This window comes from Argentina anserina, chromosome 7, assembly GCF_933775445.1.
Source record: "Argentina anserina chromosome 7, drPotAnse1.1, whole genome shotgun sequence".
Classification (NCBI taxonomy): Eukaryota; Viridiplantae; Streptophyta; class Magnoliopsida; order Rosales; family Rosaceae; genus Argentina; species Argentina anserina.
This window is the reverse complement of record NC_065878.1, coordinates 1,662,475-1,803,666: the sequence shown is the minus strand read 5'-3', so window position 1 is coordinate 1,803,666 and position 141,192 is coordinate 1,662,475. Positions and strand designations below refer to the sequence as shown.

At 37.7% G+C, this 141,192-nt stretch overlaps 13 protein-coding genes and 2 pseudogenes across 19 annotated transcripts in view; 6 read left to right on the top strand and 9 right to left on the bottom strand.

The window, feature by feature from the left end:
* The window catches only part of LOC126804035 (protein BPS1, chloroplastic-like), a 1,198-nt gene extending 826 nt beyond the window's left edge, over window positions 1-372 (top strand). The window contains exon 1 of the mRNA XM_050531792.1: window positions 1-372. This exon is cut by the window's left edge and continues 826 nt beyond it. Coding sequence (XP_050387749.1) covers window positions 1-182 — 182 coding nt within the window. The 3' untranslated portion in view covers window positions 183-372.
* A 459-nt stretch (window positions 373-831) lies between these two features.
* On the bottom strand, window positions 832-11,757 carry LOC126804044 (agamous-like MADS-box protein AGL15). The gene is made up of 8 exons (XM_050531800.1): window positions 11,440-11,757; window positions 6,199-6,274; window positions 2,233-2,297; window positions 2,047-2,146; window positions 1,872-1,913; window positions 1,480-1,521; window positions 1,228-1,373; window positions 832-1,004 (listed from the first exon to the last, which is right to left on the bottom strand). Exons 1-8 carry the CDS (start codon window positions 11,631-11,633, stop codon window positions 929-931), a joined length of 741 nt encoding a protein of 246 aa, XP_050387757.1. The 5' UTR covers window positions 11,634-11,757; the 3' UTR covers window positions 832-928.
* Window positions 11,758-16,916: 5,159 nt separating this feature from the next.
* LOC126802681 (protein STRICTOSIDINE SYNTHASE-LIKE 10-like) lies at window positions 16,917-28,330 on the bottom strand (annotated as a pseudogene).
* Window positions 28,331-29,267: 937 nt separating this feature from the next.
* On the bottom strand, window positions 29,268-32,807 carry LOC126804039 (uncharacterized). The gene is made up of 8 exons (XM_050531794.1): window positions 32,581-32,807; window positions 32,301-32,414; window positions 32,100-32,168; window positions 31,954-31,973; window positions 31,814-31,866; window positions 31,642-31,672; window positions 31,464-31,545; window positions 29,268-29,767 (listed from the first exon to the last, which is right to left on the bottom strand). Exons 1-8 carry the CDS (start codon window positions 32,768-32,770, stop codon window positions 29,568-29,570), a joined length of 759 nt encoding a protein of 252 aa, XP_050387751.1. The 5' UTR covers window positions 32,771-32,807; the 3' UTR covers window positions 29,268-29,567.
* Window positions 32,808-33,277: 470 nt separating this feature from the next.
* On the bottom strand, window positions 33,278-36,752 carry LOC126804029 (protein RETICULATA-RELATED 4, chloroplastic-like). Its single transcript, XM_050531785.1, has 8 exons — window positions 35,885-36,752; window positions 35,638-35,706; window positions 34,778-34,909; window positions 34,645-34,698; window positions 34,521-34,565; window positions 33,958-34,097; window positions 33,649-33,774; window positions 33,278-33,560 (listed from the first exon to the last, which is right to left on the bottom strand). The coding sequence occupies exons 1-8, from the start codon at window positions 36,413-36,415 to the stop codon at window positions 33,524-33,526; spliced, it is 1,134 nt and encodes a 377-aa protein (XP_050387742.1). The 5' UTR covers window positions 36,416-36,752; the 3' UTR covers window positions 33,278-33,523.
* Window positions 36,753-51,655: 14,903 nt separating this feature from the next.
* On the top strand, window positions 51,656-56,007 carry LOC126804030 (50S ribosomal protein L1, chloroplastic). The gene is made up of 7 exons (XM_050531786.1): window positions 51,656-52,070; window positions 52,562-52,741; window positions 52,847-52,901; window positions 54,212-54,339; window positions 54,965-55,048; window positions 55,377-55,502; window positions 55,596-56,007. Exons 1-7 carry the CDS (start codon window positions 51,705-51,707, stop codon window positions 55,731-55,733), a joined length of 1,077 nt encoding a protein of 358 aa, XP_050387743.1. The 5' UTR covers window positions 51,656-51,704; the 3' UTR covers window positions 55,734-56,007.
* Window positions 56,008-57,124: 1,117 nt separating this feature from the next.
* Window positions 57,125-71,543, bottom strand: LOC126804021 (structural maintenance of chromosomes protein 5). Of its 2 annotated transcripts, none has more exons than XM_050531772.1 (30): window positions 71,374-71,543; window positions 70,944-71,121; window positions 70,709-70,865; window positions 69,830-69,903; window positions 69,281-69,430; window positions 69,091-69,195; window positions 68,852-68,997; window positions 67,889-68,000; window positions 67,611-67,766; window positions 66,615-66,736; window positions 66,380-66,524; window positions 66,227-66,292; window positions 65,027-65,152; window positions 64,848-64,946; window positions 64,515-64,680; window positions 64,282-64,427; window positions 63,787-63,850; window positions 63,578-63,702; window positions 63,396-63,473; window positions 61,697-61,769; window positions 60,853-60,956; window positions 60,180-60,296; window positions 60,010-60,087; window positions 59,726-59,825; window positions 59,593-59,647; window positions 58,273-58,321; window positions 58,103-58,190; window positions 57,936-58,008; window positions 57,553-57,656; window positions 57,125-57,476 (listed from the first exon to the last, which is right to left on the bottom strand). In XM_050531772.1, the coding sequence occupies exons 1-30, from the start codon at window positions 71,409-71,411 to the stop codon at window positions 57,415-57,417; spliced, it is 3,156 nt and encodes a 1,051-aa protein (XP_050387729.1). In that variant the 5' UTR covers window positions 71,412-71,543; the 3' UTR covers window positions 57,125-57,414. The 2 variants fall into 2 exon arrangements, with proteins under 2 accessions (XP_050387729.1, XP_050387730.1); XM_050531773.1 differs by having other exon boundaries at window positions 70,754-70,865.
* A 2,441-nt stretch (window positions 71,544-73,984) lies between these two features.
* LOC126804040 (RNA polymerase sigma factor sigD, chloroplastic) lies at window positions 73,985-76,362 on the top strand. Its single transcript, XM_050531795.1, has 5 exons — window positions 73,985-74,440; window positions 74,755-74,985; window positions 75,061-75,201; window positions 75,356-75,556; window positions 76,084-76,362. Exons 1-5 carry the CDS (start codon window positions 74,000-74,002, stop codon window positions 76,360-76,362), a joined length of 1,293 nt encoding a protein of 430 aa, XP_050387752.1. The 5' UTR covers window positions 73,985-73,999.
* Window positions 76,363-77,209: 847 nt separating this feature from the next.
* On the bottom strand, window positions 77,210-79,210 carry LOC126804037 (uncharacterized). Its single transcript, XM_050531793.1, has 5 exons — window positions 78,891-79,210; window positions 78,483-78,560; window positions 78,231-78,330; window positions 77,952-78,094; window positions 77,210-77,427 (listed from the first exon to the last, which is right to left on the bottom strand). The coding sequence occupies exons 1-5, from the start codon at window positions 79,182-79,184 to the stop codon at window positions 77,224-77,226; spliced, it is 819 nt and encodes a 272-aa protein (XP_050387750.1). The 5' UTR covers window positions 79,185-79,210; the 3' UTR covers window positions 77,210-77,223.
* A 14,464-nt stretch (window positions 79,211-93,674) lies between these two features.
* Window positions 93,675-101,883, top strand: LOC126804022 (protein HIRA-like). 2 transcript variants are annotated; one of them, XM_050531774.1, is made up of 11 exons: window positions 93,675-93,824; window positions 93,910-94,080; window positions 94,624-94,899; window positions 96,957-97,208; window positions 97,291-97,694; window positions 98,017-98,980; window positions 99,658-99,868; window positions 100,018-100,258; window positions 100,380-100,502; window positions 100,829-100,946; window positions 101,179-101,883. In XM_050531774.1, the coding sequence occupies exons 2-11, from the start codon at window positions 93,973-93,975 to the stop codon at window positions 101,500-101,502; spliced, it is 3,021 nt and encodes a 1,006-aa protein (XP_050387731.1). In that variant the 5' UTR covers window positions 93,675-93,824; window positions 93,910-93,972; the 3' UTR covers window positions 101,503-101,883. The 2 variants fall into 2 exon arrangements, with proteins under 2 accessions (XP_050387731.1, XP_050387732.1); XM_050531775.1 differs by lacking the exons at window positions 93,675-93,824; window positions 93,910-94,080 and having other exon boundaries at window positions 94,764-94,899; window positions 96,954-97,208.
* Window positions 101,884-102,141: 258 nt separating this feature from the next.
* Window positions 102,142-105,437, bottom strand: LOC126804032 (phenylacetaldehyde reductase-like). Of its 2 annotated transcripts, none has more exons than XM_050531789.1 (6): window positions 105,288-105,437; window positions 104,752-104,921; window positions 104,054-104,245; window positions 103,742-103,910; window positions 103,029-103,215; window positions 102,142-102,486 (listed from the first exon to the last, which is right to left on the bottom strand). In XM_050531789.1, the coding sequence occupies exons 1-6, from the start codon at window positions 105,409-105,411 to the stop codon at window positions 102,342-102,344; spliced, it is 987 nt and encodes a 328-aa protein (XP_050387746.1). In that variant the 5' UTR covers window positions 105,412-105,437; the 3' UTR covers window positions 102,142-102,341. The 2 variants fall into 2 exon arrangements, with proteins under 2 accessions (XP_050387746.1, XP_050387747.1); XM_050531790.1 differs by having other exon boundaries at window positions 102,144-102,486; window positions 103,748-103,910.
* Window positions 105,438-112,651: 7,214 nt separating this feature from the next.
* Window positions 112,652-114,065, bottom strand: LOC126802675 (F-box protein At5g07610-like; annotated as a pseudogene).
* Window positions 114,066-118,962: 4,897 nt separating this feature from the next.
* On the top strand, window positions 118,963-120,406 carry LOC126802674 (uncharacterized). Its single transcript, XM_050530329.1, has 3 exons — window positions 118,963-119,011; window positions 119,397-119,791; window positions 119,951-120,406. The coding sequence occupies exons 1-3, from the start codon at window positions 118,963-118,965 to the stop codon at window positions 120,404-120,406; spliced, it is 900 nt and encodes a 299-aa protein (XP_050386286.1).
* A 182-nt stretch (window positions 120,407-120,588) lies between these two features.
* Window positions 120,589-122,267, top strand: LOC126802669 (uncharacterized). Its single transcript, XM_050530322.1, has 4 exons — window positions 120,589-121,062; window positions 121,227-121,292; window positions 121,420-121,476; window positions 121,953-122,267. The coding sequence occupies exons 1-4, from the start codon at window positions 120,589-120,591 to the stop codon at window positions 122,265-122,267; spliced, it is 912 nt and encodes a 303-aa protein (XP_050386279.1).
* Window positions 122,268-123,024: 757 nt separating this feature from the next.
* LOC126804024 (uncharacterized) lies at window positions 123,025-129,169 on the bottom strand. Of its 4 annotated transcripts, XM_050531778.1 has the most exons (15): window positions 129,009-129,169; window positions 128,732-128,960; window positions 127,855-128,644; window positions 127,541-127,642; window positions 127,062-127,130; window positions 126,597-126,670; window positions 126,441-126,507; window positions 125,747-125,920; window positions 125,278-125,346; window positions 124,837-124,898; window positions 124,674-124,740; window positions 124,417-124,485; window positions 123,997-124,058; window positions 123,834-123,900; window positions 123,025-123,436 (listed from the first exon to the last, which is right to left on the bottom strand). In XM_050531778.1, the coding sequence occupies exons 2-15, from the start codon at window positions 128,903-128,905 to the stop codon at window positions 123,330-123,332; spliced, it is 1,953 nt and encodes a 650-aa protein (XP_050387735.1). In that variant the 5' UTR covers window positions 128,906-128,960; window positions 129,009-129,169; the 3' UTR covers window positions 123,025-123,329. The 4 variants fall into 4 exon arrangements, with proteins under 4 accessions (XP_050387735.1, XP_050387737.1, XP_050387736.1 ...); XM_050531780.1 differs by lacking the exons at window positions 123,997-124,058; window positions 124,417-124,485; window positions 124,674-124,740 and having other exon boundaries at window positions 127,855-128,960; XM_050531779.1 differs by lacking the exons at window positions 124,674-124,740; window positions 124,837-124,898; window positions 125,278-125,346 and having other exon boundaries at window positions 127,855-128,960.
* Window positions 129,170-141,192: the final 12,023 nt, after the last annotated feature.

Sequence of the window (141,192 nt, the reverse complement as noted above, 5' to 3'; positions counted from 1 at the left end):
GCCTTGTTTCTGCTATTCAAATTGGTAGAAAGAGTAAAGCAGAAGCTGAGGAATTACAAAGAAGATTAGAGATGTTTGAGAAGATGGTTGAGGGTTTGGGAAAAGAGGTGGCTTGCCTTTTCAATAAGGTTTTGGCTGGAAGAAATCAACTGCTCAATGGATTTCAACACCAAAAGCATTAGTTCTAAGATTTATTGTACAAAGAAATGTTGTAAGTTTAATGTTTTTACTTTTTAACATAGTGATACAGAGTCTGTACATAATAAAGGAAAAGGATTCATTATTCAAATTCTTAACCGTTGTTCATTAATTTTATCTTATTATCAACAACATTGCGGAGCTTCTGAGGAACTGGAAAATTATTTTTGGCACTATAGTATATGCGCATGTGTATGGCCATCATGTTTAACTACATTCATCTTCTTCATTATGCCAATTTGTCTGAATTAATTTCATTGGGGAAGGGAACTTAAGCAACTTGGCAGTCTTAAGCCATGAGGCTTCTAATAACCATTATGCTTGGAGTACTGACAGAAATCACAAGACCATGTTGGAAAAATAAGTTGAACCTGTCTCCTTTGGAAGTTCATGGCTGACATTTAGGCAACTACTAAAGTACTCTAGGGACACTAGAGATCTTCATCCGACTAAGAAAAGGTAGCTACAATGTGTAAGAGCAATAACCAGGATACATTTTTTTCCTCTCCCTGGACTTGGAGCCCATTACTTATAAAACTAGTAAACTTAACTAGACAAACTTAGCTCCACCAACCGCCTAAACATCCATGATTTTAAGGTCATCCAGGGATTCTACTCTTCTTGTACAAGTTACTACATTTTCCAACAAGCTCTACTAAGCTAGACTCCCAACTGGATCAAATTCCACTCCAGAACCTTTGATTCGATCGCAAAGAGAAACTCTGGAACATTACAGGCCTAGTTGACTCCTTGAGTCATTTGACTGGCTTTCTCTTTCTGGAGCCTTCCTCTTGCGATATGGCAGCCTAGAAGAAAGACGAGTAAATGTTAAACCAATTGAATAAGAGAACATAAATGTTCATTCAGAAACCTCTTTCGATTTGTACTTGACAATTTGATTGTCAGAATAAGTTCAATAAATGCTTGATGCATTCTGAGTCTTGGGTGCTTCAGAAACAATGAAACAATGAGCAACACAAGTTTGCAGTTATATGATGGTTAAGTTTGTCACTAATAAATGAGCAATACCCTAATTGTAAAGTGGTGTCAGAATCTCCATTTTCAAATGCAAAACTGCTGACCAAATCAGGGCTTTTGGCATCATGGTTCACAAGGGAATTCTGTGATGGAACTGCATGAGCAGCTTGGGGAAATAAACGGCGAAGCTCCTCAACCTACATTTGAGAATAGGGCAAATGGATATTACAATAACTATATATTTATCCAAGGCAAGTAATATGTAAAAATGTAAATCGCACTAGCAAGAAGAAAGAAGTATGCCTGTTTGCGCAAGATTTCATTCTCGACTGTAGCACCCTTTTCCTGGAGGAAACAATAGAGTAAAAAACTAAGAAATTCAGGAAAATCAATTCTATAATAACATACATACATCCACATTACCCAAACAACTGACACTAGTAGAGATGCAAGGTTAAAGGTAACCAAAATATTAAACTAACAGCAGAAATGCTTCTCAAGAAAAAGCTTTGCATTCTAAATTCGTCTATTTCTCATCTTGTTTTCATTTTTCTTTTCCATGGACTCCTTGTTCACTTTTCATCTTAACTTTATATACTATCTCTATGCATTTTATCTCATATAAGTTCGCAGAACACAATGATCATTAAATACATAAAACCATGTTTAAATAGGAGGGGTATTGGTGGTTGTACCTGTAGTCTTGATTTCTCCAGTTGCTCCATCAGTATCTTTTCCTGAAATGATATGACATCAATAAATATTAAACTCTGTGAAGTTGGAGAAAATTTTCAGCTATGTAATATGTAATCCTGTTAATGAACTAAAAAGAAAAAAAAACTGATAAAAGGGAAATATTACTTGTAGAACCTTTTTCTCCTTTACTGAAAATAATCCTTCAGTTAATTGATCTTCTAGTTTCTGCAATTCATTCAAGCCCAAACTAGCCAAGTCATCGCCTAACAGATGCCTACAATAACATGGTTTTTATGTTAGTACAAGCAAGAGATACCATATATTCCAAAAGGTTAAATACAAAAACCAACTAACACACACAATTGTTTCTTTTCTAGCTTCTCGAGTTCATCTTTTAGGACATCCACCGCCTTGGGGTCTTCCTCCTGAGGAGTTGGGTAGAGTCAGAAATTTCAACAGCATGCAGAATTTAGCAAGTATACTTATTAGATAACATGCACATAGAACACAGAGTATACAAACAGGTAAAAGCCCTCGAGGGAAACATTAAAATTATAGTATTCGGAGAGTCGGAGACTCAATTCTAGCCAACAACAATCTTACAAACGGAAGTGTTATAAAGCAAGTGATAGGTGTTCAAGTGTTTTAATAGTATTTTCTTCAATATCTTACATGACTATATTGTCGACTACTGGAACGCGGGATTTAACTTTAGCAGTTCATAATCAGCCTTCTAGGTTAGCTTTGGGTCATGTATTCATGATAGGGCACGTTTACTTCCCTGTAAAGGGAATGATTCAGCCGTGAGTCATTCCGTTTCCCTCTCTAAAATGCTGTTTACTAACTAATGAAATCAGCGTAAGTCCCATTGAAAATTCAGCAGTCATTCCTCCATTTTGATTGCGGACGGGGGACTTGGTATTGATTCCGGAAGAAAGCTGAAACGGCAAACTGTCCTTTTTTAATGGTAATCCAAAAATACCCACATTCAGACCTGACCCATCCAAATTCGCCTCATCTTTGTCTGCCTCGAGGCTCTTCTTCATTTTCAGGTAAAAGCCTCATCCTTCTCTTTTTGATTTGTTTTCTTCTTTAGTAATTCATGTTCCTCTTTCATCAAATTCATCTACTTCTCCCTGTTTGTTGATCTCTTTGTTGTAATTTTTTTTAAGTTTCATATTTGAGATTTGGGTTCTGAGTTCATTGCCCCTCAACGTATACTATGAATTGGTTTGGCCTTGGGGATCAAGGACTTCTAACGCCCAATCTATGAATGGTGGCTTACTATAGGATTTGTTTTTTGCTTAATTGATTTTGCTCTTCAATTGTGTTTTTTCTTGTGGAGTTGTGGTTCTATTGGATTAAAATTGGGACATCTGCGTTTAACTTCTGGTATGATTTCTTTCACATTGCTAAATATATATGTTTATATATATTCTTCCATCCAAAATTGAGGTGAATTTTGTTTTGCTGCTTCGTAGAATTGTCCAATTGATGAAGTTTTACAAAGAGTGAAATCATATGAAATACTAATATTATGGCACTTCTATAACATTTGAAGTTTGTGATGCATGTTATAATCTGTGTGGTGTGAGCTAAAGTTTATTGATTATATTAGTTGGATTACAGAGGCACAAAGTAGTGGATTATAATAGGTGTCAAGGGGTAATCCATAAGAAGTATGCTAAGTAGCACAGACACGAACATGAATGTTCGTATTGGCTACGATTCGATACGTAGACACGGCATATATAAATATTTTTGGACACGGACACGTGGTAAACACGTTAATTAAATATTATTTTAATATATATATTTTTTTATTAAAAAAATTAATTTATAAATTTGAAAGTTTTTAGAATTTTAGATGTATATATATATATATATATATATCAAAGTGTGCATTAAATGATGAAAACATAACTTGTTAGAATGACTAAGGATTTGATAAGTACTTTGGATAACCAAGGTTCGAATCTCACCACAAGCATTCTTATTTTTATCATGAGTTGGTGTGTATCCGTATGTCTAATTCGGATACTCGCGTGTCCGGCCCGTGTCCAAATTCAATTCGCGTGTCCTTGTCTGTGTCCGTGTCGGACACGCAATACGCTGCCCCTAGCACGTGTTCGTACTTCATAGGAAGTATGTATAACGTCTATACTTCTAGGAGTTCTAGGTAATATTGCAATACAAAATGCAGAAGAATATTTGAAAAATATATGGATTTATATGTTTATATTAATTTACACATTGGTGATCTATTTTTGATTCCGAATACATTGGTTTTGTAATGGACTAGCGCAACTTTTACTTTCTAATTTAAAGTAAATCTGTTGTCCAATGTCATCATGAAAATCAAGAATCACTATGAAACTCAATAACAAAGTGAATTAGTTTCCTAATTCAGGTCTAACTAATAGAGAAAAGAAAAGGTTGTGATTAGACTTGAAAAAAAATCATTCTTATGAACTATGAAAGAGGAAATTTCTAGCTGGATATGTTGCAAATACAAGTGCTATAACTATTGCTTGATCAATATTTTGGGCGCATGTCACTTTTTCTCTTTGGTTTTCAATGTATGGTCTTGTGTGTAGTATATGTGAATAGATTTGCGGAATTGATAAAGACTAGGCTTGAGCCAACTCATCTGTATTGCTGAATCATTCCCTTAAACTTTTTGTGAATGATTTGGTTTGGTTTTTGTGTTTTTTTTTTGGAACATTAATATTCATCTTTTGATCGCATGCAATACAAAGTTGTTTATTTTGATATATTTGGTTACATTTCAGGTGGCATGGTTAGTGATGCATAATAGAAGTTAGAGAGAAGAAGGGTTTTTTTTTTTTGCCAACATTGCCTTTTCCAAGATGGGTGTCTACACTACCATCGTGCCTTACTCAGGTTTTACGGAATGATGGACTTCTCTGTCTTTCGATTGGGGTTGTGAGGAGCTGAGCTTCTTCTTTTTGTTTATTATCTAGGTTACTCCTCCACTGATACTCTAGCATCTGGTGCATGAAGTTGTAATCTCTCAGTTTGTGTTCTGTTACTATTAGTTGCACATTATATACCTTGATGATGTTGAGTTATATGTAAGGGTGTTTTTGTAATTAGCCTTATCATGATTCATATTCCTATATGTTTATAAACACATAAATGAGAATCAATCATTACCCATTCCGGATGACAAGTAAACACCTTATATGAGAATGACTCATTCTTTCTCTCATTCCTCCTATTTCCCATTCCTCCTCTATGTCATTCATTCTCAATCCCATTACGGGTTAGTAAACGTGGAAATAGTGACTAGACTATCAGTGTTGTAAGTTGAAACTGAACCTTTTACACAAACACACCAACATTACCCAAACAAGGTCCAAGGTTCACTTCAAAGTCAACCAAGATAGGAAAGAGCTACCCATATAAATTAATCAACAATATAGTACAAGTTATTTAGTTTCAGTGTTCATGTATTAGATTTGATGCAATGAATGTAGCTACTTCTTATAAAGCCTAAATAAAGTCATCTCTAGCAGCAAAACAATTCTTAAAACCTTCCATACTATTAACCGTCACAAAAGTTAAAGCTTTTGTCAAGATAAGATTACACAACTTATGTTACTTATTTGCATTTCCAACCCTATCAAGGAACATTCAAATAATTTCTAGAATTTACATCTATTTCATTTACTTCTATTCCAAGGTTATCAAACCCGTGAGAAATAGAGCAATTGAAGTATGTGAGTCTTTCCAATGAGGACCATCTTGTTAAGGATTAGTTGATGACCAAAGAGGTTCACACATTTTTCGATCTTTTCTTAATCTTGACCATTTAGTTTGTAGATATATATGAGTAGATCATCCTTGTAAATTTTTGTTCAAATTGAAAATTGTTAAGACATTCATAAATGTGATTTACTCATTATAAACTTGAACCGTTCATATTTGATAATTTTGGTTCGTTCACTAATTTGATCTACTTTGATAGCTTAACAATAACCAAATTTGCTGAAAATTTATATAAGTAATCTACTTATATAGATAAAATTATAACCGGTTGAGATAAAAAAATATAATCGAAAAATATGTCTAATTAACAATTAAGTATTTAGTCCTCAACAAGATGGTCCTTATTGGAAAAACTCTCATTGAAGTATATGAATTTTTGGCACAAATTCTATACTGGATTCTCAAATCCTATACAATTAACACCAAGATACAACTGGGGGAAGAACAATTAACAACAAGAACAGTAAAAGATGACACTGATTATCATAAATCATAGTATGTGAGCTACGCCAAGTAACATTATATGAACAATACCTCTGCCCTTGATTCTACTAGAGCGGTCCCTGAAGACTCATGACACTCGTTGTATCTTGCAATAGTTCGCTTTATACTGTAAAAGTTGGAATAGAAAAACATCAGCAACTATAATTGGTATATAGAGCTATAATATAGTTCATCTGGCTATAGCAAATGTGATGAGGACATCATGCCAAACCTTTCAAGGTTTATGACCAAAAGAGATGGAAATTTAGAGCAGCTGATCATTGCCTTTCTTTATGGTATGATTAATTTCTCTCAGAATATTAATTGGCACCTTAGAAGAAGTATAATCCTAGGGTTTCTTTAGGCTTTGTGTTATTTCAAGAGTCTACTTGTGTCTTTTTGTTTCTGTTCAGTTTAGGAGTTTCAGTTTTTATTTATTAGGTCTCTATATTTCAATTTTTGAATTTCAAGAGTCATAAATAGTCTTTTAAGCTAATTAGTGTCAGTTATAGAACCTAATATAAATAACAGTAAAAGCCAATAGGTTGTGATATGTTATGTTGAATTAAAATATCATAGTGTTTTCTGAATTATCCTATAACATGATTAAGGTGAGAAACTTAGGAGAGATTTCCAAATTAGTGTTTTGGGTGTGAAGCCTAGATTAGGGTGTGAATCATAATATCTTGTTTAACCTACAATTCTTAGAGCTTGTGATCCAGGTTCCTAAGCAGCTACTATGCTGCAACAGCTATGGTATCAGAGCTGGACAAGCTCTAGAGTTGCTAGCTCCAACCCATAGAATCTCATTCAGCCATTGTTGTTGAAAATGTGGCTAAAATCTTGGAAGTTGTACTCGCTCAACTTGGACAGATTGAGACCATAATTCAAGATCATGCAACGGCCTCTGACCGGCGTTTGACAGAACTTGAAGCCTCTATTTTCAATGAAAAAGAGTGTAGGTGGAAGACCGAGGATGCAACCTAGAAGGACTGCTCGCAAGCAGCCCCTTCGGAATATCAATGGGCAAGATGGACATGATCCTGACCAAAAAGCTTTGAGGTCTACCAAAATTGAAGCTCCAAGCTTCGATGGGCAACTGAATGCAAATGTGTGTTTGGATTGGATATCAGATATGAACCATTATTTCGAATGGTATGAATGACGGAAGCTAGAATGGTGCGGTTTGCAAATATGAAGTTAGTTGGTAAAGCGAGTGAATGGTGGATTGGTATGGAAAGAAGACTTGCAAGGGCAGGTGAAGAACGTGTTGCAGATTGGGAAGAGATGAAAGAAAGGCTGAAAGAGAAGTATGTTTTTTTAGCTTACCAACAACGCTTATTGGACTAGTGGTAATCTCTTCGTCAGGAGAGCATGATAGTTGTGGAGTATATAGATAAGTTCGAAGAATTTATGGTGAGATGTGACGTTAACGAAGATCCATCTGTAACTATTGCTCGTTTCATAACTGTTCTTCGTCTAGAACTTCGAAGAGAATTAATTCCTCATGAAGTATACTTGTTAGAGCGTGCCTATCAAATTGTGCTGGAGTTGGAGTATTACTTGAAAACCCCACAACCATTGTGCATAGGCAGTTCGGCCAGCAAAGTCCTGACTTGTCTCCCAGCTCATCTGGAACAACACCATCTCCATTTTCTAGCTCTTATACTACCAATTCTTTGGTGAAAAGTGAAAACAGATAAAGGAAAAGGAGTACAATCCGATATTCAAGGAGAGGTATCTACAAGGTGCTATAAGTGTCCAGGTTATGGCTATTATACCGGTCAATGCCCAACCAAGAGAAAGCTCAAAGTCTATTTGTAGCCACCACAGCTAATGTTCAGAAAGAATTGGAGGACATGGTTTATGTCCCTAAATAACCAGTTGAAGATGATTTAAAGGAAGATGTTCAACCGAAAACGATTGTGGTGAGATGCACCTTGACTTAACCTAAGGGGGCTGAATATTGGCAAAGAACGTCCATTTTTCACACTTATATTAAAAGTGGAGACATAAGTTATAAAGTCATCATTGATAATGAGAGCTGTATCAATGTGGTTTCTCCTCATACCGTTTCTAAATTGGGTTTGACCCCTGCTGATCATCCTCAACCCTAATGTGTAGCATGGATTGATAAGTCTTCCATTCTTGTAAAGTAGCGATATCATGTACCTATTCAATTTTCATCCTACATGAACATTGTTTGGTGCGATGTGGTGCCAATGGATGTGTGACATATTCTTTTAGAAAGACCATGGTTGTATGGTCTTGATGTAACTACCGCAGGCCATGCCAACACATGCTCATTTTTGTATGAAGGAAAACACATCAAGCTTACCCCAATTGAGCCCAAACCGGTATTTGAACCACTGAGTAAGGGAGGGCAGCAGTTCAAATCCTTAAACATCATCAGCCCAAAAGACTTCGCTGACAACATTGTGGATTCGATGAAAAAAGGTTGTTACCCAGAACATCTAATGAAGTGGAGGGACAAACCAAACTTTAACAACACCTAGGAAAGTAAGAAGAGCCCAATATCTTCAAGAAATACCACAACTTTATCTTGCCGGAGGCAAGCTCTTTTTAGTCGGGGAGTATGATGAGGACATCATGCCAAACCTTTCAAGGTGTATGACTGAAAGAGATGGAAATTTAGAGCAGAGCAGCTGATCATTGTCATTCTTTATGGTTTGATTAATTGCTCTTAGGATATTAATTGGCAACTTGGAAGAAGTCTAATCCTATGAGTCTTTAAGTTTTTGTGTTATTTCAAGAGTCTACTTGTGTCTTTTTGTTTATGTTCAGTTTATGAGTTTAAGTTTTTATTTATTAGGTCTTTATGTTTTAGTTTTTGAATTTCAAAGAACCGTAAAGAGTTTTTAAAGCTAGTTAGTGTCAGATATAGAACCTAGTATAAATAACTATAAAAGTCAATAGGCTGAGATATGTTATGTTGAATTAAAATATCATAGTGTTTTATGAATTATCATATGATAGGATTAATGTAAGAAACATGTGCTAGATTCCCAAATTATCGTGTTTTGGGTGTGAAGCCTAGACTAGGGTGTGAAACCTATGAGTGAATCCTAAAATCAGTGTGTGTTTAACCTACAATTCTTAGAGCTTGTGATACAAGTTTCTAAGCAGTTATTGTGCTGCATCAAAACATCAAAATGCATCTACCAGCATTGTTTCTAAGTTAGTGTATATGAAGCTAGTAATATGTCAATAAAGACTCAATTCTCCTTAAGCTAAGTGCAATTATACAAAATATGTTTTAACAAAAAAAAGGCCGAGACAACTTAATGTAGTACAAAAACACTAAGGGAACCAACTCTGTAACTAGAGACATTAATTTTTTTTTTGAATTGTTGGTTATGATATATTGAGTTCAGGAAACAGTATAAGAGACAACCTACTTGAAGACCGATCCTAAGAGAAATCTCCTAAGACTTCTAAATTCAGTCTATGCAACTAAACTTACAAACCTAAGATAGACTCGCCTTCTAAATCAATGAAATGTTGAACATATAATGCTAGAAAAATTAGTAAAAGGAACAACAAAAATCACTAGCATCGCCCAAACAGATTCAATCCATTTTGTTTGATGGAGAGAAATTCTCCATAGCTTTGACTGGATATTCGAGCCCAGATTCAAGAGAACCTCCAAGCCCGAACAAAACACCAGGCCCACAAGGATCCACCCTAGGAGTCGTCGGAAACGCCGCTGACCTTCGACTTCAGCCGTCCCCGATCAATCTCCCGATCCCCAATTTCATCACCCTCCAACCCTTGACGGGGAAGGAAAATTTAGCAACCACCAAAAGATCGTCACCACCATCTAGGTCAGACCCAACTAAGAGAAGAGGAGAAGGCATTGTCACCCAATCCAGTCCAAGCTATGCCAAGAGGCATCTGATTTGTCGAGCCGCCACCATATGGGTGCGCTAGTAGGGTTTCACAAAGGAGAAGCGAAAATCTTCCACTCGATCCCAGCTCCACCCTAGGCAACTCAGCAAGCCAAGAAGGAGAGGCCGGAGATCTAGTGTGAATTGATCGGGATCCAAGCATGACGGATCTGAATTTTTTTCGACTTTGTCTTCTCTAGCCGCGCTAGAGAGAGAAAGCGATCGTTCTTTCACTAAAGACGTTAATTTTGTTTTACTAATTCTTGGAGACAAGGATGTATGATTGCCAATGAAACGTCCCAGAAAGACTGGGGACTGGAGAAAGTACCTTTATCTATAGAGTAGGCAGAAAGACTAATGGCTTAACACAGTAGGAGGATTGTAAACTATTGTGATCATCGGACTAAGGGTAAATGAATTATCATTCTCAAGTGTTAACGGAACTTCTATAAGAGATGGCTACTCAGAAATCAAAACTGTCGAACAGATATTGTAGACTTCTTCATGCAAAGTTAATAGGATAAGCAGAGAGTTTAAGACTTGGTCAGAGAGTTCAGCAGCAAAATATACTGTATGTATATGTTATACAACCAGCCAGACCAGCATTACTTCCGTAAAGCCAAGACTTTAAGGTCATGTAAGAATCTCATGTCCAACTTCACAAAGCCACGGGGAGGAACAACCAAACAAGGGAATTTTCAGTAAACGAAAATTTCTTTTAAAATCTAGTAGAGTTGCTTCTTTTTCTGCTATAGGCCTGAACGCTAAAGTGACCAGATTACAAGTAATATAAGCTGAAACAGAAGCTTCAACAGTAAACAGAACGTTTTACATATAGGCACCAACATTAGCCAAGTTGTTCACATCAGACTTCAGAGTCAACCAAGATGGCAAAGACTCAAAAGAGGTACCCATATTGATTTACCAACAACAAGGCTATATATTTGAATTCTGGCATCGTCGATCCAACTTGCCACCAAGAACTCGTTGATTTGCAGAATACATAGCTCCATATTGCTCATCAATCATCACTACCCACAGAGTAACGCGCCCAAACTCAACAATTATTAGTGCTAAACAGCTATTGAGCAACAGTAGAGAGCAGAACGATCTCCCAAACTTAGAAATCCATCCAAAAAGAAACCCGGGGAAATAGAAGCATCCACTAGTCCATATAATACAATAAAAAAATATAAACATAAAAAAACGTATAATTGTGCAGACATTGGAAAATTTACAGCGGAAAGAGGAAACATAAAAAAACCAGATAAACTTCAACCAAAGAGAAAGGAAATTATACTAAGGGAGTTAACATGATCAGAAGCACATGCATGATTGCATGAACCATTCAGCCCAACAAATTTAAAAAAGTTAGAAACTTTACCCAGTACTGGAAAACTCAAAAAGCTTGCCAGTGTTGGAGAAGACAATGACCGCAATCTCAGCATCGCAGAGAATAGCCAATTCCTTAGCTTTCTTGAGTAACCCAGCACGCCTCTTTGAGAATGTGACTTGTCTGCTGTTTGTGTTCTCAATCTTCTTGATCTCAATCTTCCCCCTACCCATGTTCTTCTTCATAACCCCTCAAAAACCCAGAAACCAGTTAATAAGTAACCTCCCACCCCCACCAAAAAGGCTGAACCTTTACACTACCCAATTCACAGAAGATGAAGAATCTTTCTGGGTTTTGGTTGTCTAAAACCAAGAAAAGGAGTGGTCTTTCCCTCTAGGCTTTTCTGGGGTGTGTTGTCTCTCTTGTTGGGAGAGAAGTGGGTTGCCAAAATTAGATTGGGGTCAGAAGATAAAGGAGCAAAGTTGTGTATGTGTGAGGGGAAAGAGAAAGAGAAAGAGAGAGAGAGAAAAGGAAGGGTTTTTACCACAAATGGCGAAGCTTGGAAACGGCAAGATTGCATGGCTCTGTTAGTCGTTGCATGACTCTTTTTTGCCACATTTGGAGTCACACTCTGGCCCCCACTTGGACATTTCCCCAAAAAAAAAACCCAATTTCTCAGATTCATGTTTTCTAGGTGAAATTGCTGTATTGGTTTGGTTGGTAGCTTAATTATGGACCTTATGGTAGCTAGGGATAGTAAAGAAGGGGTTGCTAGAATTATAGAGAGGTGGAGTTAGGAGTGTGATTTTGCTTTTTGGGGAAGGAAGAGTTCATTTATTTTCCATTTGAGTAAAATGTGGTTTTGCCACATTTAGATTCCGATTTGGGAATTGGGTGAGCCCACTTTGCTTTATTTGCCATTTTGGGTATCTTCTGGTTGCATTATCAAATTAGGTAGATTTAGTAGGGACATAGAGTCGGCACAATTGTCAAAAGTGCCTTTTTCTGTTTTTGGCAAGGAATATCAGTCTTGACCAGTCTATGCTGTAATCCATTGAAGTAAATTATTGCACAAGATTTTTTACTCGGGATTTATTGATATTTTAACAAACTATTAACAAATGTCTGACATTTTAGTTTATAAAAAGAACTCATTTTCTAATTTAAAAAATGAAATTACGACTAAAAGTTACATATATATTATAAGATATATTACATTTTGTCCTTTTTAGCTTATTACATTTAATAAAATTCAAAATTCATTATCACTATCACATGTCACATCTACATGTGTATATGCAACTACGACTAAGAAACTACATGTTGTTGTCGACTGAAAAACTAGTTGTTACTGCCGACTAGAAATATACTAATGTTGACTATGAGACTATCTGCTAATGTCGACTATGAAACTAGCTGCTACTATCAAATTTGAAGCTATCTAATACTATTGAATATGAAACTAGATGTTATTCCGACTAGAAATGTGCTACCGTTAGCTGGGAATGTACCTGCTACTGTCGATTATAAATCTAGTTGTTACTGTCTATTGAGAAACTAGTTGTTACTGTGGTTTTTGGTGACTAAAATTCAAAATTTCTAAAATAATATGTAATATGGTACTTAAATTAAAGCCCATGACGTAAAAAACACTTTTATATCTTGACTCACATTCAAATTACCGGTGGTTTGGCTGAAAATTTAAAATTGCCGGAAAACAAAAAACTTAAAAAATGAGGAGAAATAAACTTGTTAGATATGAAAATGACCGGTTGACAAATTTCACCAAAATAGTAGTAGTTTAGACATTTGATCATTAATTAATTAATCAGATTTAGGTTTCAACTCATTTTTGGGACTGATGAGTTTTTTGTTGATTCAAATATTGTCCAGTGCTACTAAATAATTTTCTATTGATATTTTTGCTACATATAGAGTGTGATGAGCTTCTCTTTTCTCTTTTCCTATTGTTCATTTATCTCTAACAACCATCTTAAATAAGCTGCTAGTTCTAGTAATTTACTTTCCTCCGAAGTTATGTGTTCATGAAGCTCATGATGCACCTGAAAATTGTCTAGGACGAGTCACATTATTTTCCCTTAAATGTACTTTTCTTTATAAGGTAGAATCATTTCCCTTTTATGTACTAGCTTCTTTATTTTTGTTAAAAACCCTTTTATGTACTAGCTAGTGTCATCTATACTATTACAGTTCTGGATAATATAATCTTCACTCTCTAGGAATAGCTATGTAGTGCGATACGCACCGTTTTATCTTTATATTTACGACTAGTTGTTTGTAAGCATCGTTGGGGTAATCTCTTCTCTCAGCTAAGAGCCAGGTGTCGTTGGACACAATGGCCTCTCTCTTGGTTCAAATAGCCTTGTATCCGTTGTTGAAGCATCTATGAAAATTATCATTTTTGTTTTCTTCTCTTTTTCTCAATTCTCTGCAATTTTCACATCAGTTGTTAGGTTTCCAACCGTAACATATACTCTTATAACTCAAACAGTCTTTGTCAACTAAAATACATGTGAAAATTCATTAATAACCATAAATTATAGGTTAATTAAAAAAATTATTAATATATAAGGCTATAAGAGTAATAAACAAAATGATATATAAAAATATAAATTGAAAAGAAAAACTGAAAAATCATCGGATTACTTCCTATAACTTCCCACATCCTATTTTTCCTCTACCAAAAACTGAAAAAAAAAATGCTCCCACATGCATCACATCTATACTACTATTATAAAACCAGCATCTAAGAAAATCACCGAAATATGTTTTACACAAACCATTTGCATTAAATATAATTACACTAAAAGGATTGTATGTTAAAAAAATCAAAACGGTTAAGCCTTGAAAAAACAAAATAAAACATTTATTTATTATTGCAAGATTTTTTATCTTTACACAATAAATCGTGCAATAAATAATACGTGCATCGCACGGGTACAAGTCTAGTATGTGTAACGACTAGTGTAACTCAACCAAAACAAGAAAGAAAACAAACCAAATGTTTTGAACCTTTTCTTTTGAAAAAGGAAGCGGGAATGTAGATTATTTGAAGAAAACTACCACCTATTTCCATCTTCAATTCCCCTATAACAACTTTGTCTTAAGAATTTCATTCATAATAAAAATTCAAGTGCAAATATATAAGAACTTCAATACTTGTTAGAAAATAACAATCCAAGTAGGATCCTTCCATATAGGCCAAAATGTCTTAGAGCTATCTCCAACAGTGTTAGCTATATACATAGCTAAAAATAGCATTTAACTACCCAATATTATCATTATATTTTAACAGTGATAGTTATTTTAAGCTAATTCAATTTTTAACACATAAATATAGTTTAACTAAAGTTATTTTCTCTTTCCTCTCTAGTTATATTTAATTAGATTTTTTAGCTAAAGTTAAATCTAATTTTTAAATAATTTATCTATAGAAATAAAAATTATCATAAACTTCGTTAAAAACCAAATTTTATCAAAATAGGTTGTAATTTAGAGATGCCTTTATATATGTCGATAGCCAGTACAACTCTCTCTCTCTCTCTCTCTCTCTCTCTCTCTCTCTCTTCATGTATTCATGGTGCTGTTTTCCCCCTCCCCCATGTTCTCTCCTCTGTCAATCATTTGATCGTGGGAAATAGTGTCTCTCTTGTCGATCAATTGATCGTGGGAAATAGTGTCTAGTCTAACTAGACAGTTTTGGTTCATGAACGTGTTTGTATATCTGCTTTGGTTTACTGTGCACATATAGTCGTGGTTTTTGGTTCTCTTCAATTCGGAGTTCTGGCGCAGATCGATCGAGACATTTATTTTGAACAAGCTAGGACTTTTCGGTCTTGCATCTGGTCATATATACATATGCTGATATGCATGTATACCCTTGTTTTAACTTGTGGCTTTTTCCAGTCTTATATATACTCCAGAGGTTTTGGTAATTTTATTTGATGATTATATTATGTACTGTAGTTGTTTACAACTTATAAATGTTTCTTACTTTTCCTTCTTTTGTTTGTTTTCATATGGCAACGAGACGCCTCTGTATTATGGATCATGGAAACACCGCGGGTATGCAATCTGAAATGGGAAGCCGGCCGGTGGTGATGGTTAGCGGTCTATACTCGGTAGTCGGTATGCCTTCTAGACCAAATTTGGTGATAAAACGGTTGGATAGGGAGACGATTGGTGGTCGCACGGTCGCACCAAATAAAACCGTTGGATCTCATCAGCATGCAGTTGCAGCCCTACATGGCTCACAGTTTTTAATAATCCATGCAAAACGTGGCAGCTAGTAGTGTTAATGGAATCATGGCCATCTAGTTAGCGGTTGATCAAAACATTCTACCATTGGTATCATCTCGTCGTTTCAACATAAGGGGCTACCAAATCCAATTGAGGGTTCCAAGTTCTATGCACGAGTGTGATGCACTTAATCAGTGGTATATCATTCTAGTTACGGTTACTTCATGCATCCGCCCTAGACGAAAGTTCTACTTTTGAAATCTTACAATTTTGTCCCATGCTTGGTGTCGTACCAAAGTTTGGTTTGTTGCTTGTGAATTTGGTTAATTGGTGGCACTCTTTCCTCTGTTTAGAGTTTTGTCCCATCGGATTTCATCTAAACAAGGTTTTAATGAGGCCTCCTTAAGTTCGGTTCGAGGAGAAGTGAAGACCTTTTTCCACTTCTTCCATTTTAGGTTATAAGTATGTATTATGTGAAAGTTACACGCAGTGTAACTAATCAGTAGTGAGCGCTTTTGTTTTATGAATCCTGACTTTCATACTAGGTTTATGGATTGTTACTTGTCAACAATCTCATACTTATATCTTGTAATTGTTTATCATGTGATTAATGTCACTCTCATTCTCAAAAAAAAAAAACTTACAAGAGGCTAGTCCAATAACTAGGTAGTTATGGATGCAGAAATCAAAGTCCCAGGTTAAGTTGAGGCGTTGAGCACAATCAGGTTGTTGAGGGTTAAGCTTCTAAATCCAATCTGGTCAATTGATATTAGAGAGACAATACCAATCAACATATATCATATTATCAGTAAACAACATTATAATAAAAAAATACTCAAAATTAAAAAAAAAATTGGATAAATTTCTCCCACTTGCTCACTACCTCCCCACTACCTCTTCATTATTTTTCTTTTTTTATTAATTTTTTTAAAGTAAATTAGTACGCAAATAAGACACGTGTAAAAAAGTTATTATATAAGAATATATATTGACAAGATATCATGCATGTATATACATGATGAGTAGTCAAGCTATAGAGGAGGAAATTAAACAAGCTAAGTAACCCTTGATTAAAAGAAGAAGAGAATTTGTGCATATATATGCATAAAAACAAAGCAAGGATCAATAAAAAAAATGGTTTCATAATAACCTTTGGTACACATATTTGTTCAATACAAATGAAAGATAATTACACTGGATACAAGAAACTTGAAGTAACATTATAGTTCAAACTTCAAAAAAAGTTAAGAATAACCCTAACGAAGTTATTAACTACATATCCTATCCAAAGAGTAACGCTGCTCAACATGACTCACAGGGTTGAGTCCATCTATCACATCCAAAAAATTCCCTTGCGCGTCAAGCTTGACTGTTTTACCTTTCCCAGCACTATTTTCCGCAACCCAAAAATCTCCATTGATGTTTTTGTTGATGTTGTCTAGGGCTCCTTGCAGGTTGAAAAATGTTAGGATCACTTCCTCATCAAGCCCAATTACCTTCAAGCCCAGTGACTAATTCACAAGAGGACATCCCAATGGTCATGAGGACCATTTCAGCTCCACCTACCTGCAGCACTCTGTGCTTGCATCCTTGCATATATTTGTCTTTTATTACAGTATGCCGTTTGTACTCCAAAGTAGTGGCAGTCCTATGCCATTCTATCTTTGTTTGTACTCAAACCAGCCTCCTATATGTGCTATTTCATCTCATTTGAGATCTATCTATGAAATCAGTTTGAATTTACCTATTTTTATTGCTCTCTTAGTTTTAAACCTTATCATCTGATATTCAGAGCCATGCGTGGAAACCAGGTCCGGCAACCATTGCAGGCAGCCACAAATGATCAGGTACCTCTGCTGCTTGACTCCCGAAACAACCCACCACCACCCACTGCCCCTCCATCTCCATTTCAACCGACCAACTCTCTACCTTTCAAGCCGCAGTCGATCACCTCCAAAATCAGAGTGATACTCTTCAGTCCCAGAATGATGATCTCCACCATGCTATCCAAGCCATTTCCCGTAGCCAAACTCTGATGTCCCACCAATTTACAGCGATGCAAACCCAATTTTTTCAACAATGTGGTCACAAGCTAGCCACCCCCTACGGAGCTTCTGGGTCCGCTCCCCTGTCTCCGATAGCCACGACCGCTAACCACGCCTCACCCTCTACCCCAACTCTCATTTTCCGTACTTTCAGCCCTTCCCCATCTCACCCACCTCAGCAAACCACCACACCACTTCATACTCCGCCTCTCCATCCGCACAGTGTGTTCACACCACCCTCTCCTCCACCACCACCACCACCGCTACCGCAGTAACCTCCCCAAAACCACTATTACTACCCACCACCCGAAAGTCACAATCATTATCGCCCCCAGGCGCGGATCCAAGCACAAGCTTTGGGGGACTCAAGCCCACACAAGAATTTGGAATATATTAAACTAAAGATAGGTAGAATGTGCATCTATTGTAATTTTGCTACATTGGTTTATCATTTTGTTACTTTTCAAGCCCACCCAAGTTCAATTCTCCACAAATACAAACATGGTCTATTTTCCATTTACTTCACATCTTTCTCTATTTCTTCTACAAATAGAAAACAATTACTTCATTAGTTGTTTTTTAGTGAATACAAGAATAAATGATTTATTTTAGCATTAAAATTTGAGTAAATTCTTTACTCAATTTCAAAAAATCTCTTTCCGCTTTTGATTTTCTAATTGTAATGTTTGATGCATTTATATTTTCAAAACAATTAGGTATATATCTAGGTTATTATAATTAAATTTCTAACTTGCACTACATTTTTATAATATTTTAGTCATTAAAAAAATTCATATCCCCCCAAACAATTAATCCTGAATCCACCACTGATCGCCCCCCAAAAGTAGACTTACCTCGATTCAACGGTGAAGATGTCGTCGATTGGATTTCCTTGGCTGAGCATTATATGAGTGTACACCATGTTCCTCCTTTCGACCAATTCCAGGTGGCAGCCTTGTTCTTCGGTCACAACACTTCAATTTGGATGCGAGCTTACGAGCTTCGGCACCCCAACTCTACTTGGGACGAGTTTGTCACGGCCTTACTGATAGGAGCACTTTGTGCTACGTTCTTAATATGTTTTTACCTCCATTTGTACTTTGCTTAACCCTTATTGTTGTAATATCGAGTCATTGAGTCACAATAGGAGTCTTGGACGGTTATGGATGTGTATTTGTGGTTAAACGAGTTTAAAACGAAGAATTGGTTTGGAGTCCTAGTTTGAGTAGGAATCCTTATAGGACTAGGAAACCTAGTTGAGTTAGGAGTCTTCACCTTTCTACGTTTTAGTCGCATTGGCGATATCTTGAGAGTCATGTTTGCATTAAGAATCCTTGTTAGACTAGGAAACGTACCATTTTGGAAAGTCCTACTTGAACTCAAACTCTTATTACGAAACTTTCCTAAATGAACTTCCTTGTTCTAGTAACTTACTTATTCTAGTAAGTTTCCTTTTTGCAAATTAGAAACTTTCCTAATCTAGTTGAGCTCATCTATTACATGTGTCTTTTTAAGACAACTAATGTCTAGATTAGGACATGATTTTCGAAATACATTATCTCTTACTATTGATTTTCGTTTCTTATTTTCAGATTGAAGAGATAATTCAAGGAAATTAAATAAGAGTTCAGCCGTGCAAGATAGGAGTCCTATGCCGAGCCATTCATTCAAAACTCAATGAGATTAATTTCAGAATTGAAGAGATAATTCAAAGAGATAAAGAAGGAGTTCAAATCCGAGTTACACAAGAGGAAGAGGAGTTCAGCCGTGCCTATCATTCAGCAAAATACAAGGAGTTTGGGCCGTGCTATACATGTGATAAACAACGGGATAAGAGCTGAATTAATCCAAGGAACAAGGAGAGCCATTCGATCCCATGATGGTAGCAACATCACAGCCGTGCATCCTCTATGGATCAGCCCAAAACCCTAGCAGCCTCCTCTCCTCCTTCCTCTATATATAGCTCGGCCTCCCTTCATAAAATTCATCACCTTTCTCTCATAAACACAGCCGAAATTCTCCCAAAATCCATCCAGGAAATTCAAGCCAAAAACCTTCATCCATCACCGCCAAGCCGTGCTCCCCCTCTTGCCTCTCCAAATCCGAATTCATCTTGCTCCATCCTTCAAGGTTTCTAATGTGTGATTCATCTATGGCTTGTAATTTTTATTTAGGTTTTCTGCAATTTTCGATTTCATTGTATGAATTCTTGGATGTGATTTTCGGTTTTATATATGAAGAACATAAATTCAGACTTCTTTGGTTTTATGTTTTGATTGTATGAACTCATGAGATTTGTATGTTTGCCGTGTATAATGACTTAGGGCAGTAGGTTTCCGAATTGGTTTTAGATTTTATTTCGATTTATTCCTTAAACTTGTGCATCTAAATCAATGCTTGAGGAAACCACGGCCATGGCTCTTCTTGGGTTGCGATTTCATTCACCAAAGTAGTATTTGATCGAGTTATGCGCTTCGTGTCTCAATTATTGCTACTTATATAGGGCTGTGATAGTTCTAGGAATTTGCATGTTTAAACATGATGAGTGACGTCATGCATGTTTATATGTCTCCAATTCGACTTAATGTGTTTATGTGCTTCTTTGTGTTTAACTAATACGCTTCGTGAAGTTAGACTCTTTTTAGCATATGTTTAGGATTGAACGCTTCGTTGATTCTAAATAATTATGAAGTCTTAACGATTAGATGAACCGCTTCGGACTCTAATTAGAATTGGAATTGAAATGGACTTAGAAAGAATCGAAATAATTCGCTGCCTATATGTTGTTCTATACATGTTATACATGTTTCTTGAGTAGAATTCGTGTTTTGGTTATGTGATGAGTGGTTGATCAATTGTATATAAGTAATTTAGGATTTAATTTAAGTTGTAGTTTTAGAATCCAAATCAAATCCCCCAATAACATGATAAGTGTTGAGGCCCTTTTGATTCCCCGGACTGAACGATCCCTGCTTATTCTATACTAACGATGATGTTTTTCAGGATATTTTATAGACGTTCTAACAAAACGATCTATCACTTACTCTCTCGATTTTGGGGCGGTAGCATCTCCAACTTCAAGAGCTCACTCTCACATCTACAACATACAAGTTCGGTGGAGGATTTCATCCTTGCCTTCACTAAACTTTCATGCAGAACCCCCAATTGGCCAGATACTGAACTGGTCCACATCTTTATCGGTGGTCCCCGCCCTGAGCTACGCAATGACATGGAGGTTATGCAACCTACCTCCTTGGAAGAGGCTTAGCGTCTAGCTCAGTTATTTAAGAGCTGAAATAGCCAGTTTCACCGTCTCCACCAACCCAAACCCCGCCCATTTTCTAGTTCTTCATTTTCTCTCACCACCATACCCCTACCTCGGCTTCAACCCTCATTCCCCGACGAGACAAACCTCCCCACCTCCCACCCAAACCCACTCCACCAAACCCAAATGCTAACACACCCACTTCTTACCGACTATCATTTCGGCATCTTTCCTGAGTGGAGCAACTGGAATGCCACCAAAAAAGGGCTTTGTCTCAATTGTGACGACAAATACTTCTAGGGTCATGTTTTTCACCAACCTTTTATGTCAATTCTGGACTCGTTTGATGATATAGTAGCCACACCCAGTGAACCTCAACCCGAACCACCATCAGCAGAACCAATGGCCGAGGAGGCTGATCTCTACCCACTCCAGACCATCACCACTACCAAGCTATGTGACATGATGCGCCTTAAATGTTCCATCAATAGGGTTCAAATCAACATTTTCATCGATTGTGGTGCAGCGATGAACTTCCTCAATCCTGCGGTGGTCCACAAATTGGTCTTCCCATCGCTCCAGCCGGTTCCAAATTGTTCACGGCCGCCTCCGGCCACACCCTAGCTCCTTCGGTTATTGCTTATAACAGCATGTGCTCAGGAGTACATTTTAATAGCACTAACCGAAACCGAGATATTGGTTTTGTATTTCTTGAAACCGAAATCGGAAAAAATATTTAAAAACTATGGTTTCGGTTAACCTACAATTTGATTCGGTTGGGTTCGGTTCAGTTTCGGTTACATAACCTACTATCCATAATAACTTTTCGCACTTGACCTAAAACAAAAACTTAAATCAAAGTATAGTAAACTACAAGCTCAGTACATCAAATTAGTAAAATAAGTAAACTAAATACTGATAAGTTGGAAATAACAAATAAAATCAACTAAGTTATGATTGAGTATTAACCAAAACGTAATACTTAATGAGTTAAAGACCGAGAGTAATTAAGTTAGACATTTCGAGGCCTTGATCATGTATACCGCATGTAACTCTCAACCAATAAAAACATGACGTACACCTATTACTATATTAAATATTAATAATTAAATACATATATGTCGATTTGGTTCGGTTCGGTTTGATGGGTTTTCTACACGGACAAAACCGCAAATCAAAACCGAACTATTCGGTTTGATATTATTTCCAAAACCGATAAAGCGGTTTTGCTCGGTTTCAGTTTCTTGATGTTGGTTTGGTGGGTTTTAGTAGGTTTTCAGTTTTTCGGTGTCTAAAAATCCACCCCTACTGTTGCTGGCTACGAACTTGTTCTCGGTGCTTAATGGCTGGAAACCTTGGGTTTCATTGGTTGGCATTTCCGTGACAAAATCATGGTCTTTGTTGTTAATGGCATGCGCCATGTGGTGCGTGGTACTTCAGCACATCCCTACGGCGAGCTTGACGCCACTGAATTTTTTGATTTGATTCTGAAGGAACAGTTTGAGTTTTTCTCCCCCTTCTTTGTAGTTTTACCCAACCCATCTACCCATATCCTAAGCCCAAAAGTGGAGAGTTTGTTGTCCAAATTTGGGCCGATCTTTGAGCAACCAGTGGGCCTTCCCCCCCCAGTAGATCAGTGGACGACCGAATTCCTCTCAAGGCAAGCTACAACTCAATCAATGTGCGGCAATACAAATACACACATCACAAAAATCCAAAATTGAGTCCCAAGTTGCTGAGATGCTTAGCCAAGGCATCATCCAATCTAGTACTAGTCTTTTTTCATCACCGGTTCTTTTGGTACGAAAAAAGGAGGGGACTTGACGATTTTGTGTGGACTATCATGAGTTGAATGTGGTCACCATTAAGGACTGTTTCCCAATTCCCGTTGCCGATGAGTTATTCCATGAGTTACACGGTGCTTCCATGTTTCTCCAAGCTTTACCTTTGCTTCGGTTATCACCAAATCAAGATGTGTGAAGAAGACATTCCCAAAACCGCCTTCTGTACTCATGAAGGTCACTACGAGTTTATGGTAATGCCTTTTGGTTTATTTAAGGGCACCTTTTTCTTTCCAAAGTTTGATAAATCAAGTCTTACGCTCATTCATACGTAAGTTTGTGCTTGTATTTTTTATGACATTTTGGTGTATAGCAAGGACTATGAGTCCCACTTGGCACATTTGGAACAGGTTTTGGGTGTGTTGCAATCACACCAACTCTTTGTCAAGCGCTCTAAGAGCATCCGCACCCATAAAATGGGTTTGCTCAAGCAAATGGTGGGTCCGGAAGCAAATTTTGCTTCAAGCAAATCGATTTCAAAATTTGCTCAAGCAAATCGATTTTTCCACACACCCATTCACAATTTGCTTCAGTAATTCAATTTTGTCTTATTGTGAAATGATTTAAAAAAATTTACCGGATATATTTACAACCAATAATAATGTGCCATGTGTCGCTATCGACTCGATATTATACAAGATTTCCGATAGATATTCGACTAATAAAGAATTGACACGTGTCACTACCACGTGTCATTGTCGACAAAATAATTGGACCTGATTTCCAGTGAGATTTTCGACCAATTGGCTATAAATTATTTAATATCACTCATTTTATACTCACATCATTGTGAAGAATCAGAGTAGATTTATGATCCTTCTATTTAAACACTTAGCAGTATTTCCTTGTTCATGCACCAATGAATCCTTTCAGCTTCCACAATTTTTTCAGGCAAAGACAACGTCAACAAGAAGAGGATGACCATATGGAGTAATCATTCGTCAATCAGGTGGTCATGGCAGAAACACAACACGACGATGAACCAGCACGGCCAAGCGGTTCACGTCGCGGTAAAAAACCGAATAAGCCACGTCAAAGGCTATCTAGGGGACACAATCTCATGGAAGATTACTTCATCGAACGTCCAATTTTCGACTCACAAGACTTTCGCCGGAACTACAAGATGAGCAGAGACCGATTCAACATTATCATGACGGACCTATGCAACCACGACCAATCTTGGCACCAAAGAGAAGACGCCACTGGTTTGCTAGGGCTACTTCCCTAACAAAAGATAACAGGGGCTCTACGAATATTGGCATATGGGTCAGCTGTAGATCAATGTACTAAAATTGCAAGGATGGGGTAATCGACTACCCTCCATTGTATGAAGGAGTTTTGCAGGCAAGTGGTTCACCTCTATGGTCCAAGATACCTCCGTAGTCCAACACCGACAGACCTCACGCGACTACTAGCTAAAGGCGAATGCCGAGGCTTTCCAAGTATGATTAGAAGCATCGACTATCAAGAGGTATACTCGGGTCGAAAGGGTCGCCCAATAGTTATCTTGGAGACCGTGGCCTCCTATGATACGTGGATATAGTACAGTTTCTTTGGGTTTCCTGGAGCTAAAAATGACATTAACGTGCTCCACCTATCAAATGTGTTCTCAGATATCCTTGTTGGAAGAGGCTCCAACTACCATTTACGAAGTCCACGGCTAAACGTACTCGACAACTTATTATCTGGCTAATGAAATATATCCAAGGTACTCTACATTTGTCAAAACAATTCCCAATCCCCATACGCCACAAGATAAGCTCTTTGCAATGAAACATGAGGCATACCAGAAAGATGTGGAGAGGGCCTTTGGCATCTTGCAATCTCAATGGGCAATTATACGTCACAGTTGTACAATGCACCACAAATCGGTAATGACTACCATCATGTTAGCTTGCATTATATTGCATAACATGATTGTTGAGGAAGAGTACGTGGAGGATGAGGAGGAAGAATATGAGGAAGAAGAAGACTTGCAAAACCCATTGAGGACTTTCCGGGTTTATGATGGGCCAGTGGATGTATGAGTGAATTGAATTCGTTTAAGCCAATCAGTAGAGATGGAGCCAATATACAACGGTTTTACGACCGTGTTGCCGATCTCGAATCTGTTTACATCCATAGAGAGCTCAAGAGAGACTTGGTGAAACACATTTGGAGGGTGGAAAATGGAAATACTCCAAATATGTTTTATTATGTGTTTTCATTTCGTTTGTATTTAATTATTAAGCTCATATGTGTTTAATTTAAGTATGTGTTTAAATTTAAGTGTGTGTTTAAATTTAATGTGTATTTCAATTTCATCTTAATAAATAAATTACATTTTTATTTCTCGAAAAATTGAAATTACATAAAATTTAAATTGCATAAAAATTAAATTACATAAAATTTAAATTTAGTACAATATTATAACTATCATGGAAATAAGACGCGGCTTGGGTGACTCGGGTGATAACAATCTGAAATGTTTCATCACTAGGTTGATTTTGACTAGCTCCTCCTTCATTAAGGATTTCTAGTTTCTTCTTGGTAATATACCTCTTCGAGATTGGGGTTATAGTCTCCAAATCCATTGTCATGATCCTTGTGTCATTCTCTTGTTTCTTCAATCGTAACTCTTCTTCCGCTCTTGCTTCCTTCCGCTTTTGAAAGTCTATATACTCCGCGTAATAATTAAGCTCACTTTCATTATGCGCTAGTCTCTTGACGTGCCATGATGCTTGATCACTTGGAATGGTATGCAAAACCTCAACTCATTGCTCAATAGGAGTCTTACCCTGTTTCTTTTGGCGCCTAGCTTCCTTTGCCGCCTTGGTTCCCATTGGTCTAGGCGAACTCGAGGAAGCTGCCGCTTTGCTTTGAGGCGTCTCATTCACTTAGTTGTCATCCAAATTGATGGTTGGAGATGATCGGTTGCGGAAGGAGTAGCATTGTAACTACTTGCATATGGAGATAGAGTAGTAGGTAGCACCTTAACAAAAGATGGATGATCTTTAACCACTTCCCAACATTTAAAGAGTGTAAACTTGTTCTTTTTGGCATTATAGTAACATGATTGAGCTCGTCGTTCCTAATAAAAAACTTATATTAAGTACATATTTAATTACATAATTTTAAAAAATTGGATAAAACAAATAATGTAAACAATGCTACATATTATAAATTACACAATTTAATTATATATATAATCGAATAAAAATTATAATATATGATAAAACAATGTAAACTTACTTCATCCATTAACGAAGTGCCGCTAGCTACACGTTGTCGTGCCGTCGCCAAACATTCGCCCCATTTTTGCAAGAGTAGCATGAACTTGTTGTTGTGAGAAGCGAGCGCGATTTGGGTCCTCGGCTCATTTGAAGGTTTCTCACCCGGTGCTAGCACCCAATTTTGCATATAATCGGCATGAATTGTCTGCCACAATTTGTCTATCTTTTGTTTGTTACTGTCGTATTCATCAACGCTATGACGAACAAAAAAGACACATTTGTAAATCTTCGGAAGGAAGTCAATGGGAGCCCATTGTTTTGGAAATAAAATGCTAAATAAAATGAGAGAGGAGATGGAGGAAGATGTGAAATTTGTTGTGCACAAATTGGTGTGAGTTGATCTAAAATTGAAGTAGTATTTATAGACAAATTTTTAGAGTTTTTATTACTTATTTAATTACTTACTTTTAGAGTTTTTTTTCACCAACAGTCCCTCAACTCTGGTGTACTTACCAATGTGATACCTCAACTCTTAATTGTACCAATGTGATACCCAGACTCTAGTATTGCTATCATTGAAGTACTTCCATCAGTTTTTTTCAACTTTTCCGTCATCTTGGTGACGTGGCAAGTACGTGAGGCCCACAAAGAGGGTTAAAAGACAAAATTAACCTCATCTGAGAGGAGCAATGTTTTCCCCACCCTTTACCTTGAGAAAGACACCCAACAATTCCAATTTTGGCGCCAATTTTCCCTCCATACTCCTTAATTTGTGTCTCTTATCTAAACTAAAGAACTACCGCCAACCAGTCGACCACAATCTGATAAAACCTAGATCAATCTCATTTTCTATTTTTACCCTAGCACTTGTTAAACTAACAGAATAAATATAGAAATTTATATGTAACATCTCATTTCCACAATCTCATAAGAATATAGAAACGCATAACTTAACGAAATTCAAATACATGTTTAAGTACCATTAGTTCTTACAAGCAAAAATCATGGCAGATCAACATAAAAGGTGGCAACTATTGGTACTTAAACATGTATTTGAATTTCGTTAAGTTATGCGTTTCTATATTCTTATGAGATTGTGGAAATGAGATGTTCCATATAAATTTCTATATTTATTATGTTAGTTTAACAAGTGCTAGGGTACAAATAGAAAATGAGATTGATCTAGGTTTTATCAGATTGTGGTCGACTGGTTGGCGGTAGTTCTTTAGTTTAGATAAGAGACACAAATTAAGGAGTAGAGAGGGAAAATTGGCGCCAAAATTGGAATTGTTGGGTGTCTTTCTCAAGGTAAAGGGCGGAAAAAACATTGCTCCTCTCAGATGGGGTTAATTTTGTCTTTTAACCCTCTTTGTGGGCCTCACGTACTTGCCACGTCAACAAGATGACGGAGAAGTTGAAAAAAACTGACGGAAGTACTTCAATGATAGCAATACTAGAGTCTGGGTATCACATTGGTACGATTAAGAGTTGTGGTATCACATTGGTAGGTACACCATAATTGAGGGACTGTTGGTGAAAAAAACTCTTACTTTTATTGCTCTCTTAGTTTTAGACCTTATCAAAAAATATATCCGTAGTGTTTGCGCTTGGCCCTCGAAGCCAATACCTCAAGATGTTCTTTGCGGTGGTTTGGGTTACAAGCACAAAATCAACATCTTTGCTTAGTGCCACCCCGTTTGCAAAAGACAAGCTATGAAGCAACAGTCACATTCTTTGTTGATGGATCATATCTCATTAACCTTCCAGTTTTTTCACCGGTCCTGACTGACAATTCCCAATTCCTTCTCTGATAAATAGCACTGGTGTCTATGAAGTAGACCATTCCAGTTTGGCGATCAACGTCCACACCATTCAAGAAACGGAAAGGAAATCCTTCAGCAGATGCGGCAAGTACTTGAGCTACTCCACCATTTGGTCCTGTCTTTAGAAGACCAAAATAGGCATCGGCGATGTACAGCTCGCATGTTATGAGGTTAAATTTCAAACCAAGTGGTCTCCTGCATATCGGTTGGTTTTCTTTGCTGGTTGAGAGGTCACATACTTCTCTCGGCCTATTGGGGGCGGTGACTGCGAATTCCGTCCACCCGAAAGGGCGTCCCAGTCACTTGAATATCCTGCCATCAGCCACACCTACGTAGGGTACACCGTTGCAGTCGAAAGCAATACTTTCTGGCTGTGGTACATGGATGAGTATTTCATATTTTCATGATGGTTTAGGTTAGCGAGTGAAAACGATGTTGCATGGGATTGGTTAACAGACAAAATGAACAAGAAGAGAATAACAAGGGCTGACTTCATCGTTGGGGGATTTGGGGGTGAAAGTTTCAAGGTGTGTTAGAACTGCTACCTGTGGTTGCAAAATGAATAGGCCGGGCTTGCCAACCTTAAATATAGTTGTGTCATAACCCAGTTTGGACCGGAAAACCAAATCAAACTAGGAGAACGGAAAGTTTTTTTATTTTAGTTTCTTTCCGGCGTATATCCTTTCCTGTAATTTGCACTGAAGAAAATCTGACTTCTTATCCTTTATGGATTAGGTGTCTAAAACGAACTGGGATTCTTATTTCTAGGGGTGGGCATAAAAATCGGAAATCTTGATCCCGTCCCGAAATTCATAGGGACGGGATGGGACGGAGGTCTAAAAACGTTCGTCCCGTCCCGATCCCGTCCCGTTTCATAATGGTGGGATGAGACGTAAGACGAATAATTTATATCCCGCTTCGTCCCGTCATGTCCCACCTTTAATGAAAACTTAAAAATTCTTATATATTTGTATCAAAATATAACTAATTTATGTTCTTAATAATTCTAAAATTATATCAACTCAAATAATAATGGTAAATTATAATATTTTAAACATAATATGCATTTTTTTGTTAAAATTTCATTATTGAATGTTACTTTGTTATGAAAAAGTAAAAATATATATTTTTATTTAACTTCATTGGAAGGTGGGATTTGTCCCGTCCCGTCCCAACCGGGATTAATCCCAAGTGGGATACATTCTTAAAAACCCTCGTCTCGTCCCGATTCAAAAGAGTGGAACGGGACGTGGGATGAGTCCCGTCCCGTCCCATCCCGTGCCCACCCCCTACTTATTTCTTTCTGTTTGCGGGGTTATCCTATTTTATTATGGAGATGTTTCGTAATAACGTATTAGACAAGCATTCTTTAATTCTTTGCCTTCTCAAACAAGACAGTGATTCAAAGAAAATTGATCTGAAATTGATGAATTGCAGTTTCACAAACAAGATTGATTCAAGTAATGTACTCAAATAAGAGCTCATCCAGCGGACTAGCTACTTGTACAGTTGTTGTACACCAATGCACCAACAGTGCTACAAAAAGACTGTTCGTATAGGTCTGAATATTCCTTTCATTTGTTTTCTGACTTCAGACTCACTAAAAAGGAACCGTAAAAAACCCAAGGATGATAATGATTTAGCGGTAGTAAGCACATAAACGGCCATGATGCTGCGTGTTGAAGCTAGCATTCCTAGCACAAGCCACCATTATCAGCAGTTCACTCGAAGTATTACAAATCATCAAGTCTCAGTCTGTATAACGCAAGTAATTCTGTGACATCTTTCTTTTTACACACGTATATGAAGTGCGAATCTGGATCTTCCAGAGCAAACTCAGCTGGAAGGGATCCGTTCTCAGTGACAGGAACAGGTTCCAAATATGACTTTCTTGAGGAACTGCAGCCTTCAGGCCTCTGGAATCCAGGTTTCGCTGTTAAAACATGGTCAAAAGTATAAGCTCCATATTCAATTATAAATCTGAAATCACAATGTATTAACCAAAATAACAATGTCTGGATAACAGGAAACCCACATAATATAAGTTGACAATTTACAACAGGTCCAGGAGAGGGTGGACAGATGACATGAAAACCTTAAGAATCCCAAACTATAATTTTATAGGTCTTCCTTGCGCTCTGGCTCAGCTCTATGGCATTATACTTTGACAGATGTTCACTGTGTGGTTAATGAATTATCGTAGATTTTCACTTATTATATAGATTATATTTGCTTCTTTTTCTTGCGCTTCCCTTTTTTTTAATATAATGCCTACTGATGCAGGATCGTGGGTTCGAGCCCCACGGTGGGCGCCAAAATGATGCTTTATAATCTGCTCTAGGGTTTCTAGGCATCACACTCGAAGGTTTTAGGCATCACACCTAAGGGAAGCTTTTGCTTCAATTTTCATAAACTCAAATGCCTGCAAAAGGCTACAAATTAAAGGCCCTCTACATATAGAGAGGATAAACCCCAAGAACTATTAGGATCAATTCTCGAACAATAAACCAAATATTCCCTAGTAAAAAAGAAAATCCGTCTAAGGAAGAAATCATAAAACTATCCAAAACTGGACTTAAAATATTCTGCCTGCATTCGTTATGTCCAAAACCCGACTTTACCCTGCTCTTTGAGTTCTTCCTTTTGAGTGCTTATTGATCCTCATCCTTGACCAAAGCTGCCCCCTTTGAATGTGATACATAAACCTACCTAATTCCCAGGAAAGGTTCACTCAGATGGAATACATCTACAGTCAGACATTCTTTATTTTAGTTGTGCCATTTTAAACTTACTTTCAGTACTATCACATGCTACGGTGAAGTCTTTTTAAGCACTTTGATTCTCTCTATGAGAGTAACAGATTTAATTGTGGTTGCCAGATTATACATACACCGATATTGGGGACTCAATAATGCAAGCTTTCCCACTTTAAGTGATTAAGTGTGGTGAAAAAATGCAGTGCATCACGCATTATGGGTTTTCCATATCTAAAATACAAACATGGCAGGAAACCATATACTAGCAACATGTTCCCCAATTACTGCGGAAGGCAACAACCAATCATGGGGATGATACTATCAAGAGATTTAAAAATCACAATAAGCAGAGATATAGATCTTAGTAGACTTTATGACCAAGGTTTAGAAGTTATCAGTGACAGCTACCTACAACATGTCTTCTAACAAAAATGTGATTGTTTTATGCTTCGGTCCGCATTTTTGCAACTTTGCATGTGTAAGTATCTGATGAAAGAGCCATTTGAGTATCATGTTAAACTAGAAAAAAAAGATCAGAACAAGAATGTTGACTTGTTACATGATCGGTCCTTTGAGTATTTTGAAAAAGGCAGAGTAGACCTGAAATACTATACATCTAACTGTGACTTAACTGAACTTCAACATTCTTTTCTTCATCCAGATAGATAACAACAAAACATAAACAGTTGCGCGAAAAGAAGAAACAATGCAAGACACAAAACATTTAGGGACCCTAAAACTAAAATCACCAAATATATTTGAACCATAATATGGAAACAAAATCACTTACAGAAACAAGAATGAATAAACTGAGCATATTTGAGCAGCTAGAAAAAGAGATATTGAAGTGACAGGACATATAATTTCACTTACGTTGGATATATAGAACGGTATTCCAGTCGTACACCGGCCGGCTCAAATGAGGCATTCTAACTTGAGGATCACCATAAGTTATCTGTCATAAGGCATGTTCAAGAACAGATCATATGCTTTCAATTAGCTTCCAATGAAAGTCAGAATGAAAAATATAAACACCGGGAGATTTAGTTACCAAAATATAGGCCCCTCCGGGTTTAAGAAGCCTGCAAAAAAATAATACCATGGTTAAGCAAAATATAACTAAATAACAAATGATTCATTTTGAAGAAGAGAAGGGAAACGAGGCCCTAGTATAAAGTTATAAACAACTGGAACTGAATGTTTGGGAATGTAGAGTGTACAACCTACTCACTTCCCCTAGCATTTGGGTAGCACTAATCGGAGCATCATTGCCGCACTGACATATAACAAGAAACAAGATATATAAGTGTTCTCAGTAATGGCCAGGAGGAATCATAAAAAAACATGTCAACATGCATCATACCATCAATGAATCAAGAGTTCCTATATCAAGGTTTTCGACAGATCGCAGGTGCAAAAAAGTGGTGACAACAACAATATAGAAGACAACATTAGTATAGGATACCACAAAGAAAAATCAACCATAACAACTACACAAGCTCGTCTTACCTTTATCAATGATACCGTCAAAGGATTCATCCGGGAAGAAGCTCATATCCCTCACGTCCATCTGCTTGTCTACAATCACAATTCATAAACGAAAAAAAAAATTAAATACCAATTAAGTCACTATAGAAAGTACTACACAGAACTATATATACAACTGTTGTAGATTTTTAAGAAAGAGTTAGAGCAGGTCGCAGGTTATACATTTCAACTGAGGGATGTGCTTGTTTCTGGTCTTCATCAGATCAATAACCACAGATGAGATGTCAATGTTCATAATGTCTTCATATCCATCTTTGGCCATGTCCTCGGACATAACTACAACACAAGACACATCCTTTCTCCTATCAGAATCCGATTCCTTAGTATATATTAACCTCAATCTCATCAAACCGTTAGATATACACAATGCATGCCTAGACTCTAGAGAGAGAAAATAAAAGCAGCAGGTAGAAGAAGAAAAAAGGTAGGAAGGGAATACTACCGGCATTGCCGCAGCCGACGACGAGAACAGAGGAGGAGGTGGAGGGGATGAAGTGGCGGATATAAGGACGGAGAGCAGAGTAGCGCTGGTACCAGTCGAATAAGGAGTCGCCTTCCTGGACGTAGCGTGCGTCCCAGTAATCCGCGTCCCCGTAATCGTACGTGTTGCAGCTCGACACGTCCCTCATCATCTTTCTGATGGATTCACCGGCGGCGGCGGTGGTCGGTGAAGACTGTTGAGTTAGGGAGAGAGACAAAAAGTTTGGAGGGTTTCTGAGGTTGGGCTTTTTTTTTGACGGTGGTGGGTCTTTTTAAGGATGAGGTATCCACTTCACGCCTTCCATATCGGGAAAGTTTTCAGGCGTTGGAAAGATACCTAACTACCCAACTGTTTTACTACTTTTGTACTACCTGACTGTTGGACAGTTATACATGGTTTGCAACGCACATTTGGTAACTTCAATTTCGTTACGCTAGGAAAACGTGGTGGTAGATGATGATTCTTTTTCTTGGTCTTCTTCAAATTGTCTCGAGTTCTTGGAAATAAGGGATTGTCCATCGCTGTTGCAAATGCCTTCAAATTTTAAACAGCTATGGCTACATTCGTGCGCACAGTTGGAGCTAACTGAATGGGTTCCTCGATGATAAGTCCTTACCGGAATACCATCAAGCTAGTACGTCGATCAGAATACTCTACGTAAAAACAATTTGCAATCTTATAAGAAATTTTGACATCCGTAGTCTGTCTGTGCCAGAATTGCAACACCAATGAAGCAGGGGGCACTTGCAAGCCGTCCACAAATGCTAGACTTGAAAGCTTGAAGTATCAAACCAACGAGTAGACGTTCATTTTTGAAGCAGGAGTTCAACGCTGTTAAAACTGTATAGCTTACAAACAATGATGTAGCTTACGCCTTATGGACCCCTACAATCTAATCACATATTTATTGAATTCCAATCCAGCGTGCATAATCAACCCACCTGTTCAAGAATATGAATAATTATTATGAGACATGGACAGCAAAACATAAAATAGTATTCTAAAATAGAGGTATAACTCAGATCTTACATCAAGGACCCCAAAAATGTGTTTCCAGTTCGAACAGCAAAGCAAATTGCACTCAGTGCAAGCTTGTGTTGGTGTAGCAGGGGTTCTAGAATACGCTGTTCAATTATTCCAGCAAGAACTTGGTACCTGTCAACAAAAGGTATATACTTGTTTAACTTGAGAAATTTATGCAGAAAATAAATCATGACAAATCTATGACCTGCGACTAGCCTTTCTCATTTATAAGAAAAGACCAAGTAGTAGTGTGGTTTCCAATCAACATAACCATGTGAAAGATGTACTTAAATTTGCAAACCGAAGTAGTTGTACCTTAGATTGCTAGAAACTGCCATGTAGACCCCATAGGCTGCACTAGTTGATAATATGGGAACATCTTCCGCTTCACCAGCAAAGGATTTATCCAGAGCTTTTCTCGCAGCAATCAATGCATTTGTTACACCAGTACCAACCTGAAAATAAATTCAAATAAATTAAAAACTGCAATTTGTGCTTTATGATACAATGTAAGCATATGACAAAATCAGAAGCATATCACACCAGTACAAACTTGAGTAGTAACTTTCTATATCTCCAGTTCTTAAGCTACAAGTTTTAATTATTTAGTTAGTTGCTAAGAGGCAAACTAGCCAAGAAACATGTTAGCATATGCAAATTGTTTAGATGGAATGAAAAAAAAAAGAGTTTGCTTCAACACTAGGCTCATATTTCTGTTACTGGATGCATATATATAGATAATGTCAACAGCAACTGAAAATGAAATTCTCTTATAACAGGTAACTTCTCATCTGTTGCACTTGTATTATAATTAAATTTGAAAAGCAAATCAGAGGACATGAAGTTCAACAATCAATATAAGTAAGGTGTTTAATTACCAGAGATGCACCAGTCCCAACCACAAATAGTTTAGCTCCATTTCTCTGTGTAAAAGAACACAATGTACTTTGAATATCAATCACAATCAACACGACTGCTAAATTTCATGAGCAGAAAACATACCAAAATCGCGCCTATTCTCTGCAAGATTGAGTAAGATGTTCCGGCCAAAGCTACCTGCAGACAGGATTGATGATTTCCCTGGATGCTATACTTGACAAAGCAGTAACTAAGAAAGTCAAAGTCGTGCACAAACCTGAAATGCATTGTCAGGACAGCCATAGAAGAACTTGGTAACACGCCCAGCACTAACAACAAGAGGTTTCCGAAGTGAGACAGTAGGAGCAGGAAGCCAGACAAGCATAAAATCAGCTATAATGGCCATCACCTAAGATCGAAAACTGAGTTAGCAGATGACAATTATACAGTTCTTCAAGTAAGAAAACTTTATGAAGTTAAAACACCCAATAAACATAAAACAGAAACACTTGGCCGCTTAATAAAGATTGCTAGAATTGCTAAGTTTTGTGATCCACGGAACAACTCTGAGCTATCAGTAGCACAGCTTAACATTGAGTTCAGTATGAACATGATAGTATAATGCATTTTTCTGAATCATGACACCACATTTAGTAGTAGATTATCCTAGTACAACATAGATTATACAATACACTATATTTCATATTCCACTGCACTTTAGAGAAACTCAGCTGCTGGACCCAATTGTACAAATCCATCCCTTATATCAAATGATAAATTAACTCATTTTGCGAGAATAGTATAGCAAAATATGTGCGCATTGAAATCTTATCACTAGAACAACTTAACATAGGTAGAGCTCAGGATGAGCAAAGATAGCTTTCTACATTAATCAAATTTCAAATGCATATCGCTGAATTGAGATACCATTGCCGAATTTAAAAGCAGATTATCCTAGTTCAACATTAACTATATGACGCCCCCCATGATCCAGCACTATTTAAAGCAACTATGTTGCCAGACCCAAATGTAGTTATTATACAAACATCCATCACTCAGTTTATACAATAACTCACTCACTTTCGAGTATTGGAAAAAAAATAGTATTGCACTATCTAAGGGCGATGAATTCCATACCACATCCGCAAGCACAAAATCCAGCTCTTGGGTAAACTTTTCTCTGCGCCGCTCCAACTCCGCAGCCGTCTGAAAATCAAACCAGCATGGAGAGAAATCATGTTCATGCTTATCGAGCCTGCCTACTATATCTTGTCACCATCAATGTCACAAAATGAAGAGAGGACTATGCCACTATGACTCTGGTATTGTTTCATGTAAATGACAACGCGGTAAAAGTAAAAACATGCGGGTAAAAAGAGAGAACCTTGGTGAAAACTCCGACACCGCACTCGATGCCAACTTTGGTCAAGAACAAGTCGTCGGCGAGCAACCGCTCCTTGAATCCATCAAACTGAAGCAGCCACCGGAAGATCGCCGAATTCTCCAGCTCAAAGAATCTCTTCACTATCAACCCTGGCACCCGTCCCGCCTCCACCGCCGCCGCAAGGTCCTTCGGCAGACTCTCCGCCGTCCTTCCCGCCTCCGCTATCGCCATCGCCGCCTCCGCCTTGTTCTTCTCCCTGTCCTCCTCTCCATCATCTCCTTCACCGCCATGATCCCCTCCGCCTCCGCCTCCGCCTCCGCCAGAGGGTGGACCGCCGGAGGAGAAGCACGTGGCGAAGGCGGAGCGGGGGAAGGGCGACGTGGCGAGAGCGAGGGAGGTGGTGGTTCTGGTTTGGGTGATGATAGAGAAAGAGACGCTTGTGGTGTGTGGGAAAGAGAAAGACGAAGAAGAGAGAGAGAGTGACGAGCGAGTGGTGAAAGTGGACAAGTTGGAGAAGGTGGCGACCGCCATTGTCGCAAGTTCTCCGATCTCGAAGTGTTAAGGGCCGGGTCTTTTTCTTCACAGAAATGCGAGAGTGGATGACACGCGCTTCTCTTCACAGTCGGCTGTCGGTCGGTCTTCTCTGCCTTGTTGTTGGTTGATTAAGAAAGATGAATTATTGCAAGGATATAAAAAAAGCTCCGAGCAAATTCAAAAAAAGGGTGGGGATTTTTGGAGGCCATACATCATGCATGGTTTTTAATAAAGTCCAAGTCTTTATGGGTTACGAAGGACGCTGTGTCTCCATCGCCCGGAAGTGCATGATTGAGAAGAAAGTTCAAAGGGAACTGTGAGGAAGAGAGAGAGAGAGAGAGAGAGAGGTGAGTGAGTGGTGTTTTGTGTTGCCAGGACCCGGTAGAGATATCGGTGACTGAACTGGTGACTGTCGGAGAGTCAAATCCTCAAAGGAAAGTTACCGTATTATTCTCATGCCAATCATGTCATGCTCTTACTTCAACCAGTGTAAATAATGGCCACTATTGTGTAACATCCACAAGTGATTCTTCTCGTGTGGGAATCCCTCCCCCATGCCTATGTTGGAATCCTAGTGACGCTTATTTTCGTGGTCAGGAAATCTCACACGCCGATCAGTCTCTGAATCTAGAAAGTTTTTAAGGATACATACCGTAGTTGTCTCTAAAAAAATAATAATAATAATTTGGCATGATGTTTTTTTTTATAGAATGGTTTGACTACTTGTAGAGAAATGATACATAAATTAGAGGGAGGATAAAGAGAGATATGTCTTCTTTTCCTAACAAGAACACTTCATCTATATGGAGAACTTTATATATATAAACACTATGTTCCACAAAAGCTCTATGAGTGGCGAGAAAAAGTCGGTCACAAGGTGTCAAAGATTATGTATCAAGTCCTAACTCGAGTATAGGTTTAACCTCGTGTACGTTAAGACTAGGGATGTCAATAATACCCATCGGGTAGGGTATTCGACCATAATGGGGTTGTGTAATGGGTAAAAATGAGAAACAGGTATGGGGATTTTCTATATTCTAAATATGAAATCGGGTAACGGGCGGGGATGTATTTTGATCATCATCTCTATCCTCACCCAATAAGAATAAAATATATTATATATGTTTCAATATTAATTAATTAATATTTATGTAAATAAAAACTTTTTTATAGTTATTATTTTATTTTGAACTAGACTTGTATTGGTTTAAGTTGAATTAATGTAAAAAAAACAAACTAATTTCATCATGATATTTAGTTTTCATTTTAGATTTTTATGTTTTTCTATTCATCATATGAATTTTTATATAATATAACACCACCTGAAACTTATCTATTTGATAATCATATAGATTTTTAGCCACAACATCAGTAAATTATATACAAATTGATTCATATAATCACAAAATGTGATTAGTATTATTCAAATCATCACCTGAAATTTATCGATGCGAAACTCGTAGAGAGAAGCGAGTGCGGCGTCGTCAATCATTTCCTCGCCGAACTTTTTGACGTCCTCGCAGAGCTTCTCCACTCTCTGCCACCGGAACTCTTCGTCTGCGCGAATCGCCGACTCCGGCTCCGTTTCAACTTCGTCGTCGCTTTGTTCGAGGTCGTCGGACATATCGCCGGAAATGTCATCGTACTCGTCGGCCGCGACGTCTTCGTCGTCCTCATCCTCGTCCTCCCCCTCTTCGAACTCCTCGTCTTCCTCCTCCTCATCGTCGTCGGCGTCGGAGAGCTGAGACTTCGAGGCAAAGGCGGAGCTCGGGGACTGGAAGGTGACTCGGAATCGGAGGAGATTCGGGGGAGGTGGCTTGGGGCAGCAGAAGCCTAGGGTTTGGGTGAGGTGGTGGAGTAAGGGAGGAGGTGAGGGAAACGGATTCCCAACGGGTATGGGGACGGGGAATACCCATTACCTTCTAACGGAGGTTGGGGCGGGTATGGAGACGTAATTGAAATTGGGTATGGGTATGGTGTTTCGATCCTTTGACCCTACCCCATTGTCATCCCTAGTTAAGACGTGAATCATACTCTTATTACAAACAATCGATTATCGAATATCCATAAGTAAAATAAGGCATATTTCATAACATGACGAAGAAACATAACTCTTGTACCTTTAATTTTAGAAAAGTCGTTTGAAGACATGCTTAAACTATTTACAAAACACACTTGAATAGTGTTTCTTTTCAAAAATGTATTTGTTATTAATTTATATAATAAACTAAAACTAAAACTTGAATGTTTTTAATGTATAGACGTATAGTACAGTAAAACCTCTATAAATTAATAGCATCGGGATCAGCAAAATTTATTAATTTAGTGCGTTATTAATATATCAATAAATTAATAAGTTATTAATTTATCAAAGTATAATAAATATTTTTTTTTAGAAAATAATTGTTGTATTTTATTCAATGTACTACATTGATCATTTATTATATAAACATTATTAAATGTATTACTTTGTTCGATGTATTACATTGTTCATATTATATATACATTATCAAATTTACTATTTTGTTCGATATACTACAGTATTCAACAACTTATCATTGTAGCGAGGACATTGAATATATAATTTTTTTTGTTACGAGAAGAGAAAAACACACAAGAAACGAACATCATGTTAAGAAAAAAAACATAATAAGATTCAAAGTGGCATCATTTTCAAGAAAAAATAAATAACAAATGAGTCGTACTTTACAAAGTACTTGTAAATGTAAAATTATTTATATCTAATAAAAAATTATTGCTACATAAGAACGTAATACGTATAAAAATAGAAAGAAGTGTCATCTTTATTTATTAATAAGGAGGTCTTATATATAAGCATTACATTGAGTATCCCATAGATTCAGGGATTATATATTCTTTCTTATCTAGACTAACCTATACTAATTAGGATAAGATACACTGGAAAATTACGAAGAGTAATTCTCCTACAACACTTCCCCTTGTATCGCGATCCTAATGTGTCATGGTGCAATACTGTTGCCTCAGTAAAAACTTTGTCAAGCAAAACAAAACCCTCTTGGGTAAAATAAAAGGCTTGGTCGAAGGGAAAAACAGCATAACACACCAACTACAGTTAAAGATAACATGTGGTATAGACTCTCCCTAAGGTCTGCAAAACAACTCCCCCTAATCCGTAACTCAATCTCAGAGTTTAGATAGATAGCATATACGAATGCTATTCACATTCTTCAAAAGTAGCAATTGGTCTATTATTTGAATATCAAATCTCTTAAAACATTCTTAAATCAAACATGTACACTAATCCGTACATTGATAAAAAGAAAGAGAATTGCATGACAACTCAAAATAAGAGTTTGCAATGAAAATCAGATTCACGCGTAGTATGACCTTCACGTACTTAAACATTCATAACTTCTTTGATACAATAGCTATGGATAAACCGTAAAAAGTTCTGGAAAGTAGACATCTTGTGGCTTTCAAATGATAAATGATTCACAACCTAGTTCGTTTGGATCAGATCACAAATCTCTATCAAAGTTGACTCAACTGCAGGTTTCAGACATATCCGTCCTATTTTACTAAAACATCTATAACTCACTTAATATAATAGATATGGTCAAATAGTTGGTGGCCCTAGAAAATAGACACAGATCTTTCCAATATACCCAATTCACTATTTTCCAACAAGTGAGCTGCCCTATAGGTTCCGTGGAAGTTGACATACGAATCTGGGCAGATTCTAATATTGCTTCATTAAAGTATCTTTTGTGTTGGGATATAGGATTTAATGTCATAATGAGTTGTGATCAATCATTGACATATGTGTGGGCGCACTCAGCCATCATCTTGGCCTTATGTGTTTAAACCGAATGAGATGTCGAATCAAGTATATTACAACAAGTACTTGCATACACATATCATAGTTAAATATTAAGAGTTTCATCTCTTAAGACTTATCATTTCTCAAACGGGGGAAACACGTCTTCTCCTGACTTCAACTGATTCATGGAATACTTGTAGACATTGGTTTATTGTCCTTACTGCCTTTAGCCAACCGATGAATAACATCATCAATAACGGTCATCACTTTCGAGACCTAGTATTCTCAAGATCCTTTCATTCTTAAATGTAGTTGCATGCAATATTGCATATTCCTAGACAATTATGGGTAAATTATTTATGTGTAATGAGGGCCCTAGCTATAAGCTATAACTGCTTGATTGTCGCTCCTGCTCATCCATTCTACAGAATGAACATAGGCTTACGAAATGTTCAACATTTATCTCGGCTATGCAATAAAAATTCTTTGAAGTGAATTCTCTTGCATTATCTAGTCAACAAAATTTGATTTGATTTGATGGTCAAAGTGGTGAGCCCTGAGTTTTAAGCAAAGAGCTTCGGAATTGCAGCATTTGGCTCTTAGTTCATCAAAAGTCTATCACACTTTATTTTAATATCCCTACCTTAATCAAGTTATTGCGCTCCGTGGTCTGGAGGCACTTGAATTAGGTTAAAACCAATCCATTCAGGATCTTTATCTACATTTCTTAACTTAGTCCTAACAGAGATGATATGTGACCACAAGCTGCAAATTCAATTGTTTTGGAATACCTAACTGACAAGGTATTATGAGGACAAACCGTCTCATATTTGATTCCATGACGTTTTGTCAGAGAGATTGTGCCATAAGGTGAGTCTAAACTATTATATTTCTCACTATGCCTAACAAATGTATAACCGATAGGATTTACATGTGCAGTGTTGGCATTACTTGACTAATGACTTGTCTTTTTGTTAAAACTGGAGCCTACGGCTTTCCAGGAAGTTGTGGCGGCGACATGGGTCGATCATCACCATCAATTCCTGCCGGATAACACTTTCCATGTAGGCTAATCTACAATGTTAGAATTTTTCTTCAACAGAGTATGTATGGTTTGACATCAAACTCATTCTTCGAGATCTCTCATTTGGATTAGTATTGACATTGAGACGTCCCCCAATGATAATCATTATCCAAGAAAACAGACGAGTGTGTATCATTGATCATAGATCAAGTTGTGTCATAACTCGCATTCAACAAGTATTATCAAACCAAGTGGTCTCTCCACACTTACGTAAGAGCCATGGCCTAGTGACACCATCTACCACATTTGTGGAGTTACCACGTCACCAACAAAGAGTGCCTACAGACATCAATCCTTACTGGCATAATTGCAGCATGTATCTCCAATCTCGTCACTTCCATTTATAGGACTATTAGGAACTTGATGAGACACAGTGGGACAACCACGATAAAAACCAAGTCATTGAACTTGAACAAACTTGTTCTTCTCTCCCCCTAACGACGGGGAGATTGGTTCATCAAAAGTGACTAAATGAAATCGCATGTTAAGATCTTTATAAGCGGACATAGGTGGAAGTTCATGTTTTATTCAAAGACGAAATTTAACATCAAATAACTTATCATTATACGCTTATGGAGGCGCAATTTGGCACATAAAATATATGGACGATAAACTGTTAACATAATCCATTAAGAAACACGCATATTGTTAGACTTGAAACACTAACATGTGAATCGTTACAGTCGTAATGTTAATGATGGTGGTAAAGATGGATACTGTAAAACAAGACACGCTACAAGTCGTAGCTTATGGTTCAAATTGTCGGTTAGTTGGAAGCCTAGGCACATCAACAACCAATACCGAACCTCTCTTTTTCACTTCGTTGAATGGTTCATTGACTTTTCGAACCCCGAATGCATGCTACGAAATTTAAGGAGCAAGTACACATGGGTGTTACGAATCCAATGCCACCAGTCACACTGCCGAAACCAGTCGGAAAGACACTGAACCAGTTGAACTACTCGCCGAAGGTCAGTAACCACTTGTGTCGAGCGTTTTACCATGTTCTAAGTCTCCAAATGGGCTTACATTTTGTGAGTATGTATCCTTGGATGTTAGGAATCAGTGGCCATAAGTATCACCTCAATAGCTCACCTAAAAGTAGGTGAACCGGTCCTCGTAATGATATGTCCGCAATCTGTAAATCCTGAAATTTTAGGTTTTTTCAATTTTTGTCATTGTTTTGGGTGCTCCATAACATCTAAGTGTTGGTTTGAGTTTAACCATGATATATGTATCACCACAACATATTTTATCCTCAAAGTGAATGATATGCCAATTTCGGCTCCCATCATATCTCATTCTCTTTTAGCGTAGGAGAGTGTATGTCACTCCTAAACTTTGTTAAAGAATACGCTTGGAGATTAACCATAGTCAATGAAGGATCATAGAGGGAGCTTATGAACTTGTTAACGCATAGATTACATCTCCATTACTTTGGAGGAATTTTATTGATCTGTTTAACTTATTTTCTTAAAAGAATAGCCTAAACGAGTCATCGATTCATTATTCCAAATCATAGTATCGTGAAAGAATACAATTCACACTATTTTGACTCATGAGATGTGTTACATCATTTGAAGCAATACATAAGAACTCTTTCACAATGAGTTTGTAGATGATAATAAAATTGGCACAAGGATTGTCTTGAAGTAGCTTATCATCTCACCAATTTTTATGTATGGTATCGTTGTGAATTCATCAACTAGACAACTACTATGACAAAAACTATTTCATAGGTTCAATTTCTCTCTTGATGCATAAAAACATGTGACCTTGAATCATAACGCCATAAGACATTGTTCTCTTCGTAGTCACAATGAATTAAAAACTAAATCTATTAATAGGTTTAAGTTCTTCTAGCTATGCACTCAAAGTCTCTTGAACATATTCATAAACAAGAATATAGAGACAAGTAGTCTTAGGTCAAGACATAAATATCACAATATAAAGCTCGAAAAATGTACTGATATAGTCCTAAATGGCCGCATGACGTTACTTAAGGGCTTTAGACCCTCAAACGTCATTCACGAGTGATTTTGACATGTAAATATCATGCATATACACCATAAATCCAAATACAAGGATTGGTGTTGCCTAGGCATACTCAAAAAGGGTTGCCGGCGTCAACAATAATAGAGCCAAAAAGACTAAGAGGCCGTGCGGGGGCCATGCACGGGTTGCGGTGAGCCATAGGGAGGCTGAGGGGGGGGGCTCGCATGGGGGCTGTGGATGCCTAGGGGCCAAGATAAGACCTCGGCTAATTTTTTATGCCATTAGGGCAAAACCGGGCGGCGGAAGAAACATCTTGGTGATATTGCCAAGGTCGTAACTCGCGAACCTGTTATAGTTTGCCACTCTCCTAACTTTGTACGAGCGTTAGTTCAATTTGAACTTTGTGAAAATATCATCAAATTTTTAGAGTGCATTACATGGCATGTAACACTATAAATCATCACCAAAAGAAGGTGGAAACATGTCATAACAAGACATCAATCAAGGCTTCATCATGTCAATGAGGCATAAATATGCTACAACAAGCATTGTCGGTTCGAAATAAAGTTGAGAGCAAATGCTTATGGCTTGGAGTTCTTCAGCGTTTTGCAATGTTAGTTTGCAAAGTGTTGATCAAAATCAATAGATGATAACATAATCCGCCAAAGATTATGGAGAACTAAAACATATTTATGATAACAACATCAAATATCATATAAGTGTGCATTACGCCACACAAAGATCGTGTAAGCCTGACTTATACCACAATTAAAACCGTAGGCTTATGTAGGTAGTGTCATGTAGTATGTAATGCGTTACATTTTATTAACATATTGCTTTGGGTAATGAAACCATAAATGCATCAAGACATTCTCATATGTTCGTTTACTTGAACTACATGAAAATTTTATGGCCAACAATTGGATTGAGATCTTGACCATGAACAAATTTTAAAAAAATGCATCGACTAAGTAATATTAGTCACATAAAGTTAGGAATAAACGGATATGTAGTCATTCAGACTATTAACCGAAGCATTTTATACTTCATTATTTTCTTTTAATAACCACAATGTATAATTTCTTTGAAATCCGTAATAGTGAGAAGATATTCTCATGTTCTTCATATAATAAGTGTCTTGTTTCAAGAACTTCTCATATCTTACTATTGTATATTTTGACCATAGTGTTTATGTCTTTCAATGAAACGATGTTGCACCAAAAGAAATTAATCCGAACTAGGTGCATAAACATATCCAACATGAAATGCCAAATTTCAGACACATGTTGCGGTCAACAAGAGGGAATTAGAGGTCAAGTCCTAAAGTATGGTAACTCAATTCAATAAACCGTGACAAATTCCGTCACAATGGTATAAGTGACAATTTTCAGTCACAACCAGTGGTATAAGCGACAATTTTCGTCGCAAACCGATGTTTGTCCCTTTTTTTTCAACATATAGCTACACACAACGGCTACGGATGGTAACAGCGGTACTTTCAGCCGCTCCTAAAACTCGGTACCAGGGGAATCATATCCATGTATACCATCCGAGAAGCGAAAGAATCAGGTTGAAAAGGAAAGGCATGTTGAAAGTCCCCGATGAAAAACAAAATTCAGAAGAATTTAAATTGCATGAAAGCAGCAACATTAATTAAAACATACTTGTTTGTTTGCCAAAATAAAACAACATAATAGTTTCTCTTACTTTATTCCACTATCATGCTTGAATCCACGAATATACATCGCAAAGTAACTCTTGCCATTCGATTTCGTTCGACATGCCATTAATAACACGGAAAATAAATGTATATGGTTAGTTTACATAAACCATATAGAAAAATAAAAATAAAATTACTGAAATAAATACATTTTTACTCATAAGATAAAAATACTTTTTACTTGGGGTAAAATTACCATGTCCCTATTACCGTTTTACCTGAGGGGTAAGAAGTGCCTCAAAACCAATCATGTTTGATCGAAAAAAACCAACACGAGTCGGATCCTTGAAAATCATGTCGACGGGTCGAGCAAGCACTGGGCTTGTAGCGTGGAGCCGCACCGGTGGGTCTTCATCTGGCGTCAACAAGACTACCTCGTGCGGTCAGAGATCTGGGTTCTCGAGGCTAAGCACCGCAGATTTGGGGTCGTCAACGACCGATTTGGGCACGAGTCGCCATCGCTGGGACACGAGGGTCGACGACGGGGTCCTAGGAAAAAGGATACGCCGGTATGCAGTGGAGGGACGCCGAAACTGGGCAACAACGATGCTTGCCGGAAGGTCGACCTCAACAGATCGGAGAAGATAGTCGGGTGCCCAAAGTGAATATTTGGGTGCCCTTGGCCAAAACCGATTTCAGTTTTTTTTTTCAATCCGACAAAATTTCTTTTTCTTTTTCGTCTTCTGTCGAATGTTTTTTCATGGCATAATGAATTTTCAGGAATTAGGGTTCTAAATCTAGGAACTCAGGGTTAGAACTACGTACTGATTACGTGTTATAAAATAATGTAATACGCGTCAAAATAAAGAAAAGTATCATCTTTATTCATTGATAAGGAGACCTTATTTATAGGCATTACATTGAATATCTCGTAGATTCAGGGATTATATATCATTTCTTATCTAGACTAACTTATACTAATTATGACAAGATATACTAGAAGATTACGAAAAGTAATTCTCCTACAACAATTATTAATTTGTATATTTGATGGGATCCATGTGAAGTCTCGAATTCTATTATCGTATAAATGTAGCGAAATATTTGTAATCATTTGTTTTCTGGGTAGGGATGTGAGTGGGGAACGTTGTCCACCACCGAGTCATCCCATGGTTGTATTTTGAATTATTTTACGTTAGTCCCAAGTCATGACCAATGTTTTTATTATTTTAGTGAAATTATTAATTTATCGGACATTAATTTAACAAAGTTTTACTGTATAAGGTTTTCCTAAGACTTGTTCTATATGTTTGATTCATTCGTGTACATCGTGGGTTAACATGCTTCTCAAAAGTCTCTTAACGCCAAATTAAACCGGCCACACAAAAGATTTTTAAAAATAAAATCTCATATATCCCCCAACACATATTCTCCTTTTCACTTCTCATCTCACACCTTTCCCAAAATAAAATATGCATAAACATGTTATATAAATATTCACATGTAATAACACATGCTTTCCAATGTAAACTTATAATAACGATTCTACACAAAAAACACTTGTTTTTCCAACCTATATCTATATATGCATAATCATGCTAAACTATTTAATTCTACAAAAACTAAGCACACATGAAAATACATATATTTAACAACACAAACGTAATTCAAAAGAGCCAAAAGAATTCAGCTACATGTTGCTAAAATTTGACATAATAATGGTAAGGTTTAGGTTTCCTCATTTATCAAAATCCAGGACTCGTCCTAGCTTAAGGGGTGGTCCTTAAGTCCCTATAATTGTTCTTTATTCTTAGGCCATGTTTGGTTCAAGGATTTGCACCTTGGGAAAGGAAAGTAATTCCTTTTTAGATCTTGGAAGTAGATGAAAAGTTTGCTAGAATGGAAAACGATTCCCAATGGACAGGAAAACTGGGGGGAAAGTGTTTCCACCCATCCACCCTTCGGAACCAGTTTCCCTAAATTTCCTGTAATAATTATTGTTCTTTTGACTAAATTATCCTTGCTCATCTTGATACTCTCATATGTATCAATGGTCACCTAGAATCTTCTGTCATGTTTGGATTATCTTCCTCACAAAGCAAACGGCCAAGTACCAAATATTACTCTCTCATTTTCTCTCCATCTCACTATGTTTATATATTGGGTAGATTGTTGTTAATTTGTCTTGTGTACTACGCATTTTTTTTGGTCGTTTACAAGAAGTAGAATTGAAAGGTTGAAGACAATAGTTTGTTTATCAATAGTTAGGCAAAATGAGAAACAACATTGGTGCGTTAAGTAAGAAATGTTATCTATGATGAGTTAGAATTTTGAGTTTGACTGGTGTTATCAAGTCACTAGTAATCTCCAAATCAGTTGCCAGAATCAAGTCTCCAAAGTTACTTCTTTAATAAGTTGTGATTGAGGGTATCATTGGTAGGCCTGAGACTTTAGGCCCGAGAACCGTTTAGAAGCGTCGGAACCACACCGAAATAATCGATTTGATTTGATTAAAAAACTAACTCTAGAGAAACTGCACTGAAACAACTGGTTCGATTCGATTCCAGTTCCTATTTTTGAAAATATTTTTGGAACCATTAGAATCGAGTCATCACCACTATATAAGAAAAAAAACCCTAAAAGAAACATTTTTTGTCGTCGCCTCCCTCATCACTTTATTTTTTTTACCTCTTAGACTTTCACTATTCACTTTATAAACTAATTAAAACCTCTATTCACTTTGTCTTACGCCCTCACTTCCTCAGTTTCTTTGTGCATCTACTTCACTTCCTCTATTATTCTGTTACTCCCTAAAATCAAATTTGTCCTAACTCTGCATTTTCTCTCTCTCTCTCTCTCTCTCTCTCTCTCTATATATATATATATATATATTTTTTTTTTTTTGAAATAATTGAATATGTTAATTATTGATCATTGGGTAATTAGAGAGGTTGTTGATGTTATGTATTTGCATTTCGAAGTTGGTTTATTATATGGTTATTGTTTATGACTTGGAGGTAAACAAATATCATAGTGAATTTTTGGAACCGTAAAAACCTGAAAACCGACATGATATTTGCCAGTTCCGAAAGCAAAATGTGTTAAATCCGGACCATTATTTCTTTTTTTATTCAAGTTCCGGTTCTAGGAAAAAATTATTATTTTAGAACTGATCCCAGGCCTAATCATTGGAAAACTGGTTGGATTTTGTTTCCATTCCAATGATTACCAAACAATGTAATGGAAAATTAAAGGATATAATTTGATTCTATTTTTTATCTTTCCAAACACAAGAAGGGAAAAATGTTGGGAACTACAGTTTCTCATATCCATGGAAATTCGAAGGAATTGATTTCATTTCCTTCCCATTCTATGACCCAAACATGTCCTTAGGGCATAGCCGCACAAGAACTTAGAAAAAGATCAAGTAGACAATGGTTGCACACACCAAAAAGGTTACCATCAAAGGAAAAATCTATCTTCTGAGCGACTATGGACTTGCCGTAATCCTCAAAAGGATGACCATCACTGAGACACAGAAACTCGTTCTCCGAGTTCTGCAACCACTGGTTAAGAGTAGAGGCTCTAAGTCGATCATCACTTCGCCTTCACTCAACCCATATTCCTCTTGGTGCACCGGGTTGGTTCCCTAATTTAGTCGATTTGAATTATGGACTGAATGCATTGGCGATAACCGCAGATTCTTAGCCCTGACTTTCATGGATGTGTTCTCGTGAAGCCGAGCGCATGATGCACATCACACTGAGCCATAGTTTAAGGCAAAGACGTTGATGTGGGTGTGGTATGTTGGGGCCAACAAAGCTATTGGCTTTGGGGAATGGATGTGTCAAATCATCTAAGGTGCCGATAAAGGTTGGAGAGATGTCAATAAAGGATGCAGAGTTGTTGCACTTTTACAGCCAACACATAACTTGACGTATTTGCACTTATGTAAAAACAACATTATCTGGGACCAAGCCCTCAAAGCATCTTCATCTTCCCTCAAACTTTTGAATCTAGAGAGGTATCACAACATTATCGATTTTGGATTGGATTTTATGGCAAATGGTTCTACTTCAAAAAAAAAACATGAAGAAACTAGTGCTTAAAAGGTGTAAATTAGGAATCACTTATACTAGAGTGGAGCTTTCTCCACAAAATGTGTAGTTTGGAGCTTATTTTATATTTTTTTTATTCAAGAAAACATAGCAATTAGCAAGGACTAACTCATCTTCCCCCACAAAAATTTAATGATAAAAGAAAAAGTATAATACATAAAAGGGCAATGATATAGGGATCTGGATCCTCTCCTAATGAACTATCAACTAATATTGCGTAATAAACAAATCGTAGCCATCAATTAATAATCAACAATCAAGATGAGCCCAATTGTTAAAAAAATTTCATACCCTTATCCCACCCAATTTCCTCTCTATCATCCCTAACTCTTCGACCCTTTGTTTCCAAAGTAAAAATTACATGTAGTCGGTCTTCCATCCCCAAAGCCCTCTGCCACCTATAACCCAGTAGCCTCCACCACCACCGCCCCTAAGCTTAGTCGTTTCCTTTCCTCTCTCATCTCATCTCATCTCCCAAATCTTGCATCTCTCATAGATACATTGTGGAAATGAGCTTCTTTGATCTATCGGCCAGAACAAAATTTTGAGCTTTACCCAAATAATAACAAAAATAAAGCTCAAAATCAACACAAAAAGCAAATAGCATGAGTTTCTTTGATTCACCAGAACAAAACCCAAGCTCTAAATCAAAACAAGATGTAGATTTCATGTCTCAATTTCGATTTCTATACCTAAAAAGCTTTGATGACAATGAAGATTAGCCTGTTTCTCATTAGATTTGATTTTAGCTTACAATCAAAATATAGCAAAATACAGCAAAGGCAACCACTTGGAATCAAAACACAAGCAAATTGGGTTTGTCGAATTATCATCAAAATTTTCAAAAGTTTCAACGAGCAATCGAAGATGAGAGGAGCGAGTATTACCTTGAGGAAAAAACTTGGTCATATACAAGTTAAATTGGCTGAGAAAAGAAAAGTAAGTGATCTTGACCATTGATTAGCAATGAACGGTCTAAATTGACTTATTAGGCAGTATTATGAGAGAAATGTTAGGAGAGGATCCCAGTCCATGATAGGGCCTAAAAAAATTAAGCCTTAAAGACCTCACTATTATGTGTCAAGCCTTGTCATATAAACACATTATTTATTTAATAAAATTATGTCATGTCAACGTTGAGTAAAATAACAATCATATCCATCAAAATTTATTAGTCATAATTTCTTACCTCTTTAATCACGTTAGGCTAATTTTCATAAGGAATGATTAAGATTTCAATATATTTTCTTTCCTTTTTTAGATCTAATTTTAACTTTTGAATTTTCTAATTAACATATTGCATGATCAATTTATAAAAATTCATTGATATAAATATTTTGATATTATATCAATTTATAGGATTTTTTTATTCCAACCCACAAATTGTAAAATCAATATATACATAATATTTTCTCCATTGAATTTTTTTTGTACAAATTATATAAATGATATATGTGTGTGTACACTCATAAATATGTAATTAATATAAATTTTGAACAATTTTCATGAGAGAATATATGTAATTTCCCGTTATATTTTATATTTAATATAAGCATGAGTGTTTAAAAAAATATTGATAAAAAAGAATTTAAAATAAATTATTTATGGAAAAAAATATCTAAAACCGTTAGATTTATGAAGGATAAGATGTTCATTGTATTAAGAATGATTTTGAATTATTTTTTTAAAAATATGACGTGGTTAGGTGACATATCATGACACTTAAAATTAAGGCATTTGATATCAAAAATTTTGAGGTCAACAATCATTTTCCTACATAACAATTGGAGGACCAAACCAATGCCAACCTTATGAATCTCGTACAACCAATTACAATGAATCACCAAAACAATCTAGGACACACTTTTAACTTTTAAGAAATCAAAACGGGGAAGGAACATGATAGTCAAATCCATACTAAAATGTCTCAAAAATAATGAAGAAACCAATAGGCAAAACCAACAAAGGGAAGAGCAGAGCAACAGTGTTAACATCTATTGTATGATACCTTGGAAAACTAATCATTGCTAAACTTCAGAAGGATAAAATTAGGGACATCATGGAAGTTTTATTAAGTTGATCTCGAGTGACTTGACATGACTTATCTCATTGCTACCATTGCGGGCAGGTCATGTTTGTAAGACTTGCCATCCATTCACTCAAAATGAATAAGAAAACAATGACTAGAGGCTCTTTTGAAGTATTTGTACGAATATTTTGAAAATAATTATCGAATAGTAGTATTCAGTACAACATGGTGATACAAAATTGTAAGATAGATATTTGACACTAAGACATAGATTATATCCTTTACAAAGAAGTTTAAAAGTTAAAGATGAAGAGGAATCCAACTATCCAAGTCCCCAATGAAAATCATTGTCAAAAAAGAAGAAGTCCCCAATGAAAATGAAAATATATTTACATAAAGAAAAAATTGAAAAAGAAAAATGAGAAAAAAGTCTTGTGGGTAGGAATAGAATCCAAGTGTTGGCAATGACAATAAAGCCCTCTCTTATCCCAACACGTCTATGGATATTGGATAGATAGCTTCATCTCAACTCTCAAGAGACAAAAGACACACAAACTCAGAGGGCTCTCACTTCTCTCTTCACAATCAACAAACAACAATGGCTACAACAGCAGCAAGTACCATCACCAGACCCTCTTCTCTGATGCTGACGTACGCCTCCTCCTCCTCCGTGTTCCCACAAGACCTGACCACTCCCTCACTCGTCTCCTTCAAACCCACCAAGCCTTTCTCTCTCTGCCCAATTGTTCTGAGGCCAAACAGAGTGAGAAGGGTCAGTTTGAGTTTCTTGAATGAGCCCAAGTCTGAGCCTTTCCATGTCGTCTCGGCTGCTCTGGCTGCGGAGGCAGAGGTGGACGAGGCGGTGGAAGATGAAGGGCTCAAAGGAGCTGATGGGTCTGCTGCTCCTGTCACTGTTTCGAAACCCAAGAAGGGGAAAGCTGCATTGCTTTTAAAGAGAGACAGAGTGAGTACTTTTATGGTGCAAAGTTTTCATCTTTTTGTTATTTTCGTTTCTGGGTTTGCTTGGTTTAGGATTTTCTTGGTTTGTGAAACTAATGCCTGTTAGATTCTAGTATTTCTTTGGTTGACTATTGGTGTGTGAAAAACCCTATGTTTTAATCCTTGTAATGAGTAAGATTTGTTCTTACTTATCTCAGTTATTTGTTTGTGATGGTGATTCAAATTCCTAAAGTTGAGGACTTTTTGATATTTTAAGGTCATTTTCGTTGTCAATGAGAAGAGAATGGTTCCACAAATGGATTATTTGTATCAGTTTAGGTTTGTTCTGGTCTGGACTGTAATTATAGTCCATTTTTCGAAGCTTGGAGAAATCCATAAAGCTGTCGTCTTGTTAATTTCATTGTAAAATATGACCTCCAATATCCTTTGGCTTACGTTCGTCTAAGATTTCGCCATGTGATTCAAAGGCTCATTGTCTTGTATTGAAACTGCCAGACACGGTCCAAAAGATTCTTGGAAATTCAGAAATTGAGGGAAACCAAAAAAGAGTACGAGCTGAAGCCAGCTATTGCTTTATTGAAAGAAATGGCGAGTGCAAAATTTGTAGAAACCGCTGAAGCCCATTTCCGCCTCAACATTGATCCAAAATATAATGACCAACAGCTGAGAGCAACTGTGAGTTTCTGATATCTGGTTGGTAATGCAAAAAATATATTTAATGTCTTGTCAACTGGTTGGTGCTGCATTACAATCTTGATATTTTTGGTATTCTTTTACTAGGTTAATCTGCCTAAGGGAACTGGACAAACTGTTAATGTGGCTGTTCTTACTCAAGGTATTTCACCTTTCTGCGATTCTTCTTTGATTTATATAACTTATGTATCTTCTAGTTTGTGCTTGGGATTTGAACTAAATTATGTAAACAACTCATTTGTACTCAGCAATAGCTTTTTTTTTTTTAAATCAAAGTGCATGATAAAGTAGAGGAGCATCACAGTACATGCTTTATCTAAAGTAGTTTATGTTAATAGCTCGGTATTTTATTCCGCAAACTACTTATGAAATTCTTCATAGGCAAGTAGTTAATCTTTCAATTGATCTTAATAAGCATGAGAAATCCTGTACCGAATGGTATATAGTTAATTTATGCTTTAGCTTGGTTAAAAGGATTGAGAAATGCTTGCTTGCATTTCAGTCAAATTTGGGCCAGCTCTTTTTGGTTCTACTTTCTGTCAATGAATCTGGTAATCTGCTTTGATGGATGGTATGAATATTGTGCAAAATTCCATTCAGTTTCATGATTCTGTGACCTTTCTGTCCTTAGTCGTGTAAGGTATATTCAACTTCTTCCACATTTCCTGTATTTCTCTCCTGAGAAAAAAGGCAATCTTTATTAAAAAAAAAAGGCAATACCTTAGTGATTTGGTCCGAAATAGGTTAATATAATTTCAAGTTTATTTACTTTTGTTTTTATTTTTTGTATGTCTGTTTACAAGTATGAAATGGAAGAAGCTAGCACTGGAGCTTCAACTGTTCAACATAATAATTATTCAATCATGGTATTTAGTTACGTAGGATGTACTACCATAGTTGCCCACTTATGTTTTTCTTGAATTATACATCATATATAAACCTCAAGTTTGTTAGTGTATTATGTGTGTGTGTATGTTATATGAATATACCTCTTTTATGTTCTCCTTTTTGAAATGAACCTCTGCTGTTACAGTGTATGAAATCATTGAAATGTAATATATATACAGGATTATACCTTAATCATTCCATTCATGGATACTTCGCTAGTGAGTAGCAAGTAGGAAGAGAGTGATGAATCTAACTAAATATATGCCCTACTTTCATTACTCAGTGGGAACCAACTATACTTACATTTTCTGCTTTCATAATGTGCCGAAGGTTCAAAGAGTTGTGGGTCTAATGGTCAGTCACTTGGTTTGCTCCCAAGTGGTCTGGGGTTCGACCCTCTCTGATGGTACCCATCTAGCAAATAAAAAAATTTGCTAGAGTTTCTAATTCCCAAATGTTGTGGGGTCAAAGATCCGGACACCCTAGTTTCAAAAAAAAAAAATATATATATATATATATATATGTGTGTGTGCTGAAGGTGATCTCTTCCTTTGGTTTCTATAGGTGAACGGTTTGAGGAGGCCAAAAATGCTGGAGCAGATATAGTTGGTGGCGATGATTTGATACAACAGATAAAAGATGGATTCATGGAATTTGACAAGTTGATTGCTTCACCAGATATGATGCCCAAGGTATTGCCTTGATTAACTGTTCTACTCAAGATGTGGCTTTATGAAACTGAGTAGTCTATATGGCGATGAACTATGTTAAAAATACATTATGAAAAAAGTCGAGAGAAAAATTAGGTAAGGAGGCAAAATATGGTTTTATGATCAAAATAAAAGTAGTTTTCCAGAAAAAAAAACTATTCATACTTGGTTTATGTGATGCTGATGTACATTGTACAGTTTCTGTAAATGGCTTTTTATTATTCAATCTTTTCTATAATTCCAGATTCCTTTATTCCCCTCCTTCCACTCTCCTTCTGCTCCATCTCTTCTTTTTCTTGAATCAGATCTTATGATATAGAATTCAGTTAATTTAAATGGCTAATAAAAAATTGATTCCTATATACGATAATAAATTTTGGTTTATAAAAAGGAATTACTGTGTATCTGACTTGCTGCTTATGCATATAAGGATACTATATAATGCTTTCAGATTGATCTCAATGTCTTTAGAACAGACCAAATAAACTGCATTGATGTACTTCACAGTTTTTGTATGTGCTCTGTTGGCGCAGATTTCTACGTTGGTTGGACAGTATGATCTCAAGTACTGTAATGTTCATTTTGTTGTCTTTGCTGTCATCCTTAGGTTGCTAGCCTCGGAAAGATTCTTGGACCAAGAGGGCTCATGCCAAATCCTAAAGCTGGTACCGTGACGCCTAACATACCCCAGGTAATGTTTTGGATTTTTTTTTCTGCGGGTGTTTTTATGTCTTACCCTGAATTTTTGCCTTTTCTATAGTTACTTTTTTAGTTGTTTCTTTGTTTCATCATATGTATATCATGCAGTAAGACTGTAAGTCTGTAGAGTAATGAACCCGGGAAAAATGAAATAAAGAAAAGTCTAGAAGAAAGAGAAAAAGTAAAAGTCTTATGTGTTCCTTTGACGCAATACAAAGGCACAAACAAAAAAATGTAGTTGAAACAACCAGATTACAGGAAGGAGTATATGTTGTTGCCTAATGAGTGAAATGGACGTACTGATTTCCACTTTCTTTCAGGCCATAGCAGAATTCAAACAGGGGAAAGTTGAATTCAGAGCAGACAAAACTGGGATAGTTCACTTGCGCTTTGGAAGAGCTGACTTTTCTGAAGAAGATCTTCTTGTAAACCTGCTTGCCGCAATTGTATGTTCCTCTCCTTCATTCCTAATTATCAGTGCTGCCTAAATGCTACCCACTCACCATGAAATCTAACTTTATGTTTTCTTTTCCCGGCAGAAATCAGTTGAAACAAATAAGCCACCAGGTGCAAAAGGTGTTTACTGGAAGAGTGCACATATATGCTCATCAATGGGCCCTTCTATTAAGTTAAACACAAGGGAAATGCTTGATTTCAAACTTCCAGCAAGTGCTTGAACAACTCTGAACTCATGTACATGTTGTCGTTAAATTGTTTATTCAACCTCTTAGATGCCACTGTTATATCTTTGCCAATGTAGTTGGTAAGATGCTAGGAGAGTAAGGCAGATGAAGAGAGAGGGTGGCCTGGTTGTTGCATCAGGGTTGACTCTGTCTCATAACGAGCTTACAGTTTCTTCTACACTGGGTGAGGAAAGCCATGTACTTTTGTGAACTGTTACTCATCACTTATGATTTTTGTTTATCAATGAGGAAGAATTTACAATGTTAACGTAGTATATGCAACATATGCGTATCTTTTCATTCCTTTGGCGGATTAGAACAGCAATGGTGTTTTTTTTTTCTCGCATCAATAGCAATCTTATGTCTCCTGTTAGGGTCTAGCACTATTGAACCTGTAGTACAGCTGTTAGCTTTTTTTTTTTTCTTGGCCAACTTGAGCTGTAAGTTCTCTATTCTTATCATGAGGCGTCATTTTGGCTTTCCCAAGCAAAGCATTGGTTTCAGGTGGGAATTTTCCCTGGCCTTTTACCCCTTGTTGTAATAGAAAGCATAATCGAGTCTGGAATTGCATTTCCGTTTCCATTTCCAGATCAAATGATTCAAACAACCAATGCGTTGCTTGTTGTTAGGCAGTGGAATTATTGGTTCATTCTTTTTTCGGTTGAGGAGACGAATGATTTCTGGCTTTCTATTACTCCGTTAAGCAAGGTTTTGTTTCGACCAAAAAGTGCTTGTCAAGTAGCTTTCGAAAATTTGCATCCTCAGCGTCTGGAGGCGTTTGCATCTGCGATGACGAAACTGTAGGGGAGGTCCTGCAGAAAAATAGCCCAACACAAGGTGATAAAAAGCTTAACACGCCTAATCCAAGTACTTGGCGTCATATTTGAGAGGCAAAGGTTCTTGTAATCTCCCACAGCTTGGCAAATACGCATCGTCGGGTTCCTATCGTAGGGATTGTTTTCTCAGAGGGATGTGATTAGAGTGGTGCAGGGCTGCGTCCTATGCTTTGTATGCCAGTGTTCTCTGCTAGAGAGGCTTCTCTTGGTGTGATTTTTATTCTTCCACTGATGTTTTGGGGAGTCTGGGAAGACTGTAATCCAGGATCAGGAAGAAATGGAAAGTTTTGGGTCGGTGCAAGCTTTTCATGCAGCTCAACCTCAGACCTGCAGTTACCTAGGTAGGTTAGTAGTTGGCTTCCGCTTCCGTTAAAGATACTAGGGCTCCTCTGGTTGCAGAGGCATGTAGGTTCACTTGTTCATTGGTAGAGTTCAGTCTGACTCCGGTTCTCCCAAGAAATACTTGAGCAAAATACTTGAAAAAGATAAAAGGCTTTGTTAAGACTATGGCAAATGAAATTGTTTACTTCATGCTGAAGAGCGATAATAACTAATAACATTACCTAGGCCGCTCCAAATATATATAAGCGTATTTTTGTTTGCTATATACCCCAAATCAATTCCTTACTGCACATAATTATCATGCATTCCTTGCCCGAAAATAATAGGCAGTCCTAGAACCACTCCCAGAAACTAAGATGATACATCTGAAGGTTTTGTTCACAAAAAGGGTAACCATCAAATGATTTAGACGGGTGAGATTGGATAATAAGTATACAGAGCCATCAGATTCTAGACAAAACATGATTTTTTTCTGACGGATAAAGGCAACTGTTACTTCAGCACTGGCTTTCTCCTACCAAGCCCATGACAGTTCCCCAACTATCACCACCACTCCACACTAAATTCAGAAAAGAAAAAATCAATATGACTCTTGTTAAAATATTCATAATTCCAACATATCGATAGGTCTTTACCAGCTGCAGGCTGCTCGATCCAAGGGCCAGTCATTATATTTAAAAGGGTGCATGCTTCACTGTATTCTAGATCTGGTAGCAACTTTGGCGTAAGCAAGAAACACCTGATTAAAATTGACAGGTATCATGTATTAGGTTCCAACTTAACCAGGGAGTACAGATACAATCAAGGCAGCTTCTAACACATATTAAAAAGAGATAATCATCACGATTTCTGCATATTTCCTCTTATTGTAGCACAGATCGTTGAGATGCTCCAGTTTATAATATAGATAAAGACACAAGATAGAGTAAAAGCATAGACCAGAATAAAATAGAAACAGATATCAGACCCAAAAAAAAGTAACAGATAATCAACAGAATTTATGCATATTTTCTCTTACTGGGGTGTGTTTGGTTGAGATGCCGCTCTTACTAATTGCTGGAACATCTTTCTTTCATTTATAGGATCCATCCCTGAGAAAATATCAAATAGCATAATAATTTATCCTCTGTTACATGGAACTTGATCGATCTAACACTAGAAAGATACTATTGTTGTGTAACCAACCTTGATTTATCTCATCAACCACCCTAAATGGGCAATTTGTAAGATCTTGAAGAGAAACAAGATAGAGTATGGTTGAAACCGAACGCTCCTAGCAATCAGAATAGCAAGGTATAATAAGAAAACACTGTTTGTGGTCAAATCAAGTTTCAAGAATATAGTTGGAGTAATACCCCTCCAGATTGATGGTGGGCACTAAGAACTTGAAGCTGTCCTGCTTGTCTGTTGGTCATAATGTGAAAACTAATTAACATTCATTCAGAAGCATTCTATTAATAAAACTAATACTTTGAATTCATAGCATCTTAGTGGGATATCAGAACACTGAATTGCATTGAGACGTTACTTTAAACATATCATCATGGAAATAGCACATTACTATCAACCCAGTGTACCAAACTAAAAGGTTGAAAGGCAAGCATTGAAATTAATTTGTACATGCATAACAAAGTTGTATAACGTTGTTTGTGCAGTATAAACTTTCAGATATGTTGTTGAGCCTTGACTTGAGCATTGTACAAGTGCTTAAGGCTCCTTTGGACCATGGCCGAACATAATAATTTCTGGTTGACCATGTTCCCAGAAAAGAGATAATTTCAAGAAACCAGCCTTTTTTCTATGTGTTGGTGTTCTATATGACCGACAATTGCCTCATCGATGGTCAAGCTTTTTACTTGCGGAAAGCAAGCAGCAACTAAGGCTTCTATTTGGATGTTCTGGAATCGGATAGATTTTCAGAAAGTATGAAGCACAAAGAACATTCCACAACTTTGAAGACATGAAAAATTACCTAGGACTCTTGGAAATTCTAAAGACCCTAGTCTGAATCAACTGCAAGATATAAAGTATCGAGATTTTGTCTGACCTTTAAAGAATATATTAAAAGAAAGCTTGAATGATGAAGATACCGTGAATTTTTCTATCTCAAACAATTAAAGACTGTCTGCAGTTGAGATCTATGGCATCCTAGATGAAGAAAAACATATCGTTCTTTAATTAAGTATCCTTGAATCTTCAGAACAAACAACAAAAGTACTCGAGAGAATGATCTATTGTAATAGCCCCAAACTTCTAAACAATATTAGATTCATCACAAATCGACATCAACCACGGCCGCATCATGCAAAATTTTGAAATGGCTGAATTGATAATTATGGAACCACACTTTATCAGCTGAAATTGTTGATTGTCTGCATAACTCATCCTAGTTAAATGGTTTCAAGTGCAATATTTAGCGAAAACACAAAGTTCACTTTAAAATTAAAGATATCTGTAATTCCTAGAAAGAAATCTATCCAATTTGCAAACACCAACGAAAAGTTCTAATCTTTTGCTTCTTTTTTCTTTTCCTGGAAAATAAGCTCTACTAATCTGATTCTAAAGGTGTAACCTTCTAAGTTCACAAACTATTCAAAGGAAACGTTTTTTTTATTCCAAATGCAAGTCAAGAGCACCATGCAACTGTAATTAAGCAGGAGTGAAAATGCAATCACCTGAACTTTACTTTTATAAGTATTCCAAACTGATCAAAGTCCATGTCGTGCTCATCTGAGAAGAAATATCATATTAAAAAAGGGAAATGCAAGAAGTTTCCTTAAAGAAAGACATTTCTAGGAAATGCAATACCCAATGAAACTTCCCCTGCAACAGCCATCTCTTGGAAGTTCCAACTGAAAGTCTCATTAATCTGAGAAACAAGGTTTCTTAATGTTGGGAGCCAAGTTTCCTGCAAATATTTTATATTAAGGCACTAGTTTAGAAACAATTTAAGGCTACAGCCTAACGTGTAGTGTGTTCTGGTTACTTGACTACTTACAGTGAAGCGCCAAAATTAATCACTATGTGTTTAAAGTGGACAGCAATAGCATCTTCACAGAATAGTCATTAAGATACAAGTAAGGTTCACTCACCTTCAGATTATCCACTTCAGCTATAAACCTCACGAGCTCTGCTTTATCTTCTTCCAATTTTGTGGCAATAGCTTCAATCTATGACATTTATGTTGCAAGTACACAGGTGATATATCAATGAACAGAGGACAGAGGGGGAAAAAAGCAAGCAAATATGGCAAAGGAATTACCTTACGCTGACGGTCTTCATATTCTTTCAGTATATTATGATTGAGTAATAGAATAGAACTAGCTTGAGAAGCAGTTTCCTCTATAGCAGCCTCTAGGTCTTCAATTGTAGTAGGCATCTGGACACAAAGTACACCATTAATTCTTAAGAGACCCAAAAAAAAGACAGAAGAAAATATTTCACACATGGTGTTAGGAAGCTCGGATGAATATTCCATAGGACCAAACTAGTCCCACTTTACATACCCTTGCGCAGACTTTTTCACTAATACAGTCTTTTATAATAAAAATTCGGAAGAGTAAATAAATACCATAGATCTTTAACAATGACTCAAATCACTAAAAAACTGATACGAATGCTTTAAAGTTTATCATAACAACTGCGTCATGCACACAATGTTCTGATAGTGTAAAAATTCAAGAGTACAGCTCCTGTGATCTAGATAATAGATATACTCAACCTTTTTGTTTAAATCAGGCTATCATATTCTTCTTGTAACTAGTTGGTATATTTGTTCTTAAATGTTTCACTACCTAGACAGATGACCTATTTAACTTTCAACGCATCAGATGCAGCAAAAAATAAGTGACACCAGACTGCCCGAGGCAAAAGTTTGAGAAACTGACACATACATTAAAATGTATTAAAAGAGAAATATCTATTCAGTAACACACCTGAAGGAATGCCCTCTGAAGTTCTGGAGTGATCACAGCAATGGACTCCGCATGATTCTTAGCAGCAGAAAGTTGATGTCGGCAAACCACTACTTCTTTCTTACCTGGACAAACAAAAGAGCAAAACTAGTATTACATACAATATCTCTTCAACAAGTCATTTATACAGAGAGAGAGAGAGAGAGAGAGAGAGAGAGAGAGAGGATATCCTTTCTTATATTCGCTAAATTTATGACCTAATTCAATCATTTCACTAGTAGATCCTTTAGATTCCAATGCAAGAATTATGTCTACAAAATATCAATCAAATCCATAATTATTTGGCTACTGAAAATTGTGTAAACGAGTGTTGTTCATTAGATAAAGCTGAAGTGAAAGTTGGGCTAATCTAGTGGTTAAGCGTGTTCCGATCCGGCTTTACTTTTGTAGAATGATTCATTTGTAGGTAACTAGAGAATGTGGTTTTGATTATTATAATACATGCTAAAAATAAAAACATGCTTAAGGAGGTCCTCCCTGCTGATCAAGGCATGTGTGTGTGCATGCCAACTCGTTCAAAAAAAGAGTGTGTCACGATCGCATCCTCGAAAAATAACAATGCCAGTTTGAAAAAAAAAACAAATGTTATTGAAGTGTGTTATTTTCGCAAGTTGGCGTAAATCCAATTTTAGTTGACCGTTTCAGTTCTACCTTTTTATATGACATATATGATTCTTTATAACAAATAAAATTATATGGTAGATACTGTCAATTATTTCTAAGAATAGAAAAACTATGCATTGATCTACGGGTATGAACAAATATCTAACACGAAGAATTTTAAACTGAATGAAAAACTACTCACTCTCTTCAAGCTGAAGGGTTGCTTGAAGCGCAGATTTTTCATGCTGCTTGATATTGACCTCCATTTCTCTAATCTAAGAAATGAAAAACACAAGTTATATCACTTAATATCAAGCTTCTGTCTGACATATCTCTACTACCATAAAGCGAGCAGCCCATAAACATGGAAAAGTCATTCTTGTGAAGAAACAGTACATTACTGTGGAAATATGACACTGCTTGCAAACTAAGTACACTAAATTTTGAGCCATTCGTGAGCTTGACTGGAAACACGTCTCCATTCCTTAATGGAAAGCATTCATTACTTTATTTTAGACCAAACAAAAGACGGACTTGCAATGTCATGCCTACTCGTGGTTAAAAGAGGGATGCTTTGAAAGAGCAACACAAATATCTTGATTTTATGAAAATACCGGACAAAAGGCCCAAACAACACAAGAATCCTGATCCCGTCCCACAGCGAACTGACTCGTCAATCCTCCATACAAATGCACTATACTCCTACCATACCAGCCCCAAGAAGTTGTCATTCTTCATAGACAGAGAATGACAGTCTATTGCAGCTTAACTGGCCACACCAAAAACCATAATTAAACTGCTCCAGATTGGACTTATGAATGAGCAGTGCCACATGCTATATTTAGACAACTTGTCCGCATGGTACCCACTAAAAAGGGAATATTGAGTTGCAGGGCTTACTCTTTTGAAGCATTTCATTAGTATTAAATCTACCACAAGCATTTCATTAGTAACTGAACTATAGTAGGAACCCAACTTTCTAAATCAACTTAAAAGGAGGGATGTGGGGGGTTATTCTCTAGAGTTTAATAAAAGGAGATGCAAAAGGATCTTCATAAACCTTTACACAGCCGAAACACTCTTATCACAACAATCTGCCCACACAGGAATATCACGAAAGCAGGGCATGAAATTAGCAAAAACTACACCTCTCATCAATTGAAGTTCAATAAAAGTCAGATTTCAGGAAAACACTTGTAAAGGGAAGGAGACTCAAGAAGCTATCACCACACTACGTTTTAGGAAGGGTTTAAATTTGGTTTAACAGGATTTAAAATACAAAACAGAATCACCAAAACAAAAGAACAAGTGTAATAGCTAGAAGAGGATCCACAGTAATCTAAAATACAAAATAGATAAGAAAAGTTTAAACAAATGATGTCTTACTTTTCTCTTAAAAAAGAAAATAAAGATAAATAAAGGAAAAAAATCTGTTTTCATATGAAAGCATGATACCTCAAATAGTTACAATCAATGTTTCTAATTCTATCCAAAAGTCGGAATAACACTAGTGCAATCACTCCACATCAACATGTAGTATATTTCTAGGTGCCATAGATATCACAAACTGGCATAAAATCAAGAGTATACAGTTGATTATCAAATATAACAATTAAATTTAACGGTTAGGCGACTGAGATGTGACTTCATAAGAGTAGTGAAGGCAACAGATAATAAATTAACTTGTCAAGAACTAGAACAGGATATCAATGCCACAAGTACAAAATAAACGGGAAAAAAAATAGGAAAGAAGAACATGAGTCAGGGACACAAAAGGGAATTTTTTACAACAAATCCATAGAGAATTTGCCAGTCTCTGCACACATAGCAAGCAATTTCAATGCAGAAAGAACGGGTTCAAGAACGCTCAAATAGCATATTCAAGACTATCATGGATATACCTGTGCATCAAACTCAATGCCAACCAGGTGTTGTTCAATAAAACTTTGTCTGAAAGAAACTGCCTCAACAAGTAGACCCTGATAAGGAATAACAGACAAATCATAAGAATGAAGACTCCAAATCTCGAAATACATTTACATGCCAAACATTAGTTACCACTTCCGATAGCAAGAAATCGAACCTTAAGTTCCAATACTGAATGAAAACGCTCATTATTAAGTTTTTCAACATCATTTTTGAGCTTTGCCATAGTGGTATCCACGTCATTCGCCCTCTCCATCTTTTTTAACTTCACTTTCAGTCGTTCTATGTTCACCAAAGTATAGTGTGTTAATAATCAATCAAGCATAAAACTTCTAAAAATTCAAATCACAAACTAATAATTCTTACCAATACAATCTTCCAATTCACGTCGTTTTTTCTTCTCAATTGTGATATTTTTGTTGATCTCCTCCTACAACATATTTTTATAACAAATATTCATTAGAATAAATAACAATTACAGAATAACAAAAGTTGACATTTATAGAAGGAAATTTTAATACACTTTACCCTATTTTAGATTGTACAAAGATGATTAGGATTATACCACCCAATCTTGGGTCCTTCATTCAAAAATTGAAAATCCAAAATATTTCAAAATCATAAGATTTTCAAAATAGGTACTTCTTTAAAGAATCCTTGAAGTATGAGTAACCAAATAGGAGTGTAATTGATTTTTTTTTTCTCCTCCGACTACATATATCATGTTATGCTGCATAGCGATACTATGTCTAACCAACCCCAGTTGGTAGGGTATAAGACTACAAGATTGTAGTAAAGTCCGGCCAAGGAACACGTGTATGAAAATCATGGATGACATCTGCTGTACTCATTTTAACTTACCCTCCGTTTATGAAGTTTAGATTCATCATCCTCAATCTGCCTTTGCTCACTTTGAAGCAATCTAACAGTTTCCTGTAAAGTAGCAACAGATTCTTCAAGCTCAATTTTGTCAGATTTCAGTCTTTCGATCTCAGCAGTATCCACACCTGTAAGTATAGGAGAGCCTTCAGAGTGTTTACAGATGAGTTTTTTAGACTGTGTGCCAGTAGAGGAAAGGATTTGTTGAAGCATACCACACAGAAAAAGTCTAGAACGCTCCACTGCCTCTACACTTGAAGAAACATGACCACCATATCTAGATTTTGAACACCGATAGTGATTCTCTGGAGTCCAAAAATCTAAAATCCCCAACTTGGAGACCTGATCACCTTTTTGATCAGTTTGCTGGGATCCAATGTACTGAGACAAACAAAAATAAATTTAAATGAACAGGAAATCAAATTATTGTCAGAACTGGATATCAAATACTCAAAATCAATTTCATATACCTTAAACACACCATATGTTTAACAAATTGATTATGGATGTCAAAATATAAGGGAAAACAGAAAGATTGAGAAGCATACTGATCTATCTAAGCCAAACTGGCCAATTAAAACCTCTTTCACAGCAATAGGAGCATCAAAAACGTGGTCCAGCCGTGAATAGATTCCCAGTGCACTCATCTGCACAAGAAAATAGAGATCTAGATACACATAGCAGTTCATATAAATTAGAAAGGGGAATTAGAGTATAAGAGCCATACCTCCTCAGAAATGTGAAGGGGTTCTCGTTGACTTTCATTTCCCACATAATTCAAAACTGGAACCTCAAATGACTTGAGATTTTTGACCAAAAGGTCTCGATCACGAGAATCTTGAGTTATGAAAGACTACAAAATAGAATTTATAGGGTTACTGACAAGAAATGTCGTCTCAAGCCAAGAAATAAAGATTTTGATAGTAGAAAGTTTCTATATAACACAGGTTTTCACTGAAACTGCTAAAGACATCAAAGTTAGTGGCACAGGCTTGACGAAAAACAGCTACAAACTGCATAAGAACCCCCCCCCCCCCACATCACAAAAAACAAACCCCAAAAAAAACGAAAGAAAAAGAAACAGGAAAACCACAACATTAATAGAAAGACAGGAAACTAGTGGGAAGCAAGATTAAATGCTTAAATTGTCTATGGTTCCTCTGAAATTTCGATAATGAATTAATTCATTCATGTGTAACACTGACCAATAGACTATATGGTGCAGATCTTAGATCTAAAGGTTTAGAGGGAGAAGCATTGAAAATTGGCTCAGTTAACATGCATCAGACGCTCATCTTAAGGTGTGACCAAGTGACTATACAAAGACTCAAAGGCTTTCATGTACTACATGCAACAAACTGCATATTGTGCAATAAAACAGATCCCAGAATTATAATTAGTCAGGTTAATTAAGCACCTTCAGATTATTTACACAAGTATTTTATTTTTGAACCCTCACATTTTCGATCATTCTTTACTTAAACTTGTAATGTACCAGAAAAAGTTGCACAGGTTATCCTATGCTCCTTCTAAATCCCATCAATAGCAGCCACTTCATACAAAGTAATGAGATCATTGATGCAATGCAAGTAATATTATGAACCAGATAGCACTATGAAGCAGAACACCTTGATCTACTCTGTTATTTTAAAGTCCAACATAAAGCTTAAGACGATAAATCAAAGTGACAATCTTGTGCAACCATCTCAAATACATTCTGGCTTCTCAACCTTAAAGTATATAAACTTTAATCAAGCAAAAACATTGGATATGACACCTTTTATCCAGCAAAACCATTAATAAGACACCTAGTATAATCCCTATACAAGACCAACAAGAAATGCTTCGTCATGATTCACAAGAGTGATGGGTCATGTGGGCAAAATGTCAGATGATGAGAGCAGTAAAAGAATTAAAATGATGTTACCTTCCAGACATAATGAGCAACATGACCTTCTAAATAAGCGGCATGACGGCGGTCGGACACATTAACCTGCGTTTAAACTCTAGAGGATTATGAATCATCCATGGAATCATACTTCAGTAAGAACAAAAATTTGTGGGCATTCCAAAAGCAGACCTCGAGCAAAACAGGGCCATACACCTCCTTATTGAACATATGTTGATTTTCTTTCAGCCAGTTATAAGCTTCAAGAATCCTAGGTGTTCCATTATTTCTCAAGGCTAATAAGAGTTTACTATTTGCACTTTCCATCTCCTTCAGCCTGAAGAATATATCAAAAAAGCATCACAAAATCTGCCTGATTTACAGCAAAGTTAATTTGAGACAACATTTAACCATGATGAAAAATTACTTGTCCAAGCACGTCTTTAAGGATTTATTCTTTTCAGATAATTGCTTCTCCTTCTCTGATTTCTGGGCCCTCTTCAGATTTACAAAACCTCCCAGGTCAGCAATTTGGTCACGTAATCTTTTCTGATCAGAAATATTTTAGTCAGTGACAAGACAGAAGAATTAAGCAAGTCTACAAAGCAAATGAAAGCAGTGAAACATGATAGTTTAATGTAGGACGTTAAATTTCTTCTGATGAACGAAGTTTGCTTCATTTTTTATAGCAAAGCTCTTCTCCAAATAATGACTAAAGATTTAATCCAAATATACTTTTATCAAAACCGCTAATTGGCAGCAACTATTTTTAACCTCTACATTCTTTATTCCTCTATTTTTAACCTCTAACTCCTAAGGCTCCTAGTGGTGAAGAGCAAGGTTATACATCAGCGTCTGCATGGCCCAGAACCCTTCACTCATAGTTCAATTTTACCAAAAGCAACAGATATGAAATGTGGCAAGGAGAGAAAATTCTTGACCTGCTATGGCTTTGTGTAATTTATTAAATGAATGAAGAGGCGATGTGGAGAAGTAGGATATGTTTGTCAGAAAAAAAAAACCTGAAAAGGATGAAGGTAGGAAGGCGAGAGACTCTCTTATTTGATTTTTGGGTATAACCAGCATGGGCGAAGACAGAGCTAGTCAAACAAAAACTTGATGCCCCAGCAAATTTTCAATAAATATGGCACAAGTTGTATTTGATACTAAAAGTCATACCCATTGTTGGATTAGATGCTACTTCATAGCAAGTGACAGAGGAATTTCTTATGGCAAGGTAAGCAAGTGAAGGTTCACAGTTCAGAGGCAATCAACACTAAAAACTTGACATGATGTGCACCAAAAAAATGTTATAAAATACCGAGAAAAAGAAAAGATGACCTCTCACAGGTGGTTGACTTTAGCAGCTGAAATATTAAGATTTAAGAATCACAAGATTTTGAATATTGAATCCACAACTTACAAGTTCATCCACGGGCTGCACAGAAGGAGGCAAATTCTCAAGTTCTCTTTCCGCAGCAGCTAAATTCTCCTTGACTCTGAAGATTTCGTGTTGGCGAGATTCTTCTTCCCTCCTTAAGTCTTCCATTTCGTCGTATTTTCCTTTCACTTTAACCACCTATAAATTTATAGATGACCAATTAAAGCACAAGAAAGATTCACTTACGACTATGCTACATAATACTATAGCAAACTGAGAGCACAATATTAAGAGAAATGAAAGTGGCATTCCAACAATACCAAACGGTCTTCCTTTCCCAAAAGTTGCCTGCGCTTGTCCGCATTTTCATTAATGTGTTTGCCTGCTTGTTTACTTCTTGAATCCCATATGGCTCTCTCATTCCTTTTTTTCCTGCAGTCCAGTAAAACACTCAATATACAACACCTGAAGAATGAACAAAGACCCTGCAATAAAAGGGCAGTACAGAGAATTCGCCTAAAAAAAATCTGTTGTTTGCAATGTAGGATATGAACTTTCTGTTGTTACATGAGGAAAAAATAAAATAACAACAGTGCAATAGGAATTAAAAGACCAAAAATGATGGGAAAACGCAAAAATTAGAAGCCAGGGCCAACTTTTTGTGTATGGGAGATAAGAAAGTTAATATTGATTGGTGATTTCACCAGATTCTCTTATGTGAGTTGACTTATTATGTCTATTGGTTGATCTGGTCTTCCAAAGTTTTTTACTAGTACTTGCGTAATATTCCGTCCATTTATTTAGTCAAGGACAGCAGACTTTCATTTCTTTATTGTAGTAAATACAAAAATGCTTGATTGATAACCAATTTGTTACATTTACATAACTACTTGCTCTATAAGCCTCACACTCTGGAGGGACTGTCAAAATAGAGATAATGCAGACCGGTTTTCAAAATATGTCGAAGCATATGCAATGATATTCAGCATCTCCCCAGTATATAATTTACACACCAGGCCAAAAATAATAGGAGATATAAGCAGTTGATACTAGGGCTCGGTTGGTGACACATAAACCAAATACACTACTACATCACAAGAAAAGCATTGTAGTGAATAGACTTTTTAGCAGGATATTCATTCCTAGGTATGTTAATATCACAATTTATGTAGCACATACTTCCTTAAATGAGTGCCCTTAAGAAAGCATGTTACATCACCACATAACTTGACAAAAACAGCTACTTATAATAAACTACTAACAATTAATCTAAGCAAGCGTACTCAATAGGTTCTTGAAGTTCATTTAGAATTCTGGCAGCATCATCCAACTTCTTCTTTGAAGCCTTTTCCTTCTCCTTAACTTCAAGATATTCATTCTTCTTCAAATCATACTGTAGCCAAGGCAATTTCTTTTTCATGGTCTCCACCTGCAGATATAATTTTGTTTTGGATTGATCATGTATGATATCTTAACTGTAACCAGCTTGTTTGCTGATGATCAACAAAAGCAAAAGGCAAACCTTTGCGAGAAGTTCTTCTCTTTGACGGACACGCTCAACATCTTTCTCTTGTTCAGCATTAAGTGCTTTCATCTGATTTAAAGTTTCTCCATTTTTTTCAACAGCCTATATCAGAAAGGAACAGTGTTAAAATAACAGTGCCAAGTTTTATAAAAATGCATTACTAAGAAAGGGACAAGTTAGAACTCACTTGCTCAATTCTTTTCACTATCTTACTACTCTCAATAAGTTTACGATGTTGGATTGGTAGTTGAGGATCTCCTACAGCCTTTTCAGTCTCTTCTAGTAGTTGCACTGGAGTTAACTTGGCAAACTCACAGACACGGTCTTGTGGTAAAAACTACAATCCCAAACAAAGATTAACGTAGTCCTTTTCAACATATTGTATAACCATCATCATGGTCTGCTGAAGTATAAACATCAACAACATCATGTACAGTCATTTTCACAGACACGGTCTGGTGAAGTATAACCATCAACATGATGCCTTCTAATAAACAATTTCACAAGGAGCAATTTCAAATGTAGAAACTTCAGCAGACGGTTGAAATATATATTACAAACTTTCATTATGGCAATTCAAGGCAGTGAACTTAAATGAAATAGCATAATAAAAATGTAAAAGAATTTAACATACAGAAACAGTACGATTCATATGAAAACGGGAATTTGCATCTAAACATGAAAATTACAAAATTCAAAATGGGATGTTTTAATATTGATTACAATATATACTCACTTGAGTCAGATTGTTGACTTGTATGTTAAACCTTTGTATGGTTTCAGTTACTTCTTTCTTAGGCACCACTTTTCCTGAAATCCAAAAAAGATTAATAAACTGGTTAATACACTTCTGCCTTACCATTGCCAATAATTACAAAAGATAAACAACATCACATGATGTGGTAGAAAGTTTTAATCAATCATTAATTAGACAAAGTGATATATATATATGTGTGTGTGTGTGTGTGTGTGTGTGTGTGTATATATATAGTGTGTGTGTGTGTGTAACTAAACCTTTTTTCTCTACTTTCTCAATAGAAAATCAAGAGATGTCGTCAAAATTCCTAATTCCTTGCATAATAGTAGCAAGAAAAATTGAAAACACAAGCATGCCTACAAATGTAACACCAAGTAAAATGAATGCTGAGGGAAGACAGCCAGAAATAACAAAACAAAACAAATAATAATAATAATAATTCATGCATGCATGCGCCCCATGAATTCTTGGAAGCAGGACTATTGAAAATGGAAGGTAAGATAACTAGCATTAGAAAAATTAGAGTAACATAAGACCGAGGTAAAAGCAATAACCATAAAATCATAATTCTCTGAAAAACCAATAGAAACTTAATACAATCATACAGAAAGACTCTGATTTTGGCTCACTACTCCTACTTTCATAAGACAGACCGGAAGATAGGTTAAAGGGGCCAGTTTGAGGGGCTAAGGACAAGAACGTGTTACTTCATGACAACAAACCACTGAATGTTTCTGCCTTAAAATGTCAGTATCTGTTTGCCACTAAATGTCTAAATGCATTCACAAAAATAGTCAAAATAGTAGTTGAGAAGACTGGAAACACATGTGAGTTGATTACAAGTATTAAACTACTCACCATTGTGTAACCATTCCGACTTGTTAGTGTGTGCGTCAATCTTACGCATGATAACAATATTATCTTCCCTAGTGTCTCCTCTCAAGGTAATCTTAATGTGAGCCGATGTCTCCCCCCGCTTGACATATGCTCCCACGCTGGACGCCCTCCCAAGCAGCTGCACTCACAAAATTCCCAGCATTCATATAATCTTCAAAACTAATCAAATTGACATAAAACAGCAAACGTCTCTAACCTGCGGCTCACCGCCTAGACCCAGCGCTATTGCGCACACCAGGGAGCTCTTTCCAGATCCATTAGGTCCAATCACAAGGTTCAGACGAGATCCCGGTACGCATTTCAACTTGTCAAAAGTCATGAAATTGTACAGCTCAATCTCGGTTATGCTTCCCGGCATGTAATCATCTTCACCTCTGCAATAAAGTTCCAATTTTTAATACAAAAATCAAAATCAAAACTCATAAAAATCAAATCTTTAGAACAACAGTCAGTCCAACATAGCTAAACAGACGATTCTACACGACCCAAATAACAAAAGATCAAATCTTTAGCCTTCTAATAGATTAACTGAGCCAACACAATAAAAAGAAAACCCTAATTGGAAACCAGAATGGGAAAATTGAAAGGCGGGCAAAATCGAGAGGAATTGTAAAGAGTATCGGAACCTTGAAATCTTGGGGCGCTTGGCCCGAGGCTCGGCCATTTTGTGAGAATCGGCGGTGGCACTTTCCGGTGGTATGAGAAAGATTGAGGCTTTGGGTGGGGTTGAGTGGGTGGTTATGGATTTGGGGGAGAGGGAGAGAAGGCTAGGTCAAGAACTTGGCGCCAAAAGAAACTGGGGGAGAATACATTTTCGTTATGAGCGAGGAGTGAGGACCCTAATGAAGACGAGTGATGATGTCTTTATGGGCCCCTTCTATGACGTCAGGACTGTGGACCATTTTCCTTTTTTTGGGTCATAACCGGGAAAGACAAATAAAAAAACAAATTAACTAAAAGTTGGCACAAACATCATTACTTCTAACTCTAATAACACACTAGCTAAGTCATTAAGATATGCCTGAGTAGCATGAACAATTAAACTAAGTCATAAGAAATGTTGTTTTTAGCCAATGCATCTACAAACTATGTTGCATTCCCTCAAGATATGAGTAAGCTTGATGTTCTGTCCATATCCATTCTCAATTTCTTCACTCTTGACCGGAATAGATGGGTTCATGCTAAGCTATACTGCCACACTAAGGTAAAAAAACAATATTCAATGGTGTAATCTTTTTGTCTTTGTTTGCTGGTGCATTTGGAAATGGAAGAATAAGTCCATTTTTTACCCAATTTTTACCATGCATGATGCCCCTGATTCTATCATTTGGAGCTATGCTGAGGAGTGGATTGTCGCTTAAAATAGAGCTATGATTGATGATATGTTTAGTTACAACATGCTTTCTTGGTCTAAGCCCCCTACAGCTTACTTGAAGTTGAACATTGATGGCACTTGTAGCTGATGCTCATGGAAAATTGGTGTTGGATGTGTCTTGAGAGATCAGTTTGGAAATTGGGTTCAGGGCTTTCAAATGAATCTTGACATTGGTGAAATCTTGGAGGCAGAGGCTTGGGGTATGTTCTATGGTCTCAGCTTATATCCAAACATTACAATGGTAATGTGGAAATTGAATCAAATTATGTTGTCTTGATTCAACTCATGCAAAAAGACAATTCTTGTATGCATCATCTTGGTTCTCTTCTTGCTAGTTGTGCCTTTGTGATCTCCAAAATGTAGAACATCAAGCTTACTCATATCTTTAGGGAAATACAACATGGCTCTAGATGTATTGGCTAAAAACAACAATTCTCATGACTTGGGTTTAATTGTCTTTGAAGACCCTCCTATTCTTGCTACTCGTGCCTATCTTGATGGCTTAACTGGTGTTACTAGAGTTAGTAAGAATGGTGTTTGCGCCAACCTTTACTTTGCTTGTTCTTTTTGTTTGGGCATTTTAGGTTCCAGTTGTAAAAAAAAAAAAGATCCACATTCCTGACGTCATAATTTAGTCGAATACAGGAAGTTTGGTCCTCTAAAAAAATTAATTATTGTTATCTAGCTATAGGTTACATCATAAATAAGAATATCGAAGGGTGAGATGACTCGATCATCTCACCAACTAAGAAGCTTGGCCGTCACAAGGGGAGTACAAACAAACCAAAGGACCCGCTGACTACTGAAGGACCTCGGAAAAGGTTGTATAAGAAACCAGTTGATGGGGAAAAAACCAGGGAAAGGTAAGAAGGTTGAGTCTAGCAAGGAGTTGTGATGGCTTCTCATAGGGGGAGCTGGTAGAGACGGGGACTACGTCAATGAAGGAGGTGCCTAATAACCCTCCTGTCAACTTGGCTTAATTTGAGTCCGGTCATGGTGTTTGGGGGATATGGTTGGACCCTTTATTTTTCTTTTATATCTTACTAAGTACTGAATCTTTGAGCTACAAACTATTTTTAAAAAGGCTGGTGCAATTTTAGCATTTTAAGTCTAGTTTGCTAGGTTTGGAGTGTCATATAGATATCTTTTATTATCGGCCATTTTAAGATGTGTTATATTTTTGTTATTTGCTGAATAAAATTTTATATGACTTCGTACTCAAAAATAAATAAGAATATAAGAGAGCCATGATTGTCTCCTCGTCTAAAGCTTAAAATGTAGGAAACAAAAGTAATTTTTTAACCAACACATCATGTGCTACTTGATTATATTTTTCTAAGGCTATATGTAAGTAATTGAAGTGAAAAAGTGAAAAGTGAAAAGTAAAAAATATTTCAACTTCATTGGCCAAAGTAATTTCAACAGATAAATCAAACGCTACTTGTGGTGTTCACACCCAAAACAATCCGTCTATGTAATTATGTACGTTGACTGAAACCAAACTTGCGGTGTAGTTTGAGTTGTCACCTAATGTATATACTACATTGTTACTTAAATAGTTAAAAGTAGATTTGGCTAAAACATATGAGAGAAAGATAGCAATAGATTTGTAACAAAACTCTATTAAACTCGGACAAACAAACAAACTCAAAGATAAAATGAGAAAATAATTGTTGAAGTGAGAATTATATTGAACCAATGAGTGAATAACAACCACAGATACTAAAAATCTAAAATGACCTCAAAACACATCTATGATCTATCCCTCCCTCCAGAAAAGCCTTTGTCCCGCTCACATATATACGGATTGCACCAAACACAAAATATCTCCAAGCAAGAACTGGCTTGAAACTCAGTTCACTCTTCTACTTTGCTGCATGGCCATCACCACCGGCATTTGTTCATCACCAAACCAACCCCCACCTCTCCCCCCACTCTCCCTTCCAACCAATCCACCACTCAAAACCGGCCACTTGCCTTTTCCCTCCTCCAAGTTTGGCGCCAACGAGACATTCCTCAATGGAGCTGCCGTGGAGGCAGTGACGCTGGCACGCGCTGTGGCGGAGGTGACCAGCGATGTTACGGCGGTGAAGCATGGGATTGGTGAGGCTTGGAGTTGCAATGATTGTGAGGACTATGCGAGTGATGGTGGATTGATGGTAAGAAGGAAGAAGAGGAGGAGGAGGAAAAAAGGGTTGGAGTGTTTGGATTTTGACGAGAGGAAGAGGGAGTTTGAAGATTGCGGGGTCTCATCTGGCGTTGTGAGATATGGTTATCTGACCCCAAGAGAGGAGGCCGAGTGTTGTCAAAGTCTCAAGGTTAATTTTCTCTTTCATGAAAATAGTCACAATCTATGATGAAATTTGTATATATACCCAGTTGGTCAAATTTGGTTCTGTAAAAAAAGATGAGTACTAAGTTTACTTCTCTACATGTTTCTGTTTATCAGTATATGACTATTTGCAAAGGTTTTAACTGCATAATTGCACATAGGTATATACGCATCAATTTGCCAAATTCATTCCTCTTTGGCTTTTTCTCTACTGTGGAACATATTCTTGTTAGTGCATTCATCTTCATGTAAGAAAAACTTTTTTCTTCATTAAATGAAGTTGACATTTTAGTGACACAGGAGGGAGCAAAACTAGAATGTGAAAGAACAAGAGTTGCAAAAGCTCAAGAGCATGAGCCAACCTCGAAACAGCTGGAAAATGCGTTGAGGATGAAGATGAGTAGTATAGATAAAGTTATTTGTAACAGAAGAGAGTCACAAGAAAAGATTATCAAGAGCTATAGGGGACTTGTTGTGTCTGTTGCCAGCATTTATCAAGGGAAAGGATTAAGCATGCAGGACCTCATCCAGGTTTCTAAACTTGCTTCCCCTACTACTTTGTTTCCCCAGGTGTTCTATGAAATTGATCACTATCTATGTTAGCAGGAAGGGAGCATTGGTCTTCTTCGAGGGGCAGAGAAGTTTGATCCTGAGAGAGGATTGAAATTATCAACATATGTGTATTGGTGGATTAGACAAGCTATCATCAGAGCTATAGAAAACAAGTCTAGGATAATCAGATTACCAGTGAGTAGCTGACCTGCTTACCATTTCCTTTATAATTACTTGTTAACGAGTGGCTGGCTTTGCATTCAGTCGTCTTTAACTCTTTCATACATTATTGCGAGGTAAGCTGGTAAAAATGCCTTGATAGAGAAGTATGGTTAGTTTGTTTGTGCAGGGACACATGTGTGGAGTGATGGCAAAAATCACAAAAGCTAAAATTTCTTTCAACCAAAGATTTCAGCGGCCGCCTAGTCACGATGAAATTGCTGAAACGATAAATGTACAAGCTTCAACTGTAAAACTGGTCTGTGAGAGGAGCAGACTCCCTCTTTCATTGGATCGAGCGGTGACCGATCAAGGTTGCATGGCACTCCAGGTGACTTAATAAAATGCATGTAATTTATTGAAATGACTGATTCATATAAAATCTCATAAAAACTTTAGTGTTCTTGAATCTCATATGCTTTACTGTGAACTAAGGGTGTCCAGTTAGACATTCTGCTATAAAGAGGTTATAATTAAAGCATGGGTTTCTGGGTTAAAACACGCACGAGTCTGTTATATCACAGGTCACAAGATTTCGACTTCCTTCTGAAAATTAGGTGTAGATTAGCTGCTTACCTGCTGATTCAACATTTGCGTAACTGAATGACATATACCTTGACAACTGACTAGACTAAATGCAGTTGGCTTTAAATCATGGTTTGAAATAAAGTCATTCAGAAATAGGATATACCAGCTTGAACAGTTAAAAGACTCAAACACATATACTGATAAGTTGATTCAGTAAGGTTATTCATCAAGCTATATAATTCTAGATATTCTAGAACTTCATAAAAAAAGTATCAGTTATGGTCTATTAATTAATCAATCCTAAACTTCATAGTTCTTATTATATTGCAGGATATCATAAGAGGGCCGGATGACATGATGCCAGAAACAATGCTTAGGAAACAGCTAATGAAACAAGAAGTGGGGAAGCTTTTAAAGACTTTAAGTGACAGAGAAGCAAATGTATTGAGATTACACTTCGGATTAAATGGACAAACACCTCAGTCATTTGAGGAGATAGGAAGATTGTTAAAACTTTCGAGGGAGAGAGTTCGACAGATTAACATCATTGCATTATCAAAACTAAAGCAGAAGAATACTTTGGAGGATCTGCAATTGTATATTGTATAGTTTCTGTATTTATTGCATGGACATAATAAGAAGATTAATAAACGTAAATAGTAAAAGAAGCAAGAAAAGAGAGGCCAGTGATGTCCAAGACTTTGCTAGAAACAAAGAAGCCAGTGAATCCATAATTTAATCGTCCAAATGGTTCTTTCATCAAATGAGGGACGTATTAGCTTTTTCATGTGGAATTCTATTGAATTTAGGATCCCCTCATAAAATTTCTGTCAGATGTCACCTATTGAATTTATGCATTGAAGATATATTTGGCTCAACAACAGGAGTACTATTACTTCTTAAACTGTAAATCATATGCAACTGTCATATGTCAATAGGGTTTTAATGGATAACTCAATAGGAATATATACTTAAAATGGATCTTTTTCTGTGACATTTTGAAGCAAATCCCTAGTCACAATATGGTTAAGTTGGAGAAGATATTGGTGCAACGTACACTGCAATATGTAGGGTTAGCTAGTTGCCAGTAGAAGGTTTGGCTGAGACACATGACAAGTAACTTGAAATAGGTGTATCTCTGTGGAGGTCAGTTGAAACATCCACCGTGGGGGATGGACAGCCTTTTCTCATTTCAGTTTCGGTAAAGTCAACATTTAGTGTTTCATTTCACCCTCCACCCTCCACCCTCCACCCTCCACCCTCCATCAAATCCAAGATATCATTTCTAGCCAAACAAAAGTAGCTACTCTGCCGACTCGGCTATTGGTTGATTTTCATTCTAGCGAGCTATTCTTATGAAGATGCTTCACGAAGGCTCCCAAATTAATATGTAATTTGGCAGATGTATATATTTACGTAAAGGTACGACAAATTTACAGTATCTACTATAGATGTATGAGATCGCTATCCTTATTTGTGTAGATAATGAAGGATGTACAGAGAAGCAGAAGATAGAAAAATACAAACAGAATAGCTCAGTAGATCCAAACCAGTGGTAATTTGCACCATCTTGCTCCTCTCAAACATCTTTACCAGAAGAATCATGACAATAACATGTCCCACTTTTGTCTTCAATTCATCAAGTGAGCTAATTTTCATCCATTTAGGCCTCTCCTACAGACCCAAACAATCAACCCGTTATTTTGGGAGTGTTGTAAGAATTAGGTGAAATTCATTACAGACCCAGAAGAGATAATAAACACCAAATGTAGAAATTCATAGAGGAAAAAAAAGGCACAAAGTTCATTTTATCAGCGAAAGGAAAGCAGAAAGTAACGCCAGTAATTAAGGATGCAAAAATAGGTGTAAATACCATGACAGTGCCATGTTAACATACCAAGTGATTTTGAGTCCATATCCTATATGGTTATTAATCATCACAATTGTCAACTTAGTGCCTTCTACAATGACACTGATCAAGACTTGGTGTACTTATAATTATTATTTTGATACTATGTGGTACTAGACAATCTCTATGAATTCTCATTATAAGTGTTTTATTGCAGAGATTCTCCATTTATAGGTAGCTGGATAACAATGTCAGTGGGGAACAACACATTATGCTAGCACTGTTAATATCTGTGAATGTCTGAGAGAGAAATTCCAATTAAAATTGCAGATAAGAGAATTATGATTACCTTCAAAGCAAACATTCCAAACAAAGAAGATCCCTTCAAAGCACGATCAGCACTGGAAGGTACATCATTCGGCACATTACTGATAAATAATCCATACAATCCCATACCAAAAATTAACATGACAGTCCCAGCTAGATAAACATCTGCATCAAAGAGGTAATGGTTGAAGAAAATGAGTTTTATCATGTCACAAAAAATTAGTATTACTATTACAAAACAATTCTATATCATATACTTAAAGATGAAACAGGATATATAAGCGAAGTTTTAAAACTCTACCAATTGCTTCAACTAGTCGCAGAACCATTTGTCCAGTGTGATGGCCTTTGACACAACTACCCCAATAAATTTTATAGGCTTCTACAATATAAACACAACCCTGCAAAGTTGAATGTAGTATGATTATGAACAAGTGCAGAAACTGTAGTCACTAATCATATCATCCATTGATAAGCTCAGAGTTGAAGACCAAAAGGAATTTATTTTATCTCCTGAAGTCATAATAGAGAACATATAGCAAAGAGAAATTACATTGAGAAAGCACAATAGCGAACCAGCTAACGAACCTCCAACTGCCAATAGCGCCAAAAATCGGAAGTCAAATATCGTCTGCTCAACCATAGACATGTAAAGAAATGCTTAGAAACAAATTAGCTATTGTTCAAGACGACAATGAAGTAGTTTAACTGTTTAAGTAGTTTAACATCAAACAAATATCACATAATGCTACTTGACTGATTGAAACAGCACATTTTCAGACAGCATTATAACAACAACAGCCCTTTAGTATCCAACTATGAAGTAGTTTAACTGTTTAAGTAAGCAAAAAAGTAGATTCGGTTAGATCATGTACATGAGTTTCAGATCTTTAGACTTCAAAGTTTCATTGTCACTGTTTCTAATTTAACTTCAAAGTGAAGTGATAATATTTCATAGTACCCTTTCAATGGAAGACTCGGCAGACTTGGTAAGCCGAGTAAACAGGCTGCCGGTGGCAGAAGCGTAGCTGAAGCTCGGCTCGGGGGGTCTGGAGGAAGCAGGATAAGCGTTTGTGGAAGTTTCAGTGGAGGAAACTACTGTTTGACTTGAAGCGGAGGATGGTTTTGAATCGGGGGAGCTCAGGGAAGAAGAAATGAGGGGATGAGTGAAGCGCTTGAAGGTGTTTAGAGGGCAGCGGCCGATCGGAAACGCGGCGGAGAAGGGGGAGTAAGAGATGGAAGTGAAGAGAGCCATTGTTGAAAGATGGGGGATTTTTTGGTTGGAGGGAGACTTTTCTACGACTACGGGTCAGTGGATGGCGGTAAATAGGGAACGTCAGTGGAGTTCACGCGCGGAAGAGGGAGAGTGATCCACTTAACCTCCTTTTGATTGGCACGTGCAAAGTTATATACCATGGAAGTTTTATTTCGGGAATGAGAAACAGTATCCAACCTTTTGAAAAAATTTTGCACCTTGATATCTAACCTTTATAAAATTTCAGATTGTCCGGAGCTAACGGCTTCGTTAAAATTAATAATTTTTTTTACTTAGGTAATCATATCAGTTACTAGCCTTTAATATGTCAAAAAAAATTTCACCTAACAACTCATGTCTACAGTTACTTAGACTTGACAGAATCACTGCTGACTTAACCAGGAAAGTGTTTAGATATACTGTTAGAAATACCGAGATTAAAGGAAAATTAACATACGTTTTTAAACTTAAAAAAAAAAAACAATAACACTCATGCTCCACTCTTAGGCGGTAGACCGCCACCTGGGGGTTGAGTAATTTTACAAATTATCTTAAGATCCACTCTTAGGCGTTAGTCCGCCACATGGGGACTTAAGGGTATAAATATATAGACGGCATTATGAGCTCACAATATGGTTTATTTATTTCAACATTAGTACAAACTAAAACTCAGAGGCTCAACTATAGTTTACTTACACATGACTTGAAATAAAAACAAACTTACTTGTAGAGAAATCACACCACACCAGATGATTACAGCCGAAGGATACTTCACACAATAGTAAGTATACTCACACTCAAATTATACTATACATTCAATATACCAGAACTCTTAGTAGACTAACTCTTTTCTTTCCGAAAGGTAGTGAGAACTTCAATGCCAACTTCGTCTGATTTCTCATTTCTCGTACATTCCTTGAGAATGTTGAGCTCCTTATACAAACACCAGACTTCAACTAAGATTTCAAACTGAAATAAAATGGTAGACAAAAGTAAATGACAGACAAGAGGATTCCCCTTTAGCTTGAATAATTTTAACTTTACTTTTTTGGATTTCCCTTTAGTTTGAATAATTTTACTTTACTTTAGAAAAAGTAAAGTTGGATGTTTTGTAGCGTCGGCATCCACTCAGCCCTCCATCTGGTTGATAATGTTAAGTTGTGCTTCATCATTGAAATCGTATGAGTCATCTGAAGCATATGAATTTTCTATCTCAGATTCAAGATCTGAATCATAGATAAGAATCTTATGTTTTTCTTCTTTTTCTATTTTTTCTAGCCATTTGGTGGTGGCCAAAGTGCAATCAACCTCTTTTCTTCTTAGGGATGTAAAGAAGTCGTTATTCTTTAGTGGATGATGGTTGTAACATGTGACCATTATCTTCTCCCCGCTTGCTAGAAGGCTTGAGCTTCTGTCTCTTGGAACTATCTTCCTCATGCTGGCAATGGTCATGATTTTCATCAATGGAATACTTTGATTTGACTTGCCATTGTTCTTTGTGACATAAGACCTCTTTGTTGAACTCTGAATCAATCTGACATAATGATAAGAAGAAATGTAATTTATCTCTTTGTTGATTATCGTCCATTCTGGTGGTGTGGACACAAATTTTAATCTTAGAATGCAACCGTTGGGTCTGATATGCTTAACTGACCCATAAATTATTTCAGGGAATCCCTTCAGATCTTCATTTGATTTTGTCTAGAGATTGTGAACAAAACCATTTTCCAAAAGCCATAGATTGTGATTTTGGGGATGTTTCGCTTGAACATCAACTAAATACCTCTCATATATGGGCCAAGAACTACTGATATAGTTTCGTGAAGAGAAGATCTCTTCCTGGAATCTTCTAAAATGTTATGAAAGTTATATCACTCATCCTCTCTTAATGCCAAGATAGAAGCTTGACACTCTCAGGATTTTCAAGGAATATTACCTTTGGAACTTGACATTCTTCAGTAGCAATCTGCTTGTCTTTAGTATGAGATCCATACAATTATTTTGTTAAAACTTCAAGGGCTTGAAGCATATGACATTCATTATCATCACGGAAGGCATACATAATATTATCAATAATAATTTTCTGTTTAAAGTATAATACCCTTTTAGTTCTGAAAACTGGTATGTCGAAAACCTTCAAATGCTAGTGGAAAATCCTCTTTGTTCTGGTGACTTCAAGAAGCTTGCTTGTCCTAAAAAGGACTATCATACCTTTTGGCAAGGCATCAGCCATAAACGGACTTGATCTGCTTTTACCGTCTGCCGTTTGAGACAGGCTAGTCAATCCTTTACCCTTGGATTGATCTGTTGTGGCTGCATTAGAATGTAGCAAGAACTCATTTAAGAGTTTCTTCTCATCTTCAGAGATTGCCGACTGAGCCTCTTCCTTTGATGTGGATTTATCATCCGATTGCTTGTCCCAGTCCTTCATTGGTTTTGGCTTCTGTTTTCCAGCTAGCCTGCTTGATTCAACAGTGCCATATTAGACTATATACTGGTGACCATGTCCATCATGTAGCGGTCCGACAGTTTTGTCTCCACTCTTGTATCTTTCCCATAGAGTCTTCTTTTTGGTTCAGACTCTTCTTCTGGATCCGATCTCTTGCTTCTGGGGTTACGTCATCTCTCTTGTAAGGGCGGCTGACAAGTCATTTTTGTCTCTTGCAATTATTTCAACATCATAATCATACTGAGATAAAAACATTGGCCACCTAAAGACTCTTCTTCTATCAGCTGCATCAGTTAATTTATAATTATTGAAGTTTTTTACTCTCTTATTATATGTTCGGACCATAAATTTATTTCATAAGAATGCTTCTGCACCATTAATGGATTTGATTAGGGCAAGGACTTCCTTGTCTCCAGTGAAATAGTTTAATTCAGCTGGATTGAACTTTCCTGACATGAATTTACGAATATTTTCATGACTTGTATCTGGGGCAACATCTAAGACTACTCCTGCCCAATAGTAATCATTTGCGTCAGTTTGCAAAATGATCATATCACCTTCTTCTGGTAATTGTAGGGGTGGAAGATTCTTCGTTAGCTCTTTAATTTTCTTGACAGTGTTGCTATCATCTGACATGAAAGACCACTTCTTTTTAGAACTTGTTTTGGGAGAGAGAAGAGCAGTGAGACCACTGATTTGAGGAATAAAATCCCTAGCAAAATTAACAACTCCTAAAAATCTTTGTAAAGACTTTGCGTTTGGGATGTTGTCTGGAAACTGGCCAATCTTTTTGACGATATGGTCTTGGAGACGAATCTCTCCATCCTGAACATGTATGCCGAGGAAATCTATTTCACCTTTGATAAGATGAATTTTCTTTTGTCCTAGGATGATTCCTTTTTGGACAATAAGCCTGCAAATTTGCTCAAGTTGTTTTAGATGTTCATTCATAGTCATGGAGAAAACCATAATGTCATCTATATAGACTATGTAGAAATCTACATAATGCTTGAATATATTATTCATATTTCTTTGAAAAATGGAAGGAGCTTGCTTTAACCCAAATGACATGACTAGCCATTCATAGTATCCTTGAGGAGTTCCAAAAGCGTTTAAAGATATGGAATCAAGATGCATTTTGAGTTGCTAGAAACCTGATTTTGCATCAAACTTGGAGAAGATTCTTGCTCATTTAAGTCTGTTGATGAGGACTCTCACTTTAGCTATCTGATATCAATCTTTGATGGTCTTCTTGTTCACATCTCTATAATCTATCACCATTAGAGCTTTTCTTCTTACTTGTTATGCATGATTTCTTACGAGGAAAGCTCAATCATGATGAAGACTATTAGACGACCTGATTGACTTCTTTTCTAGAAGTTCTTGATTCTGCCTTTCCATTTCTTTAATATCTTGCTCTCTATAATGTGGAATAGCTTTCACATGGAAAATAGCATTTGCATCATGCATCTTTAGCTCACAATATACTTGATATTCTTCTCTGTATAATTGAGGGTCTTCATAATGACGAGTTTCAGTAAATTCTCAATCTCTGTAAGGGTAGGAATCTTCTTCTGTTCAACCTTGTTGGCATATGCCTTAAGGTTGTGTTTCAAGATGAAATATTCTTCTCCATCAGAGCTTGAACTCTCATTATCAAAACTTTGAGGATTTTTCCTCTGATTCTGAATCTTCCGAGTCTTCTGAACTCGTTTCAACTGATATTATTTCCTGATGCTCATTTAGCTGATCTTTTAATAACAAAATCGATTGAAATTATGGTTCATAACCTGGCTTGCGATCACCACTCTTCGCTTGCGATCTCTGATATTGCTCTGTGAAACTATCTCATGTGATTCTGACTGCAACTATAAGTCTGGATTCCCAATATAACTTGTTATATTTCTCAAACCCGAGCATGGCTGGAGTTTGAGTTACAATTTGTTGAAGGAGAAATCATTTCCGATCAACAAATCAGCTTCCTGAGCTTCACACTGCTAAAATCGCTTAACGATAAAAGTTCCTCCTCCCAAGGAAATGTTAACATTCTTAGTGAAGATGTTCATATTTATCTCATTGTTTCCCATTCCGATTCATGTGCTGGTTTGTCAGCTTGCTCCTAATATTCTTTAGTAATACATATCTCCTTGCTAGACTATATCCTGATCCACTATCTACAAATGCATGTATATGATATTTCTTGTTATTGAGAAACTTTAGTCCTATGGTTATGTAGTTGCTATAACCACTTGATTGGACTTGTTTTAATAGTTTTGGTGAATCACCAGATATTTCGATAAAAAGATTGATTATCCTTTCTTCTTCTTGTGTGGAAGACTCTTCCACTTCTGTTGATATATAATTACTTAATGAAGTTACTATCTTCATTTTTTCATTATCATTTTTAAGACTTTGCTTGAGGATTTGCTCTTTTTTCTGCTCATAGAACATCTCATATTCTTGATCAACAAAGATATGAGCATCATTTTCTTCTGTCGTTCTTCTTAGCTTGGCGATGAAGCATTCCTTATGATATGTCTCTCCTGTTCTCTCACAATTCATAGGTACTATGATGTCATCTTTACATTTACAATAGTCACATGTAAATGTTGCTGGCTTTGGACGAAAAATACTGATAATATCAGTTTGCTCTTGTTTCTAATTTTGGGCTTGTAACAAAAATATAGGTCGGTATCCCATATCTTCATATTCTTCAGAAGAATCTTCTCAATAGCTATATGTCTCGCTATCTTATGGGTATTCGAGAGAGTATATGGAGTCATTTTCTTCATCAGAATAGGCTACTTCAAACCCTTTTAGGTTCGCATATTCTATGGCTTCATCATATTCAGCCATTAAAGCCTTTCAAATCCTTTTATCTTTCTTAGGCCATTCATTAGCATAGTGGCATTCAGCTTTTCATAGCCAGCACGTGCATGTCTTTGCATCTATGGAAGAATTATTCTGCTTTGGTTTTTTCTTTCTAAAAAATCTCTTTTTAGGAGATGATTTCTCTTTCTTTTTTTGAGGAGATTTTAGTTTGGAAGATTTCTTCCTGAATCAATACTTTTTAGAAGTGAACTTTCGTCCACGTCCTTTGCTCGAGAAACTGCTTGAAAACCTGTTTTTATGCTTCTTGTTACCTGGAGATATGGCAACCCCACTGAGTCGGAATATCCATAATTGTATGACACATATTCTCAATTCCTCTGAGTTGTTTCTTTGCTGTTTTTGACTGTAGGTTCCAACAACCGTAAACTGAGGAATGAGATTTTCTTCAACAGATTGAGCTACTGCATCATTCCATGGTTCTGGAAGCTTCATGTAATATGCCTTAATTGTGCAGTAGTAATTATGTAATTTATTTGTGTATTATTCAAAAGATCTCATATTACAAATACTCAGTTTCTTAATATTTGGTCTAGCACTTTCTTTCTTTCGCTTGCTCACTATGCCCTGTTATGTCTCCACAAAACTGACCATAAATTGGCATAACAAAGTCAGAGGGACTATTGATTTGAGCAAGTCTGGTTGTCCAGTTCGGCCACATCAAACTTTGTTTATAGGAATTATACCATTTATGGATAATTCCTGTCAAGGTTGACTCATAGTATGCATGAGCATCCTCATATGAATACTGTGAAAACACGAGAGCTTGAATCAGTTTTAAGCTGGCGACGCAATTGTCAATAACTTTTCTCTTATCTCCGACTATGTCAAGATCTAAGTACACGCCTCTTTCAGAGACTAATTATCCCCATTTTGGCTCTGTAGGGATGAACTTTTCGAGCTTTGTTCCCCAATCCTTCGTCTAGGAGCATGTCCTTTTAGAAGTTTAGGCTTATTTTCTCGAAATAATCTTTGTTGGATGATTCGTAATATTTTGGATTACTAAAACTGGTCTAGTTTCTCCTTGCTCTGGATTCATGGAATCTCATTTTTTGGTGCTTCTTGATAAGGAAAAATATTCTTCTTTTTCTTCCTCTGTTAGATTTGGGAGATTCTTCACATGATTTCTTCTAATCCTTCTATGGATTCACAAGATTCTGCTTGTGCATAAATCTCTTTTAATTCCTCTATTTTAAGCATTTTTAGAGGTCTTTTATAATCTTCTTCTTCGAATGCTTCTTCCTGAAAGGTTGTGGCTCTTGACTCAGATGTACTAGCCTCATCATATCCAGCAAATGAGTGTCTATGATGGAATTGAAGACTAATTTTTCCTCCCATATCTTCGTAAACTGAAACATTTGAGTTTTGAACCTGTCTTTCCAGGGGTGAGAGTCTCCATTCTCTTAGAAAAGTTACTTCATGCCATTTTGTGACCTGTTTCTACTGCGAATTATTTTTGAGATTGGTGAGTATGGATGTAGTAACACCATGACTATTTAAAAATCTGGTATTGGGTGTTACGTTCGTACTCATTAACTTGTAATAAATTCGGTAATATATAGCAAGCTACATCATCCCGTTCTTCATCGAGATTTCATATGTCTTCAATATCAGTCTCAAGCAATGAGCTACATCTCTCAGATGAGTAGTAGAATTCGGGAAGACATTAAAATATGCAACTTGGTTGAACAAAGAAGCTTCCACTGTTCCTAACAAAGTTTTTTTGAAATATGTTATTTTATCATCCTGTAAAACACACAGGACGGAACAGTCTATTCCATTTCTTACTAAGAGTTTGATGCCTACTTGAGCTGCTCCTATATGCATGTAGGAGTATCTTTTCTGCATAGCTTCACTTCCTTAGAATTAATCAGCCTGATATATGTTTTCTCCACCAGTGGCTGGAACTGTTAGTTCAAGAATCTTGAACCTATGAGAATCTAAGATGAAAGATCCTCTCTTATATATCTCATTCAATCTAAATCTAGGAGCATATGATTCTCTTACAGTAGATTCAATCTCATTGTACTCAAATTCTTGAGCATTAATGAGCTGTACTGAAACAATATTCTTCTTATTGAGGATTCTACTCAGCATCTTCATGTCTCTTTTATATTTAGATTTTTTCCACTCGAGTAGTTTAGGTTCACCAAACTTAAGCTCATTTTCCCCTTTTAGTGAGGGTATCTTGATCTTACTAACAACGATTCGTGCTAGTTCTTTTTCATCGATTTTTTTAATTGCTCATACTTTCATTTTTTCTACAAATTTCTGTAGATTTAGGACTCTGCTGCTTAGTTCTCGAAATTGTTCTTCGAGGCTACTTCTTCTCTCTTGGAGGTAGGCTATGTTGTAATTTTGTTGGTGAATTATGGCTTCAACGTTTTCGCTAATTTTTTCTATAGGAATGTGAAAACTTATGGTTTTACAATCTTCCTTTCTTACTTCTATATCTACTCTTTAATTCATCCTATTCGGGAAACTAGAGTTTTTGATGCTTACTGATGAATGTTATTAGCGAGATTCTCAGTCTGAGCTAACTTTTTCTCAATATCTGAAAGATATTGCTTTTCTTTTAGGTAATTTAGCTTGACTTCAAGCTTAGCTATTCAGGAATTAATCTCATCGAGTTGATCTATTCGAAGGCTAAATGATGGGATGTTCTAAGACGTCTTACAATTAACCCTGTAAAATGTCATCGTTAGTATAGAATAAGCAGAGATCGTTCAATCCGGGGAATTGAATGGAATCCTAAACTTTTAGTGTTAACAAATAATGAGGGGTTTGAGATTGATTATTAACTACTAAAATAAAACATAAATTACTATTTACATGATCGACTTCTCTTTACCAAACTAGACCAAATTCACCAATGCACCACATGATTACAAATTTGGTTCTATCATACATTCTAATTCATATGATTACATACTTTTAGACACCAATACAATGAGAGCCTTAGGGGAACATCTAATCATGCAAGATTTCTATTGATGTTTAGGTTGACTTAGGGCCTCACCTAAATTGCATGCAATCAAGTTTAATAACACTTAGGGCAGAAATCAAACAAGATTACATTTAAGCACCAAATCTTTGTTGGAAACATGCTTTACGGTGGTGTCACTCACCATGTGGTACATATAAATTTCTAGAATTTCCCACGTTAATTAACACAAAATGAACCTACTTAGGGCATGATTGGATTTGTATCAATATGTATGATGAAGATAGCACTCAAATACAATCTTAGGGACTACATTCAATCAGTAAATTCGTATGCACATATCTGAAAATTATCTTTGAGCAAGTAAAAGAAGAGTATAACACAACATTAGAAATACAAACTTCAATAATTATAAGAACATAGATTCGACATAGTCTCAAAAACATATCAAATACAATCTGAAAATTTTGAAACAAATACAAAACCAACACTTCCACATAAACAACAAACTACAATCTTCATAGACAAAAAATTGTAGATTAACACAAATAAACAAAACCATAGAGATGAGTTACGAGAATCACACTTTGTAGGAACCTTAGAGGTACGACTGCAATAGGTGAAACTCGGTGGAGATGATGATGGTTTTGGGGTGTACGGCTTGGCTGAATTTTTAGGGAAGTTTATGGTGGTGTTTTGGTAGAGTTTCAACTCTTGAATGCTAAGGAGAAGTGATGATTTTTCTTTGTGAATGATGTTATATTTATAGAAGAGTTTTGGCTCATTGAATATTATAGCTTAAACTTTTTCTCCTCAATTTCTTTCACTTATTTTTGCCATTGGTGGGTGCAATCTCCTTTGATAAATTTATTATTTTTATCATTTTTAGGTGTCTCATTCTTTCTCTTTTGCATTATCTCTTTTTATTCTCTTCATTTTTCTTTCTCTCTTTTTCTTTCACTTATTTTTGTCATTGGTTGGTGCAATATTCTTTGATAAAATTCTTTTTTTTCTCCTTTTTAGGTGTCTCTTTCTTTCTTTATTTTCCTCCTTTGCTTCTTTTACTCTACTTTTTTCTTCATTCTAGCTACACAATCTCATCTTTAAAATCTGAAAATAATAAAAGATAAGTAAGTTACGAAGTAGAAAAGTACGATTAGGAAAATTATGGAATAAGAGTTTTAGTTCAAGTAGAATTTTCCCAAATGGTACATTTCCTAGTCTAAAAAGGATTCCTAATGCAAGTAGGATTCTCAATATATCACAAATGTTTTAGAAATGCCGATTAATGAAGACTCTTAATTTAACTAAGTTTCCTAGTTACCTAAGTAGCACGGACACATACACAATTTGATACGTAGATACAACATATCAAATGTTTTTTGGACACGGACACGTGGTGGACACGGTAATTAAATATTATTTTTAATATATATAGATATTAAAAATTGAAATCTAAGTTATATAGTTTGTTAGTTTAAAAAATTTAAACAAAGATTCAAATCAATTACTAAAATATTGACTTTTGAGGAAAATCCGACATTCTAAAAATAGATTTTGATAAATTTTCAAGAAATTTTTTTGATTAATATAAATTTTAAACTATTTAGATAGCTATATCTATTAAAATTTGCATCAATATACACAAAAACAATTCAAGAGGAATGGCTAAGGAGTTCACATTTCCTTGGAGTAACCAAGGTTCGAATCACACTATGCAATTTTGTGATTTATTGCATGTGCGTGTCCATATCGTATCCAAGTAAGGATACGCGTGTCCGAAACGTATCCAAACAAGCATACGCGTGTCCGGCGTATTTGAGCGTATCCGAAGAGTATCTTGTCCGTGTTGGACACACAATACGTGTGGTGTTGCATGTGTCTGTGCTACATAACTAGTTACACAGGGAATCCTATTTTAAATAGGACTCTCAATAATTTCTGTGTTTTCAACCTGTTTTAACATCAAAATGCAACCAACGCCACTATAAACTCTTAACTCGACTAAATGACTCAATACTACAACCATAAGAGCTAAGAAAGTACAACTGGAGGTAAAAACATGTTAAAGATGTCGCACAAAGTGCTCATATTACTAAACCTCTCGAGTTGATCTGAAACTTTGGCTTTGTCTATGCTTTTTTCTCTAGATAGGTGATCTAGGATTTCAATCAGTCTTGGTCTTGATGGATCAAGTTCTGCTACTCCAATCTCTTTTTGGAAATGAATATGTTCGTCGTATAGAGTATTTAATATCATGCAGATGTATTCGATGAAGTATTGACTTTCTTGGATATGTCTTGAATGAAAGCACACTTGCCACTTATAACTTCCTTATTCTGTACAAAAGGACTGATAAATCTAGGGCTGCGCAAAAAGCCCGAAGAAGAAAAAAAACCCGGACCAGACTGACGGGCCCGTCCGGGCGGGCCGGGCTTTTTTTCCGGGCTCATATGTTGTCATGTGATAAACGGGCCGGGCTTTGTTATGTCCGGGCCGGTCCCGGGCCTTCAAATTTTTAAACAAAAAAACCCGAAAACCCGGGAAATTAGGTGTTATTATGTAATTGGCTTTCGTAAGTGATCATAAACTTATAGAATAGATACAAGGACACTAGAACATAACCAAATAACCCTAAACTTAACTAATTCCAATCCCATGATTCTCATTGTCGTCGCCTCGCACTGACGATTCGCCGCCAACCAGCCAAAAACAGAGTTAGGCCCGGAAAACCGGGTGGGCTCGGCCCGGATGATACCAGTTCGGGTTTTACCTGGGCCCTGCAATTAACTGACCCGGGCCGGGTTTTACCCGGGCCCTGAAAAAAAAAACCCGGGCTGAGCCCGCGCCCAGCCCTAGATAAATCTTTGGTTTGGATTTTTCTTATTGGCTGAAAGGAACCAACTTTGTGGCATAAACATGTTCTTTACGTGTTTTTGAGCAAAACAGGCTCTCATACCAGCTAGGACGGATCTAACCAATGCTCAGAAAATCAATGTGCTTTTGATCTTATTCGAAGACTTCTTGAATAACTTTAATTTTTTTTTCCAGTTTCCTAGATTCTACGTTGGACTATGTATATAATATTCCATTAAATTTTTGTATTTCCGGGAAGGTTATTTATGTATTTTATTAATTTTTTATATATTTTTTTCTTCCTGAAATTCTTTAAGAGAAATTTTGGCAAACGCTAATAATTTAAGTCTAGAGGCTATTGCAATTCCTATAATGATAAAAAAAATGTTTATTTTCGAGTGCAGATGATAGATTTTAGCTGCAAAATGTCAAAATAAACTCAAATATGGGCCCACTACGCTCCGACAAAAAATAAAATAACGGTGTTAACGGAGTTTTAACGGAATTTACTATTACAAATACCAAAGCCGTAACAAAGTCTAAACATGATACACCATTTTGATATTTGGAAATCTTGAATGCCAAAATGCATATAATGGAAAAGGTGAGATACCATTTATATAATTCTTTCTTCGGGAAAATTTCAGTGGGAATCTAAGTGTCTTAAGTTTCAAAACTATCAAAGTAGGACATGAACTAGTAATTTCAACACAATTTTGATACAGTTTGTCAATTACTCCGTTACTGATGATATACTTCTGAGGCTAAATTTGTCAATACCCTCTTCTCTCTACTGTATTTTCTGAAGATCAGAGAACGATGGCCATCAAGTCATCAACTCAAATGAAAAAGAATGAAAATTTCCAAAAGAAAATTTACCTGCAATATTGTATATCTTACTCTTGTTTCACAGTCAAGAAGAATCCATCATATGAATTCTTATGATGGGCAGGGTGTGCTATTACTCATGTCTTCAAGGGTAGAGAGTGTGGAATGTGCAACTTGTAAGATCTTTATTCCCTCCTGCTGTGGCAGGAAAAATTCTTTGCATTCCTCTTAGTAGAAGACAGTCGGCAGATGAGTTAATTTGGAGACCGGAGAAAAAAAGTTTCTACTCAGTCAAGTCTGCTTACTGGATTGCTAGACAGCAGGTCTTAGCTAATGCAATAACTTCTTCCTCTGAGGGTGATCCATAACAACTTATTTGGAAGAAATTGTGGGATGCAAGAGTGCCAAGGAAGGTGAAAATCTGTAATGGGAGGGCTGCATCTAACCTCCTTGCTACAAGAGAGCGTCTCACGTATAAGGGCTATACTGGAGAATTGTTTTGCCTGATTTGTAATCATCACACAGAAACAAACACTCATTTGTTTTGTGAGTGTAGCATGATGAAGCAAATCAGCATTAGCAGGTTTTCATCTCCCTTATTGTCCGGAGACACAGTTTAAGGACTGGTTGTTACAATCAGTGCAGCAGTTTCCAAACGAGGCTCTAGACAAATTGCTGGTGCTTATTTGGAGTGTGTGAAAGTATAGGAATGATGTTTTGTGGAGTGGTAAGCATCAACAACCGCATGACATTCTTATGGGAGCCATGGCCTGGCTGGAGGAATATCACAGCAAGGCAAATAAGCCTGTGCAAATGAAAAAGAATTGTGCTACAAAACGGTGGAAACTTCCTTCCCTGCCGTATGAGTATAAACTCAATGTTGATGCAGCCTTCTTGCCTAACAGCACTAGGGGAGGTATTGGGGGGTGTAATGAGGAATGCGCAAGGAGATTTTGTTGCTGACTTTGCTAAACCAGTAGACTATACTGCTTCTCCTAAGCAATGTGAACTTCTGGCCATACGAGAGGGTTTAGATCTGATTCATTCTCTAAATATTAGCAAAGTCATGATCGAAAGTGACTCCATGGAAGCCATATCTGAGGCCACAATTGATGAACACGACTTCCTTGCTAATGGAGGCATTATTGATGATATCAAGCAGACTTGGAGCTCTCTCCATCAAGTTGTTCTTCAACACTGTAATAGAACTTGCAATAATGTTGCCCATAGGCTAGCAGCTATAGGTTTTGACAATGTCTATGGCACTGTTTGGCTTGATCAAGCACCTAGATGCATTCTAGACGTGCTCACTCATGATTGTAACCTTTTATCTTAATCAATGAAAGCTTTCTCCTTCAAAAAAAAAAAAGAAAGAAGAAGAATCCATCAAATCATAATTATAATAGCAATCAAATCATTCAATCCTAAACACCTAATAACGAGAAAACCTGGGACTTCTGTGCTTGAAATCTCATAGCTTAAATTGCTAAAATGGTGGCTAACACTGAAGGCAATACAATATGCTTCGACCTCGACATGAATTACAACTGCGTAGGTGAGTGACAAAACAACCGCATAGGGATCGGATCATCATTCATCGGCACATCGCCAACAAATGAGAAGAATATAAACTTGTACTATCTTTTGCGTGTAGACGTCTATTGATTCCTTTGGATACCTCTAGTCTTTAAGGCAGAAGATTAGCCACAATTCAAGATGATCTTATTCTGGGAATAGACAAAATCCCAAATTTCATATAAATAAACCAACTCTTTTCAAAACTATGAGCTTAACCAAATCCTGGAGGCATAACTCTCTTACAAGAGAGAGATCATGGGTTGTACTGTTGATGAAATTCGTGGAATAAGAGATAGGAAAGGAAATCATATTCCAATGGTAACAAAGGAAGAGAGCTAATTTCTCTCTAAAAGCGAGATGGAGAACAAATTTTACATCTTGTAATCCATTGTACGAGCGGCGACCTCGAGTACACGTCTCAAATGTGGACTTTTGGGTTGGGCTACTGGGCTTGTGTACCTGAGTGTTGGGCCTTCCATGGAGTGTCCTCTAGTTTGGGCCTTGGAGAATCATGTATTCCTTCTTAGGTGGGCTTAGCTAGATTGAGCTTTATGGTCCAAAAAGACTAATTAGAATCGGGAATGACATGTCTTCAGCTATTTAGTTGGATTATTTTAACGAGTTTCTAAGTGGGTGAGACATGCTTATGTTAAAGAACTATAAATTGTCTGAGAAGATGAATGTATTTTTAATTGTTGAGTATCTAGGTGCAGCTAGTTGTTTATGTTAAAGAATTATAAATTGTCTGTGTGAATGTATTTTTGATTGTTGAGTATCTAGGTGCAGCTAGTTATTTAGTAGTTGAAGGAGTAATTTTTTCTGTTAAACTTTATGAGTGTTTTATTAGTTGTACTGTTTCCTTAGCACTGAAATATAGTTTGACTTCTTGATTCTAAAAAAAAAAAAGAAAAGAAAAGAAAAAGAAACGGAAACAGAAACAGAAACACATGGCTGCTTTCAAACTTAGCTCGCGTTCTCGTCTCAGAATATCATATTCCCTTTCAACTTCATCACTCCTTTTCAACAAAACCCTAACTCCCCAACTTCACACCAAACACTCAAACTAGGGCTCCCCACATCCACAAGTACACTCGAGGTACATTTAATTTACACACCCATTTGGTTGAATTGAAGTAAAGTAGGCTTCTTTTTCGTTAATTCAACTCAATTGTGTTGTCCAGGGTTTTCTGTTGAGATGTTTTCTTGTTGAAGTATGATTTTGGAGCTCACAAAGTAACAGAGAGATGATTGCAGAGAAGCCCAGTTGGATTAGGCATGAGGGTTTGCAGATTTTCTCCATTGATGTTCAGCCTGGTGCAGTTAGGGTTGTCACTGGTGGGGGTGACCACAAGGTCTGTTTCTTTCTTGTCTTTAGGACTAGGAATGTGAAACAAAATTGAATCTTTTGTGTCTTTTCCTTTTCGGTATTGATCAGGGTTTTGAATTCTCAGTATTCTGTTGAGCATTATATGATTCTGGGGAGTAGGGAGTGTATTGGATTTCGGTGTATCCCGGTCAAAGATTAAGCAGATGGTTTGTTGAATTGTTCTGTTTTTTCGTGGGGGTTTTCTTGTTATGCTACCGGGATGCCGCTAGTTGTCTGCATTCTGTCACTTCTGTTTTGGTAGATTAGTAAGACCCTTATACAATGTACTTGAACAATCACGGAATTAAAGTAAATTGTTCTGTTTTATTTGTAAGGTCTTCTCATCTATTGAGTCATGTCATTCGTTTTTATTCTCTCTTTACAATTCATCACGTACTCAATAAGCAATAATCGATTTGTCGCTTACAAACAATTTCTCACAGTTTCATGTATGGGCCACATTCATCACATCAATGTGCGAGGCATGGTTTGCTAATACTAAAATATGGAAGTGCTTGACCAACTACAGGTGCGAGTATGGAACATGAAATCCCTGGGAAGGAATTTAACAAATGAAGAATCAGCCCAGAGGCTACTTGCAACCCTCCGTGATCACTTTGGTTCTGTGAATTGTGTTAGGTGGGCTAAGCATGGTCGGTATCTTGCATCAGGATCTGATGATCAAGTAATTCTAATACATGAGAAGAAGCCAGGTTCAGGAACCACTGAGTTTGGCAGTGGAGAGCCCCCTGATGTTGAGAATTGGAAAGTTGCTATGACCTTGAGAGGGCATACCGCAGATGTGGTAATGATATTTCTTGCATTATTTGGAAATTTGCCACCCACCTGAAATATTTTCGTTTTTGAGTTTATTCCATTTCCCAAATTAGACTGAGCTTTTGTTTTCAAACAACATTTTTTCTCCTCTTTGGGAGTTACATCAAGCATCTAAGTTTTTCTCCTAAGTTACCGGAAGGTTCTTATCTATATAGCATGGATACGGGGAAAACTGGGTATGTCCGTATCGTACCCGTGTCGGATACGGGTACGGGCCAGATACGCCATATATACGTATCCATGAATGAAAAAACGTATCCTAACTATGTAGTGCAAAGTCAACCCAGCGGATACGGTCCGGATACAATTTGGATACGTTTTAGGATACAATTGTTATTTTTTAAGTTGATAGAACTTAAATGGCTAAATGTATAAGCCGCAGATTCTCTTTCGTTGCTTCGAAGGAGACTGAGGGAGGTGAACCCAGACGAAATCATCTGCAATCATCTATACCTTCCCTCACTGATCTTGGATTCCGAGCAAAACCCCATATTTCTCTCTCTCTCTCTCTCTCTCTCTCTTCCCATCACCGGAAAAATGTATGACTCATATCTTCAGTAGTTTGATTGAGTTTCCTTTGATTAGTGTGCTCTGCTTTGCTTTGTATTCAATCTCTCACTTATTTCTGTGTTGTTTTTTATTTAGTTTGACATTGATGAATTGATTAAGAACTAGCAAGAATCGCCCAATTAGGGACCTACTGATCGTATTGGGTTGTCTCCCTTTTCATTGTTTTGGACTGTTGATCTGAATTTAGTTATGTGGATTTGTTTTTGGTGATATTTTTGATCCAGTAATGACTGTTGTCATTACTTGAACTTGAACTCAAGCTGAGCCAGGTTTGGTCTTTTTCGATTTTTTCTGTTCCAAGTTTTGGTGATTCTCATTGTTTTCATTTGCTCGTACAAAACTGTAGCAATAATTCTCTACATGATATCGGAAGAGTTTGGCTATATGTTTTTCTGATATACTTCTGTTTTCTCCTTCTATGGTTTTCTTGCCTAGTAGGTTGTTGTGCTGCTTGGTTTTAGATTGGGTTATCGAGATTGAGTTGTATGATCCCCATTTTACCAATTACAGCAGGGAAAGTAAAAATTGGTCAATAAGAGGCAAATTCTTTTCAGCTTGGATGTTTGAATGTTATGTGATATTGGTCCTCGTATCTTCATGCGGTGTTTGAAAACCAGTTGATGGTGGTGTATAAACTATCTTCCTTCTTCTTTTTTTGCAGAAAAAGAAATAAAATCTTATTAATTGAAGAATGAATTTTGAATTTTAGTCAGAGCAAACCTACTCTTTGATATGCTTCCCAATTAAAAGTAGGGGAGTAACATTTCTCCAGAAACTTGCTGATGTCTTGTCTCACACGCGCACACACACAACTTGATTAATGGGATATAGGTCTCTGAAACTGAAAATCTCATAGACTCAAAACCCAGAAACAAAAAAAAACAAAAAAACTTGATTAATGAGATATTGATGGAATTTAGGTGCTCTAAATTTCTAATTGCATGTTTTTGATCAAATTCTAGAATTTATTTTATATATATATTAAATATTATTTTACAAAACGTATCCAAAACGCTACATATTAAAAAAAAACGTATCCCGTATCATGCCGTACCCGTATCCGTGTCCCGTACCCGTATCCGTGTCCCGTACCCGTATCCGTGTCCCGTACCCGTATCCGTGTCCCGTACCCGTGTCCCGTACCCGTATCCGTGTCCCGTACCCGTATCCGTGTCCCGTACCCGTATCCGTGTCCCGTACCCGTATCCGTGTCCCGTACCCGTACCCGTACCCGTATCCGTGTCCCGTATCCGTGTCCCGTGCCCCGTACCTGTACCCGTGCCCCGTACTTCTTATAATCTTTGGATGATTCTAGATCTGTCTCAACCAAGGGAGAAAAACGGGGAAACCTGAATATGTTGTTATTGGACTCTTAAATAATTGCAATGTACAGTATCTGTATAGTTCGTGTGGGTATTGACCGACTGCAGTGCTGCTTTTCTGTGCTTAAAGTAGGTGGATCTCAATTGGTCTCCAGATGACTCGATGCTGGCCAGTGGAAGTTTAGATAACACTATACACATCTGGAATACAAGCAATGGCATTTGCAATGCAGTTCTTAGGGGTCATTCTAGCTTGGTTAAAGGAGTTACTTGGGACCCCATTGGCTCCTTCATAGCAAGTCAATCAGATGACAAGACTGTGATTATATGGCGAACAAGTGACTGGAGTCTTGCACACAAAACAGACGGGCACTGGACGAAATCAGTATGTCAGTAGTAATTTGAAGTTCTGTTTTTTGCTCTATACAGTTGCTGATATAAATTTCTGACAACATTTGTTTCTACAGCTTGGATCTACCTTTTTCCGCCGGCTTGGATGGTCTCCTTGTGGTCATTTCATTACTACAACTCATGGCTTTCAGAAACCAAGATATTCTGCACCTGTTCTAGAGAGAGGGGAATGGTCCGCTACATTTGACTTCTTAGGACATAATGCGCCTGTGATTGTGGTGAAGTTTAACCATTCAATGTTTATGAGGAATATTTCCAATGCTCAAGAAGGGAAAGCTGCACGTGTTGGGTGGACCAGTGGCAATTCTAAAATAGGAGGGATAGAAAAAGAACTACAACCTTATAATGTAATAGCAATTGGGAGTCAAGATCGTACGATAACTGTATGGACGACGGCTAGTCCCCGCCCTCTCTTTTTAGCAAAGCATTTCTTCACTCAAAGCGTAGTGGATTTATCTTGGTAAGATTCTCATTTCCAGAGTTCCTACAGTTGGGCCAGTATGTTCCTTGTATTTTAATAATTTATTTGTGATAATTTTTTCTTATCTTTCTGTTCATTTATCTATACCATTAATAACCCAAACAGGCTTTGTCAACCAAAACGCCTGTGAAATTACAGCCTCGCACTATAGATTGATTTCAAATTTCTTTTAATAATTCAGGGGTATAAAGGGAAATCAAAAATCAAAATAGAATAAAATTTTAGATATTATCCACTTTCTCTGCAAATAACTACCCACTATCTTTCTCTAATGGCTTTTATCCTATCCTGCTGGAAACAGGACTCCCGATGGTTATTCACTTTTTGCATGTTCTTTGGATGGTTCAGTGGCTACTTTCCATTTTGAGGTGAAAGAGCTTGGGCACCGGTTAAGTGATGCTGAGCTAGATGAATTGAAGAGAAGTCGTTATGGGGATGTCAGAGGTAGGCAGGTGAACTTAGCAGAAAGCCCAGCACAATTATTGCTTGAGGCAGCTTCTGCTAAGCAAGCTCCAAAGAAAAAGGTGGTTCGGGATATTCAGCCAAGCCAGTCATTTAAACCTTCTGCTACTGTTGGGGTTGCAACAAAAGCATCTGAGTGTCAGGTTGATGATAGGAAGAATGGAGGAGCTTCTGCTGATGGTCTAAACAACGATCCAATACCTGCCCAAATTTCTAGTCCTGTACAGCAAAGAGAATATAGACGACCAGATGGTCGAAAGAGGATTATTCCTGAAGCAGTTGGTGTGCCTCTCCAGAAAGTCGGGGCTCAGTCCCAGGCACTTGATAGTGGTTTAGCTGGTGGTGATAGGGCGATTAAAGAAAATTATGTTAGGGAATCACGTGTGAGAGGCACTGAAATGAAGGACGGACAGCTGGTCACTGCTAGAGCTATGATTACGAACAGCCTTGTTATTGAGAAGATCCCCACCTCCACAGCTAGAGATGAAAGCATAAATATAGAACAGTCGGGAATTGTGAAGGCTTCTAATTCCATATGTGGTTCTGGTCCTGTTCTTTCCATTACGGTGTTTGATGATAAGGAAGCGGAAGATGCTGTGCCATATTGTTTGGAAGCAAGGCCTAAGGAACATGCTCCAAATGACATAATTAACATGGGAAATACATTGATCATGCAAGAAACAGAAGTCACCTGCACAAGAGGCTTGCAAACACTTTGGTCTGATAGAGTATCTGGGAAAGTTACTGTTTTAGCTGGAAATGCAAACTTCTGGGCTGTTGGTTGTGAAGATGAATGCATCCAGGTAAGCATATACATTTCTTTCACTTGTCCTTATTTCTTTTGTTTCTCTTCTACTTTACATTTGAGTTCAAAGGTAGTGCGTTGTATTTAAATTTTGTCCTTGGAGGTGGGATCTCGCATTGTCTTATTTTGCGATTACCTCATTGGAGGAATGCTACAGATGAAAACTGAAATGAAGCATAATGGCTACTGATTCTACTTTACCCAACAGCGTCTTATGTAATTCTAGACTTATTCTTGGTACTAGTCTTCTGAAGTCAACTGGTATTCACTAAGGAACTTTTTTTCGTGTACTTTCATAGTTCCATTGAAGTATCATGTCATTCATGTGCAGTTCTAGCCTTCCATTTCTTTTGCAGAATAATTTGATAGTGTGTAGATTTAGCCATTTAGGTGAAGAAAGATACTAGCAGTTATGTTCATAACTTGAATTTTATTATTTTTATATAATATTTTACTGTTACATAAACAAAAATTAAAAAAAAGAAAATGTCTCCATTTTTTGATATGGTTGACGGTTATTTACTTTGGTACAGACATCTTTATCAGAGAAATATTGTGACAAATACTGTCATTTATGATTCATTATATCTTGTAATAACTTGTATACCAGTAACTAGTAAGACTTGCATAAAGTTGTTGGATGTGCTTGATCATTTTCTTGTTCCCCCTCATCAGGTTTACACAAAGTGTGGGCGACGTGCTATGCCAACTATGATGGTAGGATCTGCAGCAGTTTTTATAGATTGTGATGAGGGCTGGAAGTTGTTTTTAGTCACCAGAAAAGGATCCATGTATTTATGGGATCTATTACATCGGAACTGTCTCCTTCATGAGTCACTGTCATCTCTGGTTGCTTTAAGCCCAAATCCTTCTTCAAACAATGCAGGTACCACTTTGCACTTGTGTTGATACATGCGTACCCATTTTTTTTTTCAGTAGGTGTTGGCTGATGGGCATAGCACGTGTCTTGTCAGCATGATGGTTAGAACTTATAGATTTATTTAACATTTCTGTTATATTGTTTACACTTTCCAGGCATGATCAAAGTTATATCAGCAAAGCTATCAAGATCGGGATCTCCCCTTGTTGTTCTCGCCACTCGCCATGCCTTCCTTTTTGACATGGGACTGAAGTGCTGGCTTAGGGTTGCAGATGATTGCTTTTCTGGGTCAAATTTTGCAAGCTCCTGGCATTTAGGTTTGACTCAGAGTGGTGAGTTGGCTGGTTTGCAGGTTGATGTTAAGAAATATTTAGCTAGGAAGCCAGGTTGGACCAGGTTAGTACTTACAAATATGGAAGTTTAGAGAAAATATTACTAGTGCTCTACTGACCTATAATATTTCAGTTCACTATTTCAGTCTAAGACTTTAGAATTGATACCATGGCATTTCTTGTAGGGTGACTGACGATGGAGTACAGACTCGTGCTCATTTGGAAGCTCAGCTGGCTTCTTTGCTGGCTTTAAAGTCCCCTAATGAATATCGCCAATGCCTACTATCATATATACGATTCCTTGCCAGGTGTTTAATTTCTTTCCTTTGTGTATCTTTATAATATAGCCAGGATTTCACTTGCACATGCTTTGTTAGTAATATTGTTAAGTTCTTCATGATTGTATAAACTGTTTCATGTGGTGTTTCTCTCTAACGTTCACTGGTATGCTGGGCTTCTGTTTTGTTTTTGGTGACATCATTTTTACATTATTTGTTTTCATTACTCTGTGCAGCAGAAATCATTAAAATTGTATAACAAACATGACAGCTAAAGTATTTTAAAATTGAACACACCTCCAAAATGTTCTTCAGAATCTGTCGTACTCCTATATAACTAGATTCCCTGATTTCAGAGAAGCAGATGAGTCTCGTCTACGAGAAGTCTGCGAGAGTTTCCTTGGACCTCCTACTGGAATGGTGGAAGCTACTTCTTTAGATTTAAAGAACATGGCATGGGATCCTTTTGTGCTTGTAAGTCTTTCGATACAGTTCATTAGGTGTCTTTTGTAGTTAATGATCGACCTAGAACATTGTCAATTGTCTCTTTTATATGGCTTTATTGGATTTCTTGTGTTGAATAGTAAGGATTCTTGAGAGCTTGGTGAGGGTGAAGCAGTATATTACATTATACCTTGACTTTTAGCCTTGAGAGTGGTACACGTATTTATCTTTTCCTGTTTGCACTGCATTTCTGTCTCCGCAGGGAATGAGGAAACATAAGCTTTTACGAGAAGATATTCTTCCGGCAATGGCTTCGAACAGAAAAGTGCAGAGATTGCTCAATGAATTCATGGATTTAATTTCTGAATATGGAAGTGCTGAAATCGATAAAGAGTCAATAACTCAAACTTCACCAAATGGTCAGTCAGCAGCTGTTCCAATGGAGTCTGCTCCATCAAGTAAAACTAAAATGGATTCTGTCCCTGTGGCAACTGATCAAGCAAAGCCTGTTACTTATCCAACTAATCTGAAGGACTCCACTCGATTAGCAACAGAGAGAAAATTCGGAGTCAACAGCTCACGATAAAGGTAATACAGACCCACACGTTAGTCATGCCCTAGAAGAGGCAGATTCTTGAGTTTGCATCTTCTCAATCTCACCATTGGAGGGAACGGAAGAGATGGGTCATACTAACAAGTAGTTATATCTTCAGAGTTTACTTCACCCTTGACTTATCTAGGTCTAGATCGGTGTCCATTTCGCTACTCACCCATTCTGCTCAAGAAAAGCCGATGACAAGTTTGCTGCGGCGTCCTTTATCCCTTATAAGTGAACTTCTGGTGGTGTCCTTGCCGGAAGAATCTTGATCTCTTTGCATAGTTGTATCACTTCCATGTAATCAGCTTGATGGATTTTGTATAATGATGAGAAGAACGAAGGATTGGGGAGGGGGAGAGGTGGGTTGATTGGGTGTGAGGCTTTATGATATTTTTGAAAATCAGAACCACTTGCTTAATCTAATGATGGAGAACAAAAGCTCTGACCAAGTCGTTTTTATAAGTTATAACACGTTACAAGATCCATGCTCACTGATTCATTGTTTCTGCAAATTTGTTCCAAATTTCCAACACTTGACATTATGAAAAAAAAAAATCAGGAGAAATTAGTTTCTTGAAAGCCATCAAGGTGAGAAGCTGTATCTACTAATCGTACCACAGTTGGCGGATTAATTTATAATTGATCACTTCTCTGTAATGCTATATTATTAGAGAAACCTCCTTTCACACATAATTCACATATTCTTTCTTATTTGTAAGTTTTTGCAAATACCAAGCACCATTACTGTGCAAATAAGCTCTTATAAGTTACAGAAGGCAATAATCTCAAAAACATTAGTAGACTACTTCCAGACTTCCGAATAAGTTCTATAGTTGGAAGAAATTTTTCTCCTTCAAGCTTTCAACAGTATCCTTTAGTGTCACTTCCAGCGGAGTGTAGCTTACACCCAAAGTTTGAGCTCTTTCCTTGGATACCTGGTAAGTTAGTGTGAAAGGTTTATCATCTGCAGACCTGCCAATAGTAGAGACTCGTGAGTTTCTGAAGTCCCAATACCCTGTCTTTGACAGTCAAGCAAATTAGTACTTATGGATACAGTTGCTTTGTATCACCGCACTCGATATAACGTTTAGTATTAGAAGTGATACCAAATCATAAAAAAGAGGTCATCAGAAAGTTTGATTACGAGATAAAGTCAACCCATTCAATAGTCAAGATTCAGCACTGAAAAGAGACAATTGGCAGGCAATTAGCTAACACCTGATTCTAGATGATAAATTTTAACCATAAAGACACCTTCCCTCTCTATCTCATTGATAATGCATGCTTAAAACAGATAGTGTCCAAATACACATTAAATTGAATCTCACTTTTGCCAGAGTAACCCGGATTATGCATCCTGATAAGAACTATGGCAAACACCATGAAAGAGGAAATATTGAAATCTAACAGAAGGTACACACTACACAACTGAGTACACCAGTGGTACCCTTACAAGTGCCTTTGATACACACATAGGAGAAACATGTGATAGATTGATTATTTTAGCAACTTACGTTTCTGGAAGACTGAGAGCAGGGAAGATATCTCGCAAAATTTTCACAACCTCTGAACAGTGTACTACGCTTCCAACTAAACAATAGCGTCCGCTAGCTGAAGGATTCTCAAAGGCTAGAATATGCGCGTTGGCAACATCTCTAACATCGACAAATCTATAAGTTGTGTTTGGAAATTTTTCGATCCCTGCATCAAGTATACATGATTATCAGGAGTAATAATTTGATCGGCGGCTTGTTTAAGACTGATACCAAGCTGTAATGCAAATTTAACTTTGACAGCAAGGTTTTAACACAGCCACCAGGCTACACAGTGATTGGCCATTCCAACAATACCTTCCCTATTGAGCTCCGCCATCCACCCATTTCTTCAAGCAAACTCTCTCAATATAAATCATTAAACTTTGTCTTAATGAATTGATTTACTTTAATATTGTGAATGTTGGCTTAATACCAGCATATTGATGATTAAAGTGTTCATGAATAATAAGATTGCTCAACAAATGGCAAGCGATGCCCATGATGTTTATATATCATTATAATTTTCAGCCATGGAGGCAATGATTAACTGCAATAGTGCAATATCAACGCTTTTATACACAGCAGAAATTTCTAGCAGATAAACAGTGACTCCAATTCAGCAAAGATAAGAATGATAACAGGCTCAAAATGTAGTAAGATTGAAGTGGCGAATAGTTTCCGAAATTCCTTACGAGTACCATTTATGAGTTTCAGGATTGGCCCCACACTAGTGTTGAGAGTTGGCTGTAAGAGAGGACCGATCACCAATCCTGGATTTATTGTAACAATATCAATGCCTTTCTCTTTTGCAAACTTCCAAGCTGCTTCCTCAGCTAATGTCTTTGAAAGCATATACCAAGCCTGAAGAAAATAAATGTCTTAGCAAGGAAAAGGAACACACGTTTTATGGCATGAAAGCAAATAGATTGAACTCATATTCAATGAATTTTGTATTAGTTATGACAATAATAAAACAAAACAAAAATAACATTTTACATTCGAACCTTTGACTTTTCACAGAAAGCTGGATCTGAAAACCAAGATTCATCAATCATTACATCAGGACCTATAGGTTTTCCATTGAATGCAACTGCTACCATAGAGGAAGTTATAACCACCCTCTTGATAGATGGAACCTTAACACATGATCTGAGGACATTAAGTGTTCCCTTCAAGGCTGGGTCAATAAGTTCAACCTGACAAAACAACATAGTACCTTACATTATAGAACTTGATTTGACAGCAAGAGTATCTAACAGGGGATCGTTGCAGTTCTCCGTGTTCAATCTATCCAAAGTCATACCATTTAAACACTTGCAGATTGAAATGGAGTTAATCAACTCTAAACATGAATCTTGTAATTTGCATAAATTAGTAAGGATCCAGATGACTGTGGGAGTGTCAGTTATTAAACTAGCTCTAAGTATCATAATTTCATCCAAGTAGTTCTATGAGTGATGCAATCCACAAGAAAAGCAAGGCAAAGAAATTGCACAGGTTATACCACACACCCAACTTCTTTGATATACAGCAGAAAAACACAATCCAGATTACACATTAGCCGAAGTCTTATTTCGTAGTGGTAACTCAAGAAGGAATTCCCGAATTCAACAGAAGAGTCTCTTTTCGAAGTAACATATACATACGTGGATATGCTATTAGTTGATTTCAACTAAGGCATTTAAAGTGAGACGGAATGTACCTGTGGATCATTGGGATTGTGATAAAATGGGGAAGCTGTGTGAAAAACAGCTACACTACCATCAACTAGGGAATCAAAAGATCCTTCCTCCAGTAGGTCTGCTTTGAACAATTGCAGCCTTTCCTTGGCTCCATCTAGTGCAAGCAAGTGTTCTGTTTTCTTCTTGTCATCTGTCGTATACAAAAACATCGAAGCCGCCATTGAATCAATAAAACCATCAGAAACTATACCTTGACTTACTGTCAAGCAAACTAACATATTTCTTTCCTTAACATCGATTGAGGATCATTTTGGTGCTATGAGCCAGTAAATTGAAGCAAACCCATTACTCGATCAGGTTACCAAGATGAAACCCACTAAAACCCATACTTGATCAAGATACAAATCACTACTTAATATTGAAACCCACACTAGTTTTTTAAATCCCAGATTCATTTTGCTAAAAAGTTTCAAACTTTGCTAAGCCTCTTAAATTAAGTTGAACATCTAAAAGAACAAAAACATGGGTAATGAAAGAAGTGAAGTAAAAGACTGACTTGGGTCACGAACTGAAGCCTTGACAGAGTAACCGCGCTGGAGCAACAGTTTAACCAGCCATGAAGCTATGTAACCGGAAGCTCCGGTGACGCTCACAACCACCACCTCTGCTGCTCCGCTCATTCTCTCCAGACTTTCAAGACTTTGGCTTTTCATATGATGTATGAGCAATCATCATCACTGCGTACGTAAACATCTTATTTTCCGTGTCCGTGTCCGTGTGTTCGAACTAGACATGAGGTAAAAACTGAAACTTGTGAAATCTACTGACTACTGCCTCGTGGCATTTCAAGCTATCAAAGTGTATCAATGGATTCAATGCCCCTTCGTTGTGATATAAGAAGGGTGAACAAGACAATTCCCCACTTCTTTGGGTGCACATTTAGCAAAAAAATCTTAATAAAGTTGTGGACGTGTGATTGCCCCACAAGTTTCAAATATAAAAGCATCTCGAATGGTTGGTGCTGAAGTAGGCATCGCCGAATATTGGATGAGATAGAACAAATTCACAAAGAGGGCTTATTGTCACATCCCGCCAAACTTAAGCAAAATTTTACCTTGAGCATTCTAGGCGGGTCCGGAATATGGTGGAACCCTTTGGAAGAACCTAGAAGATGTTAGAAGTCTCAAGAAGCCTTGGGACATTTCCGGAAATCTCTAGAACCTTGGAGAGGCTAGTGGAACTAGACTATTCAAGAATTCTCTAGAACACTCAAGGATAATCTCAAAGTCTTATAGATTTGGATAGACTTAAGGAGAGTTATCTAGAACTCTCTAGCCTTGTAGATTTGGATAGACTCAAGGAGAGTTATCTAGAATATACATAGTCCTAGAAGTATCTAGAACTTGTAAAGTAGGATGAGGAGGCCTATAAATAGCAAGGCACCCCTCTCATTTACACCATCAAGTAATCAAGCAAGCTATCAAGCATACTTGTAAGTTCTCTCTTGTTCAATATAAGTTCTCTTTCGAGATATTCTTCTTTGCCTTTCAATTGTTCTAGCAGGGCATTTGCGAGAGTAAGGCTGACTTAGCATAAGGGAGCTGCTAAGGCCGCACGAGTTGCATAGCAAAAGAGTAAGCTCGTGACAGTTGGTATCAGAGCCGAAGTTCGATCAAGAGGCTAGCTCGACACAATGGCAAAGAACGGCAATCCTGTTGGTAGTGTTTCCGACGACACGCAAGAGAAGGGTCATGAAGAACTTGTCGACCCGACGGTTCCAAAGAAGGAACGAATGAAGGACATACTAGCTGCAATCGACTCACGACTAACCCAAGTGGAAGAGAGCGTGAGTGGCATGGGAGCCCAGGTGGAAGACTTGGAGGCAGAGGACGCCGCAATCCACACTGCGATCAAGGGCATGATGCTCAAGCTAGAGGAGTCCTTGCAAGGCGAGATAGACAAGGTTCGCGAGGAGTTCATGGGGGAACTCGCCCGGATGCATGAAGTTCAAGAAAGGGAGCACAATAGCATGCTTGCACGCATGGAGGAGATGCAGGCAGATTCTGCACGCATAGAAGCTATGCAGGCAGACCTTGCCCTATGCAAGCGCGCACTAGCCGCGGGGGCTAGCACCAGCAGCAGCATAGAGGCCAAGCGGATCGAGACGCCAAAGCCAAAGAGCTTCGGAGGCATGCGCAACGCTCGAGAAGTAGACAACTTCTTATGGGGGCTAGATCAATACTTTGGGGCCGTAGGCATCATGGAGGAAGATGCCAAGATAAAGACCGCGTCTCTTTATCTCACCGACACCGCCATGTTATGGTGGAGGAGAAGGCGAGGAGATGTCGAAAGAGGTACGTGCACCATCTCTACCTTTGATGACTTTGTGAAAGAGCTTAAGAAGCAGTTTTATCCCGAGAATGCCGAGGATGAGGCAAGAGCTCGCTTGCGAAGGCTCAAGCACACCGGGCCAATTTGTGATTATGTTAGAGAATTCACTAACTTGGTGCTTGAGATTCCCGACCTATCCGACAAGGATGCTCTCTTCAACTTCATGGATGGTCTCCAATCATGGACCAAGACGGAGCTAAGGCGACGAGGAGTGCAAGACCTTGCTACCGCCATAGCCGTGGCCGAAAGCTTAGTTGATTTCTCAAGTCCAAGAGAGTCCACCAAGCCCAAGGAGAAGAGGAGCAGCTATGCCAAAGGTGGGGGAGACAAAATCCAACGCAAGGAGGAGCCCCGCCGTGAGAGCCACTCGGCAAGGTTCAAGGATAAAGGCAAGTCAAGAGACATGCGGAGCTCGGACAAGCCAAATGACAACAAGTGCTTCTTATGCGATGGTCCGTATTGGGCTAGACATTGCCCACAAAGGAGAGCACTAAGCGCGCTCTTGGGAAGTCATCAAGGCGAGAGTGAAGCCGAGGGTGGCAATGGAGGTGCACATTTGGGGTCTTTGCAGGTGCTTAATGCTATCCGCTCAACACCCAAGGTCCAAGCCAAAGGTTTGCTCTATACGGACATCACCATATGTGGGAAGCCAACAACGGCGATGCTCGACACGGGGGCAACTCACAACTTTATTTCCGTTGAAGAAGCACGCAAGCTTGGACTTAAGGCAACAAATGGAGGAGGTTCCATTAAGGCGGTTAACTCACCTGCCCGCCCAATACAAGGAGTTGTTCGAGGAGTCAAGACAAGCGTGGGAGCTTGGTGTGGGAACCTAGACTTCTCGATTGTACCGATGGATGACTACAAGGTAGTCTTGGGGTTGGAATTCCATGATCAAGTCAAGGCATTCCCGGTGCCATTCGCCAATAGCTTATGCATTATGGATGGCGAGAGGTCGTGTGTGGTGCCAACAACCCGAGGAGCAAAGCAAGACATCAAGGTCTTGTCGGCACTACAATTCAAGAAAGGCATCAAGAGAGAAGAGGAGAGCTACTTGGCCATCCTTAGTGAGTTTGATGATGAAGAGCCAAGGCCTCAAGATGACATGCCCAAGGAGGTAGCAGCAGTTCTTGAGGAGTTCAAGGATGTATCACCCGCGGAGCTGCCCAAGAGACTACCCCCAAGGAGAGAGATCGACCATGAGATAGAGTTGGAACCAGGGACAAAACCACCCGCCTTGGGTGCATACCGCATGGCGCCACCGGAGTTAGCAGAACTAAGGAGGCAATTGAAGGAACTTTTGGACGCGGGGTTCATTAGACCTTCGAAAGCCCCATTCGGTGCCCCGGTGTTGTTCCAAAAGAAGAAGGACGGATCTCTACGCATGTGCATTGACTATAGGGCGCTCAACAAGATCACGGTAAAGAACAAGTACCCTATCCCTCTCATTGCCGATCTCTTTGATCAATTGGGTCATGCACGCTACTTCTCAAAGTTAGACCTTCGTTCGGGGTACTACCAAGTGCGCATTGCGGAAGGAGATGAGCCAAAGACCGCATGCATCACAAGGTACGGTTCTTATGAATTCATGGTCATGCCATTTGGTCTAACTAATGCACCGGCGACATTTTGCACCTTGATGAACAAGTTATTCCACCCCTACTTGGATCGGTTTGTGGTCGTCTACTTGGACGACATAGTGGTATATAGCAAGACCATGCGGGAGCATGTGGAGCATTTGCGGGAAGTGCTCAAGGTTTTGCAGGAAAACCAGCTATACGTCAAGATGGAGAAATGCTCATTCGCGAAGCCGGAAGTGTCGTTCTTAGGACACAAGATCAAGGACGGCAAGCTTATGATGGAGGATTGCAAAGTGCATTCCATCCAAGAATGGGAACCACCCACCAAGGTACATGACTTAAGATCTTTTCTTGGGCTAGTTAACTATTATCGCCGCTTTATCAAAGGATACTCGGCGAGGGCTGCACCATTAACTGACCTTCTCAAGAAGAACAAGGCATGGGAATGGACAACAAAGTGTCAAGAAGCCTTTGAAGACTTGAAGAAGGCAATATGCGAGGAGCCCGTACTTAGCCTACCGGATCACTCCAAGCCATACGAAGTGCACACCGATGCTTCCGACTTTGCCATCGGTGGAGTCCTCATGCAAGAAGGACATCCAATTGCTTATGAGAGTCGGAAGCTCAATGACACGGAGCGGCGCTACACCGTGCAAGAGAAAGAGATGACTGCCATCATCCATTGCCTTCGAGTGTGGCGACATTACTTGCTTGGGACCAAGTTTGTGATCATGACCGACAATGTAGCAACAAGCTTCTTCCAAACTCAAAAGAAGCTAAGTCCAAAGCAAGCAAGGTGGCAAGACTTCTTGGCGGAATTTGACTACACCATGGAGTACAAACCCGGGAAGGCGAACGTGGTAGCGGATGCACTAAGCCGCAAGACGGAGTTTGCAAGCATCTCGCAAGTCACTAGCCCATTGCTAAGCAAGATCAAGGAGGGACTAAGGGTAGACCCTCAAGCACAAAGCCTCATCACCTTAGTAAAAGAAGGCAAAACTCGGAGGTTTTGGCTAGACGACGACCTTCTCTATACAACAGGCCGCCGCATCTACGTACCAAAGTGGGGAAGCTTGCGAAGGGAGCTAATCAAGGAGTGTCATGATTCCAAATGGGCCGGCCACCCAGGTATGAAACGCACACTTGCCTTGCTAAAGTCCATGTATTATTGGCCAAGGATGCGGGACGGGGTCGAAGAGTATGTGCGGACTTGTCTAGTTTGCCAACAAGATAAGATAGTTCAGCAGCAGCCGGGGGGCTTGCTAGACCCTTTACCCATTCCCGAGAGACCATGGGAGAGTGTCTCTATGGACTTCATCACTTGCCTACCGAAGTCCGAGCAGTTTGGGAGCATCATAGTGGTAGTGGACAGATTCAGCAAGTATGCAACCTTCATGGCCGCATCAGCCGACTGCACCGCGGAGGAGACAGCAAGGCTATTCCTACGCAATGTAGTCAAGCTTTGGGGAGTTCCAAAGAACATTGTCAGCGACAGAGACCCGCGCTTCACGGGGAGATTTTGGACGGAGCTATTCAAAATGTTGGGGTCAGATTTGAACTTTTCAACAAGCTTCCATCCACAAAGCGACGGTCAAACGGAACGCATCAATGCTCTCTTGGAGCTATACTTACGGCACTATGTGAGTGCCAATCAAAAGGATTGGGCCAAGCTTCTAGATGTGGCGCAGTTTTCCTACAACCTGCAGCAAAGTGAGGCCACCAACAAAAGTCCTTTTGAGATCGTTTTGGGACAGCAGCCTACTACCCCTCTATCCCTTGCCACTCACTATGAAGGGAAGAGCCCAGCCGCATTTAAGTTTGCCAAGTCATGGCACGAGCAAGCAGAGTTAGCTCGAGCGGCGTTGCACAAGGCTGCCAAGAGGATGAAGAAGTGGGCAGACAAGAAGAGGAGGCATGTCGAGTTCAAGGAAGGCGACCTTGTACTTGTGAAACTCTTGCCGCAACAGTTCAAGGCCTTTAGGAAGGTGCACAAGGGCTTGATCCGCAGGTATGAAGGACCGTTTGAGGTGATCAAGCGCATAGGCAAAGTTTCATACAAGCTCAACCTCCCGCCCAAGTTAAAGATACATCCGGTCTTCCACGTGAGTATGTTGAAGCCATACAATGAGGACGAGGAAGACCCATCAAGGGGTATATCGCATCGGGCACCAACGGCGGTAATCACCAACTTCGACAAGGAAGTCGATGAAGTGCTCGCAGATCGGGTCATTCGACGTCGAGGCGTACCAAGTTACAAAGAGTACCTCATCAAGTGGCGAGGTCTGCCCGATACGGAAGCAAGCTGGGAGTCCGAGGATACGCTTTGGCAGTTCAAGGACATGATCCAGCAATACAATGAAGCGCGATGAGGGCATCGCGGGATTCGGTGGGGGAGAATGTCACATCCCGCCAAACTTAAGCAAAATTTTACCTTGAGCATTCTAGGCGGGTCCGGAATATGGTGGAACCCTTTGGAAGAACCTAGAAGATGTTAGAAGTCTCAAGAAGCCTTGGGACATTTCCGGAAATCTCTAGAACCTTGGAGAGGCTAGTGGAACTAGACTATTCAAGAATCCTCTAGAACACTCAAGGATAATCTCAAAGTCTTATAGATTTGGATAGACTTAAGGAGAGTTATCTAGAACTCTCTAGCCTTGTAGATTTGGATAGACTCAAGGAGAGTTATCTAGAATATACATAGTCCTAGAAGTATCTAGAACTTGTAAAGTAGGATGAGGAGGCCTATAAATAGCAAGGCACCCCTCTCATTTACACCATCAAGTAATCAAGCAAGCTATCAAGCATACTTGTAAGTTCTCTCTTGTTCAATATAAGTTCTCTTTCGAGATATTCTTCTTTGCCTTTCAATTGTTCTAGCAGGGCATTTGCGAGAGTAAGGCTGACTTAGCATAAGGGAGCTGCTAAGGCCGCACGAGTTGCATAGCAAAAGAGTAAGCTCGTGACATTATGTAACCAAATCTAAAGACACTTTAGCACTATGCTCAAGAGTGAGCCTAAGAGCTAGCGATTAGATAAGTTTTAGTCTTAAGATGCTATTGTAAGAACTACTAAAAGAAGACTGAAACAAAAGCATCAGAAAATGGTGGATGAAATTCTAAGCTAATACTACTCTATTGGCATTTTATTTTGCATATCTTCAATAATATTCTTCCGGCACAAATAATAATAACGCTAGACTTATAATACATTACCACTATAATACGGTACTAATTTACACAAAAACTGGCTTTTGAACTAAAAACCTCAAAAACTTGACCAACAAGATTCACATGTGAACTTGAAGGGCAAGAAGCCAAAGATTATCTATTAATATATTACAACATATTAGTAACGATGTATCCTGGTCGACCTCAACTACTTTTTTTTTCGTAAGATCTCAAATCTCAACTAAATATTAACTACATATAATATGAGAAATTCATTTGGATTATTAAATATGTTAAGTTGAATAAAACATGAGAAAAATGAGAAATTACACCCGAAATACCTTGCCATATTTTTTAGCTGATGAGCATTTTCACTCAACGATTTTCAATTTGGATGAAAATCTATAAGGATGATATACTCATATATATCTACACTAGATGGTTGATATGTAAATATGTGATCGAAAAATGGGTGAAATGGAGAACAAAGATGTCTTTTTTTATTTTTTATTTTTATGGAACCCATTAGGATTTTATATTAAAACGAATGTTTGAATAACCATTACATACTCCTCCGTTGTTGTTGAGCAACAGACAAGAGGTTTTCAGCCGAAACTCAAACTTAGTACATATCATAGGTCTATTATTTAAGAATTATCCTTGAATTACAACATAAATAAATAAAAAAGAAGTCTATTCTACGACTCATAAAAGCATAACAATATACATACCAACAAAGAGGTCAACCCCTCCCATCAATAGGATAACAAGTAAGCGAACCATCACACAGAAGCCAAAGTCTCCTTAAACCTAATATTACGAAGATCAACAAGCAAGCGCCGGTCAGTAGTTAACTGAAAAGCTTTGAAGGTCTTATTCTCCAGATAACACGAGATGACTTTCCCACGAGTATGTAGCAACAGAGACAGACTGCCGTCTTCTTTTTATCTCGATCAAGGAAGAGAACAACAAATTCTCCGCAACGTAAGTACGGCAAAGCATGACACACAAGTTCAAGATCAACATTGTACCTCACAAACCAGCCTGAGTAGTCTCACCCCATCTCCAACACATCAAAGTTAGTAAAACAGGTTCCATAAATATTAATGAGATGCAAATGACCATTACTGGACTCCCTAAAATGTCTGGACTTTCTAACATGCAAGTTCTTCCGGTAACCTTGATAAGTCACGTTACAGGGACGAGTGCTCTTAACAAACCCAAGACGCTCTTCATCGATGTGAAAGTATGACATATCAGAATACATGCCTATCCAGTGAATTGCGCCGTTGGAGTAGACCCCCCCGCCGTTCGTAGCTGATATTATAATTCCAATTGATTAAAGATTTGAGATGCCTCCAACTTCGAGTCTCAGACGAATATATTTGTATTCGGTAATGCCAAGGAATTTCCCTTCCATCAATGGTTTTCAAGGCAGAAAACCTTGTAATGAGGTGATCTGGAAGGGTCAAAGGCCAAAAAGCAACCAGTTATATAAGTCTCAAACTCCTGACATATTCAAGGAATTGCCAAAGTGGAGAACTGGTTAGTTGTGGGATTGAGAACAAAATAGGGAACCTCAGCGTATTTGGTGCCCCAAGGGGACGACACAGCAAGAGGCCATTGCAGGAGTGCATTCAGCCATATCGGTTTGCAATGACTTCAAGAGGATTCCAGCGGGCTGAAATGTGTTTATGATGACTGATGAGGAAAAGAGATGAGAGAAAAATTGATGGACTTTACTGGAAAGACAGCAGAGATGGGGGAGTTTGGGTTTTGTTGGGTGTGGCGGAGATGAAATTTGGGGTCGGAGATAATAGTGCCAGTGCTTGGAGACACATTTGAAGCGGAGCACTGATGTAGCTGGCACGCGCAAGAGGATTTCGGTAAGGAGCCCTTCTATGCTGGCTACGGTTTCTGCTAAGCTACTGCAGCAGCGTTTGGAGTAGAGTCTGTGCACCATCTTCAATCTCTCTAAACTCAGAAACCGTAGCCAAGTAGCCAGCAGGTTTGAGCTATATATAGAACCTGAATCTCCTAGTAAAATAAGGAAATAATAACAATCTCAATCCGGAATGAAGAAGGAAATCATAAATAATCCTACATTCCCACTCATCAAAGAGAAAGTAGAAGCAGATCAAGAGGTCAGGAAGGTGCTTTGGCTCCGCCGCCGCTCACGCTCTCCTTCTCCTTCATCTTAGACAGAGCTCTCTTCCGTCGGACCAAGACACACCAGTCAGTGACACAAGTTGAAAGCTTCGCTTTCCCAGTTGAGTCTTAGGGACAAGAAGACGCTTCTCTGCTCTAGATCTCCACCGGTACTCTAGATTTTTCGGGACCGAGCCAAAAGAAGCTGCTTCAAAACTTGCCACTGATACTCTTGATCTGCACAAGTACTCCAAATTTTTCGGAAGTGGAGCAGCAGCTTCGGTGATCTGAGTTGAGCTGAAACTTGGAAGGTTTTCTGTTCTTCTCTGTGTTGTTGCCCTGGTCTGGTGGCGTCCTCGATCTTTACTTTCTCCGCCCTTCCTTCGGGAGGTGGCGGAGCTCCAGATGTTATGTTTTCTCAACGAAAATGCTCTAAGCATGGTGGTGACTGCAAGTCTGACTATGATGATCTCAGAATGAAGGAGCTGGACTCAGCCCTTCCAAATCCCATCCCTCCCCCACCGCTCTTCTTATGCGAGCACTCTCAAAAATCCTATCGATCGTTTCCACCAAACCATGACTGAGGAATTTGATTTTTTTTTATGCTGATTGTAGCTACTATGTCGGAAAACATGGGCAAAATGTCTCATTATCTGAGAAAGTTCATAACAAGATTGATTATGAGTGGCGTTGTGCTGTGATTGTCAAGCTCATAGGAAAACCAAATTCCACCAACTCATATGACTTCATACTTCGTGGGCTTCGCAGGAAATGGCAGGTAAAAGGAGGTTGGCAACTTATTGATCTCCCTAATGACTTCTATATTGTTAAGTTCAATTTAGAAGATGATATGAATTATGCTTTGTGTGAGGGTCCTTGGATCTTAGCTGGTCAAACTCTTGTTGTGCGTAATGGAAGCCTGATTTCAGTCCTCTATGTGATTCTATTGGTAAATGGCGTTGTGGGTTCACTTTTTTGGTTTGCCTGTTCTGTTTTTTAAGGACTTTACTCTTGAGAAAATTGGTAAAACACTGGGTGATAGGAGTGGACACGGGTCCATCCGGTTCGGTTTTGGACAAAACCCATAACCCAACCCAAATTTTAAATTCAGTTCGGTTCGGTTCGATTTTTCTATTTTAGAGACTGTGACCCACAACCCAACCCAACCCGTACGGTTTGGTTCGGTTCGGTTTTTTTTTTTTCAGTTTTACCCATATGTAAAATACGTAATATTATATATTAGTTTTAAAAGTACAAAATTTAACATAAAGATGAAAAACTAATAGTCTAATGATTATTCCATACCTAATTGACTTATGCCTCATCATTTAGCATGTGGATTCGAAAAGCTCGCTGAGGCCTGCAAGCCCGTTGCGCTTTTACCCGAAAACAACACTAATATGTCATAAGGGAAGACCCGTTACCAAAATGCGAACACTAAAAGCCGTTTTCATATATGAAATCACCTAATTTTTATCACCGATTGTGTGCGGTCGCACAAAAAAAACTGGTTTAACAAAGCCCCGGTCAATGAGGATGTTAATATGTCAAAACACTTTTTTTTTACCATAGGTACAGACGGTCAATAAATATCCAAAACGGACGAAATTTTTACGGGTTCCCTAAATATATATACTGATCACATCTGCTGGTGTTGATCGACCATATTTCGAACTGGAGTTATCGATCGCCGAAGTGTCCACTAATGTATCATACCTTTATATTAGATTTATAATAAAACTATCGCATTATGAAGCAACTATATGATGGAAACTTCTCGGGATCAATCGATACCATCCGATATCATCGGTATATATATTTAGTGACTATGTAAAAAATTCATCCAATTCGGACCTTGTTTGACCGTCGGAATTTTCGGTAAACTGAAAACACCACTAATTTGTCCTAAGGGAGGATCCATTACAAAGATGCGAACGCCGAAAGCCGTTTGCATATCTGAAGTCACCTAATTTTTGTTACCTATCGTGCGCGGTCGCACTGAAGAAATCTATTTGGAAAAACCCCGGTCAATGAGGTTTTATTATGTGAAAACGTCTCTTTTTTGGTTGACCGTAGGTACGAACGGTCAAACCATGTCCAAAACGGACGAAATTTTTACGGGATCCCTAAATATATATACCGATCACATATGCTGGTGTCAATCAACCATATTTCGAATTAGAGTTGACGATCACGTAAGTGTCAACTAATGTATCATAACCTTTATATTAGGTTTAAAATAAAACTATCATATTATGAAGCGACTATATGAAGAAAACTTCTAGGGATCGATCGACACCAGCCGATGTGATCGGTATATATATTTAGTGACCCTATAAAAATTTCATCCAATTCAGACCTCATTTGACCGTCGAAATTTTCGGTAAATCGAAAACACCACTATAATGCCCTAAGGGAGGACCTATTACAAATATGCGACGCCGAAAGCCGTTTGCATACTTCAAATCACCTAATTTTTGTTACCTATCGTGCGCGGTTGTACTGAAGAAATCTATTTGACAAAGCCCCGGTCAATGGGGTTTCAATATGTCAAAACGCCTCTTTTTTAGTTAACCATAGGTACGAACGGTCAAACCATGTCCAAAACGGATGAAATTTTTATGTGGTCCCTAAATATATATACTGATCACATCTGCTGGTGTCGATCGACCATATTTCGAATTAGAGTTGGCGATTGCCTAAGTGTCAACTAATGTATCATAACCTTTATATTAGGTTTAAAATAAAACTATCGCATTATGAAGCGACTATATGAAGAAAGTTAGACGGCTAAATAATGCGTCTCTTATACATTAGGTCAATTAGGTTAGAAATTAGATGCGGCTGTGAGGCCGACTACACTATTTTTTTATTTAAAAAATAATAATAATGTAAAATTATAAATATGACAAAATGATGTCGTTTTGTAACGCTGACCATTGACTTCGGGTTTTTCGGGTCGGTTCGATTTCTAAGGGACTGAACCCAAAACCCAACCCAAACAGAATCGGTTCGGTTCATTTTTTTTATTTTCGGTTTGGTTTTATTCGAGTTTCGGTTTTTTCATATTCGGTTTGGGTTCAGGTCCGGTTTTTTTCGGTTTTCGGGTCAGTTGTCCACCCCTACTGGGTGATGTTGTTAAGGTGGATAAATTTGCAAGAGTTTGTATTGAGGTTGATTTAAGTAAACCATTAAGACCTTTTGTTGAGGTTGAATCCATTGCTTATAATGTGGTATATGAGGGTATATCTCTTCTTTGTTTTGAGTGTGGTTGCTTTGGCCATGCTAAAGAAAAATGCCCCACTCTGAAAAAGGATTTTGTTCCTAATGCTTTGACAACTTCTCCTAATGTTGGTTCTGTGATGAATAGTATGGATCATTCTGAGCCTAATTTGAGCTTTAAGCATGAGGTTATTACTCCAATATCTGGGAGTGTTCTAAAAGATGATATGGGGCCTTGGATGCTTATGTCTTATAAGAACAAGAAGTCTAATGTGAACTCCAGTAGTAAGAAGATTGGATATGGTGGTTCTCGATTTGTTGTGTTGCAGAAGGACAATGATAATGATGCTGATGCTAATGCTAATGACTCCAAAATGTCTGATTTTGATTATGTTCCTGCTGTAGCACCAACTATTGTGAAATTATGGAATAATTTCCAAGAGAAGAAAAATACATTACTATCAAGTCTTACTAAGAATAATCAACCTTCTAAGAGTTTGAAGCCCACCCATTTGGCTAATCGCCTTGCTTCCAAGTCTTCTCCATCAAAAGTCAAGTTGCAGCCTAAAGTTCCTATACAAGATGGTTCACATGTGGGTGAACCTAGTGGCACAAAATCTGGAAAATTGCTCCAAAAAGTGAAGAAAGGTTCATCATAAAAAAACAAACTCATATCCTTAAGGAACTTCCCTTTCAGGGTGTGAGTCTTGGTGGTTTGGGTAGTGGATATGATGCTAATTTTGGGCACTCACCTCCTGAGGAGTATCTTGTTGAAACTGGTAAGGATTCTTCTCTTGTTGGAGACTCTGACTCCTTAATCGAAGATGTTTTTGCTGAAAATGGCAAACTCAATTGTGATGATAATATGTCTTCTTCTTCTGGGGAAGATATGATTGATACTTAATTGGGTTTTCTCCCTCCTTCTTGTTGTTTTTCCAATGATTAAGTCTTTATTTTGGAATGCAAGAGGTGCATGAAGTGAGAATTTTAGATTAGCTATTGCTGATCTTGTGAAAATTCATTTTATTGATATTTTGGCTATTTGTGAGCCTAGAGTTCCTTTTAGTAAAGCTTGGTTTGTTTTAGAAAAACTGGTTTCACTGATTATAGAGTTGTTGAAGCTAGAGGATTTTCTTGTGGGCTTTGGATAGTGTGGAATAAAAACAAGGTGCATATTGATTTTGTTGACGATAATTTTCAGTCTATTACAGTGTTTGTTCAACTCTCTGGTAAACCTAAATGGATGCTTACAGTGATTTATGCTAGTCCTAATCATACCTCTCGAGCTTCTCTTTGGATTTATTTGGATAAACTTATTGCCACTCATGATGTTCCTTGGATTCTGAAAGGGGATTTCAATGAGCTTATTTCCTATGCTGATAAAAGTAGTGGCTCTCTAATTAGTAGGTTTGGTGGCTTGAGAGATTGGATCAATAGAAATGCTATGGTGAATATGGAGTTTATTGGTTCTCGTTTCACTTGGATTAACAATAGAATTAAAGAAAAACTTGACAGAGCTTTTTGTAATGTGTCTTGGAGAGCTGTTTTTAGTGAAGCCTTTGTTCAACATCTTCCTAAAACTAGATCTGATCACTGTCCCATTTAGTTGCAGTTGAGATCTAATAATTTTGTCAACCGTGTTGCTATGTGGTTTTCACATGGAAAATATGCTGAGTTTATTTTTTCAACTTGGAATAGCTTGTCTGGTGATTTCCATTTCAAGATGTGTTCTCTTTCAGCTGCCCTGAGGAAATGGAATAGAGATGTCTCTGGTAATTTATTTCAAAGAAAAAAGAAATTGCTTGCTAGAATTGGTAGAATCCAAAAGGCTTGTGATAGATTCATTAACCATTTTTTTGTTAATCTTGAAGCTGAGCTTATCCGTGAGTATGAGTTGGGGCCCTTTTACTAAGTCTACCGTCAAATTTTGGATCAGGAGAATCTGTTCTGGAGGCAGAAGTCCAGGGACTGCTGGTTGTAGGGTGGGGACAGAAACACAACATTTTTTCATATTACTACTCTCGTCAGACGAAGAAGGAACAAAATTGAGGGTTTATTTGATACAATGGAATCTGGACCACTGGCTTCTTCCATGAAAATTATTGCTGTTGATTTTTTCACTGATCTTTTCTCTATGAATTCTCTTGATGATAACAGGTTCAGTATTTGGAACCTTTTTTCTGATCTTGAGCATGAGGATAAGAATAAACTTTCTAATACTATTTTCTCTATTGGATGTGAAGGACGCTCTCTTCTCTATTGGTCCTCTTAAGGCCTCTGGCTATGATGGGTTTCCTACAAGCTTTTATCAGCATCATTGGCAGTTGTATTCTCGTGATATTTACTCCATTGCTTGCAATGCTTTCACTTCTGGTTGCATCCCTTCTGGTCTTAATCATACCATTATCTCTCTAATTCCCAAAGTTGATGGTCCCCAACACATGGTTAATTTCAAGCCAATTAGTCTTTGTTCCACCATCTATAAGGTCATCTCTAAACACATTGTGGCAAAGTTGAGACCTCTTATGATGAAGCTTATAAGTTCTAACCAGGTTAGTTATGTCCCTGGAAGACACATTTTAGATAATGTCATGATAGCTCATGAGATGTTGTTCAAGTTTAAGAAGTCTAAGGGAATTATAGGTTTCTTAGCTTGGAAGGTGGACTTATCTAAAGCTTATGATAGACTTAGTTGAAGTTTTATTGAGCAGGTGCTTTGTGAAATTAAGCTTCCCTATATGCTAATCAAATTGATCATGAGATGTGTTTTCTCTACTAGTTTTCAAATATGCTTTAATGATGACCTCATTGACGGTTATAAGGCTCAAAGAAGAATTAGGCAGGGGGATCCTCTCTCTCCTTACCTTTTTGTGTTGTGCATAGAGAAGTTATCTCACCTAATTAAGTCTGCTGTTGATTATGGGAGTTGGAAAGCTGTTAAAGCTTCTCAATCTGGGCCGAGAATTTCTCACCTCTTTTTTGCAGATGATTTGATGTTGTTTGCTGAGGCTTCCTCTAGACAAGCTTCTGGTTTAAAGGGCATTCTTGATACCTTATGTTCTTTGTCTGGCCAGGCTGTTAGTTATGAGAAATCTCTTATATTTTGCTCTCCCAACATTGATAGAAGGCTTGCTAATATATTAGTAGGACTTGTGGCTCCCCCTTGACTGCTGATTTGGGAAAGTATCTTGGTTTGCCTTTAGTTCATTCTCGAATCAACAAACATACTTATGATGGTTTGTTTGATGACGCTCAAGGTAGATTAGCTAGTTGGAAAAGTAAGACTCTTAGCTTTGCTGGTAAACTTACTTTGATCCAATATGTTACTTCTGTCATCTCAATTTATGCCATGGAGACAACTAAATTTCCCATCCGTTTTTATGAGAAGATGGATAAGTTGAATCGAGATTTCCTATGGGGAGACACTGAGGCTAAGAAGAATGTTCACTTAGTCAATTGGGATACTGTTTGTCAGCCTAAGTCCATTACAGGCCTTGGTATTAAGAAAACTTCTGAGATGAATCAAGCTATGTTGGCTAAGCTCAGTTGGAGATTTATGCAAAAGGATGCTGTTTTGTGGGCTAATATGTTTCAGGAGAAATATTTAAAGGATATGGACATCACTGATCATGATTTTTGTGCTCATTCTGATTGCTCTTCAGTTTGGAGAAGTATTTTTCATAGTGCTCATTTATTTAGGAAAAATCTGAAGTGGAGAGTGGGGAATGGTAAAAAGATTAATTTCTGGCATGATGTGTGGGTTAGTTCTCTATCTCTTATTGATTGTGCTCTTTCTTATGCTTCTATTGATCATAATGCTCTGGTGTGTGACTTCTGGTGTGATTATGGGTGGAATATTCAGCTTTTAAACTCTGTGATGCCTTCTTATGTTGTTAACAAATTGTTAATGTTCCAACTGGTTTTTGTGATGATGCTGCTGACCAACTTATTTGGGGGACTACTTCTAATGGTTGTTTCTCTGTCAAGTTTGCTTACAACTCTCTTTTTGAGATAAATGACGCTAAAACCCCTTTTTGGAGATTTGTTTGGAAGGTGAGTTGTCCTCCCAAGCTGAAAACTTTTCTTTGATCTGTGATTCACAAGAAAATTCTAACTAATGTCCAAGGAGCTAGAAGAAGGTTTACTACAAGTGCTACATGTCCTATTTGTAACTATGCAGATGAAAGTCATCTTCACATTTTTAGAGACTGTTGCAGATCTAAGGCTATTTGGAATGGTATGAGTCCTCATGTTCCAATCGCTAATTCTTTTTCTCTTGATTGGAATGGTTGGTTTGCGGCTCAGCTTCACTGCCATTTTAAAGTCAAGAATAACATTTGGTGGTGTAATATTTTTATCTTTGTTTGCTTGTTTATATGGAAGTGGAGAAACAAGTGTGTTTTTGATACCTTCTTTATCATGCATGTCCACTATGCTAAAATCATCTGGAATTATGCCGAAGAGTGGAGCTGCTCTCTAAGCAAGGCTAAAGTGAGTACTTTTTATAGTTATACTATGTTTTCCTGGTCTAGGCCTCCTTCTGGTTGGTATAAGTTGAATATTGATGGCATCAAAACTTCTAACTCTGGGATAATTGGTGTTGGAGGGGTGATTAGAGATCAGCATAGCCATTAGATTCATGGTTTTCAAATGAACTTGGGGATTTGGGAGATTTTAGATGTTGAGGCTTGGGGCTTATTTTTTTGCCTGAAGCTCATTGCCAAACATTACATTGGAAATGTTGAAATTGGGTCTGACTCTGCCATTCTTATCCAACTTATGCAAATGGATAACACTTCTATGCATCTTCTTGGGTCCCTGCTTGCTAGTTGTGCTTTTATGATTTCTAAACTACAGAGTGTGAAACTCTCTCATATTTTTAGAAAATGTAATATAGTTGCTGATACATTGGCCAAAAAAAATATTTCTCATGAGTTGGGGCTGATTGAGTTTGTTGATCCCCCTGCATATCCTGCGCAGGCTTTCTTGGACGATCTGGCCAGTGTTGCTAGATGTAGGTGCACATGAACCTGTTTTAATATTTAGTCTCTGTGTTTTTTTTTTCTGGGCTTGTTAGGTCCCCTTTGTAACCAAAAAAGAAGAAGAGAGAGAGTAGAAAATTAGCCTCTTTTATGACTTTGAATTGACCTATAAATTTATAACCAACTTCATAAAATAGTTGAAAACTAACTATTTAGTAAGTAATGGCAAAAGACATAGTTACCTAAACCTTTTAATACTTTTTTCTATTCCTTTCCCTTGTTTTTGTTCACCGGTCTTGTTTAGCGAACCCATAACGCGTATGTGTTGTTGTTTTTGACTCGAGCTCTCTAACAATCCAGATTTCAGCAATTGTTGGCAAGAGGCATATGACATGGATTATACTTTAAAGGTGCATGAAAGAAGGATTTGAATTAATCCAACACCATCAACACGGAGTCAAGGACTGGGTTCATCCCAAGCCAAAGAGAAGGCAATGATACGGGTTTCTACATTGTGATCATAACCAATAGGAGCAGCCGGGCATGGGGAATTGCGAGTGCAAGAACTGGTTAGTTGTGGGATTGAGAACAAAATAGGGTGACATACTGGACTTGCAGCAAAGCGGTGACAAAAGAGGCCATTGCAGGAGTGGAAAACATAAATGTGACCATATTGGTTTACAAAGACCAAATCCTGAATGAAGAGGATTATTTCTGTTTGTTTGCTATACTGTAAGAAGTTTGTCAATACTATGGAGAAAGGTCCTACAAAACATACCCAAATATAATAAAACTCATCAAAATTCAGGAAACGAAGTGGGAATAGAACCAGGAATAGACCCCTTCAGCTAAACTTGAATATCAGTAATAGACCCCTTCAAAACAGCAAAAACAATTTTTGGGAGGAATTGCAGCTCAACCGGGGAGCAAAAGAATCAAAGTAGCTTCGCTTATATAGATCAAATGAAGGTCACAATCATTTCCCATGTGAGGAGTTTATTGCTCAAGAGATTCATCAAACTAAGTAATCAAAACAGGTATACACATACTCAGTCTCAATCAAACGATAGAAGAGGAAACAGAGTGGTGAAAATCCAACCCTAGCCTTCTAAACACCAGATGGTTTGTGAAATTCAACCATGGCCTCTAAACCCCATGGTTTGTCGCGCTCTATTGTGCGATTCTCCTTTCCACCTTTAGTGAGCTTTTTGGCACCTGGCAGGAAAAAATATCAGGGTTAAGAGATTCACTAACATATTTACCTAGTTCAAATTTCAGAGGCTGAAGCAATGCCACGTTCAAACGAGATCCTTAACAGCAATAAGAGCAAGAGGACAATCCAAACATATCTCGTTGGAAGTATACCCTGCCCAAGACAATCTCAAAGAATTCGCTAGCGTGCCATATATAGGTAAAGTATTCTAGCCAACCCATTAGAATAGAAGATCGGGTATAATGCAGATAAAGTGTACCCTGCCCACAGCAGTTTCAAAGGATTTACACTAGTGTCTCGTTCAGGTACGTCACTCTAGCCAACTCTGGGTATCTGATTTCCAAGAAGTATCTATCGACAAAAAATGTAACACCAAGACATGAAAGGATTAAAACTCACAAGTACGTTCGAGATGATTTCCTTCATAATCTGCTTGAGCTTTTAAGCTGAAGGGTAGTCGTGACACCTGAAGAAGATTTTAGAATGTACCACCATTCAAAGCCCACAAAATAACATAATTTAAAGCTGAAGTACAAAGATTGTCAAGACATTTAGAGCTTACTTGACTAGGCACATTAAAACTATCATGACTGTCACTCTTGGAATTGCTCGAGTCATCTGATTCTGCAAAGCACACAGATTGTCGACCACTAATCAGTATTCTAACTTTATGTTCAGAATACTCTTGCAATCACTCTCCTTATGTTCGTAAGAACATGTTATTTGAGGTACAATATACAATAAAAAGTTACTCCAAGAAGCCCTGCTCCAGCTAAAGAAATGGAGATGATTACAAAACTAAGAAAGCGAAAGAACAGCTCAAATAACACAAACAAACCACAATTTCAATTACATCCAGTTAACCACAACAAAATCCATCACATAACTTGTGACAGATGAAAGCCAAAATGGTTTACAGACTAAAAATCAAAAACAAAAGAGACTAGGGAAAAAAGGCCACAGGACATTGAATTTCAATTACCCATCATGCTGCTTGGCCTTGTGTTTTTACTGCTTTTGTCTTTTCCATATCTGCTGAGTTTTTTGGCGCCTGGCAAGAAATGTGATCAAGTTTAAGTGATTTTAGTAACATTTTAATTAATTTCCTCGGTATCCCTATCAAAAACACATGTACATATTATAACTTTTGCTGCAGAGAAAACACTCAACCAAGAATACATGTACATATAACGAAAGCAACTAAATGCAAGAATAGAAGATCCATTAATGAAAACTCACGAGTTCGTTCAAGATAATTTCCTTCATAATCTGCTTGAGCTTTTGAGCTGAAGGGTAGTCGCGACACCTGAAGAAGATTTTAGAATGTACCACCATTCAAAGCCCATAAAATAACATCATTTAAAGCTGAAGTATAAAGATTGTCAAGACATTTAGAGCTTACTTGACTAGGCACATTAAAACTATCATGACTGTTACTCTTGGAATTGCTTGAGTCATCTGATTCTGCAAAGCGCACAGATTGTCGACCAGTAATCAGTACTCTAACTTTACGTTCAGATTACTCATACAATCACTCTCCTTATGTTCATAACAACAGGTTATATGAGGTACAATAAATACAAATAAAAAATTAATCCAAGAAGCTCTGCCCCAGCTAAAGAAATGGAGATGAATACAAAACTAAGAAAGCGAAAGAAAAGAAGAAGAAGATGGTCACAAACAGCTTGTATAAGAGAATAAGAAAGAAATACCACAAACAAACAACACTTTCAATTCCATCCAGTTAACTTGTCACCGATGAAAGCCAAAATGGTTTACGGACTAAAAATCAAAAACAAAAGAGACTAGGAAAGAAAGGCCACAGGACGTGAAATTCAATTACCCATCGTGCTGCTTGGCCTTATGTTTTTACTGCTTTTGTCTTTTCCATATCTGCTCAGTTTTTTGGCACCTGGCAGGAAATTTGATCAAGTTGAAGAGATTTTAGTAACATTTAATTAATTTCCTTCATATCCCTATCAAAACAGGAATTCAAACAAGTACCCTCATCTGTAACTGTTGAAGTAATGTCATTTTCAAATTTGAAGGTACACCTACCCGTGAAAACTTTTGCTGCAGAGCAAATATTCAACCGATAATACATGTACATATAATGGAAGCAACAATTAAATGCATGACATACCATTACGCACACTACACACTAATGAAAATTCTAAAGACCTAATTATATATGAAGGGAGTATCCATTATGCAAGTCGAAGCTCTATTCATACTCAAAGTATGTACTAAAGAAAGAAACTACCAGGCCGTGAGGGTATGAATCTCAGGTAACAGACCCAATGAACACTTACCATCAGTCACATCTTCAACACCGATATATGCCTTTTTGAGAGAAAGGTCATCAGAGTTGTGCACAGATGCCCCAGGCACCTGTCCCTTCTGGGAAACACCCTGCCTCAAAGGGCTCCCAACCCTGCAATCTTTTGTACGTTCCACTTCTCCATACAAGCAGAGTTTTTCGGTGCCTGCTAGAGAAACAAACAGCACAAGGTAGATGGTTATTGGTAAAGAAGTATTAAAACGTTCAAATTCAGAACAGATAGCAGGGGCAAAGGACATCCAAACGCAACTCAGATGCAACTAAATATTCCTACCCCATCTGCCTTCCCTATACAAAAAGAACAGACTACAGCACATCAAAGACTGATTTTGCTAAAAAACAATGGTGAGGTTTATGGCCTCTATACATGACTCTTTGGAAGGCCACGTATATATAAACACAAGCGTACCCTGCCCAAGACAATCTCAAAAGATTTGCCAGTGTACCATACATAGGTAAAGTATTCTAGCCAACCCATTAGAATAGAAGATCAGATAAAATGCAGATAAAGTGTACCCTGCCCACAGCAGTTTCAAAGGATTTACACTAATGTGCTTCTTTCAGGTACGTTACTCTAGCCAACTCTGTGTATTGATTTACAAGAAGTATCTATCGACAAAAAAAAATGTAACACCAGGAGATGAGATGAAAGGATTAAAACCCACGATTGCGTTCAAGAGGATTTCCTTCATAATCTGCTTGAGCTTTTGATCTGAAGGGTTGTCGTGACACCTGAAGTAAGTTTTGAGAATGTACCACCATTCAAAGCCCATAAAATATAATGGTGAAGTATAAAGATTGTCAACACTTATAGAGCTTACTTGATTAGGCACATTAAAATTATCATGACTGTCACTCTTGGCATTGTTCGAATCACCTGATTCTGCAAAGCACACTGATTGTCAACCACTAGTCAGTATTCTAACTCTATGTTCGGATTACTCTTGCAATCAATCTCCCTATGTTCATAACAACAGGTTATTTGAGGTACAATGAATACAAATAAAAAGTTAATCCAAGAAGCCCTGCTCCAGCTAAAGAAATGGAGATGAATACAAAACTAAGAAAGTGAAAGAAAAAAGAAGAAGATACTCAAGAACAGCTCGTATAAGAGAATAAGAAAGAAATACCACGAACAAACAACACTTTCAATTCCATCCAGTTAACCACAATAAAATGCATCAAATATGACTTGTGACTGATGAAAGCCAAAATGGTTTAAGGACTAAAAATCAAAAACAAAAGAGACAAGGAAAGAAAGACCACAGGATGTGAAATTCAATTACCCATGGTGCTGCTTGGCCTTATGTTTTTACTGCTTTTGTCTTTTCCATATCTGCTAGGTTTTTTGGAGCCTGGAAAGAAATGAGATCACGTTTAAGAGATTTTAGTGACATTTGATTAATTTCCAGGGCATCCCTATCAAAGACAGGAATTTAAACAAGTACCCTCATCTGTCACTGATGAAGTAATGTCATTTTCAATTTTCAAGGTATATTGATCGATGATAACTTTTGCTGCAGAGGAAATATTAAACCAAGAATACATGTAGATATAATGGAAGCAACAACTAAAAATGCAAGACATACCACCGCGCCCACTAAACACTAATGAAAGTTCTTAAGACCAAAATAATATATGAAGGGAGCATCCATTAAGCAAGTCAAAGCTCGATTTATCCCCAAAGAATGTACTAAAGAAAGAAACTACCACACCATGAGGTAATTAAAAACAAAACAGACCACAGCACGTCAGATTGAATTACCTCTGGACCTGCTTGGCCCTGTATTTTCACTGCTCTGGTCCTTTGTTGCTTCCTTCGACTCTTCAAGAGATAATGATCCACTTGCTGGGGAGCTGTGTGACTCTGATACAAACAATGAAACAGAGCATCAAGTCAGATGCAACTAGATACTCCTACCCCATCTGCCTTAACCATATAAAAAACAAAACAGACTACAAAAACATCTAATGATCTAAATGACAAGATCATGATCAAGTATTAGACTAACTCTGCTGGGTGGAATGCACACATGATCAGATACAGATATTGTTCTAATATGTTATCTATACATATACCTGGAGAAATTGTAATAGGTCCTAGGCATATCGCTGTGAACTTTGGGGTTGGTCCATCCAAAATGAATTTTGTTAGCGGCCCCCAGCTTATTCCGTTGTAGTGGAAGTCTATGCAGATGATCTTGTCCTCGAGGACAAGGAAGAACAGGCTTTGCAGGTGATCATCTCTCCCCAAGCCAATCAAAGGGGTCAGGAGAGTGATATCGGATCCGAATGAAGGTTCCGGCGGCATAGTGATATCTTGAGGCGGGGTGAGTTGAAAATCGAAGTGTAGGTCGATTACCTGACCACCTTCCACTGGCCTCCTTGTAAACCGAGCGCCAATTATCTCACCTCCAGAGCCGAGGCCAAATGTAATGCTACTTAATAGATCATCACCATCAGCCTCATCAGGAATATCGACAAAACTGCAGCGACCTGCAATATCATACAAGCTATCGTCCTCCAAGTCATATGCGAGAATCTGGACTGCCTCAGCAGCATTTACCTTCCAGAACGAGAGTCCGTACAGTGGGGATCGGACTGCGGGCTCTCTGAAAGGATCACAAACAGCCAGGTCGGACATACCCTCAGTCCATGAGTCAGTGGATCTGTGGTATATATGAAGAATGGTGGGGTGGTGATCCGGCATGGGCTCAGGCTGGTGTGGATCCTCCTTGCGAATGATTTTAAAGCCGCGGCAGCTATGGCCGAAGCCGTAGGTGGGCTGGCCCCAAAACCCTTCCCGATCGGGCACTTCCCTCACGATTCTATCATTGCCGGCATCCAAAACGTAGAAAACATGGGCGAACTGGTTCGAGACACACACCAGCCCCTCAGAACATAATGGATTTGCAATATCTCGAATACATATCAAGGATCTAAGCGTAACTCTTACCCCGTCGGCAACAATCTCAGGAAGATAAAGGACCCCCGCCGGGATGTTCAGCTTCGTCATCTGCCGGTGAAGATACAGTCGCTGCTCGGTCGATACCGCACTGCCGTCGTCCTCCAGGAGAAAAACAACGTCGCGGCCGTCCACCCGCACGAGATTGAACACATCAGATAACATCACCGTCGCCGCTAGTTGAGGACGACGGTGACATAGCGTACGGTTAGGGTTTCGGGAGAGATTCCGATCAGGGTTTCGGGGGAGATTCCGATTAGGGTTTCGGCGAAATAAGGGGATTTGGGTAAAGGAAGAAGGAGCGGGTTGAGGACGAAGAGAGGGTTTCAACACGAAATGGATCGAGGAACGAGATAGACTCGGGTTCGGGTTTCAGGTGCAGGGAAATGAGCGAGGTGCGATGAGAAGACGAGAGAGAGAGAGAGAGAGAGGGTCTTCGATTTTATCGGAATTCACAGAAGGGAGTGAGAAATGAACTAATGAAGGGTGCGATGGTCGACAGAGTTTTTTTTTTTTTCATTTTTTGTTTTTTTATTGAAAACAAACTTTATTAATAAATGAAAATACATCCAAAAATAAAAAAACTCAACCGAACTCCTAAAATAAACTAATCTCTATCAAGTATGTTTTGAAGCCAACTCGGCCCAGCATCCATTCAATACCACTCTTGAGACAAGTACATCGTCTTTCGGGCTAGCATGTGAGCTATATGATTGAAGCGCTTTTTGACATACTTCCATGAGATCAGATCAAATTCAGTCATCAACATTCGCACTACATCAAGGACACCTCCACTATCACTGAGATCCCAACTAGTTACTCTCGGACCATTCAACCCATTTAGAGTATCACCCTTGATTGTCACGCATCTAATACCAATCTCTTTGCAGTACCTAAGCCCATGCCATAAAGCTAGTGCTTCAGTAGCTGCACGGGAAGAGGGAGAAGCAAAGAGATTGATAACGCACCCATTAGACTTCTATCTAGTCTCAAAATAACAGCACCTAACCCCACAACTCCTTTATTATTATCTACAGTTCCATCAAAGAACATAGTAAGAGTATCTCTACAGACCTGGATGTTCACCACTTGCCCGACACCATCAGAGGCATGAGATGGGGCCGCAAGAGTAGTGACATTGTGGAAATTTAAACTAAAAAGGTCACATTGCTAACTCAAACAACGATCAATTAACACTACGGTATCAACTCAGGTTTACCATGAACAACATCATTTCTGCATTTCCAAATCCACCAGCTCACTAACCCAAAGAAGACAAGCTCCTTCTCAATCCTTCTTCTGCAACTTTGCTCAATAAATCAGCAAAAGATGAAGGCTTCCAGACCTTAACCACTCCATTCAACCAAGTGCACTTCCATAATTTTTTTTTCTTTTGGACACTCCACAAGCTATGAATAACTGTTTCAGGGTTTCTACCACATCTATCACACAAGTCAGAGGGGCACACTTTGCGCTTGAACAAGCGCTTAACACATGCAAGAATGCATGACGGGCTTGCCATAAAAATAGCTTAACTTTAGGAGGAACCGAAAGGCCCCAAATGATACTCCATACTGATTTGGAGTTTGAACCTGCACTCATGCCACTACCACCAGTGTTAACTCTGACATGCTTCAATTCAATTCCCAACCAATACCCTGACTTCACAGTAAATAGCCATTTTTAGAATAATGCCAAATCACCGTGTCATTCCCGCTTTGTTCACAGAGAGGGATGGAGAGGATTTTATCCACATCATGACCAACAAAGTTGGTTCAGATGTAATCGACATTTCACATACCTGGCTTTTCAAAAGGCTAATTCACCGTTGTGCCAACATCTAGAAATCTAAGAGCGACCACTTCAAAGGACCAAGGAGCTGGTAGCCACTTGTCACCCCAAATCCTAGTGGACATGCCATTGCCAATTCGCATTCTAATACTAGAACATAGAAGTTATTTACCCCATACTAAACTCTTCCAAATGAGGGATGGCTTCTGACCTATTTGCGCTCTTGTCCAGTCACCACTTGGCACATATTTGGCATGTACGAGCTGAAAAACTAGAGAATCTAGCTGTTGTGAGATAATCCTCCATGCAGTCTTTGCCATGAGAGCTTTGTTAAAAACCTCAATGTCTCTGAAACCCAGTCCCCCTGCTTGCTTATTCTTACATAACAAATTATATTTTCACTAGTGGATGCCTCTTTTATTTCCACCCGAACCCCACCAATACTTAGCGACCCTTGATTGATACGCCCGACATACTCCTTTAGAGATTCGAAAAACAGACATAGTATATGATGGGATAGCTTGCGCCACAACTTTAATAAGCACCGTCTTACCTGCTTTGGACAAAAGTTTTGATTGCCAACCCTCAAGATGAAAATGGAGTCTCTCATTAATCTTTTTGAACATCTACCTCTTATTTCTTCCTTCAACAGTTGGTAAACCCAAGTACAACTCATGGAAAGGAACCACCAGAACACCTAAAAGCTCAGCAATGCAATTTCTTTGATCATGTGGTAAACCTAGACCAAAAGAGATTGCTGACTTTTGAAAATTGACCTTCTACCCCGCCGCACATTCATATAATAATAAGCATTGCTTTAGATATGTGATCTCTTGAACTTCTGTCTTTCCAAATAAAAATAGAAGGTCTGAGACTGCTGGAGCAATGTTGTTAACCTTGGCCCCATGAATCAGACCCTCATGATCCGCCTTTTGGAATAAGCTTGTGAGACCTTCTGGACAGAGGAGAAAGAGGTAGGGATAGGGGGTTCCCTTGCCTCAAACCCTTTGAAGGCCAAAATTTCCCCAACGCATTCCCATTCCAAAGGATACTGAAAGAAACAAACTCCACACACTGTATAACTAATGAAACCCACGTCTCACAGAAACCCAGCTTCAACATAATACTTTCAAGGAACCCCCATTCAACTCTGTCATATGCTTTGCTAATGTCAAGCTTAAGAACACAAAAAGGATCCTCCCTTTTTGCCTATTGCGAATGGAATGAATAACTTCAAAAGTTGTGATCACATTGTCATGAATACATCGTCCAGGGACAAAAGCACTTTGGAAGCTAGAAGTTACCTCAGGTAGTAGCCCTCTCATACGATTCACCATTGCTTTTGAAACTAGTTTATAGAGAACATTGCATAAACTAATTGGACGATAATCGGTAACATTATGCAGATTATCAATCTTCGGGATAAGAGCTAATAAAGTGTGATTAAATCCCCCAGACTACCCCCATTATTCAGGATTTGTAAACAAAACTCACTAACTTCATCTCCCACTATCTCCCAGTAGGTTTGATAGAATCTAGCAGAGAAGCCTTGTGAGTCTCGGGAATTTTACCGTACTAACTTTGGAGGTTACGATAAAATTAGTAACCATTAGTAAAATTCTAAAGTAACACGTCATTTCTTCTTACAACAATTTCTTAACTTCGTCAACTCTTCAATTTGAAGCTACGAAAAATAAGTTTATGTCATTACGAGTTCACCGGTACTTACGGATTATTTTTTTGAGCTTCGAGCTACTCTCTATGATTTTTCAAAGTTTTGCAATCTTGGAAAATCATTTCTTTTTATTCAGAAAATTGGTGAAGAGATCTTGGCCATTTGTCTCTTCTACCTTTTCCCAAATTTGATCCTAGCTCTCCATTCTAACTACCATTCCTTTCAATTAAAATTCTGACCAAAGCCCTTTATTCTAGCCTTTGGATCAAGTTCACATCTTCTAATCTCCACCCTCCATTCTTTTATTTAAAAAGAGGGAAAAGTCAACATTTGGTCAAAAGACCAAAACCCAACAGAGACCATCATATATTTCTCTCTGCAGTCTCTCTCGGCATACCCGGTAACCCGAGAAGAAGAAGTCGACCCGACCCGGTTTTTCCAGCCAACTCCGACGACTACCGCACTGCACCAGCAGCTCCAGATCGGCCTATCTCGAAGGTGCCATCCTTCCTATGAAGGAGTTGATTTCGTGTTTTCAGGGCTTATGATTTACTGAGTCCTTGTTTACTTGGTCATTATTCAATAATCACTAGACTTTAGGAGTCTGTTTAGTAGAGTAGATTCATTCAAGTTGGTTAGTTGTGCTGCTATTCAAAAGCAGATAAGTAGGAGTTCGATTTCAGTTGTAAGGCTATATAAAGCCAAGATTGTTGAATAAGATTAATTAAGTCATTCAAATCAAGATTGTTTCATTTGAGTTCATAGCATTGTTCTCTTTCTAACATTCTGGTATCAGAGCCCCCACTGGGCCTGAGAGAAAAAAAAAAGCAGCAGCGTTCTTGAGTGATACACAGAAAGATGAGTGAAGAGAAGATGAAAGTTCCGCTCTTCGATGGTCACTACTATGATCATTGGAGTGAATCTGTTGAGATCGAAAGGGCTATGGAGCTTGGTGGAGAATAGCTTTGAAGAGCCAACTGCTAGAGCACTGCTCACTGAGGTACAGAGGGAGCAGCTTGAAGATGCAAGAGCCAAAGATCATAAAGTAAAGAGGTATTTTTTTCGAGCAATTGATCGAGTGACATTTGAACAGATACTTGACAGACGCACATCTAAGATTGTGTCGGAGTCCATGAAGAGCAAGTTTGGAGGGAATGATCGTTGGAGCTGCAGGATTGAGAGTTTATACTGACAGTGATTATGCTGGCGATGTTGATAGAAGAAAGAGCACTTCTGGTTATTTGTTTCTGCTAAGCAATGGAGCAGTAGCTTGGTCATCTAAGAAACAAGTCATTGTTACTTTATCAACAACAGAGGCTGAATACATTGCAGCTGCATCATGTGCATGTCAGGCTATTTGGATGAGAAGAGTTCTAGAGGAGCTGGGATACAACCTGGATGGAGGCACAACACTTTTGTGTGACAATGCTTCAGCAATCAAGTTGTCAAGAAATCCTGTGTTTCATGGAAGATGCAAGCACATTGAAGTGTGTTTCCATTTTTTGAGAGACTTGGTTAAAGATGGAGTGATCGCGCTGAAACATTGTGGAACGGAAGAACAAGTTGCTGATATTTTTACAAAGCCTTTAAAGCTGGTTCGTTTTCAAAAGCTTCGAGCTGAACTCGGTATTTGTGCAGAATCAAGTAAACTAACTGTTAACTCAGGTTAGTTGAAGGGAGGGAATGAAGGAGTTGGTTTCGTGTTTTCAGGGCTTATGATTTACTGAGTCCTTGTTTACTTGGTCATTAGTCAATAATCACTAGACTTTAAGAGTCTGTTTAGTAGAGTAGATTCATTCAAGTTGGTTAGTTGTGCTGCTATTCAAAAGCAGATAAGTAGGAGTTCGGTTTCAGTTGTAAGGCTATATAAAGCCAAGATTGTTGAATAAGATTAATTAAGTCATTCAAATCAAGATTGTTTCATTTGAGTTCATAGCATTGTTCTCTTTCTAACATCCAATGCCGACATGCAGATGATTGGAACATAGAGCAAAGAGTTGGAAATTCGAGTTCTCCACCTCCACTGTTTATTATCTTCCAATTCGATTGGATTATGATTCTCTACAGCTTCTAGGTAAGAAATCACTTACCTTTTATCGAAATCTTTATTTCCTTTCATATTCGATTACTTTTGATTCTCTAGCTTTCCATTCAATCGATTAGAACTCAACCCAGACTTGTTATTCTTCTGCATGTGTTTATTGGTGCAATCATCATCGAAATCCCCTTGTTTAGTTACTGAAATGAGTTAGAAGATTAGCTGAGAAGAAGGGATATTGAAGAGAATTGATTGAAGGACTAAAGCCATGAAGCCATTTTGATTTCATCAAATCATGAATTCGAAAGGTGAGCTTCACTGCTACTGTTTTGGAAATTCATTATTTCTGGGTTTAGGACCTTGTGTTGATCATTTACGTCTTGATTTAAGAGTTAAGGAGGTAGCAGTAGGTCACTAGATTCTTAGAATTGAAGACAAGAAGTTGGAATTTGGTGATTACACAGTATGGGTGTCCTGATCAGCAGGGGCGGATCCAGCCCTAGCTTGACTGGGCTGGAGCCCAGGTGAAAATGAAGCTCAGAAAAAAAAAAACCAACCTTCTATTAAAAAAAATTAAAACATTAGCACGGGTCTCTCTCTGTCTCTCACACTTTCGCGTCTTTTTCTTTCAATCTCTGAAGACTTTCTCGTCTACTTCTGCTGATCTGCTAGCTTCTTCTTTTAATCATCTTCTCGAGTTCTCGTTCAAGCCTGCATGTCACCACTCACCACTCGCCATTGCCCGTCGCCTTGTTGAGTATTTTATTTGTCTATTTGGAAATTAAAATCAAAGTAGTGAAGTTTATTAATTAACATCAGACGAGATAGATACATAATGAAAGATAAAACAGAGGTGTGTAGAGATTAATTTAAAACAACTTCATTCTGATGACAAATATCGACATACCTAAGGAGAAATTTTTTTTTGCGCTTCGCGCAAATAAAAGTCATTTTACGTTTCGCATTAAGTTATCCCTAGTGCCATTTCAATCCTAGATCCGTCACTACTGACTAGTTCATGAGTTCATATAATAACCAAATTTGATGACCTTCTTGGTCCTCTACTCTACGCCAACTCATACTATAACTAGACCTAGTTGCATTTTATTGGAAAAAAACCTCGTGACTTTAGCAACTTCGGGACCTTGAAGCCCGCTCTTGATTTAGTAGTCTTCTCATTGTATCCAAATTCTAACCTACTACATTGATTCCGGATTAGGAAATAATTGAAGGAGAATAGCAGAGCATCATTGGGCAGTGAGATTAAAAGCATAGGGGATTGGAAGCTAACAACGTCGACTCATATTTTCTAGAAATCCTAGAGGTAAATTCCATAAGTCTTTGGGACTTTACCTCATTTGATTTCTAGTTGGAACTGAAGATATAAATCAAATATCCAAGTTGTTATCTTAGAAGTTTGTACGTGAATTTTTACAGCTTTTGGTTATGAGCAAAGAAAGAAAGAGGAGATTTCTGGCAACAATGTCAACCTCTCGACAAGAAAACGTCTTTCTAGCTAAGACTCATTGAGGTAGATTTCCCATTCCTTTTCATTTGAGTATTCGTTAAGTTCTAAATTGGGAAATCTATGTTGGGTGTCCTTAGTAAAATTTATAGTATCGATTTATAGCTAATACGACTAAAAAACCTAAGTCGTAAGTTATACTACCTTATATTGTCGACATATTAATTTGTTAAGTGTTCGTATGAGTGTGACTAAGGTAATAGATACGAGTACTCGATAGTACTCAAAGAAATATGTCGATAAATGGGTAGCATACTTAGTTATAATCGATGTTTGACCATCACTTTGGTCAAACCGGGAATAAGGAGTCAAACCTCCTATTTCGTTTGTGTAGCGACACTTAATTATTTTATATTTATAGTCGCTCGTTGGTTGATTATTCGAGAATTGGAACTTGGAGAACACACGAACAAAGTTGAAGCAAGAACGTGGATTGGACGTTGGCTGCACATTTTTTCCAAGTAGGGTGAGCTAACCCACTTTGTGTATTTTGTGCCCATTAAATTCATTGTCTATTCCTCGGTGATGTTTATAGTTGAAAATTGCATATATGATTTAGAATTCTAAACCTCGAGGATAGGCGGATACTTCGTGAGTGAGTAGACTTGAGAGTGAATGAGACCCGGTATTCCGGTAACCCCTCAGTGTCAATAACCGTAAACTTCCGGAGGGGCAATGCCCTGTTTATTATTGGATCCATTTATTACTATTGAGGACATTCCAGTAAATTAACACTCTCACTCATTTGTTGTTTCAACAAAGGCATTCGGCCTCGACTTAAGAGGTGACTCATTCGCCTCCTAGTCGTTAGGATCGGTCACCAGTGACTTGATATTATTGATGGTCATCATGCATGTTTTGCATTGTTTTCCCGTAATTAATAAACTTAGCTTGTTTCTCATTAAATGATTTAAAGAGCATGCTCATATCTAAATGTTACCTTACTTTTAAACCACATTGGTGGGCTGGCCCCTACTGGGTGAGCGAGGACGAAGCTCACCCCTACTTTAGATTCCTTGCAGGTTTCTGGATTTATTTTCAGGGCTTAGGATACGAGAAGTGTTAGGAGTACATTTCTTATATTTCAAGATGTTTAGACTAGTCCTTTGTCTATTATTTGTTATTGATGTTTGTACTTGAACCTCTTATTCCGAGGTTGTATTTTTTATTTCTGTCACCATTTTTGTTTATCTTGGGTTGCATGTATTACTTTTAGTTATGGGCTTGTGACACCCACTTCTACTTCCGTTGTTTGAGACCTTGTTGTACAACTCGCATATATCTTTGTAATTATTCTTTTGTGTAGAAAATATAAAGGTTTTTTTTCATTGTAAACTTGTCAGCTTGTTTCCTTTCGTGGAAAATTCAAGCAGGTTTTCAGTTATCGAGTGTTCAAGTCGAACTTTTTTCGCTTGTTAATTTTCTATTTTACCATTTCAATACGGTCATTTTCCCTTCCGGATATTTGTTAGGCCTCATTTGCTTCAAAGCTTCTTCAATATCCACCCTCGTAAAAGGTTTCACCAAGTTTGCATTCATCGCATCAGTTACTTTCCAGAGAATTGCATCTAGCACTAACTCCTCATTGAAACACCCTTCAGATGTGAATAAATGAGAAAAATGATCTTTAAAGGCTGTTTGGACTTCCACTTTTGATTCATGCCATACTCCATCCTTATCATTCACCCCCCCCCCCCGGCACCTTGTTTCGTCTCCCTCGACCATGAAAAAACTTAGTATTTCGATCCTCATCTTGTAACCATGAAATTATCGAATGTTGCTTTCAAATTAATTCTTCTCTTTCTAGATTCTTGTTGAAATCTGACACAATTTCAGCCCTCTTGTTCTGCACCACCTCATCTGTACTATCAAAAGGCCATTCATTCAATTCCATGAGTCAAACCGAGAATGTTCATAAGTCGTTGAACAATGCATCACTAAATTTAGGGTCTGATTTTAAGCGAATTAAAGTTTTAAAAATTAGTTTAAGTGGAGAGAATATCAAAAAAGCGAAATACAGAGAGAGAAATCAATCGAAGTAGAAGAATAGGAGAGAAATAAGATAATTTTTTTTATACCTAGTGGTAATTGAGTAAATAAGTGAAAAATAGAACATGAACCTAACCAAACCGAGCCGAGTTGAGCCAAGCCGTTGTAACCGGAACTATTCATAAGCCTTATGAACCGTGAATCAACAAATAATATATAGTAAACTAGGCATATTGCCCGCGCTCCGCTGCAGGGTACATATTGCTAAAACGGAGCAAAACATGAAGACAGAACCCGAAAAAGATATATATGTTGTTGCAGATGATGTCTCAAGGCGTTCATGATACAAATTACTGTACCACTAGTAAACTTGCTATATTACTGCACCATTGATCTCATTAATATAAACCACAATTTCATTAAGCAACCATAAATTTAGCAAAATCTATAAAACCACAATGGGTTGTGCTTGTATATAATTCAGTCAGACACCCCATATAAAGATCTAGAAATAAGACAATATGTAGTACGTAGATCCTAGATGTTCAAGAAAGGTATTGTCCATACTGATACTGTCATCCTCCGTAAATTGTTTCAGCCAACAGCATCCTGATCCAAAAATATGTACAATTGGTGAATTACTATCTGATGAGTATATTGAGTTAACTGCCCCCCATCAACTTCCAAATCCACCAATTCTTCGACAAAGCTAAAATAGTTGAGATCAATAACAGTCTGAAACAAATTGCAAATAAGTGTCAAAAGTTTGTACTAATTTTTTCTGTTTGCTTACTCTAAACCACGCCATTGTTCTTTAAAAAATTATTAAGCATATGACTGATATGAGCAATGTTAATCAATCATATTTCTATTTATGTCCATATTCTGATATTCAGGTAACTTTATCCATAGCTTTGTTATTTCTTAACCTATACCTCATACTGCGTCTCAAATAGATTAGCAAATACCTCTTATGGTTATATGTTACAAATGTAGAGATTGAAGGATGCAGTAGAAGAATTTGAAATGCAAACAAAGTTGGTGAATAATTTAGATATTATTTCAATATGACAACAGGTTATGCAGACAAAAGCCACCAAAAACCAAAACCAAAAGGACGAAATAGATTAATAAAGCTACCAACTCCTACTGCATCAAATGAAATAACCTTGATTTCCCCATTTAGCAGATGAAATTGAAGTTTGTACCTTGAAGAAAAAGTTGTGCTGATTCAACTTCCACCAAAATGTTCTTTAAAGAACAACGAAGACTTTATAAGTTTGACAACAAAACGCACACAGAAAATTGCTCAATTGCCAACACCCAAATTTAAAAAGAGAAACCTCTTACCTGAATATGTAAAAAGTTCCATGATAGCTACTGCCGGCTCCATCTTGTGGACTCCTCGTCCTCTCTTTATCTCTCTCTCTGTATGTCAAACCAATCCCCTTATATAAAAATGCAAATGATCACCATTATACATGAAAAAAGAAATTTGAAATGTAAAGTATAATTAATCATGAAACAAAACCATAGCAGAAGAAGATGGGAAGACCCAAAGATATTTACAACTCCCTCATTTTCTTTTCTATATCAGAATTACAACACACATAAAATGGGGAAAAGAAAAACATATATGCTTACAGCTTTCATAGAAAAAGACAGCCTGTGATAATGCAAATATGAGAAGTAGACAGAAATTTGGTGTTTAGATGCAGAGGCGAGGAGGAGATGATGTAGCTTTATATTTAGACAAATGGCAAAATTGTAATTATACAAGATAAAAGGACAATAATGCAATTTTATATGAGCCGAGACGCTGGAGCCGTTCATAAGTCGATGAACAGTGTATCACCAAATAATATGTATCTAAACGAGGTTATATGCCCGCGGTTTGCTTCGGGTCGAGATTTGCAAACAGAGAAACGAATGCTGATGTTATATGGCGGTAATTGATTGATGGTACATATTATATAGAAATTTAGTTCAGTTATAGGATACACAAACTGATGTTGTTATAATAAACAAACTTATGGTACATAGCAGTACTGAGAACTATGCATAGTGATATTTACATACCATCAGTGATATAGTTTTACATACTACAAAGACTCTCTCATGGTCACTCATTATTCTACCAACATTTTCGTCATTCCCCATGTCCGATATCTGTGTGAAAATATGCTTTTGTTTTCTCAAAATAGATGTGCCATACACTGAGTTTTATCCGGAGTCGTGGACCAAAAAGTATAACATATTTACACAACATATTTACAAATCATACAGTACACAACAAAATTGTCGAACTTCTGTATATAGCACAACATATTTACAGATCATACAATACTTTTATTACATATTACACAAGATAGAAAAATTGTTTTTCAAACTATGATACTGTTTATAATCTACATTAGTGGTCACTTATGAAAAAAGGTTTCTAGACCACTTTGCTACCCAAAATATTACAGCTACACACAGGAGTATTGAGCTGGAGTACTCCACAAACAAAATTACTCCTGTAGATATTACTACTATACAAAACTCCGGATAGTTCACAAAATAGTTACCCATAAACGTAAAGCGGTTGTGTAAGCCCTGGTTGTCAAAGTTCATGATGCAGCGAAAAGACATGAGCTTGATTAATCGATGTTTATTCAACTTTTCATTTCTTCTTTTCTTTTGTGCTCGACGATGAATACGCCTCTGTCCCTCTGTCCCTGTTGCTCTGTTTGTAAAGAGGATATGTTACTGTTAGTGTAATGAAAAAAATCAGTCAATAGTAAAATAGTTGAATGATTAAAAACAACATAATATTGTTTTAGGTATTGGACATTACTCATGTGATTATAATTTCCTATAAAACTTGTGGATTCGATATCTAATTCCTATACTATAAACAACAATGTGAGAAAGGGATCATAAATATTCGAAACTTTATCTCCCTTCTATAGATGATATTCACATGTTTTAGAACTCTTTTTATTTAGGTTTATTTGTTTCCTTTTTAATTTAGATTCTTTAGATTTCAATGTTAGATTATGACTTTAGTTTATTAATGCATATATAAGCATTATCTTTCTTTGTATTTGAACAATTTTGATATCAATAAACCTTTGAGTTTTCTCAATTATCCTGATGGATTCTAGAACTTATCGTCGATTCGAGCAACTCTACTCTTGTGGATTCAATGTTGCTGTTGGTGGATTCCAACGGGTTAGTTTCACTACATCAAATTTTGCCTTTTGTGAACAAGAATGCACTAATCCCCAAACTCACTAAATAGTATATAGTAAAGTAAATTAGACATTTGTATTTGGGTTGCTTCCATGGCTGTATAAACATAATATAATCGGTCTAAATACTACTAATCATTTTATTATTGATATCATCTTGAATCTTGAATAATGATTATTATTCTTGACCTCATCAGA

Bases quoted from the DNA above. Each gene is read 5' to 3' on its own strand.
- LOC126804044 (XM_050531800.1), bottom strand. From the start codon at position 11,633: ATGAAGAAGAACATGGGTAGGGGGAAGATTGAGATCAAGAAGATTGAG. The intron at 1,914-2,046 runs GTTCTACAAGTA...ATATCATTTCAG, and splicing joins TTTCAGTAAAGGAGAAAAAG to GAAAAGATACTGATGGAGCA. The intron at 1,005-1,227 runs GTATTGCTCATT...TCTTTCTTCTAG, and splicing joins GACACCACTTTACAATTAGG to GCTGCCATATCGCAAGAGGA.
- LOC126804039 (XM_050531794.1), bottom strand. From the start codon at position 32,770: ATGATGAGGGACGTGTCGAGCTGCAACACGTACGATTACGGGGACGCG. The intron at 32,169-32,300 runs GTATAACCTGCG...TTGTGATTGTAG, and splicing joins GCACATCCCTCAGTTGAAAT to ACAAGCAGATGGACGTGAGG. The intron at 31,673-31,813 runs GTTGTACACTCT...ATTTTTTTGCAG, and splicing joins ATGCTAGGGGAAGTGAGTAG to GCTTCTTAAACCCGGAGGGG.
- LOC126804029 (XM_050531785.1), bottom strand. From the start codon at position 36,415: ATGGCGGTCGCCACCTTCTCCAACTTGTCCACTTTCACCACTCGCTCG. The intron at 34,699-34,777 runs GTTTGTGCACGA...TCCTGTCTGCAG, and splicing joins GTCCTGACAATGCATTTCAG to GTAGCTTTGGCCGGAACATC. The intron at 33,775-33,957 runs GTACAACTACTT...TTTTGTTGACAG, and splicing joins GCAGTTTCTAGCAATCTAAG to GTACCAAGTTCTTGCTGGAA.
- LOC126804030 (XM_050531786.1), top strand. From the start codon at position 51,705: ATGGCTACAACAGCAGCAAGTACCATCACCAGACCCTCTTCTCTGATG. The intron at 54,340-54,964 runs GTATTGCCTTGA...TGTCATCCTTAG, and splicing joins CACCAGATATGATGCCCAAG to GTTGCTAGCCTCGGAAAGAT. The intron at 55,503-55,595 runs GTATGTTCCTCT...TTTTCCCGGCAG, and splicing joins TAAACCTGCTTGCCGCAATT to AAATCAGTTGAAACAAATAA.
- LOC126804021 (XM_050531772.1), bottom strand. From the start codon at position 71,411: ATGGCCGAGCCTCGGGCCAAGCGCCCCAAGATTTCAAG. The intron at 71,122-71,373 runs GTTCCGATACTC...ACTTTATTGCAG, and splicing joins AAGCGCCCCAAGATTTCAAG to AGGTGAAGATGATTACATGC. The intron at 58,191-58,272 runs GTATTACTCCAA...TCTGATTGCTAG, and splicing joins CCCACCATCAATCTGGAGGG to GAGCGTTCGGTTTCAACCAT.
- LOC126804040 (XM_050531795.1), top strand. From the start codon at position 74,000: ATGGCCATCACCACCGGCATTTGTTCATCACCAAACCAACCCCCACCT. The intron at 74,986-75,060 runs GTTTCTAAACTT...CTATGTTAGCAG, and splicing joins GCATGCAGGACCTCATCCAG to GAAGGGAGCATTGGTCTTCT. The intron at 75,202-75,355 runs GTGAGTAGCTGA...TTGTTTGTGCAG, and splicing joins CTAGGATAATCAGATTACCA to GGACACATGTGTGGAGTGAT.
- LOC126804037 (XM_050531793.1), bottom strand. From the start codon at position 79,184: ATGGCTCTCTTCACTTCCATCTCTTACTCCCCCTTCTCCGCCGCGTTT. The intron at 78,095-78,230 runs GTAGAGTTTTAA...TCTTTGATGCAG, and splicing joins GCGACTAGTTGAAGCAATTG to ATGTTTATCTAGCTGGGACT. The intron at 77,428-77,951 runs GTAATCATAATT...TTGGGTCTGTAG, and splicing joins TTGGAATGTTTGCTTTGAAG to GAGAGGCCTAAATGGATGAA.
- LOC126804022 (XM_050531774.1), top strand. From the start codon at position 93,973: ATGATTGCAGAGAAGCCCAGTTGGATTAGGCATGAGGGTTTGCAGATT. The intron at 97,695-98,016 runs GTAAGATTCTCA...TGCTGGAAACAG, and splicing joins AGCGTAGTGGATTTATCTTG to GACTCCCGATGGTTATTCAC. The intron at 100,503-100,828 runs GTGTTTAATTTC...CCCTGATTTCAG, and splicing joins TATATACGATTCCTTGCCAG to AGAAGCAGATGAGTCTCGTC.
- LOC126804032 (XM_050531789.1), bottom strand. From the start codon at position 105,411: ATGAGCGGAGCAGCAGAGGTGGTGGTTGTGAGCGTCACCGGAGCTTCC. The intron at 103,911-104,053 runs GTTCGAATGTAA...TATTTTCTTCAG, and splicing joins CTTTCTGTGAAAAGTCAAAG to GCTTGGTATATGCTTTCAAA. The intron at 103,216-103,741 runs GTAAGGAATTTC...TACTTGATGCAG, and splicing joins GAAACTCATAAATGGTACTC to GGATCGAAAAATTTCCAAAC.
- LOC126802674 (XM_050530329.1), top strand. From the start codon at position 118,963: ATGTGTTCTCTTTCAGCTGCCCTGAGGAAATGGAATAGAGATGTCTCT. The intron at 119,012-119,396 runs GTAATTTATTTC...TGATGATAACAG, and splicing joins ATGGAATAGAGATGTCTCTG to GTTCAGTATTTGGAACCTTT. The intron at 119,792-119,950 runs GTTAGTTATGTC...TTTATTGAGCAG, and splicing joins AGCTTATAAGTTCTAACCAG to GTGCTTTGTGAAATTAAGCT.
- LOC126802669 (XM_050530322.1), top strand. From the start codon at position 120,589: ATGGAGACAACTAAATTTCCCATCCGTTTTTATGAGAAGATGGATAAG. The intron at 121,293-121,419 runs GTGAGTTGTCCT...GTAACTATGCAG, and splicing joins TTTGGAGATTTGTTTGGAAG to ATGAAAGTCATCTTCACATT. The intron at 121,477-121,952 runs GTATGAGTCCTC...TTTTGCCTGAAG, and splicing joins ATCTAAGGCTATTTGGAATG to CTCATTGCCAAACATTACAT.
- LOC126804024 (XM_050531778.1), bottom strand. From the start codon at position 128,905: ATGTTATCTGATGTGTTCAATCTCGTGCGGGTGGACGGCCGCGACGTT. The intron at 126,671-127,061 runs GTAATTGAATTT...GTTGACAATCAG, and splicing joins AAGGCCAAGCAGCACCATGG to TGTGCTTTGCAGAATCAGGT. The intron at 124,741-124,836 runs GTAAGCTCTAAA...AATCTTCTTCAG, and splicing joins GTTTTAATGTGCCTAGTCAA to GTGTCGCGACTACCCTTCAG.